This window comes from Cibotium barometz, chromosome 63 (assembly GCF_041138505.1).
Source record: "Cibotium barometz isolate CiBa-2024 chromosome 63, ASM4113850v1, whole genome shotgun sequence".
Taxonomy (NCBI): Eukaryota; Viridiplantae; Streptophyta; class Polypodiopsida; order Cyatheales; family Cibotiaceae; genus Cibotium; species Cibotium barometz.
In genome coordinates this window covers 1,230,916-1,375,094 of record NC_141108.1, presented here as the reverse complement: position 1 = coordinate 1,375,094, position 144,179 = coordinate 1,230,916, and the positions used below count along the sequence as shown (strand labels likewise).

At 39.2% G+C, this 144,179-nt stretch overlaps 3 protein-coding genes across 3 annotated transcripts; all 3 read right to left on the bottom strand.

Annotated features, from left to right (window-relative positions):
- Positions 1 to 2,669: 2,669 nt before the first annotated feature.
- On the bottom strand, positions 2,670 to 6,137 carry LOC147603555 (small ribosomal subunit protein uS2y-like). Its single transcript, XM_086796189.1, has 5 exons — positions 5,874 to 6,137; positions 3,890 to 4,152; positions 3,548 to 3,745; positions 3,237 to 3,459; positions 2,670 to 3,122 (listed from the first exon to the last, which is right to left on the bottom strand). Exons 1-5 carry the CDS (start codon positions 5,989 to 5,991, stop codon positions 2,977 to 2,979), a joined length of 948 nt encoding a protein of 315 aa, XP_086652315.1. The 5' UTR covers positions 5,992 to 6,137; the 3' UTR covers positions 2,670 to 2,976.
- A 20,823-nt stretch (positions 6,138 to 26,960) lies between these two features.
- Positions 26,961 to 64,880, bottom strand: LOC147603554 (uncharacterized). The gene is made up of 4 exons (XM_086795935.1): positions 64,543 to 64,880; positions 64,256 to 64,458; positions 28,592 to 28,755; positions 26,961 to 27,191 (listed from the first exon to the last, which is right to left on the bottom strand). Exons 1-4 carry the CDS (start codon positions 64,878 to 64,880, stop codon positions 26,961 to 26,963), a joined length of 936 nt encoding a protein of 311 aa, XP_086652061.1.
- A 12,871-nt stretch (positions 64,881 to 77,751) lies between these two features.
- LOC147603553 (uncharacterized) lies at positions 77,752 to 78,745 on the bottom strand. Its single transcript, XM_086795934.1, has 3 exons — positions 78,408 to 78,745; positions 78,054 to 78,323; positions 77,752 to 77,761 (listed from the first exon to the last, which is right to left on the bottom strand). Exons 1-3 carry the CDS (start codon positions 78,743 to 78,745, stop codon positions 77,752 to 77,754), a joined length of 618 nt encoding a protein of 205 aa, XP_086652060.1.
- Between the last annotated feature and the right edge of the window lie 65,434 nt (positions 78,746 to 144,179).

The window sequence follows — 144,179 nt, the reverse complement described above, 5'->3', positions numbered from 1 at the left end:
CTGTAAGGTGGAACCTTACATGAATTAAGCAGGCCCTGCTTAAAATAAGTGACACATGTTAGTGTGAATAAGAGACATTTACCATGTATTCATATGCTATCTCATCCCATACAGGTTGATACTACACCCTATGCCCACCTAAAGGGTTACAACACTTTATTGCTTGAAGTTTTCAGTATTCCTTTTATTTTCTTATGTTTCAATCGTCGTTGGAACTTAAGAGTTCTCAAATCGATCACACCCTTCCACTCCTATTTCCTTGCAGTGGACTACAATCCCTAACTTCTGTATTTCCTCCGTCCACAATACTACTACACCTCGCCTACATACTTTTCTGATCCAAAACTTACTCCTTTCTCCTCTTTTCTATATGCTGTAGTCCTCTTCAAAGAATCTTGTTTCACGCTTTTGAAACACTACACTGGAGTCCCTATGAAATTTTCCAAGCTTCACACTAATGTCGTAGCTATAGTATATGCACACAACGAACATATGGGATTCAACTGAGTGCATGATGACAGGTGTCGAGCAATTACCAAGAATTCTTGAAATGTGACCAAGTTCATCTTAAGGATGCCTCCTGGGATATGGGAAAGCATACCTCCTCCTTGAGCCTTATTGGATATAAATCCATCGTAGCGGCATCTACATTCAATACCCAATCTAATATAGCTTATCTTCGTGACAATGAAACAAATCTATTTGTAAGGCAGGTGATCATCAGAAATGCCCCTTACATGTTTCTTTCATAGCATTAAACCTCTTTGAAGCAACAACCAACCGAATGACATTGGGCAACTTGCATGTGGACCCATGCATAGTTCCCGCCCATCGTTCCCTACAGGAAATAACTCAGGAGCCTCAGTTTTCTTGAAGAATTGAAAAATACTAATTATTCTTAGTTATCCAGCTGAAGAATCTCACTTTGTTTTAAGCTCAAATAGGTAGCAGGAATCAGGAAGAAGGTAAACAACAACAATAATTTGGCTGACCGAGGACGAGAGGGCAAGCTTGTCACAGGATGCAATTTCAGCAGACAGACCCCACACGGCTTATCTCCCTATGTTGCTGCCAGCTCATGGAATTAAATGTTATCGGCCTATGGTGATGTCCAACCCATGATGGTAATGCAGATGGAGGGCATCCAATCCTATGAAAGTTCTAACATCAAAACTGTGGGCTATCAGCTTCGGCGGGCCCATTTGGGCAGGAGCTGTGGCTGTGAAGCCTTTTCCTAGCCAACAGTTGGAACACAGGGAACCCGAGAGAGAGAGAGAGAGAAGGGGGGGCGGGGGGGGGGGGGCATAACCAAAATGTATTTACATAGACGTAGCATAAGGGGGCGTGTATTTCTTCTTTGGGATTGGAGCTAGCTGCTTAGGGGGTGCGGGCTGGTGATTTGAGATGGGCATGGCACCCAAAAACCTTTGGTTGATATCTACGACTTTCTCTACCTAATCTTAACTCACGACAAACATCATAGGTAGGATTCTTCTGTGAGAACAAAGTCCCATGTAGATAGTCCCATGTAGATGGATCCAACGACTGCCACGAGTTGACACACATTTTGAAGGATATTACTAACAGTAAAGCATCCAAAAAGAAGTGCAATGTCTGAGCAGCCAATACCAACACAAATTCATTCACAAGACATCAGTAATCTCAACCACTTTCCATGCTGCTCACATATCCAATAAGGTTACCTTTTGAACATGTATGACAGATATTGGGACCAGCACTTAATTGTAGGACTGTGCTGGATGAAAACTTGCTAGCATGATGCATGTCAACTAACGCGCTTCTAACACAGAGACCCACCAACAACATACAATCAATGATTGGCAAGAAACACCCAAATGGCTAAAAGAGCAATACCAATCTTTTCCACTACATAAAGTTGAAAAGAAGACTTCGACAGAACGAGGAAATTACACAATGAAAAGAAGACTTCGACAGAACGAGGAAATTACACAATGAAAATTGAATAAACTAAAAAAATTAACCATGTGAATGAAAGCCACCTCCCTGAACAGCAAATTCAATGACCACAGGAGAGGTTAAATAGACTGAGGTTATGTAAAACCATGGTATGGTGGGTGGAAGGGGAGTGAAAAACCATGAGTAGCAAATGTTGGAGAAGAATAAGCAATTTCATGTGATGGTACATATGCATACTGACAATGTTTATTATGATGATGGGAGTCATTGAGTACGCTTATAGTGGGGAATGTGAAGGGACATATGCATACTGACAATATTTATTATGATGATGGGAGTCATTTGAGTAAGCTTATAGTGGGGAATAGTTAACAAATGAGGGGTTTAGATACAGCTGATCCTCTAACCTTGCCAATACAGACCACATAGCGGCCCTTGCACGATAAGAACAGACCATTTGAGGGCACGGTCAAGAAGGTGATGCTAGATCTACTAAGGGGGTTGGACGCTCAGGGCCACTTCACTTAGTTTCATACTCATATTCAAACACTGTAAAATGTAATGTTTGGGTACTTCTTGGGCCTTGACAGTACTATTTGGATAAGCGAATCCAGGGAGACAGAGAAAGCAAGAGGATTGAATACTCAACCATGGTAATACCCCTTGGAAATGGCAAGCGGTGGAGAACCAAGGCCAACAGGTATGTGCAGGCCCAATACATACACTACAGGTTTTACTCTAATTTGCATTACTAAAACTCTACGCCTCAAACATAAATCTCTACTTTTAGAGATCCCTGACAGATGCCATTAAAAAAAGTTTTGGAATCTCCAACAGTACATGATAGAAATATCCCCTCCACATTACCTGCAATGGTAAAACTAACATGAGGCAAAAATTAAGACGTCTTTCTGAAATTCAACTTCAACAATACATACTCAGCATTGAAACTCTATGTAAAAGTGGGAAAAACGTTTTCTAAATCCTTAGACCAAGCATGGTAACTGAAGTTGGAAAATTGCTGGACAACAACAGTTATCACTGTCCTTCCCATGATGGAGCAGCTGTTTCCCATCCACCACCAGCAGGTGGGGGAGCAACAGGAACAGCGGCGGTATCCCACCCTCCTGCAGCTGGACCTGCAGGAGCAGGTGCTTCATCCCATCCTTGAGCTGCAATTGGTGCTGTGAACAGACACAAAACAGAAATAGAAAACATTTTACATCCATGTTGGAAAATAGAGGCATAGATAACATACAGAACAAGCATAATTAACGAATTTAAAAGGCATCACAAACCAGGGGCTCCAGACCACTCTTGACTGGTAAGCTCTGCAGGTGCAGCTGTGGCCACTCCAGGCTCCCAGTTTCCAGCATTGCCTGTGTCGGGACCCCATTGCTCTGCCGCAAGGGCCATTGGAGGAGCAATGAACTCAGCAGGTGTATACTCAGGAGCAGCACCACCCTCTTCATCCTCTCGCTCTTTCGCCTCTTCGGGCTCCCGATAAAAGAACAAATCAACCTGGAAATACAAAGTACACCCATGTATGAGACCCGAATGCATCCAGGTACAAAAACATGATGAAACACCATACCACCACAAACTATACCATGACTTCCCAAGATTGACGGGGAGGAATGGTTCCCCTCATTTGCAGAACCATACGGGCCAACATCCAGAAAAGACACCCAATGCTGTGCTTCCCCTTGTTATTTGCTGGAATTCCAATGTCAACATGGCGCATGGGAGAGTCTGTATCACAGAAGGCAATTGTCGGAATGTTGCCAAGGGCAGCTTCCCTGATAGGCTGCAAAGACATTGAGAAGTGGGGTGAAACATTCTCAACCTAAAACAGTGAGGATGCAAATGTAACAAGATTTCATGAGATAAAACAGCTCTTAACCAGAAGTAGTGATGACAAAACAACAAGTCCTGAAAATGTATGGCTTACTTGATGGTCAGTACGAGGGTCAGTCAAAATAAGGAGACGAGGTTCACAAAATGTGGTCTGCAGCTGGTTGGTAAAAGTTCCTGGTGTATGTCTTCCTGCAATAGCTTGGGCCCCAGTGTACTGCGCAAACTTCAGAACAGCCCTTTGGCCATAAGGCCTGGCTGACTGCACAATAATGTCTTGAGGATTCTCAATGGCAACAATAACCCTGGCAGCCAGCTGAAGCTTCTCCCAGGTCTTACCCACGTTGATGATAAAAATACCTAGAGTAATCCAAAAAAATGTATCACACAAACATCCAAGAATGACCAGAGAGTCTTGTTCTATACAAATCAACTACATGCACACCAGCTATTTGTAGATATTATCCAGCCTCCTTTTAGGTAGTCTGTGGGCAATGAAAAGCGGGGAGAAACTGCTAAGATGCAGTTTGAACAGATAAGAAATTAGGATATGGAGCAATCTTTCAAAGAGATTTTTAAGAGTTGTGAAACTGATCCATTACGACTGCAAACAAGGTGCTTAGGGCACTTGCTCAATGTAAACTCGAAATGTTTCCTTTTTACAAAGCTCCTCTCTTCAATTCTAGACTAGCAAATCCACCTGTGACAGTGAATCTGCTTTCAGAAGCAAATATTATGCAGTGCTCCTCAGTCCAGACAGAAAGCCATGAATAACTACGCATCTGAGAGAAGATCAGTGCTAACCTCCGTATCCAAATCTGACATCATCGGATCTTCTCACCTGCCCAAATAGAAAAAAAACCCAGTGAAGACCACCAAGTTTGCAGGCGGCCCAATGCATGTATGGCACGCATAACTGCTGTGAAGTCCCATCCCGCCAGAGCTGATGGTAAAGTTCATTTAACCTCTAGGGGCATGTTCTTATCCACATTTGCATCAAAATAACACCTTTAAGACCAGTTTCTTCTACCTCAGTGTAATCCACCCCAGGATGCTAGCCAACAGAATCTGTCCCTACAATCCTGAGAGAACCTTCCATAATCCATTGGAGGGTCTTTATCCCATAGATACTACTGGAAATGGATGAACAGCATCCCTGCATTTAGGAATCAGCATTTCCCATTTGCTTTCAGGCCGAAACGCATTTCCATTGGGGCGTTGGCAGGAAAAGTTTCCCTCCGCTATTCCCTGATAAAACCTTCCATCTCCGCTGACTTCATGCCAATATTAACTTCTTTTCTTTCCTTCTCCCTACCCACCTCCTTATTCCTAGAATTCCAATCATAGAGCCTCCTAATTTCTTACATCTCCGTGTGTTTATTCTCTCCCTCTTCTTCTCCCCCCTTCCCCTTATCTGGCATCTCGTTGTTCCATTTCAGCCCCCTGAAAATAATCGTTTCCCTTTCCAATTCTATTTCCCTGTTACCCATACCTATGCGTTACCCACCTATATCTACAGCAGTATCTATACAACAGCGGCATCTATGCACACATCAAAAATTTAACTGTTAACAAGGACTTGGGCCTGATACCTGCTAGTGAAATCTATGTACAGGTAGTCAGTGTAGCCTTGTTTGCCATGAAACTAAACTTCGAATTTACACTGCCCTTGCCTTTAAAGGTTAAATTTAAAAGACCCTAAAATACTTGTTATGGAAGCTGTTCAAACATCCCAAATTCATTTTGCAAGGCTTCCATCCACCTCCTCACCTAATAAAGTAACAAATATGTAGCAAGTGGTCAAAACCCTAGCAAGGGGGTTCAGGCTATAAATAGAAGGAATGTAACACTACAATGGAGTAAACGCAGTCGACGTCTATAACAAGGCATCCAATGTGACCTTGTGTGGGCAACGATCTACTGACAGGGGTTAAGACTGGATTTGAAATCACGATGCAAATTGATAGGGCATATACTCACAGAGTTCTCCCGTTTCTTTTAGATACAGCAGGAACCCAAAGATAGATGCAATGCCAGACCGACAGAGAACGGAAAGGAGGGAGAACGGACGGGAGACATACCGTCGGAACGCCGCTTCCAGACATAGCGCTCCATCTGGAAGTCGCAGTTCTTAGTGCCCAGGTGCACATCGGCAGCAAGCATCAACTGGATGTCGGCTTCCCGTTGAGAGAGCGCCATGGCAGCACAGCAGCTTGACAGGGCAACACAAAAACACACTCGATGAAAGAAAGAATTAGGGTTTCTTAGACCGCTATCAAGGATGTAGTGGAATTAAATTCTTCCTATACTTTTCTCAAGTCCGAACACCACATTATAGTGTAAGTTTTTTATTTTTTGCAAAAGAAGAAAAAGTAGTGAGGAAAAAAAAGAAGGGGAAGATGAACGGAAAAGTTGAGTGAGCTCTAACCTAAAAGGCAAAGGAGACCAACAAAAGCATACATGGCATGAATCCAATGGCATAAGGTGAGAGGCCAAGGAGCTAATGGAAGCTCGAATCTGTGCTAATGACCCAAGGCCAAGTGGTTGGTAAGAAACAATCAAATTATGCATGAGGAACGTGGCAATGAGAAAAGCCTCGCAGAAGCCAGAAGCAATCAGGCTGAATCAAATTGTGGATCTAAGTCTCTAAGCCTAAATCAAATTGTGGATCTAAGTCTCTAAGGCTAGCCAAGGAAAGCACAAGAAACACAGAAAACACACAAGAAACATAGCTGAAGCGATCCAAGCACCAATAGGAGGACCAATCAAAAGAAAATCCAAGAAGGTTGGACACATCTAATTGGATGAGTGCCATGTGGCACCAACTACCTACTATAAATATTATTTATTCTCATTAGGCAAGGTTCTTATGAGTGTTCTATTCTCTTTTCTATGTTTTATGGTTCTAGTGTGGAGAAACATGCCAGCTTTGAACTCGTATCTCTTGAAGACTCCAAGCTGTAGTATTGGTTACTAGCTCCACTCCTTTGCCTCCTTTCTCCAAGAGGTTTCCTTTCTCCATACAAGGACTCTCACTCCTCTCTAGTCTTGCACTCATGGACACAAGCATAAGAGGAACATGCACCAAGAATGGAGCTCGCTCTCTCTCTCTCTCTCTCTCTCTCTCTCTCTCTCTCTCTCTCTCTCTCACACACACACACACCATAAACACACACGAGAGAGAGAAAGGAGATAAGCACAAGACTCAATTGGCACAAAGGGGGATTGTGTCTTTGCATTATGAGAAATTGGTATTTATACAACTAGCCCTTATTCACACTTGGGCGCCCAAAACTTAAAAAGAAATGAATCAAATAATTACAAGAGTTACTTAGGCTTGGGCATGGCCAGCAGGCAATCGTTCTCATAATTACAACCTTTATAGTGCCATTTCATGACACTTATTATGCTATCTCTAATGTGTAGTGGAGAGATATTAAGTCACCCTCAAAATGGGGTTAACATCCTCCCGTGCTTAATGTAGATTCCATTCTCGGAATCTATTACCATAGGACATGCTCCCCTAGGTATTCTATTAAAAGACATGGTGTGAGCTTAAGCTTGGCAATGATTAAATGAATCACACAATGGAGATGATTATCACATAAGCAAACTCACAACAATGAAGCAACGCATGCAACCAATTAGATTAAGATGAGGTATGACCAATGAGCAATGGAATGTACTCATGAGAGATAGAGCAGAGAGCTCTTATGCTCGAGCTATTTTGAGGTGAGTCTTCACATACATTGTTGGCTTCATTAGCTCTGGCTTTGATGAAGCACCTATCTTCCAAGTTTCCTAGTTTTCCACAATATTTGCATTGTAGTTTGGGCTTATTTTTGTACCTGCAATCTTTCATTTCATGACCAATTTTACCACAATGAGTGCAGCTAGTGTTGTTACCACCTTTGATGTTGTTGATGAAGTAAGCTTCAGTGCTTGAATCACAATGATTTTTCAATCAATTCTTCTTTTCTTCTTCGAGTAAGGCACTTTCCACACCTTCCAGTGTCACGTAGGCTGTAATGCCTGTGAGACCGACGGCAGATCGGATGGCCATGTCCGGGGTTCAGTGGGAGAGGACGCCCATGCGGAGTCATGGGCGGCCAGGCTAGTGTGGACGACAGGCCACACACTATATAGCCTGGGGGATGAGGGGCAATCCTCATTCTTCCTCTATGGCTGGGTGGTGAGCCAGAGGCCGTCCCCTCTTGTGGTAACGCCTGTAGAGCGGCTTTACGGGTATCTAACACTGGTATCAGAGCGTGGTTCGATGGGATCGTCAGAGTCCGCGCGTGAACGGGGGACCGTTCATCTTCTCACCCTTATCTCCACAAGGGAGTGTGTGGAGGGAGGCGACCAAATCATTTTTGGAAGGGAAGAACTCTCTCTCTCTCTCTCTCTCTCTCCCTATCACACACAGCAAGCAAATTGGAGGTAAGCTTCTTGTTTTTTTTTCCGTTAAGCTTGGCTGCGAAACAATTCATGTTGGCTGCGAAACAATTCGTGGGTCGTTTGAAGGGGGGGCGAAGAGCCACCCGTAGACTGTGTGTAGAGGTGGGGGGGCGAAGACCAACCCCACGAAAGAATGCTCAAACGCATGATGTGTAGAGAGTGAGCGAAGAGCACAAATGTGCGCCTGGGCGAAGCCCCACGACTGCATTGAAGCAGCCGACTTGCTTAGCAATGCACTTCGTTGTCTGAAGCGGAGTGGTACTCGTTGTCTGAAGCGGGGGTAGTCGTTGTCTGAAGCGGGGCGACTTGCCTTGGAAAGGCGGCCAGGCCAGGCCAGGCCAGCCCCAGCGGCGGCGACGGCCAGGCCAGGCCAGCCCAGCGGTGGCCAGCCAGGCGGTGGCGGCCAGCAAACAGGCCAGCCAACCAGCGCTGCAAGCGGCCAGAAAAAGAAAAAAAACCATTTTTTTAAATATATTTTCATTATTCATTTTTATGAAATTAAAAATGAGAAAATTTAAACGGATCCTCTCTCTCAGGTATGGAGGAGAGATAATCCCAGCAAGGGATAATCCGAATTTTTCAGGCACAGCTTCCCAAACAAAAATTTATTTTTGATATGAGTTGCATGCATTTTTTCTCGTGGATCGGAGCATCCCGGAGTAGCGTCCTTGTAGAGGCTCACAGCGCAACACAAATCGACAGGCAACCGTAAAGGGGGGTGACTATTCTCTCTCCACCACTGCTCATTTTATTAGCGTTTTTTTTAAATAATTTTTGAGTTCTCGCATTGTTTTTTTTGCAAGAATTAAAGATGTCTGCTAGGCGTACTGTGTCCCCACCGCCTTCTACTTCTCTAGGTTTTTCAAGTCTCTTGTCCTCGATCTCGCGGGTTTGACCCCGACCGAATTGTCAGGCCGTACACGCCCGACCGTTGTTCGGTCCGGAGCGCGCTCGTCGATCACTCGTGATCCACCAGCGCCCTCCTCGTCTATTGACCCCTCCTTAGGACCCAACGAGCCCGCAGCGGGCAACCGCATTGGCTGATGACCCCTTTCTGGCCGATGAGCCAGAGGACATGAACACTGACGTCGCCGAGGGGACCGAGGAGGACCTCTTGGAGTACGACGACGATGAATATGACCCATTGGACCCTGCTGATGTCCTGACAGAGACGAAGCTCTCTAGTGGACTTAAAGCCGCCTAGTTTTGGTGGCGAAAGGAGAGAAACAAGGACTCAGTCAATATGTTTCTAGCGAAGTGGTCAGATTTGCACGCGCTGCGACAGCAGCCTAGCCGTATACAGCCCGTAGAGGCTAGCCTCTCATTAACCGGCAAAGCGTACAAGTGGTGGATGAGTTTGACAACTCGCCCTACCACTTGGACAGAATTTGAAACGATGTTTCGAAAAGAATTTTTGCGTGTTAATGAGGCAGAGAGAAGCTGGGAGTTATGGGACAAGTGCTCGATGGAGAACAAATCCCTAACTCAGTACATCTCAAACTACAGGGAGATAGTACTCAAGCTAAAGGGAATCAATGCATTCCAGACATTGCGAGGCTTTAAGAGAGGCCTCAAAGATGATTACCTTGAGTACATAGAGCCCTTATAGCCTAAAGACTTAGCAGAGGCAATTCAATATGCACAGATATTTGATGACATCAAGCGCCGTAGTGCGCGTGGTGGTTCTAGCAAGGCCGAGGGTAGTGAAAAGAGGAGGTCAGGCCTCAAAAGAAAAGGGTTCCGCAGTGAGAAACAAGGGGATAGGACGGACCAGGAAGGACAGGGTGGTCATTGGTCTAAAAAACCGCGACCATCCAAGAAGAAAAGAGACACCGAAATCCAAAAGAAAGAGCAATATATTAAAGCGCGAAAGAAAAATCGCTGCTTTAATTGCAATGAAGTAGGGCACACGAAGGCTGAGTGTCCAAAACCTAAAGCCAACACGAGTGGCAACGAGCCCAAAAAAGATGGTAAATCTTCTAGGCAGTTGCATACAGTGCACAGACTCCCTCTCAGTTCCGTAGAGTTCAGAGAGGTGACAGTGTGTCATTGTGATGAGCATCACGCTTGTTCAGTGACACCAGCGATGTGGTAGCCTACTATAGGTCCGCATGACATGGTGCGCATGTATGGCACCATAGGTGGCCGTAGAGTCACAGTTTTTATTGATGATGGAGCTAGCCACAACTTCTTGAACTACTCGTTAGTCAAGAAGTTGGGATTGACTGAGACCCGAAGTGATCATGAGTATACTGTTGGCCTAGCCAACGGATATGACAAAACGGTATGGAATACCATAGTATTGGGGGTCCCATTATCTATGCATGACTACGAGGCTCCGCTTGACTTTCAGGTCATGCACTTAGCCAGAGCAGACGTATATCTAGGCAGGGAGTGGCTGTATGGCTTGGGCCCTAGTCTAGCTCGGAATTACTTACATAATACGCTATGTTTTGAGCACGGAGGTAGAGTCATTACCCTGCAGGGCGACTGTACTGTCCCTGCCACACCACTTATTTCCTCCATGGAGCTGTGTACAGCGGTCCGCAGAGACCAGATAGCAGAGGTATATGCTTGTTACTCTCTTTTGAATTCTGTTTCCGTAGATGAAACAATAAATGATGTTTGCGTAGACAAACAAGGAAAACAAAATAACCTTGGACGAGATCCACTGTTTGAAAACCCTGTTTGGCATGCATGTGATTCAAACAAGAAAAAATCCAAGGTGAATGAGACATTAAAGAAAAAGTACGTAGATACTTTAATGAATTTATTAGAGGAATTTCAGGATGTTTTTCCTGATGATTTACCAGATGGTTTACCACCATCTAGAGAAGTAGACCATGGCATCGAAGTTATGCCAGGATCAAAACCTATAAGCAAACCTGCTTATAGATTAAGCCACTTCGAGGCACATGAGGTGGAAAAACAATTGACGGAATATTTGAACAAAGGCTTCATTCGGCCTAGTTCAAGTCCGTGGGCATCGCCTATTCTTCTGGTAATAAAGAAGAAAGACGGATCTATGCGGATGTGCATAGACTATAGGGCTCTTAATCAGATAATGATTAAGAACAAATATCCAATGCCACGCATGGATGAGTTGTTTGATCAACTATATGGATTGAGATACTTTACTGAGATCTGGGTATCATCAGGTTAGAATTAAACAAGAAGATGTTGCAAAGACAGCATTTAGGACCCGTTTCGGGCATTTTGAGTTTCTGGTTATGCCATTTGGGCTAACCAATGCTCCAGCGACGTTTATGACGCTTATGGACAGCATTTTACGTCCATATCTGGGAAAATTCGTAGTAGTTTTCCTAGATGATATTCTTGTGTACAGTAAGACACAGAAAGAATACATAGAGCATTTGCGTCTAGTATTCGAGTTGTTGCGAGAGCACAAACTATTTTGCGAAGAAGAGCAAATGTGAATTTTTTGAAACAGAAATTCACTACCTTGGCCATATTATATCCACCGATGGTACGCGGATGGAGCCAGAAAAAGTAGAGGCTATTCTTAAATGGTCAGCGCCGAAGAATCTCGAGGAACTGCAGATTTTTCTTGGCATGTTGGGGTTCTACTAACAGTATGTGAAGGACTACGCGAAGATCGCAGTCCCGTTGACTGACCAGTTTTACGGTCAAAAACTAAAAACATTAGTTGGGGGGACGCCGAACAGAAAAGCTTTGATAAGCTCAAGGTGACCGTTAGCAGCTGCACCTGTTTTGACTATTGTCGATCCAAATGAGCCGTTTGTTTTGGAAACAGATGCTAGTAATGAGGCCATTGGGGCCGTACTTATGCAAAGGGGACGCCCAATTGCATTTGAGAGTAAAAAGTTAGATCATGCGCAGCGTAACTACTCGGCTTATGAGCGAGAGTTACTAGCGATAGTTCATGCATTGAAAAAGTGGAGACACTATTTATATGGTGCTACTTTTGAGGTCCGGACGACGGACCATGAAAGTCTGAAATGGCTTTCAAGTCAAAATGAACTGAAGGGTAGAAAAGCTCGATGGGCGGAGATTCTACAGGAGTTTGACCTTCAAATACGTTACCAGAAAGGTAAGTATAACGTGGTGGCAGATGCACTTAGTCGCATGCCACAGATTAATGAGCTTAGTTTCACAGTCTTCAAGAATGATTTCTTGGAGTCACTACGTGGTTTATGTGAGCACGATCCATCTTTTACAGAGGTCTGGCGCGCTGTACACGTACGCACTTCTTCACAAACGCGACCACCTCCCTCGTTAGCACGTATTGCTAGTCCGGAGAGACTAGCCGAAGGTGCAACGGGTAAAGAAGCGAGAGTTAGTCCGGAGAGACTAGCCGTGTCTTCTGGGTATAGTTTGGAGCCGGAGAGCTCTGACGTAGGCCCTTTATCACCTTTAACTGCCACGGCTTCAAAGGGGAGTGATAAACTTCGTCGGGGGGAGAAATATGCTAATTACTCCATTGACGATGGGTACTTACTCTACAAGGGTAGAATATGTGTACCAACTATTGGTGACTTTCGGGCCCAAATTCTTAAAGAAAGTCATGATAGTCCAAGTGCGGGTCATCCTGGGATTCAGAAGACCTATGCACTAGTTAAAAGACAGTTTTATTGGCCTAGTTTGTTTAAGGACGTCCAGACTTATGTGCTGAAATGCAATAAGTGCCAGGTCAATAAACATGAACGTCTTAAAGTTGGAGGACTACTCCATCCGCTGGAGATTCCTCAAGGGAAATGGGAAAGCATTTCCATGGATTTCATTACCGGTTTACCCAAGACGAGTCGAGGGAATGACTCGGTGTGGGTGGTAGTGGACAGGTTAACTAAAATGGCAAAGTTTATCGCCACGAAGAAAACTGTTAAAACGCTAGAGTTGGCAAAACTCTTTATTGAACATCTCTACAAGCTATATGGCCTGCCCGCAGATATAGTGTCGGATAGAGACAGAAAGTTTAACAGTCATTTTTGGAGGGAAGTCTTCAAAAAGTTGGATACTACTCTGAGTATGAGTACGGCAGATCATCTAGAGTCCGATGGTCAAACTGAAAGAGTTAACCAAATTCTAGAGGATATGTTGCGTTCTTATGTTAGTAAGAAGCAATCTAATTGGGAAGAGTACTTGCCCTTATTGGAGTTTGCCTATTAACAGCTCTAAACACTCAGCGACTAGATTTACACCATTCATGTTAATGTATGGATTCTAGCCGAGATCTCCGATGGCTGTAGGCCTAGAAAAGGAGAAGATTCAATCTGTCAAGGATTTCCTTGAAGATATGAATGATATGCTCAGAGCCGCACGTGAGAGCATTCGTAGCGCTCAGGATCGCGCTAAAACTTATGCGGATAAAGGACGAAGAAAGGGACGAAGAAAGGTGACCTTTTGCAGAAGGTGACTTTGTATTCCTCAAGGTTCCTGCGCAGTCAGAAACCATGAAAACGGGAAAGTGTGATAAACTTTCTCCGAGATATTGTGGTCCTTTTAAAATCCTTAAGAAGATTGGGGACGTAGCATATAAACTTGAGTTACCGGAGAGTTCTCAAGTCCATCCTGTCTTCCATGTCAGTAAACTGAAGAAATCAGTTCACGCGTTAGAGAACGCAGTTTCTCCAGAGATTTTGGTGGACTTGATTGAGCCACCAAAGATACCACATGAACCTGAAAAGATTCTACAGTATCGTGATAGACAAACCCGACATACAGTGTACCAGGAGGTACTTGTTAAATGGACAGATAGGGATGAGGAGGTAGCTACTTGGGAACGCCGTAGTGCAATTTCCAAAAGGTTTTCCTAGTTTGTTTTCGAGGACGAAAACTATTCTTAATTAAGGGGGGGTAATGTCACGTAGGTTGTAATGCCTGTGACCGACGGGCAGACCGGATGGCCATGTTCGGGGTTCAGTGGGAGAGGACGCCCATGCGGAGTCATGGGCGGCCAGGCTAGTGTGGACGGCAGGCCACACACTATATAGCCTGGGGGATGAGGGGAAATCTTCATTCTTCCTCTATGGCTGGGTGGTGAGCCAGAGGCCGTGAGCCAGAGGCCGTCCCCTCTTGTGGTAACGCCCGTAGCGGCGTTACGGGTATCTAACATCCAGTGTAGGATTCACCGTGTACATTAAGGTAGGATGAATGTTCTCAAATTATGGAGATAAAGATTTTAATAGAATAGCAATGGCATCACTCTCTTTGACTTCCTCCTCTGTAGCAGCAAGTTGAGTCATGAGGCTCTTCATTTTGTTAATGTGAGAGGCAAGATTAGTGTTGTCATGCTTCATGTCCAACCCATAGAGCTCTACTTTCAGGCTGATTTTATTGCTTAGACCTTGTGCTCCAAAAGCTTTGTCAAGATTGTCCCATGCTTCTTTGGAGGTACCATAACTTCCAACATGATGAATGTAGTTGTCATCAAGACCCAAAGTAGTCATGCCCAAAGCTTTTTCATCTTTGGTGCTCCATGCAATTTCTCCTTCTCTTGTTTGTAGGCCTCAGTATTTGTCCATTGGCAATACCCCAAACTTCTTCTTTCATGAGACCAAATTTCATTTTCACTTGCCATGTATGAAAATCATGGCCTTTGAATTTTTCCAAAAGAATAATCTGAAGTGTTGTTGCCATGTTGAATGGGAGCTCTTACCGCTTGGCAAAGTGCTCAAGGGCAATGTCTAACCCTTACAAGGATAAGAATGTAAACAATTTAGGAACTAGAACCCCCCTTCCCCATACAAATGTAGGTTGCATGAAGTAAAATCTAAGAAGCCCATAGATTTTGCATATTCGAAATGCCAAGGTTTTGTGTTGCTCTTGTTGGTTTTCAGATATTGAACATTTGATGAATGACAAGAAGATGGCATTATGCTTTAATCATCAATTCTTGATGTTGAAGATGATTTCTTTAAATGTATGTGGAAAGTGCATGCGATTGTGAAGCTTAGGTGCTAAAGGCCCGAGCTTGGGGAGTGCGCTTCAAAATCTTGTGTGTGAATGTGTCATTGTGCCTTGTCAATGGCCTCTAGTGTGAACAACCTCTTAGTAAAAATGAAGACATACAAGACAAAGTAAAAAACAAAAAGGATAAGAGGTTGCTATATCAAGCAAGCACACGTGGTCGTCGATATGTGGCACATCTATAGCTTCACGGCAGTGTCAACTCTCGCGGATTGGAATGTGTGTATCTACTCCAATAGCCAACAATGCCCACGTCAATTGGTAAGAGATGCAGTCTAGGAGAGGCTAAACAACAAAGTCCATCAGAGGCACGCTGGGGTAGCCTCACAATAACAGCATTGGCCAAGCATGGAGGAGCACATCAAGCTCCGAGACGACAGGCAGCATTGCATTAGAAGTAGTAACCAGGTGCATAAAATAGTAGCGCACAGCAAAGGGTCGGCAACCACCATAAAAACATGCAAGTTAGATATAGCTGGGTAACGGCCGACGATGGGGGGCTTAGCACTGGCGAGTGCTGAGGCAGCACTACAAGCGGCAGGAATAACAATTATGAAAGGACGCACAAAATAATGCAGGAAGTAGAATGGCTTTGATACCATATTAGGTTGAGAGACAGAGCAAAGAGCTCTTATGCTCAAGCTATGGGGGCAGATTTAGAACAAACTCCATGGTGATAGACTCAACATGGATTAATTAACTGAGATGAGATAAGCACACACATCATTTCATTGATAGCAAGGCTCTTAATAAATAGGCCAAGGATACAACCCATGATTACATAAGTGATGATGTCAACCCTTCATTCGGTGGCCACATATTCTTGCTAGAATATAGCTTTGAGAATATCCCCACTTTCCCACTTGAGGTACTCATTTCTTTACTGGTTCCAATCAAATTAATAAATGCTAAAATACCCAAAATATCCCAAATATAACAAATGTCCCAAATAAAATAAATGACCAATATCCCATGACTAATGTCAAGCTTCCTAATGCACCAAATAAGTTTTCTCTAATGAGTGTGGGTTTTTGAACCATCTTTCAACATTTGTTATATTTGGGATATTTTGGGTATTCTAGATATTATGTTTAAATACATCGTGTGAGCTTAAGCTTGGTAAACCAATGAGCAATGGAATGTACTCGAGTCACCACTTAGGCATAACCATAAACACATGCTAATGAAATGCTAATAAGGAGAGTATTTCCACAAAGGACTACTCATTATATTAACCACTAAGCAAGTACACAAAGTATGGACTCTACTCTCTCCACTTAGCCCTCTAGAGAATGAATAGAATGCCCTATTTACATAGGCTCATGAGAGGGGGGCACCTAGAGCCCTTGAATCTCTCCACCTCCCTTAGATTTCTCACTTGACTCACCTAAAAGGTGATGCCTAAATCAAGGAAAAGTATCTACTACAATTACTTTAGTAAATGAGACTTCTAACCTTAGAACAAGACATTCTAAGGTACCACTAAGGAACTCCCACTAAGGATGGGAAGCTAGATCACAATTTTTTTTGGGGGAACAATAATTATTTATATATATAAGCAGAAAAGGCCCAGATACACTACATGACAAAAGACTACTCAGTGATACTCCTACAGTCTCCTACACTTCACATTTTACTTCCTACCCTTTGGTTTACTGTTGTAGGTTAGAAGGTATGATGATTTGAAAAGAAGACTGCCCAAATTTGGACCTAGAACTAAAAGGTGGTACCTTAAGGAGAAACAGGTGGACCATACTTTTGTTGCTTTTATAGAGAATCCTGTGGGCACTAGACCCACAATGAAGATATAATCAAAGAAAGGGGGAAAGCTGGGAAAAAAGTCCCTTAGAGGGTGCACTACTACAGAAGCTATGATAGAAGCCTACATTATTCTTGGTTACCAGGTCTCTTGGGAGCACTCCAAATTCTTGTTAGAGGAGGAGAGATGGAATTTGTTGTGTAAACTTTTAAATAGATCGCATATTTTCTAATACCTTCCCTTGATCAAGCATCCATACCATTCGGGGTGTGCTTGGATCAGGTCTACCACTAAGATGAAAATCACTAAGACATCGCTAAGATAAAAATGCCCCATAGGCTATAAAATGTCATACATAAAAACTGCTAGAATAGTGTGTCAGAAAAGTTGGCCACCTCCTCTGGTTTCTTTGCCTTACCATTCTCTTGATCCTCTTCATCTTTCTTCCTTTTGAAGGAATCCTTGATGATGTGTCCCTTCTTTTTGCAATAGCAGTAGTTCCGAGGAGCCTTGGTCTTCTTCTCTTTGTCCTTGACTATGGTGGAGCTGTAGCAGAATAGGCATGCTCCACTAGAACTTGTGTTGAAGAAGTTGAAGCCTTGGTACCCTCCATGTGGGTTTCCTCTAGAATGAGGGCAGAAGTCATTGAGGTAAGAGTATGATTTGTTTGATTTGATATCACTGAAACACGCTGCTCTCATAACAAGGAGGTCGCTAAAGAGAGCAACACATAGATGGCCTCCTCTTCATCAATGCTAACATCGGCGCCACTTAGTTGATCAATCATACATCTAATGTCATTGACATGTGAAGCAACACTGGTTTTGTCATCCTTTTCCAACCTATCAAGTTTCTTCCTTAAGAAGAACCTAGAAGTTGCATTGGTTTGCCCAAAGATGGATTTGAGCCTAAGGCCATGCTTCATTAGAAGTCTTTGCTGAGCTCACTTCATGGATTTGGCTATCACCTACCCCACAAATGATGAGGTATAATGCTTTGGGTTGTAGATTGCTCCATTTGGGAATGAGATCTAGATCTCTATTTGGCCTCTTTTTAGTGCCATTGACCACTCCCCACGTCTTTTTCTATAAGACACATTTGCATTTTGATGCCCAGGTATGGTACTTGGATCCATTAAATTTATTTGTTTTATCAAACATTTTTTCCATTATATTTGCTATGGTACACTACCTTGAGTGAAGTTCTTTGTTGTGACACCCAACTCCATTGTAAAGTCCTAGAGCTATAAAGGACTTCTCTATTTGTGTAATTTGGGAACACTGTTAACCTTGGATATTTTCTTGGACAGGATGCTTTGTTTTAACTTTTGCACTTGGGCTTTGATGAATCTAGGCATTATGTCTAGCACATGGATTACACATAGTGTGAACCTTTGCCCCCTTTTCACTAAGAAATGCAATGTGTATAGCTCTAGAGCATGTACATAATGCATGTATAAGTCACTCTCCCACAAAGGTAAATGAGTAATATGCCAATGGTGTGATAAGCCCCTTTATCACAAGGTATTTATTACAGACCTTTTAAAACCTTAGAGTGAGTGAACCTTGGAACAAAATCATAAAGTAATGTACTTTCCCTCCTATAATGAAGGAGGAAAACAATCCTGTAATGGAGGATCATTTTCTCCCTTGATTCAACCCCAAATCATGCATACTGAGAGTATTGTTGTGCCTTGAGCTACACCACCAACTTGTCTTTTAATTGGGTTGATTAACACCCAATTGGGCTGTAATTAATATGTTAATTAACTATTATTTTATGTTGCTCATCCTCGACTCTAAACTTGCTGCTATTCGCATGATTTACTATGCCTTTGAGAGAGGTTTTGGGCTAGGCTTCACCACCTTGAGAAGGGCTACAAAAGCCCTATGATGCTGCTCTAAATCTTGGCTCAAACATAAGAATGACAGCCTCCAACCAACTGTTATTCTTTGCTCATAAAAGCTTTGTGACCCTCACTTGTAACTGTTATTCTTTGCTCATAAAAGCTTTGTGACCCTCACTTGTTCAACTGGTTATAAGCAACTTGGCCCAAGTTTTAGATTTTGACACCCTCGCTTGTTCAACTGGTTATAAGTGACTTGGCCCAAGTTTTAGATTTTGACACCCTTAGGTGGGCTATTAAAGCCCTAAAACAATGGGTGCAATAGATACCAGCACAAGTGTGATTAAAGCCTCCAAATAGTGCTTTCTTCCACTCCACTTTGCACATAGAAAAACAAACTGTTGTACCTTCTTTGCTTTGTTAATGCTTTCAAGCATCACATTTGGCCACCACTTGAAGTTGATGATTGCTCAAAGTATTCCACTGTACTTCTTTGTTGATGATGGCTTTGAAGAAGGTCTCCAAGCTCAACTCCAATGATGGCTTTGAAGAAGGTCTCCAAGCTCAACTCCAATGCACCAATATTGATGTACTTAACCCTCTCTCACAATGCACTCACACTACCAATATTATACTCTTAAACAAGGGTATGAAAATAGGGATTTCTTTTCTACTTCTCCTTACTCACAAAGAGCTTTCCATAGATGATTTCTCTTCCCTCTCTTGTGCCACTCAAGATGAAGAGACTAATGCTTCCCCTCCCTCACTCCTATGTATGCCACTTCAACAAACATATAAGGGGAATAAATATATCACAAAGCAATGCTCACTAAGGAGTTAAAGTTGTCGGCCTTCTTGGTGCTTCAAAGTGCCACTCTAAGAAGCAAGAATCGGCCCTCAAATGCAACCAATGAGTCTCTCACCAAAAATTCCACTTAATGATAAGAAAAAATGCTTGTGAACAAATCACACATACATCCACACACTTCTCACATAGAGAAAGCTCCCAAGAAGGGTAGCTCTGATACCATGTTAAAAGACATGGTATGAGATTAAGCTTGGGAATGATTAAATGAATCACACAACGGAGATGATTATCACATAAACAAACTCACACCAATGAAGAAACACATGCAACCAATTGGATTAAGATGAGGTATGACCAATGAGCAATGGAATGTACTCAAGAGTCACCACTTAGGCATAACCATAAACACATGGTATTGAAATGCTAATGAGGAGAGTATTTCCACAAAGGACCACTTATTATATTAACCATTAAGCAAGTACACAAAGTATGGACTCTAAAATCTCCACTTAGCTCTCTAGAGAATGAGTAGAATGCCCTATTTACATAGGCTCATGAGAGGGGGGTGCCTAGACTCTAGAGCCCTTGAATCTCTCCACCTACCTTAGATTTCTCACTTGACTCACCTGACTTGCCTAAAAGGTGATGCCTAAATCAAGGGAAAGTATCTACTAGAGTTAGTCTAGTAAATGAACCTTCTAACCTTAGAACAAGACATTCTAATCTCCCACTAATCTCCCACTAAGGATGGGATGCTAGATCACATATTTTCTAATATCTTCCCTTGATCAAGCATCCATACCACTCGAGGTGTGCTTGGAACATGTCTACCACTAAGATGAAAATCACTTAGACATCACTAAGATAAAAATGCCCCACAAGCTATAAAATGTCATACATAAAAATGCCCCACAAGCTATAAAATGTCATACATAACAACCGCTAGAATAATGTGTCAGAAAAGTCGACCACCTCCATCTTTGCTTGCTTTGCCTTACCCTTCTCTTGATCCTCTTCATCTTTCTTCCTTGTGAAGGAATCCTTGATGATGTGTCCCTTCTTTTTGTAATAGTCGTAGGTCCGAGGAGCCTTGGTCTTCTTCTCTTTGTCCTTGACTATGGTGGAACTATAGTGGATAGGCATGCTCCACTGGAACTTGTGTTGAAGAAGTTGAAGCCTTGGTACCCTCCATGTGGGTTTCCTCTAGAATGAGGGTAGAAGTCACTGCAGTAAGAGTATGATTTGTTTGATTTGATATCATTGAAACACACTGCTCTCATAACAAGGAGGCATGCTAAAGAGAGCAACACATAGATGGCCTCCTCTTCATCAATGGTAACATCGGTACCACTTAGTTGATCAATCGTACATCTAATGTCATGTGAAGCAACACTGGTTTTGTCATCCTTTTCCAGCCTATCAAGTTTGTTCCTTAAGAAGAACCTAGAAGCTACATTGGTTTGCCCAAAGATTGATTTGAGCCTAAGTCATGCTTCATTAGAAGTCTTTGCTGAGCTCACTTCATGGATTTGGCTATCACCTACCCCACAAATAATGAGGGATAATGCTTTGGATTGTAGATTGCTCCATTTGGGAATGAGATCTAGATCTCGATTTGGCCTCTTTTTAGTGCCATTGACCACTCCCCACATGTCTTTTTCGGTGCCATTGACCACTCCCCACATCTTTTTCTATAAGACACATTTGCATTTTGATACACCAAGTATGGTACTTGGATCCATTAAATTTATCTGTTTTATCAACCATTTTTTCCACCATATTTGCTATGGTACACGACCTTGAGTGAAGTTCTTTGTGGTGACACCCAACTCCATTGTAAAGTCCTAGAGCCAAAAAGGACTTCTCTATTTGCGTAATTTGGGAACACTCTCAACCTTGGATATTTTCTTGGATGGGATGCTTTGTTTTAACTTTTGCACTTGGGCTTTGGTTTTGGCTTTGATAAATCTAGGCATGATGTTAGAGCACATGGATTACACATAATGTGAACCTTTGCCCCCTTTTCACTAAGAAATGCAATGTGCTCTTTATAGCTCTAGAGCATGTATAAGTCACTATCACAAAGGTAAATGAGTAATATGCCAAGGGTGTGATGAGCCCCTTTATCTCATAAGGTATTTATTAAAGACCTTTTAAAACCTTAGAGTGAGTGAACCTTGGAACAAAATCATGAAGCAATTTTTTAAAATGTACTTTCTCTCCTATAATGAAGGAATAAAACAAGCTGGCGAAGGATCAATTTCTCCCTCGATTAAGCCTTGAATCGTGTACACTAAGAGTACTATTGTGCCTTTATCTACACCACTAACTTGTCTTCTCAATTGGGTGTATTGACACCCAATTGGACTATAATTAATCTATTATAGTCCAATTAGACTATAATTAATCTATTATAGTCCCATTAATCTACTAATTACTATTTTTTGTTGCTCATCCTTGAGCCTTAACTTGCTGCTATTCGTGTGATTTATTACACCTTTGAGAAAGGTTTTGGGCTGGGCTTCACCACCTTAAGAAGGGCTACAAAAGCCCTATGATGCTGCTTCTAAAGATTAGCTCAAACATACGAATGATAGCCTCCAACCGAATGTTATTCCCTACTCATAGAAGCTCTGTGACCCACCTCGCCTGTTTAACTTGCTATAGGCGACTCTTTTTATGTGATTTTTGCAGGCCCAAGTTTTAGATCTTGACACCCTTAGGTGGGCTACTAAATCCCTAAAGCAATGGGTGCAAAAGATACCAACACAAATGTGATTGAAGCCTCCAAATAGTGCTTTCTTCCACTTTGCTTTGCACACAAAAAAATAGACTTTGTACCTTCTTTGCTTGGTTGATACTTTCAAGCATCAAGATTGGCCACCACTTGAAGTTGATGATTGCTCAAAGTATTGAACTGCACTTCTTTGTTGATGATGGCTTTGAAGAAGGTCTCTAAGCTCAGCTCCAATGCACCAATATTGATGTACTCAACCCTCTCTCACAGTGCACTCACACTACCAATATTATACTCTTACACAAGGGTATGAAAATAGGGATTTCTTTTCTACTTCTCCTTACTCACAAAGAGCTTTCCATAGATGATTTCTCTTCCCTCTCTTGTGCCACTCAAGATGAAGAGACTAATGCTTTCCCTCCCTCACTCCTATGTATGCCACTTAAACAAACATATAAGAGGAATAAATATATCACAAAGCAATACTCACTAAGGTGTTAAAGTTGTCAGCCTTCTTGGTGCTTCAAAGTGCCACTTTAAGAAGCAATAATCAAATGCAGAAAATGCAACCAATGAGTCTCTCCCCAAAAATGCCTTAATGATAAGAAAAAATGTTTATGAACAAATCACACATACACCCACACACTTATCACATAGAGAAAGCTCCCAAGAAGGATAGCTCTAATACCATATTAAAAGACATGGTGTGAGCTTAAGCTTGGCAATGATTAAATGAATCACACAATGGAGATGATTATCACATAAACTATTATGGAAATGAGAATTGTGGAATTAATTATGTAATTATTTGATATTTTATATGATATTTATGGTACGCTCATTCGCCACACAGTCGTGATTCGCCACACAGTCGTGACTGGCTACATGCGAGAGCATGGAACAGTGGTCGCATCGTGTTGGGAGGATAAGCAAGATTTAATGTGTCTTGTGTTTTTGGTGAGCAAATCAGTGGCACGGAGTAACGTGGGTGCAACGGTTGGTGCGCGACCGTCGGATTTTTGTGTGCGCCAATGGTCACCTGCCTGTAGTTTTATTTAATTAATTTGCTACAATTTGAATGTAAATAGCCAAGTTTGGGGACCAAGTTACTTTTTGATATTAATGGCCCAAAGTGGAATGTACCAAGCTATTTTTGAGCACTTGCTTTCTATCAAAATAAATAAATATATGCATGAGGAAGCATGCTTACTCATGCATGGGGGGAGATTGAACCCACTCTCTTTGTTGTGCATAGTTGCTATATTTATGACCAAGGACATCACCAGTAGCAATACACATGTGTCCCCCCCTTAAATTTGGCAGAGCAACATCATGCAATGAAGATGTAGTGACTAAGGCATAATCATCATCAACCTAATTAGCCTCTTTCGCTGCATCAGATGTACCAACACCAGCTGTCAATTTTGCATCTAAATCAAAGTACCAATCAGCATTCAACAATGACAAACAAGAAGCAGGCAAATCACTACATGTGACTCTTAAGGCAAATCACTACATGTGATTCTTAAGGCATAGCCATCATGTGCAAAATTTGCTTCCTTGGCATTGTCAGTGGGTAGTTGTAGTAAGACCTTGTTGTTTCTTCTTTTTCTCAGTCTCTATCCGCTTCCAGCATTCCTTAATTACATGACCAGGTTTTTGACAATAGGTGTACCTCTTCTCACTGGTGTTTTCAGACATTGTACATAACAAATGAATGTATAAACTAAAGTATATCTAACATAAGTAGTAGTTGCACGTGACTCAGAGTACCTCAAATATCTGTTTAATGAATGTGTAGGCTCACTAAACCAGCAATCTACAGGTGGAATCAGCACACATAGAATATGCAGGTCAAAATCTATTAACATGGAATTAGCAGGTCAGAAGCTGACATGAAATCAATAGATCGAAAACTGACATTCGTGGAATCATCAAGTCAAAAGCTGACATGGAATCAGTAGGTCAAAAGCTGACATGGAATCAGTAGGTCAAAAGGTGATGTGGAATTAGTAGGGTCAGAAGATGACATGGAATTAGCCGGTTGAACTCTGAAGGCAGAGTCCTTGGAAGACAGAATCAGTGAGACGATGGACGTGGAACCAACTGCCTCTGCTGACAAATAGACATAAAACTAGTTAATGGACGGACCGTGACCAGATGGACATGGAATCAGTTTATTAATGGAAAGAATCTAATCAACTGATGCACGAACATTGAATTGACTGATGGGAACGGATGCTGTGAACTAGCTGACGAACGAGTGTGGAATCAGCTGCTGTGGAGTCTGCAACCCAAATGCCAAAGGCCATAAGCGGAATGTCGAATACCGAATGCCGAGTGCCAAATGTCAAATGCCGAACGTTGAACATAGAGTGCCGAGCGGAAGGCCGAGCATGGAAAGACGACTACTAAATGTAGAAAGCTGAACACTCTGGGGGCTGTCGACGAAGACCACCCTTAGAAAGTAAACCCAGCCAAAAAAGTAAACGCGGCCAATTACTGTTAAATGCGAAAAGCCAAGTGGCGTTGAAAGCGGAAAGCCCAACACTGAAAGACTGACTGAGCAAAACCGACAGATGCAGTTGAATGGCTGATTGAACAAAACTAAAGCTGAATGCAAAATGTATGAATGTTGAATAAGGAAAGCTAAAGGTTGAACTGCTGGTGGCGAGGTAAAGTTGATGGATGTAGTTGAATGGCTGATTGGGCAAAATCGACGGATGTAGAAGTCTAATGCCGAAAGGAATGTTGAATGCCTGACTGGGCAAAATTGACGGACACAGAAGTCCAATGCCGAAAGGAATGCTGAATGGCTAATCGGGAAAAATCGATGGATGCAGAGAAAGTTGAAAGCTGGTACTCAGATAGCAGCAACAAACATCATAAATCGGTGGATACTAAAATCTGGGTGTATTTTTTTGGTGAGCCTTTTCGAGAGAGTGCTTTCTGGTTTTCAGGTGAGTGGTTTCTCTCTACTCTTTTTGTCTCTATCTACTCTTTCTCTCTCTACTGTCTTACTCTTTCTCTCTCCGATTTCATAGTAGTTTTTTTTTATAAAGACAGTGGGCAACATTGAAACTTCCAATATTGTCCAATTCATTCCAAGACTTTTGCACACGTACGAGATGTTGAGCACAAGACGATCACTATCATTGCAAATTTTTACAAAGACACCATATTATGATCTAAAACTTCCATTATATTCCAAAGCAAAGTTACAAGACTACAACATATTATGACAAACACCTATGAGATGTTGAACACCTACAAAATTACAAGACTACTTATGACAAACACCTATGAGATGTTGGGCACAAGACACCATGGGCCACTATCATTACAACCTTTTTAAAAAGACACCATCTTGTGATCTAAAAGTTCCATTATATTCCAAAGCAAAATTATAAGATTATAGCATATTATGACAAACACGTATGAGATGTTGAACACACGCAACAATACATGAAAGCATGTGTGTTCACAATGTTGTTTACTTCCATGGGCCACTATCATTGCTACTTCTTCATAAAGACACCATAGAGAGATTTAACTTCCATTATATTTCAAAAAAAAAAAACTAATATTGTAGCATATTATGACAAACACCTATGAGATGTTAAACATAAGCAACAATACATGAAAGCATGTGGGACCTCAACTATCAACTTGGCCTTCTCCGTCTACCCTAAATTTGCAATGAAGGTGGCAACTTCTCCTCAAAGAGGAGCCTCTTTTGCCTCTTCAATAATGCCAAAAGCTCTCCATATCCCAATGGCTACTGCTTCCACATCTAGCATGTTCTTGTTTGCAAGGTCTACCACTTTCTCTATTGTGAGCTTCTTGTAGAGCTCTTGCACTTCAAAAATTGCTATCCATGCTTCCATAAGGGCATCTGATCTTATTTGTTTTTCTTTGAGGTGCATGAAATATTGAAGAGATTTACTTAAGATACTTGCAAAACATCGTAGTATTAGAGGGATTGGTGGATGAACCCATGATAATAGAGTTTATGCCTAGCCTATTACAATATGAAGATATAAGGGGTGGGTGGGGTGGGATGTATCCCTAGAATAAGAGTAGTGGAACATGGCAATCTCTACTCTATTTATAAGGTCTTAGAAATAAAAATAACCATTTTAAGCTAAAAATAACTACTTTAAGGTCTCACTCAAACTTTATCTCTTTCACTCACACTCTTTCATGGCCTCCCCAACCCTATCCATCTTGCTCTATCGCTCTCTCTCTATTATCAATTTAACTATCTAAATGGTTACAATAAAAGAAAAAAACAATACCATAGATATAATACACGTGTATAAAAGTGCATCCCAACAATGTGAATCAATATATTTTTGTCATTACAAGCGATGAAATACATCAATAAGAGCACCACAACTGCTGATGGGGCAGAAGGAACATGGTTGCATGTATGGAGGTCTACCAAATGGTGTAGGTGCAGGTGGGAATAGTAGCAGCCTAACAAGTTTGGGACGTGGTGCCCATGATGAGGGCATCATAAAAGAAGCCACAAGGGGGACATCTATGGCATAACAGGTCAAAATGGGAGATTCCTTGGAACATCGGCGGGTGGCTATGATGAGGCACTTGATCATGTTGGGCTTATGGGTACTAGGGTGGCTGGTGAGGAACGTATGGAGACGATGTCCCCACGTCCCTTTGCAGACCATGATGAGGCATTTGACCTTGTTGGGCTTATGGGTACTAGGGTGGGTGAGGAACGTATGGAGCCCACATCCCTTTGCTGCTCTTGTCCAGCGTACTCACTAACATCACCCTTGAAATACTGTTCACCCAAATCTTTGGGAATGTGCAAAAGTGGCTGTATACACAAACCAAAGCACAGCTCATTGCTCTCCATGTTGATGCAATGCCGATGTAGTATCTTGCATGCTTTAGCAAGGGTCCCAGTACTGGCAAAGCAATCTAGGACTTCATCCCCTCGATCAGTGTGAACATCCCGAGTACCCAACACCTACCATAGTAAAATCTTCCATTAGCATATATAAATTGACAACAGTATAAAATACAATGATTACACTACTTGAAACAAATTGTAATAAAGTGAGTGCTCTAATTACCTCTTCTGAAAGGTTTGCTATGCTCAACAACATCTCAGATGGGATTTCTGTCTGCATCCAACTTGTATGGCTCGGTTCCCTCTTGCGGTTTAGGCTCTAGGAAGTTATCGTCATCCACTTTGAACCATGGACAATCTGCAACTACCTCACCTCCCCACCTATCATACTTCGGGTCAATTGGTGATTGGGGTGCGTAAAGATGGCGATGACCAAATTAGTGACCTACATGCACACACTTGTAAGTACGTTCGAAAAATCATGGTTGTTGACTTTAATAAAAACCACTCCTCACCTCTTCTTGTCCATCTTCTAACATGGCATACAAGTATTTCGGGAAGCGCAAGAACAAAGTCCTCCGCAATGTAAATTTTCAAGTCTCTGCCTCTCACACAACAATCCCCAAGTGCTTTGCATGTAGAGTACAAACCATAGTGCCGTCAGCATCATGTAAGAACTTTGCAGATAGCGAGTACAAAGGCTAACTCCATAAGCACCTTCCTAAATACATTTCATCGGGGAACCACAACCTCGATCTTGGAGAGCGCAAGATTTGTCAAAAAAATAGCCCAAACCAAATGTAGGCCTCTAATGCTATTGAACGCGTCCATGCTTCCCAACGTCATCACAGCAATCCCATGAATCATTTGCAAGATTCTTGGAACTATATAACCACGAGACGAATGGAGATAGTCACTGTCTCACGGGTTAGAGAACATACCTGTGTTTTTGCTTTCCCAAAACTATGAGACGGAGGTGATCAGTGTTGGAGTTGAGACATGAGTGGAGAGGGTCCACCACTTGTGAATTGAAGTCTTCATTTAGACAAGACCAATCACATGTTATTAATGTTGTTCAAATAATAACTTATGTTAAAACCCAATCATGTTAAAACCCAATCATGTTAAAACCACTTATTGAATCCCAATAGGTCTACTTTGTCTTCTTTTTTTGAACTCTCTAACCTCTACTCTTTGCTCTCACTATGCGGGCTCACCTGCTCATCACCTCGTGTGTGGGACTCATGCTCATCATCCTCAGAGTCACTATCCTCAACATCCTCATCATCGTCATCCCCTTCCCACTTTGGCTATGCCCTCTTTTTGGGCGTTGCTACTATCATGGTTGCGGATGATGGAGGTACGTGTTCTTTTAGCTTCTTGCCCTTATCCTTGGGTAGCTCCTCATTTGTTGCTAGTTTCTTGCCCTTATCCTTGGGTAGCTCCTCATTTGTTGCTAGTTTCTTGCCCTTCTTCTCCTCAGGGGCCAATTGCTGCTTGGTGGGAGGCTTCTTGCCCTTCTTCGCTCCTACATTCAACCAACATAGCAACTTTAAACTCCCTAAAAACAAACTTCATAGTTCATACAAACGTGCTACGTACACAATGAAACGTACTTTGAAACTGCTCAGCCTTGCTATAAGAAGAACGTCCCCCTCGGGGTAGTCTATCCACCATGGGAACAATATCTAAGTGTCCTTGCCTCGTAGCTCATTGATCCACTCCTTGGGGTATAATCCCATCTCCTCTATCTCTCGGACTGCACCCATGCATTTGAAGGGTGCTCGGGAATATATATCCGATTACATACACAACTTCTCCACCACCTAATACTACAGAAATATTTTAATTCTCTAACAAAACAAAAAATTAAAAATAATATGAGACATACAATTTTGTGGTATGCTACTGCATACCTGTACAAGAGGCATCGTCGTACACGTGTTGTGTATGGCAAGTGTGGTAATAACTGGTTAGGATCCATGGTTTCACACATTTTCCCTTTACACCCAAATTATGAACGCCTTTTTAAAGTGAGTCTTCTTGAAAGCTTTTGAGGGCATCCATGATACCTACCCCAAAGTCCAGTGTAACTCTCTCATGCATGCCGGCCATGGCGGGTGAGCTTGCCTCAAACTTTGCATAGAGTTTGTTGAGTGTACTCGGTCTATTGGAACCAGTACACATGCCGATGTATCCACACGAAGAACGCTCTGTCGGATGGAGGAATTTGGGTGTCTCTCATTGTGTAATCGCCACCTCTGCCCCAATATGTCAACGAGCCTACATTTCCTGCGTTGTGAACCGATTTTATGCGAATAGTTACATATAAAAAAAAACTTTAGTACGTCGAGAGACAAAATGCGTGATCTTGCTCTACATTAGAATTTTGAGTTATGATATTTGTAACCAATAACTATTTGTCAATGGATTATTTTATATGTTAAGGTTTTAAAGAGGAGTGTGTGCGCATCTGTATTCGAAAGCAAAAGTTAAGAAAGGCATTCAATTATGGGTGGGTGAGTAATTGTCTGGTTCTACCAATTCCAGTGGTTGGTAACCCATGGGCCGGCGGATGGGGTTAGGCTAGAATCAGTGGAGTTTTAATAATTAAATTGAAATAATAGGAATACGCTTAGAATTCGAGTAGTTAAATAAAACCCTGAAGAATTTCTCAAATGAGTAGATCAATGGCTGTGTCTGACTTCGATTAAGAAAAAAGCGTTAATTTCCTCAAATGCTTAGATCAACCGGCTGTGCCTGCTTTTGGTTAATTTCTTCAAATTAAGTCAGTGATAATTTTCCTTCTATCTGGTTTAATTAGGTGAAGGATAGTTTAGTCTCTTGACCCCATTAGAAAATTCGTTAAGATAATCAAGAAAGTGGAATTGTTCCCATTTTTCGGGCAAGGAAAATTTTCTCGATTTCGGTTTCGGAATGACCACCAGATTAGTCTCGTGTCCAGACATTCGAGGGCGAGGCCCTGAGTGTGGGAAACCCTGCCCCACGCAAGAGGAAGCTACTTCCGCTGCTGCTAACAACGGGAATCTAGTGCACGGAGGGAGCAGAGGGGTCTCACACACTCCTCGCACAACTGTAGTATCATAAGAAAGAGGTAATACAAGAAAGAGACCACCATACATACTATATATCTGTTACCATATTATAGTAGTGATGTGTGTGAACACACTTAGGACCGCCGGGGCACTTTTTCCCTCACTAGGAGGTTTTTTCCCCCGTGCATTGTATATACGCCCATTATCTTCTAGGGCTTGTTATCTTTCATTTTTGGCACTCATAATACACTACTGTGTTGTGCTCAAGCTTCCTCATCTTCTTGAAGTTGTGTGTGCATTCCTGCAACCCTAATTCCAACAATTGGTATCAGAGCAGGCTTCCTCCTCCCGGGCAGCATCACCGGCACCTGCCGCTTCATCTCCTCCGATTGCGACGAGGTTTCACAAGCGTCTGCAGGTTAGTATATGCCGTGGGAAAGCCCCTAGGGCTTGCTCGTTTCAGAATTTTGATCTGAAGTCATTTCGCCCTCCGTTTTTGCATTCCAAGTGCAAAATCGTCCTACTGTGCAGATTTTCTGTCAAGATTAAAATCTGCAGGACAGGTGCCCATTCGTCTGTTTTGGGCTGTGCTACATAGCACAGGTCGATTTTATACAGGTTTACCTCTTACAGACAGCATTTACATCTAGTAGTACAGTCATTGGCCATGGCTGACAACAATGATGTATTCCGCATGTTGGCTGCTGAGGATAAGTTGGATGGCACCAACTATCCATTGTGGGCATATATGATGCGACATGTATTGGTAGCAAAGGGGTTATGGAACATTGTGCAGGGTATTGATGCACGTCCTATTGTGGCTGGGAATGCTGCAAACACATCAGAAACAGGTACTGTTGATGATGGTGCAGGCACAAGTGCTGTAGCAGCTGTTCGAGAACCACCACTTTCAGCAGAGCAGATTCGTTGGGATGGTAGAGATGCGCAGGCTCATGCCTTGATTGCGCTGTCTGTCAAACGTACCATTATCCCACATATTCGCTCCTGCAGGACTTCTAAGGATGCTTGGGATGTACTTGCCACATTGTATCAGGCAAGAAATGAGGCTCGTGTTGCTTACCTCCGAAAACAGTTGGAGAGTGAGCATATGAACGAAGGTGATTCTATGGATAGCTTTTTGACAAAGATCAAGGATTTCAAAGAGCAGCTCATTTCTGCAGATGAAATCCTGTCAGACAGTTCACTTGTGCAGACTGTTTTGAATGGTCTACCAGATTCTTATCAGGGTTTTGCTTCCACTCTTCGCTTGATGATGAAAGGCAATCCCAATGCCTTATCATTTGAGGAGTTAGTTTCTGTTTTGCTGCAAGAAGACCAGTCAAGGCAAAACAGGAATATTATGCGTGTCGCAGATCAAGCTTTCGTTGCTAGTCAGAGAAGCGGGAAAGGTAAAGCTGGCTTTTCTTCTAGTAAGCAGAAATCTACAAATGCTGCGCAACCAAAGAAGGAAGACAAAGATGAGAAGAAGGGTGACAAACAGAAGACATTTTGCAAGTACTGTAAGGGAAATGATCATGTCATCAAAGCGTGTCCTAAGCTGGCTGCGAAAGAGGCTAAGAAGAAAGAGGCTGGTATGGCTGTTGCAGATGCCTCTCCTTCTAACAATGAATCTGCTAATGTTGTTCAAGATACAGAATGGGCATTCAATGCGCAGTGCAGTTATGACCCATCTTTGCATGACACATGTATGTCTGCAGTAGATTCAGATGTATGGTACTTTGACAGTGGTGCCACTAAGCATATCACCTCGCAGCGCAGTTTATTCACTTTCCTTGAGTCTGCTCCCACAGGGAATACTGTCACTTGTGCCAATAACTCCTCTTATCCCGTTAAAGGAGTTGGACAGATTGTGCTGAATGTTGCAAATTGCAACACCTTTACACTTTTTGATGCATTGTATGTGCCAGGGATCAAAAAGAATCTGCTGTCAGTCTCCGCATTTGCCAAAACAGGTTTGGTTGTAAAATTTGTGGATGACAGATGTACTGTTCATGATCTCTCTTGTGGTGACATCATTGTAGCATCTGGTTCACTATGTCGAGGGCTGTATAAGCTCAATATGGATGGCAAATGTGTAGAGGATTCAGCATGTGCTATTATGGATACGCAGGCTATTTCAAATGCAAAACTGTGGCATGCACGTTTTGGTCATCTGAATTTTGCAAGTTTGCTGCGCCTGCAGAAATCTGAAATGGTGTCTTCTTTGCCTAAGCTTGAGGCACCTGTCAAGCATGTTTGTGAGGGCTGCATATTGGGTAAAATGCAGCGTGCTTCCTTTCCCAAAGATGGATCAGTGAGAGCTGAACGCAGATTGCAGCTTGTTCACAGTGATGTTTGTGGTCCCATGCAAACTCCATCATTTGGAAACTACCTTTACTTCGTGACTTTCATTGATGATTTTACTAGGCATGCATGGGTATATCCTTTGAAGGCAAAGTCCGAAGTGTTTTTGTGCTTCAAACAGTTTTTGGTTATGGCTGAAAATGTGTCAGAAAGTAAGATGGGCACCCTCCGTTCAGATCGAGGGGGGGAGTATATGTCTTCAGAATTTAATGCATTTCTGGCTGAGCGTGGGATAAAACACCAATGTACAATGCCGTATACACCACAGCAAAATGGTGTGGCTGAGAGAAAAAACAGGTCTCTCATGGAAATGGCAAGATGTATGGTTAAGAGTCAAAGTCTACCACATGGTTTTTGGCTTGAGGCTGTCATGTGTGCCACTTATGTACTAAACAGGTGTCCCACCAAAGCATTACAGGTTGTCACTCCATATGAGGCTTGGCATAGCCGCAAGCCATCTGTTGGCCATTTACGTGTTTTTGGTTGCCTGGCATATGCATTAGTGCCTGTGCAACATCGCAGAAAATTGGATGACAAAGCTGTCAAATGTATTTTTGTTGGATATAGTGCTGAGAGCAAAGGCTATCGTTTGTATCATCCACAAACAAAGCGCATTTTGGTTAGCCGTGATGTTGTATTTGTGGAAGATGCAGTTCAGCCCTTGGTTTCATGTACTAAGGAGACAGATATCAGCTCACGTGATGTCTATGATACATTGTTGCCTCTTTTCAGTGGTGCACAGTCAAGTGCAATACCTCATGAGGCAGTTTTTCAGCCTATGCAGGTTTTAAATGATGGCACAGATCAGCCTATATCTGATACAGATGTGCATGATGCACTTGAGGATGAGAGACAAGAGATTGAGGGCTCTAGGAACATGCCCAGATGGCTGGTGCAAACTTTGCGTGACAGCAAGTTGGATGCCCCTTTGTCTAGTCGCACTCGTTCTGGCTCTCATGGTGCCTCTTATGCGTCAGATTGGCTGCTATGCAAGCAGAATACGATGCTATTATGAAGAATAGTACATGGTCTTTATGTGACTTGCCCCCTGGCAAGAAGGCCATTGGCACTAAGTGGGTATACAAATTGAAGCGTAAGCCTGATGGCACAGTGGATCGCCATAAGGCTAGGCTTGTTGCAAAAGGTTATGCTCAAGAGAAGGGCATTGATTTTGATGAGACTTTTGCTCCCACATGTCGTATGACCACTGTTCGTAGCATCTGTGTATTAGCAGCTCATAATGGTTGGAATGTACATCAGCTGGACATAAAGACTGCGTTCTTAAATGGAGACTTGCATGAGGAGGTGTATGTATCGCAGCCTCGTGGTTTTGTTCAAAGAGGGCAGGAAAACAAAGTGTGCAGGTTAAAAAAGGCTTTATATGGTTTAAAGCAAGCTCCACGAGCTTGGTATGAAAAAATACATGCATATTTGACTGCACATGGGTTTCAGAATAGTCCAACAGAAAGCACTTTGTATGTTAAACGTGTGGATGGTGTACATCTAATCATTGCTCTCTATGTCGATGACATGCTGCTCACAGGACCAAATGAGAGTCATATTGCTGATTTTAAGGCTGATTTGAATGCCTCTTTTGAGATGTCAGATTTGGGGCATTTGCATCATTATTTGGGGATACAATTTAAGCAGTGTGATGGAGGTATTGCTTTGTGTCAGACAAAGTATATTGAAACATTGTTGCGGAGATTTGGCCTTGAAGACTGCAAGCCTATTGCTACTCCAATGGAGACAGGTTTGAAGTTGAGTCTTCATGATGCTGGAGATCACTTTGATGTCACACTCTATCAGACAGCTGTTGGTTGCCTCATTTATGTATGCATTACGAGGCCAGACATTCAGTTTGCAGTCTCACAGGTGAGCAGATTTATGCATAGCCCAGGCATTAAGCATTGGCAGGCAGTGAAGCGTATCTTTCGCTATTTGAGTGGTACTCGGCATCTTGGGTTGTTTTATCCCAAGGGGGGATCATTGTCGCCAGATTTACATGTTTTTTCAGATTCTGACTGGGCTGGTTGTTATGACACACGCGTGTCCACGAGTGGTTTTTGCTTCATGCTTGGAAGCTCATGCATATCATGGTTGAGCAAGAAGCAGCCTACTGTGGCCACTTCTAGTTGTGAAGCTGAGTACAGGGCAGCTTTCACAGCTACGGTTGAGTGTGTGTGGCTCAGACGCCTTATGGCTGATTTGGGTGTTGGGCAGCCATCTGCCACCACCATCTTCACTGACAGTCAGAGCGCATTGGCAGTTGCGCGGAACCCAGTGTTCCATGCTCGTACGAAGCACATTGAGGTGCACTACCATTATGTCAGGGAGAGACTCTCTGCAGGAGAGATCAGTTTGGCTTATGTGCCAACACAGGATAACCTTGCAGACCTTTTCACAAAGGCTCTGCCTCGTGAGAAGTTCGAAGCTTTTCGCAAAGCTTTGGGCTTACTCCCTTTTGTGGATTCGTCCACATAGCTAGACACTTCCCTATACATGAGTGCTAGCTCTTGTTCACCGCATCACTCCAGGGGGGATTTGTTACCATATTATAGTAGTGATGTGTGTGAACACACTTAGGACCGCCGGGGCACTTTTTCCCTCACTAGGAGGTTTTTTCCCCCGTGCATTGTATATACGCCCATTATCTTCTAGGGCTTGTTATCTTTCATTTTTGGCACTCATAATACACTACTGTGTTGTGCTCAAGCTTCCTCATCTTCTTGAAGTTGTGTGTGCATTCCTGCAACCCTAATTCCAACAATATCCAAGTGGAGAGCCTCACAGAACAACACAAGCTCGAAGTCGCCAACTTGTAGCAGGCCAAGGCACATACCAAAATGCTAGAAGTACATGCCAAACTAACTAATGAGAAAGATAGCTACCGTGCCCTTGAAATGAGACTAGAAGAAAAGGAGAAGGAGTTACAGGCTACTAAAACAGGATTAAAGGTGCAAATGGCAGCTTTGGAAGATCAACTAGTGCAAGCCAAGAAAATATATGAGATAAGTTGTGAGAACTATGAAATATAGGCCAAAGATCTCAAGGAATCCCTACAAGGCAAGGTAAACAAGGCCATTCTCTCAAGCACATCATGGATGGTAGAGATTGGCCATTCATGCAAGAATAATGTTCTTTAAAAGGGCCCTACGGCCATTCTACCATACACAATGTGCTTATTGTGGATGGTAGTGGCCTTAGGCCTTCTTAGGCATTAGATGCCTAAGAAGATCTGTTAGGCATTAGATGCCTAACAGATCAAAGTGGCTGAAGCTTCCCATGGCACTCCTCTCTCAATTGGTGTTCAAGGTATGTGTGTGTCTCGAGGGGACACAAGCTTGCACAAATTTCCAACCCCAAGTACGGTAAAGATTTTTTCAAGAAAGTGATCTCCTACCAGGGATAGGGTGAAAAGATTAGCAGATTCACTACTCCCAAGCTAGCATAGATCGTGGATTTTAGTTTAATTTATCTTTTTGCATAAATAAGTTTAAATGATGAAAGAGGAATTCCCACCATATTGGAATTCAAATATTTAAATGAGGAAAGTGTAATTCCTAGTGTAAAGGAATTAATGGAGATTTTTAATTAAATTTTAAGAGAAAATTTAGTTAAATTTATCTTTTTGCATAGATAAGTTTAAATGATGAAAGAGGAATTCCCACCATATTGGAATTCAAATATTTAAATGAGGAAAGTGTAATTCCTAGTGTAAAGGAATTAATGGAGATTTTTATTTAAATTTTTAAGAGAAAATTTAGTTAAATTTATCTTTTTGCATAGATAAGTTTAAATGATGAAAGAGGAATTCCCACCATATTGGAATTCAAATATTTAAATGAGAAAAGTGGAATTTTTAGCTTAATGGAATTAAAGGATAGTTTTATGTAATTTTTAAGAAGAATTTTAAATAGATTTAATTTATGGTAAAAGAGGAATTCCAATGATAATTGGATTGCACTCATTAAATGAGAAAATGAGGGATTTTAAGTTTATTAAAAAAAAAGGTATTGGTATTTAGTTAAAAGAAGAATTTTTATGATAATTAAGACAAGATGGATTTGAATTAAATTTTAGTGTCAAAAGATGAATTTCCACCATAATTCTACCTAATGAATTAAGGTTGAGAAATTATGTGATAGAAAGAATATCTTTGGATATTTTAATTGGTAAAATCACTAAATGGATATTTACCCAAAACTAGATGTTCATCTGAAGGGAATCCTTGTAGAACTAAACCGAATGAATTTGGTTAGACTATGAGAAGGACGGTCAGTAAACCTACTTGTCCATCTCTCGATTTGAATCAAGTAAAAACTTCGTGACTAATTCCAGTTTCTAATCACAAAGAATAGACTACCAAAACTAAACTAGTTTTTCTTGACCAAACTCACCAACAATCTAGTTAGACAATCAGACTGAATGATGGGTAGATTACCCTGATGAGAGATCAAGGATCCTCATTATGAAACTAGGAATTATGGAAAAAGGGTTTTTGGAACCAATCTCAAATTGGAATTTTACTTGCATTGGAACCTCTGTTTTTTATTCAAAGGACTGTTTTACGCGAGAATGCTGGAGGAAGCATTTGGCTTATGTTTTTCTAAGAGGAGGTTCATTGGAACAGCTGGCGGGGAGTCATCAAGGGACGTCACTTGCGGTTCCTTGCTAAGGTCTTGACCAGCCTCGGTATGGTTAAAATGGTGCGCTTTCGGTACGATGGGCGAGGACCGATGACGAAGCGGTCCCTGCGTGAAGTGCTACGACACCTAAGGAGGATCCTAGAGGGTTCTGACGAGGCGATGCATGGGCTCGCAGTTGCTAGGACACCCATGCGTACGTCGAGGAAGATTTCGGATGGACTAAAAGGAAAGATTTTTGGGAACCAAATTTTGATACTGGATCTCGTTGGTTGGCCAGCTGGTCTTCAACGGAGAGTCCAGAGGATATTATTGTAATACAATGGACTCGGAATTTTGGAAAATGATGATCAGAAATATTATGATTTCTATTGAAGGATTGTTTTAAAGCCAGTCGAATCTGTTATAAATGGTAATTTCATATTGGGTGTGTACGTGGTATGCCTACCTTAATTTTTGCCTGAATCATCGGCTAGGGAGCCTGGAACTCTTTTCCTCGGTACCTGGGCAAAAACACAACCAAATCTTTATAAAGGAATCCCACCAATACATTGGTAAGGTGGTTGGCTAACCCATGGGCCGGATGGGCTGGATCGGAGGATTCCTGAGAAACAACTAGATACGATTAGTTACGTTAATTAGTTTAAATCCTAAGAAGACCTTGTTCTATGGGAGGGGATCAGCGGGCTGTGCCTCGTAAATTGAGGAAAAAAGTGGTGATTCCATGGACCAAGTGCAAGTCTCTTCTTGATCTGACTATGTGATTTTAGGTTTGGTCAGATCAGTTTAACTAGTTAAGACTTTGACTCGTTAGAGTAATTCCCCCGTTAGAAGATTTTCCCCATGGCGGAATCACCTGTGCCTTCCGAGCGAGGGGAGTCTTCCGGGCCCGATCGGAGGGACCGCCCGGGCTCTCGGGCGAGGCCCTGAGTGTGGATCCCCACCCCGCGCGGAAGGCCAGCACCGCTTCCGCCGCCGCGGCAGGTGCACCGCAGAGGGGGCAGGAACCTCACAGCTGGTATCAGAGCTTTGTTGAAAGCTAATAAGGATAATCGAATTGACATAAAGATAATACTTATTTCCACAAAATTTAAGAAAATTTTGCCATAACCTCCTTTGTATGGCTGACCATTTCTCAAATTTTTACATCCTAAATCTACTTGGAATTTACCCCAAGATGAATTAAAACACTCTAATCAATTCTAAAGAGCAATCAATAGAAAAAGTTTAACTTATTTTGTTTGTTTCTTCATTTTAGGATAAAGAAGGGCTGAAATTCTTAATGAAGAGAAGGGGGAAGCCTTTCCATCAAGGCATAACATCCAATTTCACATTTAAAAAAAACAAGAAATCATAAAACCATAGAATAGAATTAAAAAAAAGTAGAATTTCTAACTTACATGGAGTTTTGTGAGCTTTCCTTTGGCTTAAGGGATTGAGGGTTCTCCTCTTGCTTGGATCAAGAGTGGCCACCAATTCTTTGTAGAGGAATTAGTCATAAAAAACAAATGAATTATCAAAGAATTCAATGTTTTTGGCTCTAGGGAGGAGTATTGTAACAGTGCATAAAGCACTATTAATCTTTACAAAGGGGGAGGCTTCTATTTATAGGAAAAAGTGAGCCTCTAACCAAGCAAACTGATCTAGAATTTTCTAGATCAGTTTAGCTTACTTTTTGGATCTAGTTGAAAACAAGAGAGAGGAGAAATGAAAATATCTCATTATTTGTGAGTTCAAAACTCATCCACACATGTGAAATGAGGGAAATTCCCCACATTGAGGTGTCAAAAATGCATCATTTCCTTAGTCAACTATTCATCTTATGTGAGTATTTGCTCATTTTTGGGAGATTTTCTATTATTTTTCAATTTATCTCCTCCCTACATTTGGATTAATCTTATTGGTCCATAGGAACCTTAATCCAAAATTTTTAAAAAATTTGGACCCCCAAGATATAAGGTCCTCAATTAATTCCAATTGCACATTGGAAAGTTCTTTTTGAATTTTTGTTTCAGGGAAAATCATTTTAAACACTAGGAGGATTTTTATATCCAAAAATATCTCAATTTTGAATTACCTCTCTCTAGACATTTTCTCTCTCTAGGCCAAAACAGGGTAAAATAGGATCTTTCTTTTATTTTAGAAAGGGGAATAATTATAAGATCCAAAGGGGAGGTTCTTACACCTGTACACCTCAAAAGCTAGAGGGAGGAATCTTACATCCTACCCTACTTAAAAAACGCGAGATGTCCTCATCTTGCAGAATTAGAGGATAACTCTTTTCCTTAAGATCCAATTGATTCTGGGGTTCCTTATAGTCTGGTGAACCCAATAGAATCCTGGGATAAAGATTCGTTATATAGAACTCATCATTAGATAACAATTCACTCAGATTATAACATTCAAATCCTTATTACAATAATGGTCCATTAGACCAAACTTTCTATCTCCATGGGAATTTTCAATTATACAGATTTTTAATTTGACATCCCTTAATTTGATCCATTGGGTCAAGAGTAAGCAGTAGCAATCTGTTAGCACAATCCACTAATCTCATAGTGATTTGCTGAAGTCATTAGTCATTCCAGTTACAAAATTCAACACAAGGACTCGTCCCATTCATCCTCATTGTGGTTTTGCTCAATTTATCGCTTTTCAATAAAAAATTCAAAAATCGTCATTTTTTCAATCAGAATCCAATTCAACTCATCAGTTCTCAATCAGAATTTTAAATCATATCAACCACATTCAAATTCATCATCTGGATAGCATTTTAGCTTATAATTTCAAGATCTTAGATTTACTCGTATATACTGCCAGTAAAGAGCTGCAGTTATACCCACGGTATATATGGTTAGTCACTGTCCTTAGAACTATAAGGTAAATACCATCATGTCTAGGCCTTAAGCAAGTCAAGGATTCCATATAATTGCAGTACTTCCATCTAAATACTCAATTATCAATTTAGGAATTTCATTCTGAATATCAATTTATATGAGTTTCATCACACAATTCCAACCTTTTACTGCTACTTCTTAAATTTATGACATTCTTGGCTTCTCAGTTGATCCACTTTAGCCAAAATTGCTTTGATACCAGCTGTAAGATCCCTGTCCCCACCACGCAATAAATTCAGGGGTGCTAGCAGCGGAAGTAGCACTTCTTACGCAAGCCAGGGTCCCACACTAGGGGCCTCGCCCAGCAAGAGACTAATCCATCAGTTCTTCCAAAACTAACTTGGAAAAAACTTCCCTTGCCCAAAAAGCACGGGCGATTCCTCTGGGATAACTTTTCTCTAACGTAGTCAAAAGCCTTAACTAACTGAACTGATCTGACCGAACCCGTAAGTCCCATAGTAAGATTAGGGAAAAGATTGCACTTGGATCATAGAGACCAACGCTTTTTTCCTCATTGAGAGGCACAGCCGTTGATTCTTTTCCATAGAACGATTTTTGTCCGGGATTTACTTCATCTATCGTACCATAATAGAATTGAGTCTCAATTTAGGGATCCATCAGTCCAACCTAACCCTATCCAATCCTGTGGATTAGCCAACCGCCCAACCACTGTAGTGATGGGATCCAATTAAGAATTTGGTCAGGTTTTGTCCCGAGTACCAGGGAAAAGAGTTCCTAGGCCCTCTAGCCGGCTATTCATGAAAACTTAAAACTAGTCACACCACTTACACACCCAATATGAAATTGCCTTTTTCACAGAATCAGCTATCTTAAAAAAAAACAATCTTTTAATGAAACCATTGTGTCACGGATCATAATCCTCAAAATCTCCAGTTGAATCCTTATTTCTAATTATTTCTTCATCGGTGTACATATGGCATCATTGGCAACCAGAACGCTCACCACCTGTCCACTCTCAGGGGCCTTTTCGATAGTTCCTAGCTCATAATAAACCGGCAATATATTCACATAACAAAATGGAATCTCCGTTGAAGATCAGCAAGATCAACCAACGGATCCATATAAAAGAGCCATGGACTCATCCGTTGAGGACCAGCAAGGTCAATCAACCAGATCCATGCCCAAATTCAGAAAACAACTCTTACTCCTTGTTCCAATATCTTCCAGGACGCACATGTGGATATCTTTGGCGATCCAGAGCCCAAACATCGTATGGTCAGCACCCTCTAGGGTCCTTTGCAGGTGACCTAGCGCTTCACTCATAGGCCGCTTCCTTGGTCCCTCATCCACCGTACCGGAAGCTAACCATTTTAATCAGGCTAGTCAAGACCTCGGCCAACCTTGCTATGCGAGACATCCTCCAATGACTCTCCATCACAGCTATTGCAACTTTATCAGATGAGGTCTCCACGACCTCATTCACAAGACGGTCAAAATGCTTCTCTAGCATTCTTGACATAAAACAGTCTCATTACAAAATAGTTCAAAAATACAGTTTCTATAACGAACTCTCGTCTTTCCACATTGCTCCACATCAAACCACATTAATTAATTCCACAACCATTTCATAAGTATTCCTATTCTCATCCAATCTCATCATTTTCATCTCATCTCATCTTTCCTCAATTTAACCTCATCAGATCTCATCCACTCACATCTACCCATATTCACATCCACTCCATATTCACATCTCATCACATCACATTCATTCACATCTCATCCATTTAGACCACATCACATTCACTCACATCACATCTCATTAATCTTACCTCACATCTCATTCATTCACATCTATCCCGATTCACATCCCATCACATCACATTCATTCATATCCATCACATTCACTTTCATTCATATCCATCACTTTCATTCATTCATATCCATCACTTTCATTCATATCCCGATTCACATCCCATCACATCACATTCATTCATATCCATCACTTTCATTCATATCCATCACATTCATTCTCATCACCATTATATCACATCATATCTCATTCATACACGTCTCATCTCATTCATCCACGTCCATTCAATCGTTCTCATGTATGACTACTTGCATCTATCCATACATTCATATCTATCACTTCACATCCACATATATTTATGTCACATCTCATCTCTTTACATCACATCACATTCATCCATCCAATCATCATCTATCTGATTCACATCTTATCTCATCACATCTATTCACCTCATATTCTCATCACTTCTATTCACATCACATCTATCCAATCATCTATCTGATTCACATCTTATCACATCACATCTATCCAATCATTATCTGATTCACATCTTATCTCATCACATCTATTCACCTCATATTCTCATCACTTCTATTCACATCACATCCATCCATCCATTCATTCCCATCTATCTAATTCACATCATATCCATCCATCTATCTTATTCACATCTCATCTCTTTACATCACATCACATTCATCCATCCAATCATCATCTATCTGATTCACATCTTATCTCATCACATCTATTCACCTCATATTCTCATCACTTCTATTCACATCACATCTATCCAATCATCTATCTGATTCACATCTTATCTCATCACATCTATTCACCTCATATTCTCATCACTTCTATTCACATCACATCTATCCAATCATTATCTGATTCACATCTTATCTCATCACATCTATCCAATCATTATCTGATTCACATCTTATCTCATCACATCTATTCACCTCATATTCTCATCACTTCTATTCACATCACATCCATCCATCCATTCATTCCCATCTATCTAATTCACATCATATCCATCCATCTATCTTATTCACATCATATCCATCCATCCATTCATTCACATCTATCTAATTCACATCTATATCCATCCATCCATTCATTCACATCATATCCATCCATCCATTCATTCACATCTATCTAATTCACACCTTATCTCATCACATCTATTCATAGAATTTAAGAGAAATCTAATTTTTGATATAAAGATTCTCTACGCATCTATTTATGCATAATTCAAATTTAAGGAAAATAACACTTTTTGAAATAAAATTAAATCCTTTATGCATCTTTCTATGCATAAATTCAATTTTAATGAGAATAACACTTTGGAATAAAAATAAATCTTTTATACATCCTTCCTATGCATAAATTCAATTTTAATGAGAATAACACTTTTGAAATAAAAATAAATCTTTTATGCATCCTTCCTATGCATAAATTCAATTTTAATTAGAATAACACTTTAGAAATAAAAATAAATCTTTTATGCATCCTTCCTTTGCATAAATTCAATTTTAATGAGAATAACACTTTTGAAATAAAAATAAATCTTTTATGCATCTTCCTATGCATAAATTCAATTTTAATGAGAATAACACTTTTGAAATAAAAATAAATCTTTTATGCATCTTCTTATGCATAAATTCAATTTTAATGAGAATAACACTTTTGAAATAAAAATAAATCTTTTATGTATCCTTCCTATGCATAAATTCAATTTTAATGAGAATAACACTTTTGAAATAAAAATAAATCTTTTATGCATCTTCCTATGCATAAACTTAACTTTAATGAGAATAACTCTTTTGAAATAAAAATAAATTCCTTTATGCATCTTTTCTATGCATAAAATCAAAATTAATGAGAATAACTCTTTTGAAATAAAAATAAATTTCTTTATGCATATTTCTATGCATAAAATCAAAATTAATGAGAATAACTCTTTTGAAATAAAAATAAATTCCTTTATGCATCTTTCTATACATAGAATGAAAATAACACTTTTTAGAATACACAAACGGAGGGGATTACTCCTTTTGAATAACATAAAGGTAAAACTTATTTTCACAAAATTTAAGAAAATTTTACCATAACCTCCTTTGTATGGCTGACCATTTCTCAAATTTTTACATCCTAAATCTACTTGGAATTTATCCCAAGATGAATTAAAACACTCTAATCTAATCAATTTTCACTTCTAAAGAGCAATCAATAGGAAAAGTTTAACTTATTTTGTTTGTTTCTCATTTTAGGATAAAGAAGGGCTGAAATTCTTAATGAAGAGAAGAGGGAAGCCTTTCCATCAAGGCATAACATCCAATTTCACATTTAAAAAAAAATAAGAAATCAGAAAACCATAGAATGGAATTAAAAAAAAGTAGAATTTCTAACTTACATGGAGTTTTGTGAGCTTTCCTTTGGCTTGAGGGATTTAGGGTTCTACTCTTGCTTGGATCAAGAGTGGCCACCAATTCTTTGTAGAGAAATTAGTCAAAAACAAATGAATTATCAAAGAATTCAATGTTTTTGGCTCTAGGGAGGAGTATAGTAACAGTGCAGAAAACACTATTAACCTTTACAAATGGGGAGGCTTCTATTTATAGGAAAAAGTGAGCCTCTACCAAGCAAACTGATTTTAGAATTTTCCAGATCAGTTTGGTCATTTTTTGTGTGGGATCCCACTGCCCCCTCCGCACAACGGATTTTCGGTAAGCTGGTAGAGCGGAAGCAGCTCCCTCATGCGCGGGGCAGGGTTTCCCACTCGGGGCCTTGCCCTCGAATGTATGGGCACGAGACTAAGCTGGTGGTCATTCCGAAAACCGAAACCGGGAAAATTTTCCATGCCCGAAAAACGGGGACGATTCCACCATTTTTATTTTCTTAACGAATTTTTCTAACGAAGTCAAGATACTGAACTAACCTTCATCTGAATAAACTAGATAGAAGGGAAACTATTACAGACTTAACTTGAAGGAGTCAATGCTTTTTTCCTAATTGAATCAGACACATCTGTTGATCTATTCATAAGAGGAGTAGAGTAACAGTGCATAAAACACTATTAAGCTTCTACAAAGGGGGAGGCTTCTATTTATAGGAGAAAATGAGTCTCTAACCAAGCAAACTGATTCTAGAGTTTTCCAGATCAGTTTGGTCAATTTTTGACCATTTTTGGGTCAATTTAGCTTACTTTTTGGAACTAGACTTGAATTAGGAGAGAGGAGAGATGAAATATCTCATTATTCGAGAGTTTAAAACTCCACCACACATGTGAAATAGGCACCTCCTTCATGAGGGGGAATCCCCACTCTGAGGTGTCAAAAATTTATTTTTTTAGTATTTCCTTTGGTCCTTAGTCCACTCTTCATCTTATGTGAGTATTTACTCATTTTTGGGGGGATTTTCTTTATTTCTTCAATTTAACTCCTCCCTACATTTGGATTAATCTTATTGGTTCCAAAGGAATCTTAATTTAAAATTTTTAAAAAATTTGGACCCTTAGGATAAGGCCTTTTGAACAGATTATAATTTATTTCTAATGCACCTTCTGAAATTCTTTTTGAACTTCTGTTTCGGGGGAATTTATTTTAATAAGATGAGATATGTGAGATCCCACTTCCCTCTCTCTGCACACCAGATTCCTGGATGGTAGCAACAGAAGAAGTAGCTTCCTCTTGTGTGGGGCAGGGTTTCTGGCCTCACCCTCGAATGTCCGGGCACAAGACTAAGCTGGTGGTCATTCCGAAAATCAAAACCGGGAAAATTTCCCCTGCTTGAAAAACGGGGATGATTCCACCATTTTTTATTTTCTTAACGAATATCTCTAACGAGGTCAAGATATTGAACTAACCTTCATCTGATTAAATCAGATAGAAGGGAAACTATTATAGACTTAACTTGAAGGAGTCAATGCTTTTTTCCTAATTGAATCAGACACAGCCGAAGTTTTTACTTGATTCAGATCAAGAGACGGACAAGTAGGTTTACTGTCCGTCCTTCTCGTAGTCTAACCAAATTTATTCGGTTTAGTTCTACAAGGATTCCCTTCAGATGAACATCTAGTTTTGGGTAAATATCCATTTAGTGATTTTACCAAATAAAATATCCAAAGATATTCCTTCTATCACATAATTTCTTGACCTTAATTCATTACGTAGAATTATGGTGGAAATTCATCTTTTGACACTAAAATTTAATTCAAATCCATCTTGTCTTAATTATCATAAAAATTCTTCTTTTAACTAAATACCAATACCTTTTTTAAATAAACTTAAAATCCCTCTTTTTCTCATTTAATGAGTGCAATCCAAATATCCATTAATTCCATTAAGCTAAAAATTCCACTTTTCTCATTTGAATATTTGAATTCCAATATGGTGGGAATTTCTCTTTCATCATTTAAACTTATCTATGCAAAAAGATAAAGTTAACTAAATTTTCTCTTAAAATTTAAATAAAAATCTCCATTGATTCCTTTACACTAGGAATTACACTTTCCTCAGGCTTTTGATGTACCCTTGGCTCTACGAGAGCCTAGGAAGGCATATTTCCTTTCAAAGAAAGGAGTTTATCTTATTGATGATGTTTTGGATGCTAGTGGCCATGTGCTTTCTTTTGTGGTTGCCGCCAGAAAATTTGGTCCGGGGATGCATTATAGATCAATCTGGCAGCTTATTCGAGAGCTTCTTGCTCCTTTTGAACCAATTGCAGATTTGGATCGTTCTGATCGTTTGGTTGATTGGAGCCTTAGAAGAGAACAACCTGCACGAGGCCCTTTATCAATGGCTAAACTTTCGGTTCATTCGATATATCATCTCTTGTTGCCTGCCTCTTGGGTTCAAGAACATGCGAATCAGATTTGGCATCTTCATAAAAGTCAGGGTTGGTGGAAACAGTGGCTTCATTCTCTTTGGAAATGCAGTCTTCTTTTGAAAAGTAGACTTTTTTTATGGAGATGCTTGATTGGAGTCTTGCCAGTCGGCCTTTTCTTGGCTAGGCGACTTTTGGCACCTTCAACTTGTCAGAGTTGTGGTGCTTCTCAAGAGACAGTCTTTCATCTTTTGTGGAGTTGTCCTCTGACCAGGACTTTATTGGATCGGATTGCTGCACGTTTGAGAGCCCGTGACTATGGGACTTACGGGTTTGGTTAGATGAGCTCAGTTAGTTAAGGTTTTTGACTACGTTAGGGAAAAGTTATCCTGGTGGAATCGCCCGTGCTTTCTGAGCAAAGGAAGTTTTTTCGGGTTTGGTTTTGGAAAAACCAATGGTGGATTAGTCTCTTGTTCGGATATCCGTGGGGGCGAGGCCCCGAGTGTGGGACCCTACCCCGTGCAAGAAGTGCTACTTCCACTGCTAGCACCCCTGAATTTGTTGCGCGGTGGGGACAGGGATCTTACAGTTGGTATCAGAGCCATTTGGCTAATGAGGATCAACCGAGAAGCCAAATATGTCAAAAATTTATCAAGAAGCACTAAAAGGTTATAATTGTGTGATAAAATTCATACAATTTGATATTCAAATTGAAATTCGTAAATTAGTAATTGGGTCTTCAGATGGAAGTACCGCAATTGTATGGAATCCCTGACTTGCATGAGGCCTAGACATGATGGTATTTACCTTATAGTTCCAAGAACCCTGACTACCCGTATATACCGAGAGGGTATAACTGCAGCTCTTTACTGGCAGTATACACGAGTAAATCTAAGACTTGAAATTATAAGCATTAATGCTATCCAGATGATGAATTCGAATGTGGTTGATATGATTTTTAAATTCTGGTTGAGAATTGATGAGTTGATTTGGATTCTGATTGAAAAATGATGATCCCTGAAATTTGGTTGAAATGTAATAAGCTGAGCGAAATTTGGTTGAAATGTAATAAGCTGAGCGAAATCGCAATGAGGATGAATGGGACGAGTCCTTGTGATGATGTTCTTAATTGGAATAACATTAATGACTTCAGCTAATCACTATGAGATTAGTGGATTGTGCTGGCAGATTGCTACTGTTAACTTTTGTCCACCAGTGGATCAATGATAAATTAAAAATCTAAAAAATTGAAATCCCCATGGAGCATATTTTAATTGGTAAAATCACTAAATGGATATTTACCCAAAACTAGACGTTCATCTCAAGGGAATCCTTGTAGAACTAAATCGAATGAATTTGGTTAGACTACGGGAAGGACGGACAGTAAACCTACTTGTCCATCTCTTGATCTAAATCAAGTAAAAACTTCGTGACCAATCAAGTTTTTACTTGATCTAAATCAAGTAAAAACTTCGTGACCAATTCCAGTTTTCAATCACAAAGAATAGACTACCGAAACTAAACTAGTTTTTCTTGACCAAACTCACCAAAAATCTAGCTGGACAATCAGAGTGAATGATGGGTAGATTACCCTGATGAGAGATCAAGGATCCTCATTATGAAACTGAGAATTATGAAAAAAGGGTTTTTGGAACCAATCTCAAATTGGAATTTTACTTGCATTGGAACCTCTGTTTTTTATTCAAAGGACTGTTTTACACTAGAATGCTGGAGGAAGCATTTGGCTTATGTTTTTCTAAGAGGAGGTTCGTTGGAACAACTGGTCGAGGTCTTGACCCGCCTCCGTAGTATGGTTAAAATGGTGCACTTCCGGTAAGATGGGCGAGGACCGACGAAGCGGTCCCTGCGTGAAGTGCTAGGATACCTAAGGAGGATCCTAGAGGGTTTTGACCAGGCGATGCATGGGCTCGCGGTTGCTAGGACACCCATGCATACGTCGAGGAAGATTTTGGATGGACTAAAAGGAAAGATTTTTGGGAACCAAATTCTGATACTGGATCTTGTTGGTTGGCCAGCTCGGCTTCAAAACGGAGAGTCCAGAGGATATTATTGTAATACAATGGACTCGGAATTTTGGAAAATGATGATCAGAAATATTATGATTTCTATTGAAGGATTGTTTTAAAGCCAGACGAATCTGTTATAAATGGTAATTTCATATTGGGTGTGTAGGTGGTATGCCTACCTTAATTTTTGCATGAATCGCCGACTAAGGGGCCTGGGAACTCTTTTCCTCGGTACCCGGGCAAAAACACAACCAAATCTTTATAAAGGAATCCCACCAATACAATGGTCAGGTGGTTGGCTAACCCATGGGCCGGATGGGCTGGATCGGAGGATTCCTGAGAAACAACTAGATACGATTAGTTACGTTAATTAGTTTAAATCCTAAAGAAGACCTTGTTCTGTGGTTGGGAGGGGATTAGCGGCGGCTGTGCCTCGTAAATGAGGTAAAAAGCGGTGATTCCATGGACCAAGTGCAAGTCTCTTCTTGATCTGACTATGTGACTTCAGGTTTGGGCAGATGAGTTTAACTAGTTAAGACTTTGACTAATTAGAGTAATTCCTCCCGTTAGAAGATTTTTCCCATGGTGGCGGAATCGCCCATGCGTTTCGGGTGAGGGGAGTCTTCTTATGCCCGATCTCTCAGAGGGACCGCCCAGGCTAGCCTCTCGTCCCGGACATCCACGGGGCGAGGCCCCGAGTGTGGATCCCCGCCCCACGCGGGAGGCCGATGCCGCTTTCGCTGCCGGTAGGTGCACCGTGAAGGGGGCAGGGACCTATCAGAGCTTTGTTGAAAGCTAATAAAGATAAATGAATTCTTATCAAAAAAATGACAAGAATACAAAAACTCAGAAAAAGCAATTTTCATATCACAAGTCTCATTAATAAAGAATTTTTAATCAAAGAAATTATTATTTTTAGATGGAAGTTCCATACTTATCTCTATTGTTCCCAAGCTCACCGAGTCACAAGACATGACTGCGTTCGCCTCTTTGAGCATCTTATCTCTTCTATTGCAACTCGAACAAGCCAAGTCAGACTCGCACGCCATTTTGAGGATTTATATTTTCCTGACCCAACGGAGAAACGACAGCATAAGTGGTTTGCAGGGCAGTATGTCTATGCCTCTTGTGACCAGCGTGCAATGCTGAGGCAGAATCTCTCATTGGCCATGATTTTGATGAAGCTGAAAGTGGTACATGGTGTCATTCTATATCATTCAACACCTCGAAATTTCAGATTTTCATGCCAAATCTACAGACTTCTTAGTCACTTTATTCCTAAGGAGAAGATAAAAGCTCCCTTGGCAGTAAGTGAACGTTTGTATCAGGGCATTGCTATGGCCTACCAGTATCGCCGTCTTATGCATCTCCCGAGGAGATTTTGATTTCTGGAGCCGAGCTGCTCTATGTACATATTGCAACTTTTATATAAATAAAGAAATGTTTTCTCGAGAAAAAATCCCTATTGTATAAGTGATTGTTTATGGACGAACTGAATAAGAAAAACTTGTTACCGGACATATGTCATAGATCTCCAATAAGAAATTGTTTTCTGAATCCCTTAAGTCTTAGGATCTCGTGGATGATATCAAAATAAAAATTTTAATAATATATTATTTTTGGCAGAATCATGAGACGAGGAAACTGTGGCTGCCGTCAGCCAGACCCTCTCTCTCAAGATGATGAGCTTGACCCTGACGTTCGCAAGGCTCTTCATAGAACTCAGCCAAGACCCTTCATCAAAGGAGAAGGGGAGAACCTGGGTGAGGTTGTGGAGAAATGGGTGGAAGCTATGGAAGAATATTTTGACGTCACAGGCTACAATGAGCGGATCAAAATGGCTCTTACCAAAAATAGTGGAAACAGCTAGGGTAGCATGAAGGAACCATTGTGACACCAACCGTCTGGATAGGAATACTCAGTCCTGGAACGACCGTAAAACCTATTTGAGGAAGAGATTTTGTCCCCCTGGGTTTTTGGAAACCAAAATGAACGAGTTTTTAGAGCTAAAGTAAGGGAGCAAAACCATCGAGGAATATCACCAGGCCTTTGCTCTTCTACTCAAATATTCACCACCTCTAGATGAAGAGCAACTCATGGAACTAGGTTCATTCGGGGAATGAACGAACCCTTGGACCCACTAGTCAAGAATGCCAAGCCAGTGTCCATGGCAGAAGCTGTCAGAATGGCGAAGGACTTTGCCAAAGCCTTCATCGTGAAAGTCCCGCCAAAGCCAGTTCCCTCATCCTTTAAAAGATTTTAGACATCGGGAAGTTCTTCCAACATTCTACCTCCAAAGAGACACCAAGGTCCTAACCAAAATGTGGAGACGGGAAGCTTCAAAAATGAAGGAAGACCTTTCCCCCGAAGTACATTCTCAGGAACTCCGGCTCTCTCCAGAATGCAAAGGGAAGAACTTTAAAGCAAGAACAAATGCTTCGGATGTCGGGGATTTGGGCACCAGCTCAAGGATTGCCCATCTCCTTCGCTGGGCTAAGGAAGCCAGAGTCCCAGAGTTCAGAGACCGACTCCTTCATTTCAGTCCAATCAGGGTTCCCGGCACCAGAATCAGGGTAACCCAAGAAGAGTGCCAGCTCAGCCTACGGCCTCCATGCAAAGCAGTCTCCGAACTCCCTCCCAGAACTGGAATAAAACTAGTCCTAAATCAAAAATCAAGGAAACCTATGCAAGTGGAATTAGCCAGTGGGAAGATTCTTTTTACTCACCTTGAGACTGACCTTATTCAGTTTAGCCTAGATGGGAATGTAATAGAGTGCGAGTTAAGAGTCCTACCCGTGGGAATATATGATGGAATCCTTGGAATGGATTGGCTGAATCAGGCTGACATTCATTGTTAGAAAGGAACCATCTCTTTCCTTGACCTTCATGTGAATAAAGTTCAAGGAATTGGAATTTCTGGATCCCCAGTGCTACAATTAGTCAAGGCTTCCAAATTATTAAAAAGGCTTCCAAATTATTAAAAAGGCTCAGAAAGAGGCAAGTTGTGTATGTTGTTAAAATGAATCCAGTAGACATAAAATGCAAGGCTAAAGAACCAGAGTGGTTAAGTGAGTATGCAGATGTGTTTCTTGAAGAGTTGATGAGACTGAGATACCTCCATCTCGTGAAGTAGATCATGAGATCGACCCCCGCCGAAGCTCAGCCAGTAGCCCAGCGTGCATACGAAATGCCAGTCCCCCTGAAGCCATAGAACTTAAGGAACAATTAAGATAACTGTTAGAACAGGGATTCGTCAGACCCAGTGTCTCACCTTGGGGTGCGCCCATTCTCTTTCAAAAGAAGAAAGATGGAACATTAAGACTCTGTATTGACTACAGAAGACTGAATCAATTAAGAATAAGTATCCTATTCCTAGGATTGATGAACTTTTGGATCGGTTAAGTGGGACACAAATGTTCACAAACATAGATCTCAAATCCGGGTACTACCAGATCAGAATCAAGGAGCAGGACATCCCAAAGACAGCATTCAATACTCGCTATGGGCATTATGAGTTCACAGTCATGCCTTTTGGATTGACTAATGCCCCGGCAACATTCAGTCATCTTATGCAAGATATTCTCAGAGAATACTTGGATGATTTTGTTCTTGTCTTCTTTTGATGATATCTTGGTATACTCAAAGAATGCTGCAGACCATGAAGGTCATGTGCGCAAGGTCCTAGAAATCCTAAGGAAACACCAACTCTTTGCAAAGAAGAGCAAATGTTCTTTCTCTGTTGAATACTTGGGATTCATAGTGTCAAAGGATGGGATTTCTCCTGACCCCGTAAAGATCCAAGCAGTCGTAGAATGGCTAGAACCAAAGTTAGTAAAGGAAGTCAGATTCCTAGGGTTAACTGGATGGTATAGGATCTTTATACCTAGGTATGCTTAGATAGCATCCCCCTTAACTAACCTTCTCAAGAAGAGTACACTTTTTCAAGGGACTCCAATGTGTCAAAGTGCCTTTGACAAGCTAAAGACAGCCTTAGTAACCAACCTTGTCCTTAAATTACCATATTTTACCAAAGTCTTTGAGGTAGCTACTAATGCCAGTGGGTTTGCCCTAGGCAGTGCTCTGATGCAGGAAGGTCATGCAGTGGCCTATGAATCCAGAAAACTCAGAACACATGAGAGAAATTATGCCATCCATGACTTGGAGTTACTCTCAGTAGTGTATGCTCTGAAGTTGTGGAGACTATCTTTTGGGACAAAGGTTCACCTTGATGAGGACAGATCATCAAAGTTTGAAGTGGATCTTCACCCAAAGGGATCTCAACATAGTCAAAGGAGATGGATGCAAACCTTGCAAGAATTTGATTTTGAAATAAAGTATCGGCCGGAATAAGAAAATGTGGTTGCAGATGCGCTTAGCATAAAAGCCTCCTTGCTTGCAATAACAGTGGTGTCAAATCCATTGATCAATGAAGCAAAGGAGAAAATCTTGCAAGACAAATTCTTTGCCCCTATTGCTACCCTTCTGATGTAGGAAAGAAAGACTCCTCAGGAAATGAGTCAAGTTCTTGGTGGATGAAGGATGCATGTATTATAATAATCGGCTATGTATCCCCAATGATGAGGGAATAAAGGGAAGAATTCTGAGAGAAGCCCATGATAGCCTGATAGCTGGACATCCAGGGTTTATAAAAACCTATATGTCTGTGAAGAAAAGCTTCTTCTGGCCAGGACTCAAAAAGGATGTACTTGATCATGTGCGAAAATGCTTGATGTGCCAAAGAGTCAAGGTAGAGAGAGTCAAAGACGCCATGGAAACTGCAGCCTCTAGACATTCCACAGATGAAGTGGGAATGCATCAGTATGGACTTTGTCACTGGATTACCTTAAGTGCAATCAGGTTACAACTCCATTTTCGTAGTAGTTGCCAAAGTTGCCCATCTGATTCCAGTGAAAGAAACATACTCTGCAGCAGTGGATGTTGCCAAAGTTTTCCTTAAGGAGATCTTCAGATTGCATGGTTTACCCCAGGAGGATAGTAAGTGACAGAGATCCCAAATTCACATTAAAATTCTGCACTGTGTTCTTTGAAGCAGTAGGAACTTTCTTGGATCTCAGCACAGCCTATCACCCCAAAACTGATGGCCAGACAGAAAGGGTGAATCAAGTAATAGAAGATATCCTTCGATCATGCTGTGGGCAAGGAACCCAAGAAGTGGTTAAGTCATCTGCATCTGGTCGAATTTGCTTACAATGCTTCTTATCATCGGAGCATTGGGATGAGTCCTTTCAAAGCTTTGTATGGACAAGATTGCCTTACACCGATGACTTGGTCTGACGCATTGATCAGAGTCGAAATGTCCAGACAAATGCTTGATGACATGGACCAGCAGATGCAATCAATCCGTAAAGATATAAAGGCAGCAAGACAGCCAAAAGCATTATGCAGATAAAAAGAGGTCAAAGAGAGAGTTTGAAGAGTCAGATATGGTCTTTATTCAAGTACGACCAAAAAGAAGTTCCTTATCCTTAGGGAAGTACAAGAAGCTCTCTCCTAGATACTGTGGGCCTTATGCTGTCAGAAAGAAAGTGGGCGATCTAGCCTACAAACTTCTTCTGCCTCCCCATCTCAAGGTACATGATGTATTCCATGTCAGTTTGCATAAGAAGTATGTACCTAGCCCGAGTCACATGCTTGATGATGAACAATTGATCTCTCCGACTCAAGGCCAGATGGTACTCCAACCTTAAGGAAATCCTTTATGTTCGAGAGAAGATTCTCAGGAGCAGAGTCCTCAGAGAATTCTGAGTAAAGTGGAAGTTCTTCCCTCTAGAAGATGCCACCTCTGGGAGAAAGAAGAAGAGTTGGCGAAGGATTACCCCCACTTTGTGAGATGAGGATATCTCGCGTTTTTCAAGTGGGAGAGGATGTAAGATTTCTCCTCAGCCTGAATAACAAATAAGCCTCTACTTTAATCCCTTGTAATCATTCTATGTTTCTAAATACAAGAAAATATTATTTTTCCTTGTTTAGGCCTAGTGAGATAAAAATTTCTAGAGAGTGGTAAATCAATATTGGGATATTTTTGGATAAATAAATTCTTCAAATATCAAAAAAATATTTCGCTGAAACAAAAAATCAAAATAGATTTTCCAAGGTGCAATTGGAATTAATTAAAAATGATTTAGAGGACCTTATCCTAAGGGTCAAGATTTTTTAAAAATTTTGGATTAACGTTCCTATGGACCAATAAGATTAATCCAAGTGTTGGGATAAGATAAATCCAAAGAATAAAAGAAAATACCCAAAAATGAGTAAATGCCCACATAAGATGAAGAGTTGATTAAGTACTAGATTTATTAGTTAAAAACTATGAAGTATTAATTAAAAAAATGAGATATTTTAGAGTAATCATTCATTTTTGACATATTGGTAAGGAGAAGGGGGCCCTTCAAGGAGGCACCTATTCCACATGTGTGGATGAGTTTTAAACTAAAAAATAATAGGATATTTTTATCTCTCTTCTCTCCTAGATCAAATCAAATAAAAAAGGGAGCTAAACTGGTCCAAAACTTGTCCAAATTCAACCAAACTGAAGCTGGAAAATTCTAGAACTTAGTTGGACTCAGTTAGTGGCCTCCCTTACCTATAAATAGACCACCGTTCTTTTGTATTCTCATCTGTGAACCAAACTATGCCGGTATTACTCTAAGATAAGCTTATTTTCTATTATCCTCTAAAAACCCTCTACAAATTGAAGAGATTGGAGCTTCTCTCTCTCTTCAATCTTCCTTGGAGACTTCATCAACATACCAAACTAATTGATTGGTAGGGGGCCTCTACTTTGATCAAAGAATGAAGCAATCTAGAAGGTAAAATGTGGTTTATGGATTTTTTTCTTTAATCTCTAAATGTTTCTCTCTTCTCAACCCCTCTCAAGCTTGAGAAGCATTCAATTGAATGGCTTTTGAATACAATTGAAGTTCTTTAATGAAATTGTAATGATAAAACACATAAATTTTCATTTATGCTTAAATTATAATGTTTTTTAAGCATTTCTCTCTCTCCCCCCAAATAATGGTCATTCCTATGACCTATTCTATATTTAAATGAAGCTTCTCTCATGAAGCAATTCTCTAATCTAAAAGTAATTTCTATGCTTGTCTAATTGAGGCCAACTAAGTGGCTTTTTAATGCTTTTATAATATTTAATTTATTGAAAAATTAAGAATCAAGTCCATAATTTGATAATGATCCAATTAATGGTCATTCTAATCATAGGGATATTAGTAAACTTTATACTTTCAAATTATTGAGATTTATTAGTAATAGCAGAGCGGAGCTATGGTAAAATTTTTAAAAAATTAACACATAAATCATTTTCATTCATAATATGAAAAGAGGACTTCCTACCATATTCTAGGATTAATCATCCTAGATTAATTGAATGATTCTCATTATAATCATGAAAAATTTAATTTTTATGTTTATGCATAAATAGTTAATTAGGAAAAAGAGGAATTCCTCCGTTTGTGAATTCTAAAAAGTGTTATTTTCATTCTATGTATAGAAAGATGCATAAAGGAATTTATTTTTATTTCAAAAGAGTTATTCTCATTAATTTTGATTTTATGCATAGAAAGATGCATAAAAGAATTTATTTTTATTTCAAAAGAGTTATTCTCATTAATTTTGATTTTATGCTTAGAAAGATGTATAAAGGAATTTATTTTTATTTCAAAAGAGTTGTAAGATTCCTCCCCAGTCTCTCAAGATGTCCAGCATCTTCCCCTGTAATCAATTCCCTCTTCCGAAATATAAAAGATCTTGTTTCTACCTGTTTTGGCCTAGAGAGAGAAAATATTCTAGAGAGAGAATATTCAGATTTTGAATATTTTGGGATAGAAAAATATCTCTTCTTATTAAAATAAGTTCCCCCGAAACAGAAGTTCAAAAAGATTTTTAGAGAAGGTGCATTAGAAATTAAGTATAATTTATTTAAGAGGCCTTATCCTAGGGGTCCAGATGTTTAAAAAAATTTAAATTAAGGTTTTGAAGGGCCAATCAAATTCATCCAAATGTATGAAGAAGATAAATAGAAGAAATAAAGAAAATCACCCCCAAAAAATGAGTAAATACTCACATAAGATGAAGAGTGGACTAAGGACCAAAGGAAAAGCTTAAAAAAAGGATTTTTGACACCTCACAATGGGGATTCTCCCCTCATGAATGAGGCACCTACTTCATATATGCAATTGAGTTTTAAATCTTCAAAAATTGAGATATTTCATCTCTCCTCTCTCCTAATTCAAGTCTAGTTCCAAAAAGTTAGCTCAGCTAACCTAAAAATGGTCAAAAATTGACCAAACTGATTTGGAAAATTCTAGAATCAGTTTGTTTGGTTAGGAGCTCAATTTTTCCTATAAATAAAAGCCTCCCCCTTTGTTGAAAAATAATAGTGTTTATGCAATGTTACTCTACTCCTCCCAAGCTAAGAACTGTGAATTTATATTTTAATATTTAACTAGTTTTTTGACATTTCCCTCTTCCAAAGATTGGTGGCCACTCTTGTTACAAACAAGAGTAGAACCCTCAAACCATCAAGCCAAAGGAAAGCTCCAAGAAATTATGTAAGTAGAGATCTTGTAATTTTCTTTAGTGATTTTTATGCTTTCCTAATTCTTATGATTGTTTGAAGTGATAAATGGACACTATGCCTTGATCGAAAGGCTTTTCCCCTCTCTCTTCTTAGAATCAAAATCTTTATAATGTTTTCTCTTTTATAAGTGAATTTTGATTACTCTAGATTACTTTAAATCAATTAGAGTTAATTTTTAAGAAAAATTAAGTAGAAAAAATTAAAAAATGGTCAGCCATACAAAGGAGGTTATGGCAAGATTTTTTGGAAATAAGTATTATCTTTTATTATGCTAAAAGAGTATTCCCTATCATTTCTATACTCTAAAAGTGTCTTTTTCATGCATAGAAGATTTTTATGCATAAAGGAATAATTTTCTTTTATTAATAAAAGTGTTACTTTTATCATTATTGAATTCCATGCATAAAAGTATGCATAAAAGAATATATATTTTTTATTAGAAAAGTGTTACTTTTATCATTATTGAATTCTATGCATAAAAGTATGCATAAAAGAATATTTTTTTAATTATAAAAGTGTTACTTTTATCATTATTGATTCTATGCATAAAAGTATACATAAAAGATATATTTTTATATTAAAAGTGTGATTTTTATCATAAATGGATTTTATGCATAAATTAGATGCATAAGAGAAATTCTTTTATTCTAAAAGTATAATTCCTACTAAATTGGATTTATGCAAGGAAAGATGCATAAAGAATTTATTTTAATCCAAAAGTGTTATTTTCATCAATTTTGATTTTATGCATAAATAGATGCATAAAGAATTTTATTTTTATTACAAAAGAGTTATTCTTATCAATTTCGAATTTATGCATAGATAGATGCATAAAAGAATTTATTTTTATTTCGAAAGTATTATTTTCATTGAAATTGAATTTATGCATAGATAGATGCATAAAAGGATTTATTTTTATTTCGAAAGTATTATTTTCATTGAAATTGAATTTATGCATAGATAGATGCATAAAAGGATTTATTTTTATTTTCGAAAGTATTATTTTCATTGAAATTGAATTTATGCATAGATAGATGCATAAAAGGATTTATTTTTATTTCGAAAGTATTGTTTTCATTGAAATTGAATTTATGCTTAGATAGACACATAAAAGATTTATTTTTATTTTAAAAGTGTTATTCTCATTAAAATGGAATTTTTGCATAGTAAAATGCATAAAAGGTTTATTTTTAATTCGAAGGTGTTATTTTCCTTAAAATTGAACTTATGCCTAAATAGATGTATAAAAGGATTTTTATAAAAGTGTTATTCCTACTAAAGTTATCTTTATGCCTAATTAGATGCGTAAAGAATCTTTATATCAAAAAATTAGAATTCTCCTACATTCTATAAATAGATGTGATAAGATGTGATAGGAATCAGATAGATGTAAATGGATGTGGATGTATGGATGTATGTATATGGATATGGATGTATGAATGTGGAATGTGAATATGGATATATGAATGTAGAATGTGGATATGGATGTATGGGATGTGAATGTGAATGTGGATGTATGGATGTGGGCATGGATGTGGATGTATAGATGTAGATATGGAATGTGGATGTATGAATGTGAATGTGGATGTGGATGTATGAATGTGGAAGGTGGATATGGATATATGAATGTAGAATGTGGATATATGAATGTAGAATGTGGATATGGATGTATGGGATGTGAATGTGAATGTGAATGTGGATGTATGGATGTGGGCATGGATGTGGATGTATAGATGTAGATATGAAATGTGGATGTGGATGTATGAATGTGAATGTGGATGTGGATGTATGAATGTGGAATGTGGATATGGATATATGAATGTAGAATGTGGATATGGATGTATGGGATGTGGGCATGGATGTGGATGTATAGATGTAGATATGGAATGTGGATGTGGATGTATGAATGTGAATGTGGATGTGGATGTATGAATGTGAAATGTGGATATGGATATATGAATGTAGAATGTGGATATGGATGTATGGGATGTGAATGTGAATGTGGATGTATGGATGTGGACATGGATGTGGATGTATAGATGTAGATATGGAATGTGGATGTGGATGTATGAATGTGGATGTGGAAATGGATGTGGATGTGGAAATGGATGTATGGATGTGGATGTGGATATGGATGTATGAATGTGGATGTGGATGTATGGATGTGGATATGGATGTGTATGTATGAATGCGGATGTGAAATTCGATGTATGATGTGGATGTACGAATGTGGATGTGTATGTAGAATAATGAATGCGAATGTGTATGTGAAATGATGTGTCGTCGATATGAGTGAATGGATGAGATGTGATGATATGCGAATTGGGATGTGAATATATGATATGTGATGTGAATGAATCTGTGGTGATGAGATGGAAAATGATGTGAATATGAATATATGATATGTGATGTGAATGAATCTGTGGTGGATGAGATGGAAAATGATGTGATTGGATGAGAATGAGTATACATATGAATGGAATGTGGAATAAGTAATGTGGACTGATGAGAGATAATGTGGAAAGACGAGAGTTCATTATAGAAACTGTGATTGTGAACTGTTTGTAAATGACTGTTTTATGTCAAGAATGCTGGGGAAGCATTTTGACTGTCTTGAGACCTACCTAATAAAGTTGCAACAGTTGACGGAGAGTCAACGGAGGACGTCTCGCGTAGCAAGGTCGGCCGAGGTCTTGACCAGCCTCGGTTCAATTTAAATGGTGAACTTCCGGTACGGTGGATGAGGGACCAAGGAAGCGGCCTATGAGTGAAGCGCTAGGTGACCTGCGAAGGATCCTAGAGGACAGTGCTCGGGCTTTGGGTCACCGAAGATACCCACACATGCGTCGTGGAAGATATTGGAACAAGGAGTAAGAGTTGTTTTCTGGAACCGGGCATGGATCTGGTTGACTGACCTTGCTGGTCCTCAACGGATGAGTCCATGGCTCTTTTATATGGATCTGTTGGTTGATCTTGCTCATCTTCGACGGAGATTCCATCTTGATTTTTACAAGTGATTATATTGCCGGGTACTATGAGCTAGGAACTATTGAAAAGGCCCCTGAGTGGACTGAGCGTTCTGGTTGCCAATGATGCCATAGATACTCCGATGAAGGAATGATTGGAAATTAAGATTCAATCGGATATTTTGGAGGGTTGTGATCAGTGATACTATGATTTCATTAAATGATTGTTTTAAAGATGGCTGAATCTGTGAAAAAAGGCAATTTCATATTGGGTGTGTAAGTGGCATGACTGGTGTTAAATTTGCATGAATATCCGGCTAGGGGGCATGGGAACTCTTTTCCCTGGTACCCGGGACAAAACCTAACCAAATTCTAAATTGGATCCCATCACTAGAGTGGTTGGGCGGTTGGCTAACCCATGGGACTGGATAAAGTTAGGTTGTGGACTGATGGATCCGTAAATCGAGACTCAATTTCTATTTAGTTCGATAGATGAAGTAAATCTCGGACAAAAATTGTTCTATGGAAAAAGGATCAACGGCTGTGCCTCTCGACGATGAGGAAAAAAGCATTGGTCTCTATGATCCAAGTGCAATCTGTCCCTTGATCTGACTATGGAACTTACGAGTTCGGTCAGATTAGTTCAGTTAGTTAAGGCTTTTGACATTAGGAAAATTCTGGACTCAAAAGAGGGCTGTTTCAACAATAATATAATAATAGACACATAGATTGAGTGACATGTAATCTACGAACGAGATTCACCGGTGGTGGGACCTCTGTACAAACCCACCCAAAACGTGGAGAAACTCTTATCTTCATGAAATATTAAAAAAAACCATCACCTTGTCTTAAAATATTTAAAACCGTTTTTTTGTCAGAAACCAACACAATAAAAGAATGTTTTCCACATTCCTGTGTTAGACGTGGAGCACTAAAAAATTCTTTCCACCACCCCTAGAACTAATGAAGCTTGAATGCTTGGAATAGATAGATACACATTCTCCCGGTTATTCCCTCAACTTGGTTCCACTTTTGAATCTTGAAACATCTTTGGCGCCCAAAAGAACACACCGTCCCTCATTTCATCCTCCCTCCTTGATCCACAAAAGCGGTTAGCCCAGTCATCCACTTTCTGCTACTTCTTCTTTCTCATACGTCTGTTAATCTATCATGGCACCCGAAAAGAACACACCGTCCCTCATTTCATCCTCCCTCCTTGATCCACAAAAGCGGTTAGCCCAGTCATCCACTTTCTGCTACTTCTTCTTTGGCGCCCAAAAGAACACACCCTCCCTCATTTCATCCTCCCTCCTTGATCCACAAAAGCGGTTAGCCCAGTCATCCACTTTCTGCTACTTCTTCTTTCTCATACGTCTGTTAATCTATCATGGCACCCGAAAGTGGACTGAAACGAGCAAGGAGCAGTATCTCATCTGTTGTGTTGTATAACATAAAAGACGAGAACGAAGAATGGATTCCCCAAGTATACAGGAAGTACTCTTGGGTCACTATGCAGCCAGGAAAACAAGGCCACTACCGAGTGAAGGGAAAGGCATCTGAAGACTTGGCCAAACATTGGAAAGGAAGGATCCTTGACTTTAAGATGGCACCAGGAGGGAAAACTGTCAAAGAAGTGTTGATCCAGCATGTATTCATGCAAAAAGAGATCAACGTGGGACCATTGGAAGGACTTCCAAGACACAGACCACATTGTAAGTGCTTGTGTTTTGTATTTCAATGTTGCAAATAAGGTGATTGATATACATTTTTCTGCCTTGCACAGATTTGTACCCATCCAATCTTCAGGAGTGGGAGCCTGCACAATGCTTGACGGGGTTCTTGAATGTCGTACATGGTGAGGTGGGGGAACTTCAATATGAAGGTCAAGTGATCTCGCAAGAAGTAGAACATACACTACAAGACAATGCTGCCATACACGCGTTTCATACACGCGATAAATTACGAACGCGTGTATGGTCGCGCCTGTATTTGAATAGAATCGGGCGCGTGTATTTTTGCATTTAAGTTCGCGTGTATATTTGCATTAATCAACGCGTGTATAAACGCGTCTATATACACGCAGTAATACACGCACCTATACACGATAATATTTCACGGGGTAATACTCGCTATTATACACGGATAAATACACGCTACTATACACGGATTAATACACGCATGGCAGAGAAAAACTCAAAAAAAACTGAATTCCTTTACAAAATTAAAAACTATTTTCCTTAAACCATCTCATAGTACATTACAGTATACATCATTACACAATCCCACTACATGCATTTACAACAATGAAATATATTCAAAAATAAATCATGCATATGAGATGATGGAAATGTCATCAATTTAGAACATACAGTGACGGATTGGTTAGGGTTCGATCTCATCTTCAATAAGATCCATCCTTGCCAAACGATCACAACATCAATATCCATTTGATCAATTGGTAAGGCTACGATTAAATTTATTCCACTATCGATATTCTGTACTCCATTGATAATGGTATCGATGTCCTGATCATCCTCATCAACATCACCATCATCCTCAATGGTAGGGTCATTCTCATGATCATGAGAAATGGCATGCTCATCCTCATTATCATGATCATCTCTTATTTCTTGATCATCGATCACAACATCTTCAATGGCATGTTCGACATCATCTTCATTGCGGCTTGTTACATCCTCCATATGCTCCATATCAGTGAATGTATTATACATCACTTTGGAACGTGGTGCAATAGGGATGACGTACCACCATTTGATGTCATGCACCATTGGTAGATAGATAACCTACTCAAATACACACAGTACAGTAATTAATTAGCATATCAAAAGTCAAGGGGTACGCGAGCTTCGATATATATGTACATGAAACACATTAGTAAAAAAATGCATACCTGCTCACATTGTTGTGGCAATACGAGCCTATCTTTCTTTGTTTGCCAGAACTTTGTAGAGTCAATAGTTACATATCCACTTGCATGGCGTTTTATCGTTGCATTAGGCCCTTTTTCCACCACGTTCATTTGCCATTTGACATCCAAAACATACACAAAGAAGCGACGAAAGTCAAGCCTAAATATGTCTTGGATTATGCCACAATAATCATCCATTTTTCCATTAGCTCCCTCAAAGCTACTAATGACACCGCAATCTTGTGTATTTCTCTTTTCATCAATTCTTTGTGTTCGAAAATGCTTGCCTTCACACCATATAGCATTGAACATAGTGCACTGGACCAAAATAGAAGCAATATTTGTGTAAGCAATGTGAATAAATATTAAAAGCAAATCACTTACAACTAATGCAAAACATTAGTTCTATGTACCTTTGACATGCATCCTCGTGCATACTCCCATTTTAAGTCGAAGTGTCGAGAGGAGGGAGGCCTACTAATGTCCACCACCACAACACCTCTCCATAGTTCCTCCAACTCATCAATCAGTGGTTCAAGATAAACATCCATATGCTTCACTTTATGTTTTCCTGGAATTAGAAGGGATAACATAAGATGTCCCTTCTTGATCGCCATTGATGGTGGAAGGTTATAATTCACCAACACAACTGGCCACACGCTGTATGCGGTGCTTTTAAAACCAAATGGATTCACTCCATCCATACCCAGGTCAAGTCTCAAGTTTCTGGACTCTGTTTTAAAGCTGGGCCACTCATCTTCAATATGCTTCCAAGCAGGAGTGTCTGCGGGAATTCTCCACATGCCATCATCCGATCGATGTGAGGAATGCCATGACATGAGCTCTGCTATGGATTTGCACCTGAACATGTGTTTGATACGAGGAATTATAGGAAAGTGTCGCAAGACTTTATGAGGTACATCAAAACTCTTCATATCTGTTCTGTACCTTGCTTCACCACAAGTGGGACAATGTAGAGCCTCCTTATGCGTCCCATGAAACAGAATGCAATCATTGACGCATGCATGTATTTTATCATAATCCAGTCCTCCAAGAGATGTCACATAGCGCCTCGCTATGTCTCTTGAGGTGGGAAGCCTATTTTCCTTTGGAAGCATATTTGATAATAGCCTGCATCCAATATCATCAATTATAATTAGTCTTTAATCCTAAACCTTAAACCACTAATTCAAATTTGTAAGTTAGAATGCTTACTTCAACAATGCGTCAAGACTTGCATTGCTCCATCCATAAACTGTTTGTATATTAAGTAGTTCAAGTGAAGCACGTAAAACTGAGAATGTGCACCCTTCAAACACCGGTGTCGATGAAGCCTTATAAAGATGCTCTTGTTCCATATCATCGTCGTCCATACCTTTGGGATCATCCTTAAAAAGATTCCGCACCATATCATCAAGCACCTCCTCTTCCACAACTTCGTGGGGTGCAGGGCTATTGTCATCCCTTTCCCACTCATCTCTGACAATAGATCCCGAAGCTCCAGCATCATCTCGTCGACGCTTTACGTGCTCTCGTCGCGCGTAGGGTACCATGTTAGGGTGTGGTACTGCATCCTGCTTCAATTAGAGCGAGTTTATATATTACAGCTCTATTAATTTAATTTGGATACCATGATTCATTTGAATACCATCAATTTACATCTACTCACCTCTAAACCTGTTTGATTCCATTCTCCATACATGGAGATGTGATTCATGGTAATTCGACGTGCTCGTACAATGCACCCTTGACATCGATTACACATACATTTGATCCGTTGTCCCAACCACACATCGCGATTACGATGACGCATTGTCTCATCTTCCCCAGAACTGCTTGAAGAGGTTGATGACATCCTGTGTAAAAATCAGAAAACACAAAATCACAATATGTTTTTAATGTAAACATAAAAATCGTGTGTATTGACGCGGCTATTTCCTAGAAATAGCGTGTATTAACGCGGCTACTTCCTAAAAATCGCGTGTATTAACGCGGGTAAGTTCTGCAAAACGCGTGTATAAACGCAGCTAAAATATACACACGCAAAAATACATGCGTTTATACACGCGAATATAAACGCGACGGTATGTTTAAACTAAAAATAGTCCGCCTTCCCCCAAATATAGATTTTGAACTAAAAAATCGACTCTGCTTGCGTTTTCGCCTGTTTTCGCCTCTTCCAACAACAAGGAGGGAGCAGAGAAAGGAGCACACACACGGGAGAAGGAGGGAGCAGAGAAGGAGCAGAGAGGACTCACTTTTTCAGAGGTGAGTAACTTTGTCCTGTGCCTTGTCTCTTTTGTCAGATTTCTTTATGCTATTTGCTCTTTGGGTTTGTCCTTTTGCTTCTGTGCACACGATTGGGTTACTGCATCCTGACAGGGGCTCCTTTTATAAGGACATTCTGTCTGTCTTTGTCGGGGGTCGGTCTTTTCGAAATTTTTTTTTCGCAGGTCGCGTGTAGGAACGCGTGTAAAAGCGCGTGTAACCTGTCTGCAGAGTCTGTTCACGCGAATATACACGCATTTTTTGACGGGTGTATACACGCGTTTCTGGACGGGTGTATACACGCGTTTCTTGACGGGTGTATACACGCGTTTCTGGACGGGTCTATACACGCGTTTCTGCACGAGACTGCGGCGTTTTAGATTTCATGATTTGCAGGCAACACAACTGACTTGAATGATGATATTCGTGTGAGTCAAGAGACAGCCCATGATGTACATGAAGATGTTTGTTGCAGGTTCTTTATGGATATTCCAGGTTCTTCATCCGATCCATTTGCGTACAGCAATTGGCTGATGGAGATGATGAATCATTTTGGGCGCCAACCTGGTCCGGTTGAGCTTACAGAGTATATGTATGCCCATCCCCCTCCTTCCCTGCCTGGTGTCTATACCCCTACTGCGAGTATCCACCAGGGCACTCCAGTGCCGTCTATTCCTCCGAGTCCGACGAGACGGCATGCAGCTTCTCCTCTTCCACGTCCACCGAGGAGACATACCTCGTCCCAGACACACTCACGTACACCCTCACAGCCACCATCACGTGCTCCCTCAGAGCCACCGTCACGTCAGGGCTCACAGCCACCGTCACGTAGACAATCCCCCAGTCGTGACTCCACCCGCAGCAGTAGGAAGAGTGGGAGTGGAGGATGCGGCGGGTGCTTTGGTGGGGGAGGTGGGGGAGGTAGTAGGGCACGCGGTGAGAGAGGAGATAGAGAGAGAAGAGTTAGAGGAGACAGTTCGGAAGAGGAGGAGATGAGAGAGATAGAGAGAGTGGTCTGCTATGATGTGACGGATAGGGGCGGGATAGTGATGGATGCGAGGGGGAGGGAGGTAATGGAGTACATGCGTGGGGTAGTATCAAACTCATATAGAAATTGTTTTATTAAATTTAAAGATCAAAATAGCCGATTAGTTGGGGAGGTGATAGAGGCTGTACATAGTCGGTACCCCAATCCCCCACATGCTACATTCTCGGATGTATGGGGAAGGACGCGAATAAGGGAGATCTTAAGTAATAAAAGATCTCACCTTAAAAAACTCGCGTACGATGACCGGCTAAATGTAGCTGCGGGTGGCTATCCTGCCGAGAAACCTGCCACCACTGCACACAAACGCGAGTGGAAGGAGGCAAAGAAACGAGCAGAGGGTGGCGTGAAGAGCAGGTAGCATGTGGAGGCACGACGGATCCAGATGGAGACCATTGGATCTTCGCATTTCGGATCTGGCGGCGTCGAGTCATGGGAGGCAGAGTTCGTAAGTATCTTGCCACTTTATTTGATTGTTTACTTAATTCATTGATTCTATGATTGTTTTAATCTTACAAATTGTGTTGATTATGATACAGCGACGGGTTACGGGGAGGAAGCCCACAACCCACGATACTGCGTATGCTCGCCGGCATAGCAAACGTGACACGTGGGCCATCTTCAGAGCCGAGGGACGTATTACGGACGCGCAGTTTGAGATGGCCATGAGACCATACGGTCGACAGGTACTTGAAAATTCTAAACGAATGGTTTTGGTTTATTGAATTGCATATATATATACTTATATACTATATATTACTTGAACAGGCACAAGCTGCTGATGATCCACCGGCCGCCGCTGCAGAGGGTGGACGTGAGCACTACTCCTCGGACATTCCGACCGATGTGAGCTCATCTGAGCATGGAGGGAGCACCGAGTCATCATCTGGGTCTGAGTAGTACTCAGACTTATAGTATCACATTCCATATTGAGGATGTGATTGTATATATTTTTTTGTAAACTCAAGCCATGGGCTACTTCGAGATATGGACTCCCTTGTATACATGTATGAAATTTTGATAGTAATATTGAATTGATTGATCGATAGTATTACATTCATGTCTGTCTTGAATCGTGTATTGACAATGTATGCATTCATGTCGTTCTTGTCTTAATCTCCCTCGTGCATATGTTCTTCGTGGATGGTCTAATGGGATGGTCTAATGCACAAAAAAAAAAACCAGAGAGTGCTATTGGGTGCTGGAATGCTGGAACAGTATTCAGGCACCAAATAGCACTCTCTGGATTTTTTTTTTGCTCTTTGTTCGCGTGTATAAACGCGTCAGAACTGCTAAAACTCGCGTGTATCTACGCGGATACCCTGGAAAATACGCGTGTATTAATGCGTCAAAACTGGTACTTACGCGTGTATAAGCGCATCTAAATTAAAGAAACGCGTGTATAGACGCAGGTATAAACGCGTCTGAGACATTTGAACTGAATAGGACGCGGCTATAGACCTGTGTACAAGCGCGTCTAAATAAAAAAAAGCGTGTATAGTCACATGTATCAACGCGTCTGTTAAAAAAAACGCGGCTATACACCCGTGTATATGCGCGTCTGAGAGGTGCCATACACGCGCTTTTACACGCATGTCTCTGGCCGCGATGGTACACGCGCTGATACACGGGCCCGCTACTTTTTTTCACAAGTCATTTTTAGCGGCTAGGAGCGCGGGTATGAACCCAATCCCTTGTAGTGATATTTCTATGACTCATTTTATACCTTGCCCACTCAATCGAGTCGACATGGAAAGTTGGAACGTATTCCGTTGCCCGCACTTGATAGTCCTGAGTGGCCATTGCTTGACACAGAAGTGATAGAGTCATACAGGACCAAAATGTTTAATGATATTAAATGTGCTATGAAGCCTAGCATTGGTGCAAGAAATGTGCACTTAAGTTTGTTTGTTCCAATTGCATGCTTTGTTCATTTATTTTCTGATTGTAAACAATTGAGAAAAACTAGAACAACTTTTGTGTGCAAAGATGTAGATGAAGCCTGGCTTGATCATTTGTTTGACAAAGGTTGGAGAGTGAAATCATCAAAGGGAGATGATTTGATCGAATGTCGATTGAACACCTCCGACATTGCATTTCGGTGAGTGTTAAAACATTAAAATGTATTTTTGTGAAACAGTTACAACGCTTATTTGATTATACTCGAAAAATTATCCTAATGATATTTTGGAATCAGATACTATATTGCCAGGCAACATCTGTGCATGTCATTTACTTATAGAAGGTGGCGATGGATCAACAACAACTGGGAAAGCATGGACCAAGATACAAGAGATGGCAGCCACTCTTGCTTGATAGATATAGTTATGATTCGACAGGGTCACCCATCTTTGACATTGGAAGTGGAAGAGAATTGGACTCTCGAATATGTTAGGAAGGAATTAGAAGTAGCTATTCAGAATCCTCCAGATCAATTTTGCTTCAAGCTCGATGGTCGGAAGCTAAGTAAAAGAAGAGAGCATCAGATCATTTGTAAAGATGTTGCAGCCCCACATGAATTGGAGGCACTAGAAGATATATGATGTGACCATGTATACGGTGACAATGTATTTTCCATATGCAATAAACTTATCTATTCAGAACATTGCTTTTGTAATGCTTTATTGTTTAAAACAATGTAATGAAGGCAAGAATTCCCCAATTGAATTTTTATGTACACAAAAAAGGCTTAAAGTAAGAAAGCAAGCAGTGAAGGAACACAGTAGCAAATTTGATCCTCTGATTTTCAAATGATAAGTGTATTTACATTTGATGTTCTCTCTCCAATACATGTATAGCTGCATATTTACAAACATACATTTGTTGGAAGAAGGAAAAAACTATTTATTACTGGAACCCATAGGTATCGGCTTCAGGATGGAGCCAGGGCTCTTCTCCCAAGTATGGAGCCCATGTAAGAGGCTCAGGGGGGCCTATCCCCCCTCGTGGATTGGGCGGGATGAAGTCCACTGGCCCGTCTAGAGGCATAACTTCAGCGACCTCGATCAATTTCGCAATCGTTTCCTCCCTAAACGTTTGGACGTCTAGGTCCACGTAGCGAGACATTGATGGAAACTGCCATCACAATTCATCAAGGCATAAATAAGATCAACATGACAATATATAAGAAGATAAACAAGAGCACAAATGCGTATGGGAGCTGAAAATGCTTACATCCTCTGAAGGGAGCTGAAAAATGCTTCGTAGCAGCAACATTGCATTAAGTGCAACCCTCCACCCACAGCTGTAGCCATCTTCTTGTTTGGGGACACTAACCCTTCGGATGGTCGATCGATCTAGGGTGTCGATGTCCATGCTGAGGCTCTCGTAAGCTGCCATTAGTTTCTTTTGTATTCTCATATGTGAACCAAACTATGCCGGTATTACTCTAAGATAAGCTTATTTTCTATTATCCTCTAAAAACCCTCTACAAATTGAAGAGATTGGAGCTTCTCTCTCTCTTCAATCTTCCTTGGAGACTTCATCAACATACCAAACCAATTGATTGGTAGGGGGCCTCTACTTTGATCAAAGAATGAAGCAATCTAGAAGGTAAAATGTGGTTTATGGATTTTTTTCTTTAATCTCTAAATGTTTCTCTCTTCTCAACCCCTCTCAAGCTTGAGAAGCATTCAATTGAATGGCTTTTGAATACAATTGAAGTTCTTTAATGAAATTGTAATGATAAAACACATAAATTTTTATTTATGCTTAAATTATAATGTTTTTTAAGCATTCTCCCCCCCAAATAATGGTCATTCCTATGACCTATTCTATATTCAAATGAAGCTTCTCTCATGAAGCAATTCTCTAATCTAAAAGTAATTTCTATGCTTGTCTAATTGAGGCCAACTAAGTGGCTTTTTAATGCTTTTATAATATTTAATTTATTGAAAAATTAAGAATCAAGTCCATAATTTGATAATGATCCAATTAATGGTCATTCTAATCATAGGGATATTAGTAAACTTTATACTTTCAAATTATTGAGATTTATTAGTAATAGCAGAGCGGAGCTATGGTAAAATTTTTAAAAAATTAACACATAAATCATTTTCATTCATAATATGAAAAGAGGACTTCCTACCATATTCTAGGATTAATCATCCTAGATTAATTGAATGATTCTCATTATAATCATGGAAAATTTAATTTTTATGTTTATGCATAAATAGTTAATTAGGAAAAAGAGGAATTCCTCCGTTTGTGAATTCTAAAAAGTGTTATTTTCATTCTATGTATAGAAAGATGCATAAAGGAATTTATTTTTATTTCAAAAGAGTTATTCTCATTAATTTTGATTTTATGCATAGAAAGATGCATAAAAGAATTTATTTTTATTTCAAAAGAGTTATTCTCATTAATTTTGATTTTATGCTTAGAAAGATGCATAAAGGAATTTATTTTTATTTCAAAAGAGTTGTAAGATTCCTCCCCAGTCTCTCAAGATGTCCAGCATCTTCCCCTGTAATCAATTCCCTCTTCCGAAATATAAAAGATCTTGTTTCTACCTGTTTTGGCCTAGAGAGAGAAAATATTCTAGAGAGAGAATATTCAGATTTTGAATATTTTGGGATAGAAAAATATCTCTTCTTATTAAAATAAGTTCCCCCAAAACAGAAGTTCAAAAAGATTTTTAGAGAAGGTGCATTAGAAATTAAGTATAATTTATTTAAGAGGCCTTATCCTAGGGGTCCAGATGTTTAAAAAATTTTAAATTAAGGTTTTGAAGGGCCAATCAAATTCATCCAAATGTATGAAGAAGATAAATAGAAGAAATAAAGAAAATCACCCCCAAAAAATGAGTAAATACTCACATAAGATGAAGAGTGGACTAAGGACCAAAGGAAAAGCTTAAAAAAAGGATTTTTGACACCTCACAATGGGGATTCTCCTCTCATGAATGAGGCACCTACTTCATATATGCAATTGAGTTTTAAATCTTCAAAAATTGAGATATTTCATCTCTCCTCTCTTCTAATTCAAGTCTAGTTCCAAAAAGTTAGCTCAACTAACCTAAAAATGGTCAAAAATTGACCAAACTGATTTGGAAAATTCTAGAATCAGTTTGTTTGGTTAGGAGCTCAATTTTTCCTATAAATAAAAGCCTCCCCCTTTGTTGAAAAATAATAGTGTTTATGCAATGTTACTCTACTCCTCCCAAGCTAAGAACTGTGAATTTATATTTTAATATTTAACTAGTTTTTTGACATTTCCCTCTTCCAAAGATTGGTGGCCACTCTTGTTACAAACAAGAGTAGAACCCTCAAACCATCAAGCCAAAGGAAAGCTCCAAGAAATTATGTAAGTAGAGATCTTGTAATTTTCTTTAGTGATTTTTATGCTTTCCTAATTCTTATGATTGTTTGAAGTGATAAATGGACACTATGCCTTGATCGAAAGGCTTTTCCCCTCTCTCTTCTTAGAATCAAACTTTTTATAATGTTTTCTCTTTTATAAGTGAATTTTGATTACTCTAGATTACTTTAAATCAATTAGAGTTAATTTTTAAGAAAAATTAAGTAGAAAAAAAATAAAAAATGGTCAGCCATACAAAGGAGGTTATGGCAAGATTTTTTGGAAATAAGTATTATCTTTTATTATGCTAAAAGAGTATTCCCTATCATTTCTATACTCTAAAAGTGTCTTTTTCATGCATAGAAGATTTTTATGCATAAAGGAATAATTTTCTTTTATTAATAAAAGTGTTACTTTAATCATTATTGAATTCCATGCATAAAAGTATGCATAAAAGAATATATATATTTTTATTTATTTCGAAAGTATTATTTTCATTGAAATTGAATTTATGCATAGATAGATGCATAAAAGGATTTATTTTTATTTTCGAAAGTATTATTTTCATTGAAATTGAATTTATGCATAGATAGATGCATAAAAGGATTTATTTTTATTTCGAAAGTATTGTTTTCATTGAAATTGAATTTATGCTTAGATAGACACATAAAAGGTTTATTTTTATTTTAAAAGTGTTATTCTCATTAAAATGGAATTTTTGCATAGTAAAATGCATAAAAGGTTTATTTTTAATTCGAAGGTGTTATTTTCCTTAAAATTGAACTTATGCCTAAATAGATGTATAAAAGGATTTTTATAAAAGTGTTATTCCTACTAAAGTTATCTTTATGCCTAATTAGATGCGTAAAGAATCTTTATATCAAAAAATTAGAATTCTCCTACATTCTATAAATAGATGTGATAAGATGTGATAGGAATCAGATAAATGTAAATGGATGTGGATGTATGGATGTATATATATGGATATGGATGTATGAATGTGGAATGTGAATATGGATATATGAATGTAGAATGTGGATATGGATGTATGGGATGTGAATGTGAATGTGGATGTATGGATGTGGGCATGGATGTGGATGTATAGATGTAGATATGGAATGTGGATGTATGAATGTGAATGTGGATGTGGATGTATGAATGTGGAAGGTGGATATGGATATATGAATGTAGAATGTGGATATGGATGTATGGGATGTGAATGTGAATGTGAATGTGGATGTATGGATGTGGGCATGGATGTGGATGTATAGATGTAGATATGAAATGTGGATGTGGATGTATGAATGTGAATGTGGATGTGGATGTGGATGTATGAATGTGGATGTGGATGTATGAATGTGGATATGGATATATGAATGTAGAATGTGGATATGGATGTATGGGATGTGGGCATGGATGTGGATGTATAGATGTAGATATGGAATGTGGATGTGGATGTATGAATGTGAATGTGGATGTGGATGTATGAATGTGAAATGTGGATATGGATATATGAATGTAGAATGTGGATATGGATGTATGGGATGTGAATGTGAATGTGGATGTATGGATGTGTGGATGTATAGATGTAGATATGGAATGTGGATGTGGATGTATGAATGTGGATGTGGAAATGGATGTGGATGTGGAAATGGATGTATGGATGTGGATGTGGATATGGATGTATGAATGTGGATGTGGATGTATGGATGTGGATATGGATGTGTATGTATGAATGCAGATGTGAAATTCGATGTATGATGTGGATGTACGAATGTGGATGTGTATGTAGAATAATGAATGCGAATGTGTATGTGAAATGATGTGTCGTCGATATGAGTGAATGGATGAGATGTGATGATATGCGAATTGGGATGTGAATATATGATATGTGATGTGAATGAATCTGTGGTGATGAGATGGAAAATGATGTGAATATATGATATGTGATGTGAATGAATCTGTGGTGGATGAGATGGAAAATGATGTGATTGGATGAGAATGAGTATACATATGAATGGAATGTGGAATAAGTAATGTGGACTGATGAGAGATAATGTGGAAAGACGAGAGTTCATTATAGAAACTGTAATTGTGAACTGTTTGTAAATGACTGTTTTATGTCAAGAATGCTGGGGAAGCATTTTGACTGTCTTGAGAATGTGGTCGTGGAGACCTACCTGATAAAGTTGCAACAGTTGACGGAGAGTCAACGGAGGACGTCTCGCGTAGCAAGGTTGGCCGAGGTCTTGACCAGCCTCGGTTCAATTTAAATGGTGAACTTCCGGTACGGTGGATGAGGGACCAAGGAAGCGGCCTATGAGTGAAGCGCTAGGTGACCTGCGAAGGATCCTAGAGGACAGTGCTCGGGCTTTGGGTCACCGAAGATACCCACACATGCGTCGTGGAAGATATTGGAACAAGGAGTAAGAGTTGTTTTCTGGAACCGGGCATGGATCTGGTTGACTGACCTTGCTGGTCCTCAACGGATGAGTCCATGGCTCTTTTATATGGATCTGTTGGTTGATCTTGCTCATCTTCGACGGAGATTCCATCTTGATTTTTACAAGTGATTATATTGCCGGGTACTATGAGCTAGGAACTATTGAAAAGGCCCCTGAGTGGACTGAGCGTTCTGGTTGCCAATGATGCCATAGATACTCCGATGAAGGAATGATTGGAAATTAAGATTCAATCGGATATTTTGGAGGGTTGTGATCAGTGATACTATGATTTCATTAAATGATTGTTTTAAAGATGGCTGAATCTGTGAAAAAAGGCAATTTCATATTGGGTGTGTAAGTGGCATGACTGGTGTTAAATTTGCATGAATATCCGGCTAGGGGGCATGGGAACTCTTTTCCCTGGTACCCGGGACAAAACCTAACCAAATTCTAAATTGGATCCCATCACTAGAGTGGTTGGGCGGTTGGCTAACCCATGGGACTGGATAAAGTTAGGTTGTGGACTGATGGATCCGTAAATCGAGACTCAATTTCTATTTAGTTCGATAGATGAAGTAAATCTCGGACAAAAATTGTTCTATGGAAAAAGGATCAACGGCTGTGCCTCTCGACGATGAGGAAAAAAGCATTGGTCTCTATGATCCAAGTGCAATCTTTCCCTTGATCTGACTATGGAACTTACGAGTTCGGTCAGATAAGTTCAGTTAGTTAAGGCTTTTGACATTAGGAAAATTCTGGACTCAAAAGAGGGCTGTTTCAACAATAATATAATAATAGACACATAGATTGAGTGACATGTAATCTACGAACGAGATTCACCGGTGGTGGGACCTCTGTACAAACCCACCCAAAACGTGGAGAAACTCTTATCTTCATGAAATATTAAAAAAAACCATCACCTTGTCTTAAAATATTTAAAACCGTTTTTTTGTCAGAAACTAACACAATAAAAGAATGTTTTCCACATTCCTGTGTTAGACGTGGAGCACTAAAAAATTCTTTCCACCACCCCTAGAACTAATGAAGCTTGAATGCTTGGAATAGATAGATACACATTCTCCCGGTTATTCCCTCAACTTGGTTCCACTTTTGAATCTTGAAACATCTTTGGCGCCCAAAAGAACACACCGTCCCTCATTTCATCCTCCCTCCTTGATCCACAAAAGCGGTTAGCCCAGTCATCCACTTTCTGCTACTTCTTCTTTCTCATACATCTGTTAATCTATCATGGCACCCGAAAGTGGACTGAAACGAGCAAGGAGCAGTATCTCATCTGTTGTGTTGTATAACATAAAAGACGAGAACGAAGAATGGATTCCCCAAGTATACAGGAAGTACTCTTGGGTCACTATGCAGCCAGGAAAACAAGGCCACTACCGAGTGAAGGGAAAGGCATCTGAAGAATTGGCCAAACATTGGAAAGGAAGGATCCTTGACTTTAAGATGGCACCAGGAGGGAAAACTGTCAAAGAAGTGTTGATCCAGCATGTATTCATGCAAAAAGAGATCAACGTGGGACCATTGGAAGGACTTCCAAGACACAGACCACATTGTAAGTGCTTGTGTTTTGTATTTCAATGTTGCAAATAAGGTGATTGATATACATTTTTCTGCCTTGCACAGATTTGTACCCATCCAATCTTCAGGAGTGGGAGCCTGCACAATGCTTGACGGGGTTCTTGAATGTCGTACATGGTGAGGTGGGGGAACTTCAATATGAAGGTCGTGCACCAAGTGATCAAGAAGTAGAACATACACTACAAGACAATGCTGCCATACACGCGTTTCATACACGCGATAAATTACGAACGCGTGTATGGTCGCGCCTGTATTTGAATAGAATCGGGCGCGTGTATTTTTGCATTTAAGTTCGCGTGTATATTTGCATTAATCAACACGTGTATAAACGCGTCTATATACACGCAGTAATACACGCACCTATACACGATAATATTCACGGGGTAATACTCGCTATTATACACGGATAAATACACGCTACTATACACGGATTAATACATGCATGGCAGAGAAAAACTGAAAAAAACAGAATTCCTTTACAAAATTAAAAACTATTTTCCTTAAACCATCTCATAGTACATTACAGTATACATCATTACACAATCCCACTACATGCATTTACAACAATGAAATATATTCAAAAATAAATCATGCATATGAGATGATGGAAATGTCATCAATTTAGAACATACAGTGACGGATTGGTTAGGGTTCGATCTCATCTTCAATAAGATCCATCCTTGCCAAACGATCAACATCAATATCCATTTGATCAATTGGTAAGGCTACGATTAAATTTATTCCACTATCGATATTCTGTACTCCATTGATAATGGTATCGATGTCCTGATCATCCTCATCAACATCACCATCATCCTCAATGGTAGGGTCATTCTCATGATCATGAGAAATGGCATGCTCTCCTCATTATCATGATCATCTCTTATTTCTTGATCATCGATCACAACATCTTCAATGGCATGTTCGACATCATCTTCATTGCGGCTTGTTACATCCTCCATATGCTCCATATCAGTGAATGTATTATACATCACTTTGGAACGTGGTGCAATAGGGATGACGTACCACCATTTGATGTCATGCACCATTGGTAGATAGATAACCTACTCAAATACACACAGTACAGTAATTAATTAGCATATCAAAAGTCAAGGGGTACGCGAGCTTCGATATATATGTACATGAAACACATTAGTAAAAAAATGCATACCTGCTCACATTGTTGTGGCAATACGAGCCTATCTTTCTTTGTTTGCCAGAACTTTGTAGAGTCAATAGTTACATATCCACTTGCATGGCGTTTTATCGTTGCATCAGGCCCTTTTTCCACCACGTTCATTTGCCATTTGACATCCAAAACATACACAAAGAAGCGACGAAAGTCAAGCCTAAATATGTCTTGGATTATGCCACAATAATCATCCATTTTTCCATTAGCTCCCTCAAAGCTACTAATGACACTGCAATCTTGTGTATTTCTCTTTTCATCAATTCTTTGTGTTCGAAAATGCTTGCCTTCACACCATATAGCATTGAACATAGTGCACTAGACCAAAATAGAAGCAATATTTGTGTAAGCAATGTGAATAAATATTAAAAGCAAATCACTTACAACTAATGCAAAACACTTACAACTAATGCAAAACATTAGTTCTATGTACCTTTGACATGCATCCTCGTGCATACTCCCATTTTAAGTCGAAGTGTTGAGAGGAGGGAGGCCTACTAATGTCCACCACCGCAACACCTCTCCATAGTTCCTCCAACTCATCAATCAGTGGTTCAAGATAAACATCCATATGCTTCACTTTATGTTTTCCTGGAATTAGAAGGGATAACATAAGATGTCCCTTCTTGATCGCCATTGATGGTGGAAGGTTATAATTCACCAACACAACTGGCCACACGCTGTATGCGGTGCTTTTAAAACCAAATGGATTCACTCCATCCATACCCAGGCCAAGTCTCAAGTTTCTGGACTCTGTTTTAAAGCTGGGCCACTCATCTTCTCAATATGCTTCCAAGCAGGAGTGTCTGCGGGAATTCTCCACATGCCATCATCCGATCGATGTGAGGAATGCCATGACATGAGCTCTGCTATGGATTTGCACCTGAACATGTGTTTGATACGAGGAATTATAGGAAAGTGTCGCAAGACTTTACGAGGTACATCAAAACTCTTCATATCTGTTCTGTACCTTGCTTCACCACAAGTGGGACAATGTAGAGCCTCCTTATGCGTCCCACGAAACAGAATGCAATCATTGACGCATGCATGTATTTTATCATAATCCAGTCCTCCAAGAGATGTCACATAGCGCCTCGCTATGTCTCTTGAGGTGGGAAGCCTATTTTCCTTTGGAAGCATATTTGATAATAGCCTGCATCCAATATCATCAATTATAATTAGTCTTTAATCCTAAACCTTAAACCACTAATTCAAATTTGTAAGTTAGAATGCTTACTTCAACAATGCGTCAAGACTTGCATTGCTCCATCCATAAACTGTTTGTATATTAAGTAGTTCAAGTGAAGCACGTAAAACTGAGAATGTGCACCCTTCAAACACCGGTGTCGATGAAGCCTTATAAAGATGCTCTTGTTCCATATCATCGTCGTCCATACCTTTGGGATCATCCTTAAAAAGATTCCGCACCATATCATCAAGCACCTCCTCTTCCACAACTTCGTGGGGTGCAGGGCTATTGTCATCCCTTTCCCACTCATCTCTGACAATAGATCCCGAAGCTCCAGCATCATCTCGTCGACGCTTTACGTGCTCTCGTCGCGCGTAGGGTACCATGTTAGGGTGTGGTACTGCATCCTGCTTCAATTAGAGCGAGTTTATATATTACAACTCTATTAATTTAATTTGGATACCATGATTCATTTGAATACCATCAATTTACATCTACTCACCTCTAAACCTGTTTGATTCCATTCTCCATACATGGAGATGTGATTCATGGTAATTCGACGTGCTCGTACAATGCACCCTTGACATCGATTACACATACATTTGATCCGTTGTCCCAACCACACATCGCGATTACGATGACGCATTGTCTCATCTTCCCCAGAACTGCTTGAAGAGGTTGATGACATCCTGTGTAAAAATCAAAAAACACAAAATCACAATATGTTTTTAATGAAAGCATAAAAATCACGTGTATTGACGCGGCTATTTCCTAGAAATAGCGTGTATTAACGCGGCTACTTCCTAAAAATCGCGTGTATTAACGCGGGTAAGTTCTGCAAAATGCGTGTATAAACGCAGCTAAAATATACACACGCGAAAATACACGCGTTTATACACGCGAATATAAACACGACGGTATGTTTAAACTAAAAATAGCCCGCCTTCCCCCAAATATAGATTTTGAACTAAAAAATCGACTCTGCTTGCGTTTTCGCCTGTTTTCGCCTCTTCCAACAACAAGGAGGGAGCAGAGAAAGGAGCACACACACGGGAGAAGGAGGGAGCAGAGAAGGAGCAGAGAGGACTCACTTTTTCAGAGGTGAGTCACTTTGTCCTGTGCCTTGTCTCTTTTGTCAGATTTCTTTATGCTATTTGCTCTTTGGGTTTGTCCTTTTGCTTCTGTGCACACAATTGGGTTACTGCATCCTGACAGGGGCTCCTTTTATAAGGACATTCTGTCAGTCTTTGTCGGGGGTCGGTCTTTTCGTTTTCGCAGGTCGCGTGTAGGAACGCGTGTAAAAGCGCGTGTAACCTGTCTGCAGAGTCTGTTCACGCGAATATACACGCATTTTTTGACGGGTGTATACACGCGTTTCTGGACGGGTGTATACACGCGTTTCTTGACGGGTGTATACACGCTTTTCTGGACGGGTCTATACACGCGTTTCTGCACGAGACTGCGGCGTTTTAGATTTCATGATTTGCAGGCAACACAACTGACTTGAATGATGATATTTGTGTGAGTCAAGAGACAGCCCATGATGTACATGAAGATGTTTGTTGCAGGTTCTTTATGGATATTCCAGGTTCTTCATCCGATCCATTTGCGTACAGCAATTGGCTGATGGAGATGATGAATCATTTTGGGCGACAACCTGGTCCGGTTGAGCTTACAGAGTATATGTATGCCCATCCCCCTCCTTCCCTGCCTGGTGTCTATACCCCTACCGCGAGTATCCAGGGCACTCCAGTGCCGTCTATTCCTCCGAGAGTCCGACGAGACGGCATGCAGCTTCTCCTCTTCCACGTCCACCGAGGAGACATACCTTGTCCCAGACACACTCACGTACACCCTCACAGCCACCATCACATGCTCCCTCAGAGCCACCGTCACGTCAGGGCTCACAGCCACCGTCACATAGACAATCCCCCAGTCGTGACTCCACCCGCAGAGCAGTAGGAAGAGTGGGAGTGGAGGATGCGGCGGGTGCTTTGGTGGGGGAGGTGGGGGAGGTAGTAGGGCACGCGGTGAGAGAGGAGATAGAGAGAGAAGAGTTAGAGGAGACAGTTCGGAAGAGGAGGAGATGAGAGAGATAGAGAGAGTGGTCTGCTATGATGTGACGGATAGGGGCGGGATAGTGATGGATGCGAGGGGGAGGGAGGTAATGGAGTACATGCGTGGGGTAGTATCAAACTCATATAGAAATTGTTTTATTAAATTTAAAGATCAAAATAGCCGATTAGTTGGGGAGGTGATAGAGGCTGTACATAGTCGGTACCCCAATCCCCCACATGCTACATTCTCGGATGTATGGGGAAGGACGCGAATAAGGGAGATCTTAAGTAATAAAAGATCTCACCTTAAAAAACTCACGTACGATGACCGGCTAAATGTAGCTGCGGGTGGCTATCCTGCCGAGAAACCTGCCACTACACACAAAGGCGAGTGGAAGGAGGCAAAGAAACGAGCAGAGGAGGCAAAGAAACGAGCAGAGGAGACAGTTCGGAAGAGGAGGAGATGAGAGAGATAGAGAGAGTGGTCTGCTATGATGTGACGGATAGGGGCGGGATAGTGATGGATGCGAGGGGGAGGGAGGTAATGGAGTACATGCGTGGGGTAGTATCAAACTCATATAGAAATTGTTTTATTAAATTTAAAGATCAAAATAGCCGATTAGTTGGGGAGGTGATAGAGGCTGTACATAGTCGGTACCCCAATCCCCCACATGCTACATTCTCGGATGTATGGGGAAGGACGCGAATAAGGGAGATCTTAAGTAATAAAAGATCTCACCTTAAAAAACTCACGTACGATGACCGGCTAAATGTAGCTGCGGGTGGCTATCCTGCCGAGAAACCTGCCACTACACACAAAGGCGAGTGGAAGGAGGCAAAGAAACGAGCAGAGGGTGGCGTGAAGAGCAGGAAGCATCTGGAGGCACGACGGATCCAGATGGAGACCATTGGATCTTTGCATTTCGGATCTGGCGGCGTCGAGTCATGGGAGGCAGAGTTCGTAAGTATCTTGCCACTTTATTTGATTGTTTACTTAATTCATTGATTCTATGATTGTTTTAATCTTACAAATTGTGTTGATTATGATACAGCGACGGGTTACGGGGAGGAAGCCCACAACCCACGATACTGCGTATGCTCGCCGGCATAGCAAACGTGACATGTGGGCCATCTTCAGAGCCGAGGGACGTATTACAGACGCGCAGTTTGAGATGGCCATGAGACCATACGGTCGACAGGTACTTGAAAATTCTAAACGAATGGTTTTGGTTTATTGAATTGCATATATATATACTTATATACTATATATTACTTGAACAGGCACAAGCTGCTGATGATCCACCGGCCGCCGCTGCAGAGGGTGGACGTGAGCACTACTCCTCGGACATTCCGACCGATGTGAGCTCATCTGAGCATGGAGGGAGCACCGAGTCATCATCTGGGTCTGAGTAGTACTCAGACTTATAGTATCACATTCCATATTGAGGATGTGATTGTATATATTTTTTTGTAAACTCAAGCCATGGGCTACTTCGAGATATGGACTCCCTTGTATACATGTATGAAATTTTGATAGTAATATTGAATTGATTGATCGATAGTATTACATTCATGTCTGTCTTGAATCGTGTATTGACAATGTATGCATTCCATGTCGTTCTTGTCTTAATCTCCCTCGTGCATATGTTCTTCGTGGATGGTCTAATGGGATGGTCTAATGCACAAAAAAAAAAACCAGAGAGTGCTATTGGGTGCTGGAATGCTGGAACAGTATTCAGGCACCAAATAGCACTCTCTGGATTTTTTTTTGCTCTCTGTTCGCGTGTATAAACGCGTCAGAACTGCTAAAACTCGCGTGTATCTACGCGGATACCCTGGAAAATACGCGTGTATTAATGCGTCAAAACTGGTACTTACGCGTGTATAAGCGCATCTAAATTAAAGAAACGCGTGTATAGACGCAGGTATAAACGCGTCTGAGACATTTGAACTGAATAGGACGCGGCTATAGACCCGTGTATAAGCGCGTCTAAATAAAAAAAAGCGTGTATAGTCACATGTATCAACGCGTCTGTTAAAAAAACGTGGCTATACACCCGTGTATACACGCGTCTGAGAGGTGCCATACACGCGCTTTTACACGCATGTCTCTGGCCGCGATGGTACATGCGCTGATACACGGGCCCGCTACTTTTTTTCACAAGTCATTTTTAGCGGCTAGGAGCGCGGGTATGAGCCCAATCCCTTGTAGTGATATTTCTATGACTCATTTTATACCTTGCCCACTCAATCGAGTCGACATGGAAAGTTGGAACGTATTCCGTTGCCCGCACTTGATAGTCCTGAGTGGCCATTGCTTGACACAGAAGTGATAGAGTCATACAGGACCAAAATGTTTAATGATATTAAATGTGCTATGAAGCCTAGCATTGGTGCAAGAAATGTGCACTTAAGTTTGTTTGTTCCAATTGCATGCTTTGTTCATTTATTTTCTGATTGTAAACAATTGAGAAAAACTAGAACAACTTTTGTGTGCAAAGATGTAGATGAAGCCTGGCTTGATCATTTGTTTGACAAAGGTTGGAGAGTGAAATCATCAAAGGGAGATGATTTGATCGAATGTCGATTGAACACCTCCGACATTGCATTTCGGTGAGTGTTAAAACATTAAAATGTATTTTTGTGAAACAGTTACAACACTTATTTGATTATACTCGGAAAATTATCCTAATGATATTTTGGAATCAGATACTATATTGCCAGGCAACATCTGTGCATGTCATTTACTTATAGAAGGTGGCGATGGATCAACAACAACTGGGAAAGCATGGACCAAGATACAAGAGATGGCAGCCACTCTTGCTTGATAGATATAGTTATGATTCGACAGGGTCACCCATCTTTGACATTGGAAGTGGAAGAGAATTGGACTCTCGAATATGTTAGGAAGGAATTAGAAGTAGCTATTCAGAATCCTCCAGATCAATTTTGCTTCAAGCTCGATGGTCGGAAGCTAAGTAAAAGAAGAGAGCATCAGATCATTTGTAAAGATGTTGCAGCCCCACATGAATTGGAGGCACTAGAAGATATATGATGTGACCATGTATACGGTGACAATGTATTTTCCATATGCAATAAACTTATCTATTCAGAACATTGCTTTTGTAATGCTTTATTGTTTAAAACAATGTAATGAAGGCAAGAATTCCCCAATTGAATTTTTATGTACACAAAAAAGGCTTAAAGTAAGAAAGCAAGCAGTGAAGGAACACAGTAGCAAATTTGATCCTCTGATTTTCAAATGATAAGTGTATTTACATTTGATGTTCTCTCTCCAATACATGTATAGCTGCATATTTACAAACGTACATTTGTTGGAAGAAAGAAAAAACTATTTATTACTGGAACCCATAGGTATCGGCTTCAGGATGGAGCCAGGGCTCTTCTCCCAAGTATGGAGCCCATGTAAGAGGCTCAGGGGGGCCTATCCCCCCTCGTGGATTGGGCGGGATGAAGTCCACTGGCCCGTCTGGAGGCATAACTTCAGCGACCTCGATCAATTTTGCAATCGTTTCCTCCCTAAACGTTTGGACGTCTAGGTCCACGTAGCGAGACATTGATGGAAACTGCCATCACAATTCATCAAGGCATAAATAAGATCAACATGACAATATATAAGAAGATAAACAAGAGCACAAATGCGTATGGGAGCTGAAAATGCTTACATCCTCTGAAGGGAGCTGAAAAATGCTTCGTAGCAGCAACATTGCATTAAGTGCAACCCTCCACCCACAGCTGTAGCCATCTTCTTGTTTGGGGACACTAACCCTTCGGATGGTCGATCGATCCAGGGTGTCGATGTCCATGCTGAGGCTCTCGTAAGCTGCCATTAGTTTCCTGACTCCACTGTAAACAGAGACCAATCATTATCCTGATCAATCCGGACTTCTAACTCAAACAATAATATGTATCTTAATGATTTTTACTTACAGCAAAACATTTCCATGGACACCAGATGTCGAATTTGCAAGGTAAATGACATTTTCTTGCACGTCGACTAGTAGAAGACTCCAATGGGAACTGCACAATAGAATTCTATTAGTTTCAATCCAAAGGAAGCACTATATAACTCGTGTACGGTGATTCCTATAAACATCATGCGAGAGAGAGAGAGAGAGAGAGAGAGAGAGAGAGAGAGAGAGAGAGAGAGAGAGAGAGAGAGAGAGAGAGAGAGACAAACTCACTTTTCATGATATGCCAAAAAAAATACTCGGGCATCGTCCAGCTGGACCTCCCGAAACCAGTTCAGCACATCGAGGTACGGAACTGACTCTACTAGCAACAGTGTTGAGACCAGTGAATCAATCTAGAACACTCGTTGCTGTACATCCTCGGGCAATAGTGAAATAACAAAACTTCACAAGGAAACATATCAAGAGTGAGGCATCAACTTTAAGAGCCAAGAATGAAAAATTGTGGGAGGACAGAGAAAAGAGTATACCTTAAAACACATCTGAGCACTTTGTCGTTGACTTCAGTTTTGGGATCAAACAAAATGTTGATTTCTTCAGCATGAATCGGGAAATAACATCTATGCCCTCTAATATTAAAGGGTACATAGAACTCCGGCAACAAAAATTGCAGCGCCTCCCGATTCATGGCATGGAGTGCGCGAACATTTTCCCTTTTTGTTTGCAATGCAAGCATTGCAGCTTGATGTTCCCTTTGAGCGCTTGTCATTAAATTTGCCCGAGTCTGATGCTCATGATCTGGACCTCCCTCGGTCACCTCTTCAATTCTCACTTTTTGTACAGGATGGACATCCAAAATTTGTAACATTCGTTCATCAGTAAACGTAACTGGTCTAAGTAACTTATCGTATCTGAAACGAAGGGCTATTAGGCTGAAAAAATCTTTGTTCATTACTGTCACCCTGTGTGCGTGGGCAGCAAGAACGTAACTATCCAAAAAAAATTCGATCATCCAATCTTCTGTGGCCTCTTGCAAGCAAAACAAGGCCGATGCCTTCCACCTAAACAAAATTCCATTCTGCTCACAAATTCTCCTGGCAAGCCTCTGGAAAGGCAATCTGGGAATAGCAGCTGTCGGGTGCTTCATAAACTTTTTGATTTCTCGCAGGGCTGCCGAATGCTCTGCGAAACGCCTTAGTCTAGGCTGCGTTTTGGACAATCGGGAAGGACTGCTTGATTTTCTTGATCTTGAGGCTTTCAGAACGCCCATCTTCTTCCCAGTAGATGAGGGAGCTGCATTGTCAATGGGTCTAGCTGTATGCCTTACACGAGCCATCTGAAAACGCAAGAAAAAGTAGAAAACTTTGCTATTCAGTAGTACACGATTAACAATTCCACCATAAAGCGAGAGAGGGGGGCCAAGAAAGCAATATGCACTTCCTCGCATTATGGTGAATCCATTCACCATAACGAGAGATGAAGGTCCACAGAAACACAATAATCCTTCTCGCATAAACGCGAGACTAAGAGCCAGTCAAATCAAAACAATCCTCCTCGCGTTATAGTGAATCGATCTACTACAACGGGAGGAGGGTTCTCCCGAATCTCTTACCATTCCGTCTTGCAGTTTGGTGAGTCGATTCACCATAACACATAGAGCAGTATTGAGATTCTAATGACTCGTCGTCTGCTTTACGGTGAATCGAATCACCATGACGGAGGGCAAACAGTCGAAGAGAAAACAATGGCAGGGGGCAAATAGTCGAAGGAAAAACAAAACAATCAAGTATTATACAAGAAACACAAAACAATCAAGTAATACACTTTCATCACATTCTATGAGTGGGAATGGATGGAGATTGTCGTGTAGGAGGTGATTTAATTGACACCAATAAGAGGTGGATTATCGTGAATCCTTTGCCCCTTGGTCATGCGTTATGGTGAATCGATTCACCATAACGCGAGTCTAAGGGCCAGTCAAAGCAAAACAATCCTCCTCGCGTTATAGTGAATCGATTTTCGCGAATCTCTTACGTTTGCCTTCTGCCATGGTGATTCGATCCACCATAAGACATGGAGCTTATTGAGATTCTAATGGCCCGTCGTGTGCTTTAAGGTGAATCGAATCACCACGGCAGAAGGCAAACAGTCGAAGAAGAAACAATGGCACAGGGTAAACAGTCGAAGAAAAAACAAAACAAACAAGCAATATACAAGAAACTTAGAAAACAATCAAGTAGTATACAAAAACTTACTTTTCTTGCGTGTGAATGGATGGAGACTGTCGTGCAGGAGGTGGAAAGTCGGTTCAGTACTGTGGCGGTAGTCGGAAGTCACCTGGAGGCAAGCAGGAGGACGGACAAGGCAAAATCGATAAGAGGACGAAAAGGTGGCGTGATTAACGGCTTTGATTAGTCTTTAGAGCGAACACACGTGCTGGCGGGCTGCCAGGGCGACTAGGCGGCGCTGACGTGTCGTATAGCATTAAAGAGGGCTTTGATTAAACTTTATAGCTTGTACACGTGCTAGGTACACGACGGGATGCCACATGGCATTCATGGAATGGCGGGTGAAAACGCGGCGTTGACGTGTCGCGTAGCATTAAAAACGGATTTTCTAGGATACTCATCTCATTTATTGCCTCTTGGAGTTCGTATTCTCATTTATCTCCCCACCAACGGCCTTCATCTCCATCAACGACTGACTATCTCCTCCAACCCTCCTTCATCAATCATCCTCCTGTATCCAACGTCAAAGACAAACCTCCAACCTCCTTCATCTCCATCTCCTGCGACGATTGTATACAATTCGTTTTCTTGGTATTTTTATCTCCTTTGTGCTTTTTTCTTCTTTTGTTATTTCGTTGTTTTGGTTTCAGTCGTGGAGAACTTCTTGCTTTGTCTTTTCATCGCGTTAAGGTGAATTGAAAACCTATGACTCCTCGCCTTATGGTGAATTGACTGCGAAGAAGAGTATTTTAATTCGTTTGACACCTCCTCTCTCAGTATGGGTACTGGAGAACTATCTTTATTTTTAATTCACCATAACGTTAGAGGCGTTGCCAAAGGATGATAAAGTCGTCATGTTGCGGTGAATCAATTCACCATAACGCGAGCGAAGGTCCCATAGGAAGCACAATATTCCTCCTCGCATTATGGTGAATCGATTCACCATAACGCGAGAAGAGGTCCTTGACTTAGCTTTAATTTTATTTGCGTTAGGGAAAATAGATTCACTACAACGCGAGGAGGAATACCTGGATTCCTCTGGCATCTCCTCTCGCGTTATGTTGAATCCATTTACACCACACAGAGATTTGTTGTTTAAGATCGACTGTCTCTTGATTCATTGCCTGAACTAATATTTTCCATGTCTTTTCTACAGACTTGAATTCAGCCATGGCGCAAGTTCAAGTCGAATTTGATGTGGACGAAGAGATTAAAGAAACACCTGCAACTCTATTATATGACTTCCTCTACAAATGTCGACATCATGATTTGCACCCTGCAATTTCGTTGATGTTCAATTGCGATTTTTCTCTGGAGGATACATTGTCTAGCCATCATGGATACTTCGAAGAGGCAAAGCAAGAGTTTGACGAGCTCACAAATGAAGAACCAATGATGATTGATGGGAAAAGTCACATTCTTTTTAATCTCAAGGTGTCGCCGGAGAAGAAGCAGAGGTTAAACAGGGATTGGCACAAGGTGCCATGTGATAAGAAGAGAGCCTTGCTATGCCCTTTTCACAAAAGAAAATGCCGCTTGATGGAATACTCTTACGCCTTCTTATGCTTCTTGCACATGAACGTGCAATTAACAGATGAAGAATGTACAGAGCCGCATGCAAAAAGTGAAAGTGAAGACACGATTTCTCGTCAGGCTAGTCCCACCGTTGAGGATGTTGCTGAAGAGGAGGACACTCCTCATGTCATTGAGGAGTTCAATGTTGAAGAAGAGAGGAAGCTCAGTTCGGTGGTTGATATTGAGGCAGTTAGAGAACAAAACAGTGATGTAGGTCAGCTTGTGATTGAATCAGATGACTCCTTCCCCATTCCAACGCCATTACTCCCCTCCTACCAAGTAGGAGATTCAGAGTATATATTGCTGACAGACATACAACATGTATTTAACTTAAGGGAGGATCATTGCATAGCTTTCATAGCCCAGAATCTGGAGGTCGACGACAATTTTGTAGATGATGATGGGATAGACAAGTACTTACTAGTGGATAGCCATGTGAAAGACACCAAGTTCCTTTCTGCTGCAGCAACACTAAATATGATCTATGCTGATGCCCTTAGATATGAAGGAAAAGATGCCACAGAGGAAGAGCTACAAGAAGCAAGGGACAGACTGAATATCACCAACATGGGAGGGTGTAGGGATGTGCCAAATAAGTCAGCAGAAACAGTTCGAGCACTAATTTATGGCAAGACGCCTTGCTTGAAGCAGATGAGAACCAAGAGGTTAGTTTTTTTTTGTTGTGGATTTGGCTTTATCAACTTTGTCCTGAAATGTTTGGTGATGTTGTTTCTGGCTAATGCTCCTTTATTTTTTCAGTTGGAAATATATGAAGACACATTCCTCAAACGTGCTTCAGGCAAGCGTATGGCGGGATTGGGCCACGATTCGACACTAGGAACATATATACACCGCCTAAAATTCCCTCAAATTGTGATATTTCACGCTAGCTACTCCAAGGACAATGCCAGTTTTCCTCTGATGGCGATAAAGACTTTATCCAGGTATTTAGGTGGCTATCACTTAAGGCTGAATGCAAACAAGGCAATACTTCTGGAGCGGCAAGCAGCTGTTTGAATTTTTGGAGAGGGACCTGGAGTATATTCGTTAAGATGTAAATATTATTTAACATATGCTGCTTACGGGTTGGCATGTGGAATCATAGATCCAAATCTGTTGAGTGATTGCGGGAAGAAGCATCTTCTTAGAACAGCAAGGCCAAAGGTCCCTGTTGTGCCATTGATAGAGGATGAAGAAGATGATGCAGAAACGTCAACAAAAAAGGCTCGGCTGGGGGGGAAGTCTCTGTTCCAGATTAACAAATTTAGATTGTTCCAGTTGCTAAGAAGTTTCGTCATATTTCTCAATACTCTTCTTGTTTACCATTACAAACTATGAAATGTATATATATTGGAAACATTTATATGGGACATAGATGAAAGCTCTTGTTCTTTTAAAATCTTTCACAGTTACATCATTGTTTTACAATATATATTTCAATGATCAATTTTCTTCCACACTCTGCCCTGTCTTTGTCGTTGTCTTAGCCATTCAGCATGATTCTGCTTTCCCTGTGAGGAGACATATATTGAACGTCTCCGTTCAGCCTGAACCTTTCTTATTGCACATGACACAGCTGATTCAGCATGTTTGATCTTCACACGAGCCCTCACTTGAATCCGCCTATACCACCACTGACATAGTTGCTTCATGGGATTACTTTTCTTTATTCCTCCTCCATGTTGAGTGGCCCTTTGATAGGCACAACGTGCTTGCCAATGAGATCTTTCCATGCCTTGGGTAGACCAAATCCCAAGGCTTCCAAACTCTTCCGCAAAAAAGGTTCCATGTGCATGCAAAATGTGCTACAAATGCTCAACAACAACAAGACATTTAGTATTGTACAATATTTTTTGAACAACAAAAAATACTCAAAGCTGTAGGTTTTCAAGTAATAACCATGTATTGTGTCAAGTTTGTCGCACCCCATGCCTTTTCATAGCTAGTGTAGAACTCTGTCACAACTGCCTCAAATTTCTCAACATCCCCATCTTCAAACCTTGCTTTTTGCAACAAAGGTGCAAGGCGATCAAGTGCCAACCACGCTTTGGCCTTTGCCACCCTTGCTTGTCCTGAAGAGCCTCGGTCAGGTACAGCTGCATGAAGCTTCCTCCACACCTCAAAATCTGTACCCAGATGACCTCTCTGGGTATGATTAGATAAGAACTTTCTGGCTTTTGCACCTCCAAAACATGATTTGCTAGGAACATTTCCGGTCTTCCCTGATCTTCTCAAGTCCTTCTCAATCTTCACTTGACCACAATGTAAACCTGCATCTGAAAGCACTTGCTCTATTTTTTTAATAGTTCTTTCACTCTCTACTGCTGCTGGTTTCATATTCCATGAAAATTCGATGTACATGTAGACTAGTTTCTCAATTATTCTAACCAGCGCATGCAAAACACAAATATGAACTCTGATCAAAGGGATAGGAAGAATTGGATCCCAAGTAGGATCCACTCCTGGAGCATCACGATTTGGGGGTTCACGCCTATTACTGATTGCATTTAGGCATTTCCATTCTCTCTCTTTTCCTTCTTTGGAGACACCTCGTTCGGTCATACAATACAGGCAAGGATACTTGGCCATTGCTCCTTGGGAAATACCAAACATGCATTTCAAGGTTTTAAGATCTGCAGCCAGGTGCCATTCAACCTCATATTCACCATATCCTTCTACATAAAGCTTTTCGCCATTCGACTGCTGCTGGATAGTGGAAGGAAGCTCAGTCTGGTTGAAGTACCACTTCAGAATTTGTCACCTCAAATGCAGCCAGCCACCAAATCTCATTTTCGGATTGTACACTAAAGTGCTTCTCATCAGCATTACTGATACTTGCATCCAAAGCTATATTCATTAAAGTAATGCTAACCCTTTCCAGCTTCTGTCCTTTGATCACCTCACTCTCATCAAGTTTCAAAACAAATTTCAGCCTTCCATTGCACTCATGTACACTGATGTCATAAAATTTCACCATAGCCATTTGTAATTTCCGAACATCCATGATGAAATTGTTGAACTCTGTAAGCTCTATAATTTTCTGTTCCCCGCTCTTTTTAGTCACTGTCAATGTGCTAGACACGTGACAAGGCTCTCCAACAAGTTCGACCATTCCCAAGTTGAGAATATTTCGAGCTTTGTTTACGTGAAATGGTTTTGGAATGGGAATTACTGTTTTTTTTCCAAGCTTGCAATTGAAACCCTCTTTAACTTTATTAAACAACATCCTGTAAGACTTTGTGCTTATACCAGCCATGTCACATATACCTTGTGCATCTGCAGGCGTGAATGCTTCACTCACCTCTTGCAAGGATTGCTTTGCTATGTCTGATCAAAGTCTTGCAAACTTAGGATGCTGTATTGCTGACTCCACGATGTCTTTTGTCAGAACTTTGCCAAATATATCAGAACCTTGCTCTTTTGGACCCACAACATCTGTGACCATCCTGAAGCAACAACGATAGCTATTTCAGTCCACCATTCATCTAACTATACCACCCCCACACCCAATCCCCCATCTCCAAGAAAGGAACTAAAGATGAAAATGAAAGTGAGTGCTCAAAGAAATTTAAGCTCAAAGAAATTATAGATCCCAATACCTGCAAGCTTTTACACGACGCTTCCATTGGCCACCTCCAACATTGAGTTCTTCCAATGGTTTGATCTGTCTCTTGCGTAATCGAGCACCCAATGGCGTGTCTTTCAAATATTGCAATTTTCTGTTGAACTTTTCAAGTTGTTTTCGAAGGTGTGCATTCTCACTCTCCAATGTGAAATTGTTGATTTCTCGAACTGCCAAAATTTCATTCTTCTCCTTAATAGTGTCCTGCATCTTACAAATAGTCTGCTGCAAATGATCAAACTCTTTTTGTAACCCAGCACAAACTTTTGCCTTGTCCTCGTTTGAAGCTTGCAAAGCTGTTGTGATTGATGCCAAGTAAAAATTCGCACCTTCAAGCAATTTTATCCTGGCATCTCTATCACTCAAATGTCTTTCAAAGATACTTTGACATTGGCCAAACAGTCTTTTACAATACCCAAGCAATCCATTTTCACCCTCACACACAAACTTGAAGAAACTTGTCAACCCAAAGAATGATGGAGATTGAGAGGAGGTTGGATCTGGTGGGTAAATACTACCATCCAACCAAAGGTCCATATTTTTCTTTCCTTCATTTCGAAGCTCAGTAATGCGGGCTTCGCATGCTGGCCTAGACCAATTTCTCTTACAGCAGGGAGCATAATCGGGTTCTACTTGGAAGTGGATATCCACCTTTTTCCTCTTTTGCTGCACAGGTTCCATTGCATTGTTCTGTGCTTTAACAACACCAAAAAGCATCATGAACTCACACTTTAACCAAAAAAAACCAAAGATATTACACTTATCTCCCGTGAAGAAGATTGCTTCATTAAAACCAAAAGACAACATCACTAAATAATACCTCCTTGTCCATCAAACAAACTTGTTGGTATCCTGGATGAACCAAAATGTACAGAGTACTTGTAAGCACAACCCTCACTTGAAAAAGGTAAGAAATGGGATTGTTATTCATGCACAAGCAGGTATGGCGCATGAAGAACAAATACTTTTCCATCCTTTTTCAAAACTTGCCGCCTTGAGAAGAAGAGAAAATCAAAAACCTCCCGCTAAAAAAAACTCGGATTTGGAGTGGTAGTGGTTGTGCAATCGGGAAGACAATGAGGGAGACAATGCAAGATGATGGGTTGCAGGGACGAAGTTCGGTTCAAGTTTGGTTAGCAGAGTTGGCTTCGTTACATTCAAAAGTGTAATGAAGAAAGAGAGTGGTGTCTTTTTTCAATAAAATAAGGCACCATAGTGGGAATAAAAAACTATACTCAAGATGCATTGTTTTGAATTAAAAAACACCCTACATGTCAGTTAATGGAATAAAGAACTCAAAAACGACGCACGTGCCCTCCAATATTATATGTGGATTTATTGGCTTGCTTTGTCCACATCACCATCCCAAGGGATCTCTTACAAGGCCCCTTTTTGAGTCCAAATTTTCCCTAATGCTACGTTAGGAAAAAGTTATTCTGGTGGAATCGCCTGTGCTTTCTGGGCAAAGGAAGTTTTTCGGGTTCGGTTGTTTTGGAAAAACCGATGGATTAGTCTCTTGTCTGGATATCCGTGGGCGAAGCCCCGAGTGTGGGACCCTACCCCGTGCAAGAAGTGCTACTTCCGTTGCTTGCACCCCAGAATTCATTGTGTAATGTGGTCTGGGATCTTACAGTTGGTAACAGAGCGAATTGACTAATGAGGATCAAAAAGCCAAAAATGTCAAAAATTTATGAAGTAGCAGCATTAGATCAGAATTGTGTGATGAAATTCATACAAATTGTTAATTGAACTAAAATTCATAAATTAGTAATTGGGTCTTCAGATGGAAGTACCACAATTGTATGAAATCCCTGACTTGCTTGAAGCCTAGACATGATGGTCTTTACCTTATAATTCCAAGGACCATGACTACCTGTATATACCAAGGGTATAACTGCAGCTCTTTACTGGTAGTATATACGAGTAAATCTAAGACTTGAAATTATAAGCATTAATGCTATCCAGATGATGAATTCGAATGTGATTGATATGATTTTTAAATTCTGGTTGATATGATTTTTAAATTCTGGTTGTGAACTAACAAATTGATTTGGATTCTGATTGAAAAATGATGATTCCTGAAATTTGGTTGAAATGTAATAAGTCAAGCAAAACCACAATGAGGATGAATGGGACGAGTCCCTGTGATAATGTTCGTAGCTATAATGACGTTAATGACTTTAGCAAATCACTATGAGATTAGTGGATTGTGCTGCCAGATTACTACTGTTAACTTTTGATCAGTGGATCAAGTTATAAATTAAAAATATGAAAAGTTGAAATCCCCATGGAGGATTGTTTAGATAGAAAAATTCAGTCTGATTGACCATTATTGTGTTAAAGATATGAATGAGATAATTCTGAATGAATTGTTAACTAATAATGCGTTCTATATGAGTATCTTTATCCCTTGACTCTGTGGGGGAGCCGAGAACCCCGGAATCAGTTGAATCAAAAATCGGATTGAATCTTAAATAAAGAGACTTAACAAGAATTTTCGTATTGATAGGAACATGAATTGAGGTCGTCGTGGTAGAAATGTTAACCCCCAACTCGATGAAGAAGAGCTCGACTTGGATGTTCGTAAAACTCTTCATATTTCGCAGCCTTGACCTTTCAAGGGTGAAGGGGAAAACTTGGGCGAGGCTGTGGAGAAGTGGATCGAATCAATGGAAGAATACTTTGATGTCATCGGGTACAATGAGAAGAGCAAAATGGCTCTTGCAAGGCTGAAGATAGTAGAGACAGCTAGAGTGGCATGGAGAAACCACTGCGAGATAAACCGTCTCGACCAAAATACCCAAACCTGGACCGATCTCAAGGCTTACCTCAAAAAGAGGTTTTGTCCCCCAGGCTTTCTTGAAATTAAGATGAATGAGTTCTTGGAACTAAAGCAGGAAAACCGGACAATTGAAGAGTACCATCAGGCTTTTGCCCTTCTCCTTAAATATTCCCCTCAATTGGATGAAAAGCAGCTGATGGCCAGGTTCATTCGGGGAATGAACGAGCCATTGGATACTTTAGTCAAGAATGCAAAACCTATCTCAATGGCCGAAGCAGTAAGATGGCAAAGGATTTCGCCAAAGCCTTTGATGTCAAAGTCCCGCCAAAGCCAGCACCATCACCTTTCAAAAGGTTTTTATTCCCAGAAGGTGATTCCAACCTTCCTCCGCCTAAGAGATATCAGGGTCAAACCTAGGATATGGGAAGTTCCAGAATGGAAGAAATGTCTTTTTCCCAAAACTCAATTCCCTGGATTTCAACTTCAGAAGTTCCACCCTTGATCAAGAGAGTGAAATGCTATAACTATCAAGGAATTGGACATCGCAGCATGGATTGCCCAACTCCTTTTGGATCAAGGTTTTCAGTGCAGAGAAATCAGGGATCAAGATTCCAGACTCCAGCCCCTTCCTTCGAAAGTAATCATGGTTCTATTCGCCAAAATCAAGGAAACCCCAGAGGTAGACCCTCTATCCAACCTGCAGTTTCAATCCAAAAGTAATGCAAGACCTCCACCTCAGAATAGGGGAAGTCAAAGAGAGTTGTTTCCAAATCGGCCGTCAACTTCCAAGGCAACAACGCTGGAAGTGATTGAAAAAGAAGAAGAAGATAAAAGAGATCATACTCCACCTGCGAGATGAGGACATCTCGTGTTTTTTAAGTGGGGTAGAATGTAAGATTCCTCCCTAGCCTCTCAAGATGTCCAACATCTTCCCCTATAATCAATTCCCTCTTCAGAAATATAAAAGATCTTGTTTCTACCTGTTTTGGCCTAGAGAGAGAAAATATTCTAGAGAGAGAATATTTTGATTTTAAATATTTATGGATAGAAAAATATCTCTTCTTATTAAAATAAGTTCCCCCCAAAATAGAAGTTCAAAAAGATTTTCAGAAGGTGCATTAGAAATTAAGTATAATTTATTTAAGAGGCCTTATCCTAGGGGTCCAGATTTTTGAAAATTTTTAAATTAAGGTTTTGAAGGGCCAATCAAATTCATCCAAATGTATGAAGAAGATAAATAGAAGAAATAAAGAAAATCACCCCCAAAAAATGAGTAAATACTCACATAAGATGAAGAGTGGACTAAGGACCAAAGAAAAAGCTTAAAAAAAGGATTTTTGACACCTCACAATGGGGATTCTCCCCTCATGAATGAGGCACCTACTTCATATATGCAATTGAGTTTTAAATCTTCAAAAATTGAGATATTTCATGTCTCCTCTCTCCTAATTCAAGTCTAGTTCCAAAAAGTTAGCTCAACTGACCTAAAAATGGTCAAAAATTGACCAAACTGATTTGGAAAATTCTAGAATCAATTTGTTTGGTTAGGAGCTCAATTTTTCCTATAAATAGAAGCCTCCCCCTTTGTTGAAAAATAATAGTGTTTATGCACTGTTACTCTACTCCTCCCAAGCTAAGAACTGTGAATTTATATTTTAATATTTAACTAGTTTTTTGACATTTCCCTCTTCCAAAGATTCGTGGCCACTCTTGTTACAAACAAGAGTAGAACCCTCAAACCATCAAGCCAAAGGAAAGCTCCAAGAAATTATGTAAGTAGAGATCTTGTAATTTTCTTTAGTGATTTTTATGCTTTCCTAATTCTTATGATTGTTTGAAGTGATAAATGGACGCTATGCCTTGATCGAAAGGCTTTTCCCCTCTCTCTTCTTAGAATCAACCCTTCTTTATCCTAGTTAAGTGATAATTGTTGGAATTAAACTTTTTATAATGTTTTCTCTTTTATAAGTGAATTTTGATTACTCTAGATTACTTTAAATCAATTAGAGTTAATTTTTAAGATAAATTAAGTAGGAAAAATTAAAAAATGGTCAGCCATACAAAGGAGGTTATGGCGAAATTTTTTGGAAATAAGTATTATCTTTTATTATGCTAAAAGAGTATTCCCTATCATTTCTATACTCTAAAAGTGTCTTTTTCATGCATAGAAGATGCATATTGATTATTATTATTATTTTTTATGCATAAGTGAATAATCTTTTTATTATGAAAGTCTTACTTTCATCAAAATAGATTTTTATGCATAAAGGAATAATTTTCTTTTATTATGAAAGTGTTACTTTCATCAAAATGAAATTTTTTTTGCATAAAAGAATATTTTTTTTAATAAAAGTGTTACTTTTATCATTATTGAATTCTATGCATAAAAGTATGCATAAAAGAATATATATTTTTTATTAGAAAAGTGTTACTTTTATCATTATTGAATTCTAGGCATAAAAGTATGTATAAAAGAATATATTTTTTAAATTATAAAAGTGTTACTTTTATCATTATTGATTCTATGCATAAAAGTATGCATAAAAGATATATTTTTATATTAAAAGTGTGATTTTTATCATCAATGGATTTATGCATAAATTAGATGCATGAGAAATTCTTTTATTCTAAAAGTATAATTCCTACTAAATTGGATTTATGCATGGAAAGATGCATAAAGAATTTATTTTAATCCAAAAGTGTTATTTTCATCAATTTTTATTTTATGCATAAATAGATGCATAAAGAATTTTTTTTTATTACAAAAGAGTTATTCTTATCAATTTCAAATTTATGCATAGATAGATGTATAAAAGGATTTTTTTTAATTTTTAAAAGTAATATTTTCATTGAAATTGAATTTATGCGTAGATAGATGCATAAAAGGATTTATTTTTATTTTGAAAGTATTTATTTTTATTTCGAAAGTATTATTTTCATTGAAATTGAATTTATGCATAGATAGATGCATAAAAGGATTTATTTTTATTTTTGAAAGTATTATTTTCATTGAAATTGAATTTATGCATAGATAGATGCATAAAAGGATTTATTTTTATTTCGAAAGAATTATTTTCATTGAAATTGAATTTATGCATAGATAGATGCATAAAAGGATTTATTTTTATTTTTGAACGTATTATTTTCATTGAAATTGAATTTATGCATAAATAGATGCATAAAAGGATTTATTTTTATTTCGAAAGTATTGTTTTCATTGAAATTGAATTTATGCATAGATAGACACATAAAAGATTTATTTTTAATTTAAAAGTGTTATTCTCATTAAAATGAAATTTATGCATAATAAAATGCATAAAAGGTTTATTTTTAATTCGAAAGTGTTATTTTCCTTAAAATTGAACTCATGCCTAAATAGATGTATAAAAGGATTTTTATAAAAGTGTTATTCCTACTAAAGTTGTCTTTATGCCTTATTAGATGCGTAAAGAATCTTTATATCAAAAAATTAGAATTCTCCTACATTCTATAAATAGATATGATAGGAATCACATAGATGTAAATGGATGTGGATGAATGGATGTGGTTGTATGGATGTATGTATGTGGATATGGATGTATGAATGTGGAATGTGGATATGGATATATAAATGTAGAATGTGGATATGGATGTATGGGATGTGAATGTGAATGTGGATGTATGGATGTGGGCATGGATGTGGATGTATAGATGTAGATATGGAATGTGGATGTGGATGTATGAATGTGAATGCGGATGTGGATGTATGAATGTGGAATGTGGAATGTGGATATGGATATATGAATGTAGAATGTGGATATGGATGTATGGGATGTGAATGTGAATGTGGATGTATGGATGTTGTGAGATCCCCCGTTCCCACTGAGCAATAGATTCGGGATACTAGCAGCGGAAGTAGAACTTCTCGCGCGGAACAGGGTCCCACATTCAGGGCCTCGCCCACGGATATCCGGACAAGAGACTAATCCGTCGGTTTTTCCAAAACCGGACCCAGAAAAACTTCCCTTACCCGGAAAGCACGGGTGATTCCACCAGGATAACTTTTTACTCTAACGTAGTCAAGACCATTACTGATCAAGCTGATCCAATTGCACCTATAAAGGTACTCGTTGTTCGGATCAAGGAAGAAACTTGCACTTGGATCATTGGAATCAACGCTTTTTTCCCCATCAAGAGGCACAGCCGTTGATTCCTATCCATAGAACAATTTCTATCCGGGATTTACTTTATCTATCGTAATAACAAAAATTTAGTCTCGATTTACGGATCCATCAGTCCAGCCTAACCCCATCCGATCCCATGGGTTAGCCAACCGCCCAACCACTGTAGTGATGGGATCCAATTTGGAATTTGGTTAGGTTTTGTCCCGGGTACCAAGGAAAAGAGTTCCAAGGCCCCCTAGCCGGAATTTCATGCAAACATAAAACTAGCCACACCACTTACACACCCAATATGAAAATTGCCTTTTTCTTAGCATCAGCTAACTTTAAAACAATCCTTTAATGAAACCATAGTACCACTGATCACAATCTCCCAATTTATCCAGTTGATTCATAATTTTCCATCATTCCTTCATCAGAGTATCTATGGCATCATTGGCAACTAGAACGCTCACCACCTGTCCCCACAGGGGCCTTTTCAATAGTTCCTAGCCCATAATACTCGGCAATATAATCACTTATAAAAATCAAGATGGACTCTCGTTGAAGATCAGCAAGATCAACCAACAGATCCATATAAAGAGCCATGGACTCATCCATTGAAGACCAGCAAGGTCATCAACCAGATCCATGCTCGGTTTCACAAAACAACTCTTACTCCTTGTTCCAATATCTTCCACGACGCACGTGTGGGTATCTTCGGCGACCCAGAGCCCGAGCACCGTATGGTCAGCACCCTCTAGGATCCTTCGCAGGTGACCTAGCGCTTCACTCATAGGCCGCTTCCTTGGTCCCTCATCCACCGTACCGGAAGCTCACCATTTAAATCGAACCGAGGCTGGTCAAGACCTCGGTCGACCTTGCTACGCGAGACGTCCTCCATTGACTCTCCGTCAGCAGTTGCAACTTTAACAGTTAGGTCTTCATGACCTTAATCCATAAGACGGTCAAAATGCTTCCCCAGCATTCTTGACATAAAACAGTCATTTACAAACAGTCACAAAATACAGTTTCTAAATCGAACTCTCGTCTTTCCACATTATCCCTCCTTAGTCCACATTACTTATTCCACATTCCATTCAATGTGTACTCATTCTCATCCATTTCCTCATATCGACGACACATTAATTCACATACACATTCACCTTCACATCCATACATCCACATTTACATGTATACATCCATTTTCACATCCTCATTTATACATCCACATCCCATATCCACATTCATACATACACATCCATATCCACATCCAACATCCATTTACATGTATACATCCATTTTCACATCCTCATTTATACATACACATCCCATATCCACATTCATACATACACATCCAACATCCACATCCACATCCACATCCACATTCACATCCTCATTTATACATCCACATCCACATCCACATTCACATCCATACATCCACATCTACATGCATACCTCCATTTTCACATCCTCATTTATACATCCACATCCCTTATCTACATTCATACATACACATCCATATCCACATCCATACATCCACATCCACATCCACATTCATATTCACATCCATATATCCACATCTACATGCATACATCCATTATCACGTCCTCATTCATACATCCACATCCACATACATACATACATCCACATCCACATACATACATACATCCACATCCACATTCTCATTCACATCTATACATCCACATCTACATCCACATACATACATACATCCACATACACATTTCCATTCACATCTATACATCCACATTCATATACATCCACATCCACATTCCCATTCACATCTATACATCCACATCTACATCCACATACATACATACATCCATATCCACATTCCCATTCACATCTATACATCCACATCTACATCCACATCTACATCCACATTCACATCCACATTCCCATTCACATCTATACATCCACATCTACATCTATATCCACATTCACATCTATGCATATACATCTTCATGCATACATCCATTTTCACGTTCATATATCCATTTTCACATTCATACATCCATACTCCCATCTCCACATCCACACATCCACATACATACATCCATTTCCACATTCCCATTCATGTAACCCCATATGCCTTCACATCTAATCTTTTACATCACATCCATTCTCGTCCTATCACAACCCATATGCATCTTATCCTATCACATACACTTCTTACCTCATCCCATATACATCTTATCACATCTTAATTCATCTTATCACCTCTTATCATCTCTTATACACCTCTTATCACATCCTATCACATCTCATATCTATTTATAGAATACAAGAGAACTCTTATATTTGATATAAGATTTCTTTACACATTTACTTATGCATAAATTCCATTTAAGGAGATTAATACTTCCGAAGAAAAATCAATCTTTTATGCATCTTCCTATGCATAAATTCATTTTAAATGAAAATGACACTTTTGAATTAAAATTCAATCTTTTATGCATCTTCCTATGCATAAATTCAATTTAGATGAGAATGACACTTTTGAATTAAAAATCATTTTTTTAAAATGCATCTTCTTATGCATAAAGTCAATTTGGTAGGAATTACACTTTTAGAATAAAAGAATTTCTCTTATGCATCTAAGTTATGCATAAAATCCATTTATGATGAAAATCACACTTTTAGTATAAAAAGAATATCTTTTATGCATACCTCCATGCATGAATTCCAATTATGATAAAAGTTACACTTTTATAATAAAATAATCAACTTTTATGCATACCTCTATGCATGAAATTCAATTGTGACAAAAGTAATACTTTTTACATTAAAATAATCATCTTTTATCCATACCTCTATACATGAAATCCAATATGATAAAAGTATCATTTTGATATATAAAAAAAATTATCCTTTATGCATACTTCTATGCATGAAAATTAAAAATGATAAAAGTAACACTTTTGATATAAAAATTTTCCTTTATGCATACTTCTATGCATGAAAATTAAAAATGGTAAAAGTAACACTTTTAATATAAAAAAATTATCTTTTATGCATACTTCTATGCATGAAAATTAAAAATGATAAAAGTAACACTTTTGATATAAAAAAAAATTTCTTTTATGCATACTTCTATGCATGAAAATTAAAAATGATAAAAGTAACACTTTTGATAAAAAAAAATTTCTTTTATGCATACTTCTATGCATGAAAATTAAAAATGATAAAAGTAACACTTTTGATATAAACATTTTTCCTTTATGCATACTTCTATGCATGAAAATTAAAAATGATAAAAGTAACACTTTGGATATAAAAATTTTCCTTTATGCATACTTCTATGCATGAAAATTAAAAATGATAAAAATAACACTTTTGATATAAAAATTTATCCATTATGCATACTTCTATGCATGAAACAAAAATGGTAAAAATAACACTTTTGATATAAAAATTTATCCATTATGCATAATATTAAAATTCAATTTCTCCATGATTGTAATGAAATTCTTTCAATTAATCTAGGATGATAATTCCTAGAATATGGTAGGAAGTCCTCTTTTTATGCTTTGAATGAGATTATTTTATGCATAATTTTTATAAAAATTTTGCCATAGCTCCGCTGCTATGACTGATAAATCTCAATTTTTTCTAAGGGATAATGCTTATCATTAAAAAAATAATTAAAATAATCTCTAATTGGATTATCAATCCATAATGGATTGAATCATTAATATACATAAACTAAAAGCATAGAAAAAAGCCATTAATTTGGCCTCAAGCATAGCTTAATCTTGGGTTAAGGAAAAGCTTTATGAAAAGCTTGATTTGGATTAAGAACGGTTCATGAGTATGACCATTTCTTGAGTGAGAGAGAGAATTTACATAAAAATCATTAGAATTTAAACATAAATGAAAATTAACTTCAATAGCATTATGTAACTCTTCACTACTATTCAAACTTCAATAGCATTAAAAAAAAACCATACCAATTAAACTTCTCAAGCTTGAGAGGGGTTGAGAAGAGAGAAACATTGAGAAATTATAGAAAGATCAATATTCACTAATTACCTTACAACTTGCTTGATTCTTTGTTCACGGTAGAGGCCCCCAACCAATCAATTGGTTAAGTATGTTGATGGAGCCACTAATGGGGATTGAAGAAAGAGGGAAGCTCCAAAAACTGGTGAATTATTAAATGAATTCACAGTTTCTGGCTTAGGTGGAGTAGAGTAACGATGCATAAACACTATATATTTTTCAACAAGGGGGAGGCTTCTATTTATAGGAAAAATTGAGCTCCTAACCAAACAAACTGATTCTAGAATTTTCTAAATTAGTTTGGTCAATATTTGACCATTTTTAGATCAGTTAAGCTAACTTTTTGGAACTAGACTTGAATGAGGAGAGAGGAGAGATGAAATATCTCAATTTTTATGAGTTTAAAACTCATTCAAGCATGTGAAATATGCACCTCCTTTAAAGAATTCCCCTTCCTTACATATGTCATATTTTTAATATTGCTCATAGTTTTTTACTAATAATCCTTGTACATTTTCAACTCTTCATCTTATGTGAAATATGCACCTCCTTTAAAGAATTCCCCTTCCTTACATATGTCATATTTTTAATATTGCTCATAGTTTTTTAACTAATAAACCTTGTACATTTTCAACTCTTCATCTTATGTGAAATATGCACCTCCTTTAAAGAATTCCCCTTCCTTACATATGTCATATTTTTAATATTGCTCATAGTTTTTTAACTAATAAACCTTGTACATTTTCAACTCTTCACCTCATGTGAGCATTTACTCATTTTTGGGTATTTTCTTTTTACAAGTTGGATTTATCTCCTCCCTACACATGGATTGATGCTATTGGTCCATAGGAACCTTAATTGGACCATAGTCTAAAGATTTCTGAAAATCTAGACCCTTAGGCTAAGGTTCTTTATAGCTATTTTCAATTAATTCCAATTGCACATTGGAAAATTCTTTTTGAATTTCTGTTTCAGGGAAACTCATCTGAATTAGAAGAGATATTTTTCTATCCAAAAATATTCAAAATTTGAATATTCTCTCTCTAGAATACTTTTCTCTCTCTAGGCTAAAACAGATAGAAACAAGGTCTTTATATTTCTGAAGAGGGATTGATTACAGGGAAAGATACTAGACATCAAAAAGGGGGTGGGGGAGGAATCTTACATTCTACCCCACTTAAAAAAATGCGAGATGTCCTCATCTCGCAAACTGGGATAATTTCGCAAGATGCACGAATATGAGACTTAGAGAAAAATTTTAATCAAGATTAACCACCAAGATAAGTCTTAAAGAGAGCAAGATTCAAAATACGAACAAGATTTAAACTTTATTCATTCTCGGAACTTATACAGTAAAGATAGAGGAACTCTTTACACTTCCATAAGCCCGTCCATCATATGGTCACAAAAGCAGTCCTCACAAGCTGCACAAGTATAAGGTAACTCATCTATGGGAATGATTCTGTGGGTTATTGCTGCGCCTATCTCAGTGGTATGAGGTGTTCTAACAAAAGGACCTCTGAGAGGCAAGCCAAAAACGGGGTAAAGGCATATCTTCTCATGAGGAAGAAAACACGCCAGTAAGAAGACCCGCTCAGAAAACCCAGGATGCCTTGATCTCATGACGTAGTAGGATCGGGGACCCAAACCCAAAGCTTCAATAACCATGGCCAAGCGGACATTGTTACGAAAGTGCTGCTGACCCCAGGGTGTTACCCTAGTTATGTTTTGATAGGTCCGCCATTTGGTTTGCGCTACAGAAGTTCCCAAGTGAGGGAAAAGTGAGCGCTCATACTGCTCTATAAAATCCTTCTTCACAGATTCACTTGCGTCTTGAAGGTGAGGAATCATTATGGATAAAACTAGTTCTTGTTGCCAAGCCATGAAGGAGATTAAGAAAGAAAGGAGATCGATGGAAGTAAGATTACTGTGAGCGACAAGTAAAAGTTACGACTTATATAAAGGAAGGAGCTAGCGTAACTTAGGAGCCAACGGTAACTTGCCACTGAAGTTATACCGTCTTTCCATGATTTGGGTTTGACACATTTTTCTATAGAAGGCATTAAGAATTTTGAGATGAAGAGATAAAAGAAGCTTGTAGGCTAAGTCACCTACTTTCATTGAATTCAGATATAAGGCTCACAATATCTGGGGGATAACTTCTTAAACTCCCCAATAGATAAAGAACTTCTTTTGGGCCGTACTCGAATGAAAACCAAAACCTTGGTATCCAAAACACCGATTTTCACTTCTGAACTCATTGTTCTGAATCCTTAAAATAGGCGTGACTCCTGAGAAGTATTCTAGGAAAAGGGTCTTTCTTTTTTTAAACAGAAACTTTCTTTTATTTTAGAGAGGGAATAATTATAAGATCAGAAAGGGAGATTCTTACTCCTGTATACCTCGAAGGTTGGGGAGGAATCTTACATTCTACCCCACTTAAAAAGTGCGAGATGTCCTCATCTCGCAAGGTAGAGGACAGCTCTTTTTCTTAAGATCCAATTTTATTCTGGGGTTCCTTATATTCTGGTCAACCCAACAGAACACTAGGATAAATATCCCTTATATAGAACTCATCATTAAATAACAATTCATTCAGATTATATCATTCATATCTTTAACATGATAATGGTCCATTAGACCGAAAAGTTTCCTTCGGAACATTCCTCCACGGAAATTCAGTCAAGCAAGTCCTCAATTTGACATCCCTTAACTTGATCTACTGATCAAGTATTAACAGCAGCAATCTGACAGCACAACCCACTAATCTCATAGTGATTTGCTGAATTCATTATCATCATTCTAGTTATGAATATCATCACAGGGACTCGTCCCATTCCCCCTCATTGTGGTTTCATTATATTTCAACTAATTTTTAAAAATCATCATTTTTCAATCAGAATTTTCAATCAGAATCCAAATCAATTCATCCATTCTCAAACAGAATTAAAAATCATATCAATCACATTCGAAATCATCATCTAGATAGCATTAACGCTTATAATTTCAAGTCTTAGATTTACTCGTATATACTGTCAGTAAAGAGCTGCAGTATACTCTCGGTATATACGGAAAGTCACGGCCCTTGGAATTATAAGGTAAATACCATCATGTCTAGGCCTCAAGCAAGTCAGGGATTCTATATAATTGTGGTACTTCCATCTGAAGACCCAATTACCAAATTACGAATTTTAGTTTGAATATCAAATTGTATGACTTATATCACACAATTACAACCTTTTTGTGTTTCTTGATAAATTTTTGACATATTTGTCTTCTCAGTTGATCTTTATTAACCAAATGCTCTGATACCAACTGTGAGATCCCCCGTTCCCACTGAGCAATAGATTCGGGATACTAGCAGCGGAAGTAGAACTTCTCGCGCGGAACAGGGTCCCACATTCAGGGCCTCGCCCACGGATATCCGGACAAGAGACTAATCCGTCGGTTTTTCCAAAACCGGACCCGGAAAAACTTCCCTTACCCGGAAAGCACGGGTGATTCCACCAGGATAACTTTTTACTCTAACGTAGTCAAGACCATTACTGATCAAGCTGATCCAATTGCACCTATAAAGGTACTCGTTGTTCGGATCAAGGAAGAAACTTGCACTTGGATCATTGGAATCAACGCTTTTTTCCCCATCAAGAGGCACAGCCGTTGATTCCTATCCATAGAACAATTTATATCCGGGATTTACTTTATCTATCGTAATAACAAAAATTTAGTCTCGATTTACGGATCCATCAGTCCAGCCTAACCCCATCCGATCCCATGGGTTAGCCAACCGCCCAACCACTGTAGTGATGGGATCCAATTTGGAATTTGGTTAGGTTTTGTCCCGGGTACCAAGGAAAAGAGTTCCAAGGCCCCCTAGCCGGAATTTCATGCAAACATAAAACTAGCCACACCACTTACACACCCAATATGAAAATTGCCTTTTTCTTAGCATCAGCTAACTTTAAAACAATCCTTTAATGAAACCATAGTACCACTGATCACAATCTCCCAATTTATCCAGTTGATTCATAATTTTCCATCATTCCTTCATCAGAGTATCTATGGCATCATTGGCAACTAGAACGCTCACCACCTGTCCCCACAGGGGCCTTTTCAATAGTTCCTAGCCCATAATACTCGGCAATATAATCACTTATAAAAATCAAGATGGACTCTCGTTGAAGATCAGCAAGATCAACCAACAGATCCATATAAAGAGCCATGGACTCATCCATTGAAGACCAGCAAGGTCATCAACCAGATCCATGCTCGGTTTCACAAAACAACTCTTACTCCTTGTTCCAATATCTTCCACGACGCACGTGTGGGTATCTTCGGCGACCCAGAGCCCGAGCATCGTATGGTCAGCACCCTCTAGGATCCTTCGCAGGTGACCTAGCGCTTCACTCATAGGCCGCTTCCTTGGTCCCTCATCCACCGTACCGGAAGCTCACCATTTAAATCGAACCGAGGCTGGTCAAGACCTCGGTCGACCTTGCTACGCGAGACGTCCTCCATTGACTCTCCGTCAGCAGTTGCAACTTTAACAGTTAGGTCTTCATGACCTTAATCCATAAGACGGTCAAAATGCTTCCCCAGCATTCTTGACATAAAACAGTCATTTACAAACAGTCACAAAATACAGTTTCTAAATCGAACTCTCGTCTTTCCACATTATCCCTCCTTAGTCCACATTACTTATTCCACATTCCATTCAATGTGTACTCATTCTCATCCATTTCCTCATATCGACGACACATTAATTCACATACACATTCACCTTCACATCCATACATCCACATTTACATGTATACATCCATTTTCACATCCTCATTTATACATCCACATCCCATATCCACATTCATACATACACATCCATATCCACATCCAACATCCACATCCACATCCACATTCACATCCTCATTTATACATCCACATCCACATCCACATTCACATCCATACATCCACATCTACATGCATACCTCCATTTTCACATCCTCATTTATACATCCACATCCCTTATCTACATTCATACATACACATCCATATCCACATCCATACATCCACATCCACATCCACATTCATATTCACATCCATATATCCACATCTACATGCATACATCCATTATCACGTCCTCATTCATACATCCACATCCACATACATACATACATCCACATCCACATACATACATACATCCACATCCACATTCTCATTCACATCTATACATCCACATCTACATCCACATACATACATACATCCACATCCACATTTCCATGCACATCTATACATCCACATTCATATACATCCACATCCACATTCCCATTCACATCTATACATCCACATCTACATCCACATACATACATACATCCATATCCACATTCCCATTCACATCTATACATCCACATCTACATCCACATCTACATCCACATTCACATCCACATTCCCATTCACATCTATACATCCACATCTACATCTATATCCACATTCACATCTATGCATATACATCTTCATGCATACATCCATTTTCACGTTCATATATCCATTTTCACATTCATACATCCATACTCCCATCTCCACATCCACACATCCACATACATACATCCATTTCCACATTCCCATTCATGTAACCCCATATGCCTTCACATCTAATCTTTTACATCACATCCATTCTCGTCCTATCACAACCCATATGCATCTTATCCTATCACATACACTTCTTACCTCATCCCATACACATCTTATCACATCTTAATTCATCTTATCACCTCTTATCATCTCTTATACACCTCTTATCACATCCTATCACATCTCATATCTATTTATAGAATACAAGAGAACTCTTATATTTGATATAAGATTTCTTTACACATTTACTTATGCATAAATTCCATTTAAGGAGATTAATACTTCCGAAGAAAAATCAATCTTTTATGCATCTTCCTATGCATAAATTCATTTTAAATGAAAATGACACTTTTGAATTAAAATTCAATCTTTTATGCATCTTCCTATGCATAAATTCAATTTAGATGAGAATGACACTTTTGAATTAAAAATCATTTTTTTAAAATGCATCTTCTTATGTGATGAGATAAGATGTGAATTAGATAGATGATGATTGGATGGATGGATGGATGTGATGTGAATTAGATAGATGCAAATGGATGGATGGATGTGATGTGAATAGAGGTGATGAGATGTGAGGTGAATAGATGTGAGATATGATGTGAATCAGATAGATGGGAATGAATGAATGGATGGATGTGATGTGAATAGAGATGATGAGTATGTGAGGTGAATAGATGTGATGAGATAAGGTGTGAATTAGATAGATGTGAAAGAATGGATGGATGGATATGATGTGAATTAGATAAATGGGAATGAATGGATGGATGTGATGTGAATAGAAGTAAATGGGAATGAATGGATGGATGTGATGTGAATTAGATAAATGGGAATGGATGGATGTGATGTGAATAGAAGTAATGAGAATATGAGGTGAATAGATGTGATGAGATAAGATGTGAATCAGATAGATGATTGGATAGATGTGATGTGAATAGAAGTGATGAGAATATGAGGTGAATAGATGTGATGTGAATAGAAGTGATGAGAATATGAGGTGAATAGATGTGATGAGATAAGATGTGAATCAGATAGATGATGATTGGATGGATGAATGTGATGTGACATGAATATATGTGGATGTGAAGTGATAGTAGATATGAATGTATGGATAGATGCGAGTAGTCATACATGAGAACAATTGGATGGATGTGGATGAATGAGATGAGATGTGTATGAATGAATGAGATATGATGTGGATAGAAGTTATGTGATATAATGGTGATGAGAATGAATGTGATAGATATGAATGAAAGTGAATGTGATGGATATGAATGAATGTGATGTGATGGGAATGTGAATCGAGATATATGTGAATGAATGAGATGTGATGTGAATGTGATGAGATCTGATGTGATGTGAGTGAATGTGATGTGGTCTGAATGGATGAGATCTGATGGGATGTGAATCGGGATATATGTGAATGAATGAGATGTGATGTGAGTGAATGTGATGTGGTCTGAATGGATGAGATGTGAATGAATGAGATGTGATGAGATGTGAATATGGGTAGATGTGAATATGGGTAGATGTGAGTGGATGAGATCTGATGAGGTTAAATTGAATGAGATGTGAATATGGGTAGATGTGAGTGGATGAGATCTGATGAGGTTAAATTGAGGAAAGATGAGATGAGGTTAGATGTGAGTGGATGAGATCTGATGAGGTTAAATTGAGTGGATGAGATCTGATGAGGTTAAATTGAGGAAAGATGAGATGAGATAAAAATGATGAGATTGGATGAGAATAGGAATACTTATGAAATGGTTGTGGAATTAATTAAAGTGGTTTGATGTGGAGCAATGTGGAAAGACGAGAGTTCGTTATAGAAACTGTATTTTTGAACTGTTTTTTAATGACTGTTTTATGTCAAGAATGCTAGAGAAGCATTTTGACCCTCTTGTGAATGAGGTCGTGGAGACCTAATTTGATAAAGTTGCAACAGTTGACGGAGAGTCATTGGAGGATCGCGCAGCAAGGTTTTGGCCGAGGTCTTGACCAGCCTTGGTTCGTCGATTAAAATGGTGAGCTTCTGGTACGGTGGATGAGGGACCAAGGAAGAGGCCTATGAGTGAAGCGCTAGGTCACCTGCAAAAAAAGGATAGAAGGTGCTGACCATACGGTGCTTGGGCTCTGGGTCGCCGAAGATACCCACACGTGCATCGTGGAAGACATTGGAACAAGGAGTAAGAGTTGTTTTCTGAATTCGGGCATGGATCTGGTTGATTGACCTTGCTGGTCCTCAACGGATGAGTCCATGGCTCTTTTATATGGATCCATTAGTTGATCTTGTTGATCTTCAATGGAGATTCCATTTTGTTATTTGAATATATTGCCGGTTACTATGAGCTAGGAACTATCGAAAAGGCCCCTGAGTGGACAGGTGGTGAGAGCGTTCTAGTTGCCAATGATGCCATAGGTACACCGATGAAGGAATGATTGGAAATAAGGATTCAACTGGAGTTTTTGAGGATTATGATCACTGACACAATGGTTTCATTAAAAGAATTTTTTTGAAAAAAGATAGCTGATTCTGTGAAAAAGGCAATTTCATATTGGGGTGTGTAAGTGGTGTGACTAGTTTTAAGTTTGCATGAATATCCGGCTAGGGGGCCTGGGAACTCTTTTCCCTGGTACCCAGGACAAAACCTGACCAAATTCTTAATTGGAACCCATCACTACAGTGGTTGGGCAGTTGGCTAATCCATGGGATTGATGGATCCCTAAATTGAGACTCAATTATGGTATGGTACGATAGATGAAGTAAATCTCGGACAAAAATTGTTCTATGGAAAAGAATAAATGGTTGTGCCTCTCAATGAGGAAAAAAGCATTGGTCTCTATGATCCAAGTGCAATCTCTTCCCTGATCTGACTATGGGACTTACGGGTTTGGTCAGATCAGTTCAGTTAGTTAAGGCTTTTGACTACGTTAGAGAAAAGTTATCGTGGAGGAATCGCCCGTGCTTTTCGGGCAAGGGAAGTGTTTTTCCGAGTCAATTTTGGAAGAACCGATGGATTAGTCTCTTGTTCGGATATCCGTGGGTGAGGCCCCAAGTGTGGGACCCTGGCTCACACAAGAAGTGCTACTTCCGCTGCTAGCACCCTTGAATTCGTTGCGCGGTGGGGACAGGGATCTTACACATAAGGGGTTAAGGTGGAAGCACTCATTGGAGTACTTGGATTCCTTTTTTAATCGGACACTCAGCTACTCTGTGAGGTCTTGCACAATGATAGCATTGCATGGGTGATTGTTTAGCCATGTTGTTCAAGTCCCTTCCCTGTGGGTTTGGGGTGGCTAGGTATACGGGGTACATCTGGTCTCCCTCCATCACATAGTGACTTAGAATCTAGGAGGGTGAACTGTTTGATTCAAGGGGCTCGAAGGTAATCCCTTTAGAAGCTTCCCCCTCATCACCTTCTTCAAATATTTTAGTCAAGGTTAACTAATGAACGGGGGTGATTCGAGGTAATGGGGTTGTAGTGGGAAGTACAAGGAGTGGTAGGGCATTTTTGATACCCTAAGAATTCCTCTCTAGCCACTTTAAGGCCTAAGAATTCCTCTCTAGCCACTTTAAGGCCTAGTTGTGGTGCATTATGAAGTGCAGTCTGGCACGGCAAATGTTGCTTGGGGATTGCTACTAGAAAGGCTTGAGGTAGGGTTAGGGCTTGTTGATTGCTGCTAGTAGCAATTTGCAATTTCATGATTGCCCCATCTTTGACAATAAGTGCAGTAGAGAGTGGGATGAGGTGAGTCTTACCAAACACCAAGAAGCATTTTTCGAGCGAGGTGAAAATTGGAGAAAAACTTGGAATCCAAAAAATTAGAATTAACTTGACAAACTTTTAAAATAGAAATGTACCTAGAAAATAATGCAACATTGCCGCCAATCAAATGAGAACAAGACAGAAGTAGTTACATTATTTTCCATTCATGTGTAGGATAAGCTTTGATTAAAGCAACACATTTCCTACATTGAAATACATATGAAGATCATGTTTAATGGTTTTCTAATTTTTGTTTTCTTTAAAATAAAAAAATGATGTTATGCCTTGTTGGAAAGGCTTTCCCCCTCTCTTCATTCTTAAATTCAGCCTTTTTTAATCCTATATAAGTAATCAAATTGTTAGAAATAAACTTTTCATATTGTTTCTCTTTTAAAAGTGGAATGTGATTAGTTTGTATTCAAAAGAAAATCAAAACTGAAAACTTGCATAGAAACCCTGTTTTCTTAAAGAACTGTCTTACGCCAGAATTCTGGACGGAGCATTGGTATATGTGTTTTTCTAAGGGAAGTTCGATTGCAATAGCTGGCGGGGGAGGGGACAGCTCACGCGGCAAAAACCTGCCCAGGTCTGGACCAGCTTGGGTATGGTGAAAAATGGTGTGCTTCCGGTACGATGGGCGAGGGCCGACAAAGCGATCCCTGAGTGAAGTGCTAGGACACCTAAGGAGGATCCTGGAGGGTTTTGACCAGGTGATGCACGGGCTCGCGATGCTTAGGACACCCATGCGTATGTTGTGGAAGATATATATATGTATGATGACGAGAAAATTATTGTAATCTGTTTTACTGGATCTTGTTGCTGGACCTGCTGGTCTCAACGGAGAGTCCAGAGTGATATTGTTTTGTGAAAAACAAGGATTGAATGGAAATTTTGAATTATGACATCTATAACCAATAATTGTTTATCAATGGATTGTTTTTAAAAGTTAAAGTTTAAAGAGGAGTGTGTGTGCGTATCTATATTCTAAAGCAAAAGTTCAGAAAGGCATTCAATTATGGGTGGGTGAGTACTTGTCTGGTTCTACTAATTCTAGTGGTTGGCCGGCATGGGCTGGATGTAGGCTGGAATTAGCAGAGTTTTAATAATAAAATTGATTAATAGGAATATGCTTAGAACTCAAGTAGTTAAATAAAAGCATGAAGACTTCTCTAATGAATAGATCAACGGCTGTGCCTGATTCAATTAGGAAAAAAGCATTGATTCCTTCAAGTTAAGTTTGTAATAGTTTCCCTTCTATATGATTTAATCAGATGAAGGTTAGTTTCCCTTCTATCTGATTTAATCAGATAGAAGGTTAGTTTTCCTTATATCTGATTTAATCAGACGAAGGTTAGTTCAGTATCTTGATCTTGTTAGAAAAATTCGTTAAGAAAATAAAAATGGTGGAATCGTCCCCGTTTTCTGGGCATGGGAAATTTTCCCGGTTTCGGTTTTCGGAATGACCACCAGCTTAGTCTCGTGCCTGGACATTCGAGGGTGAGGCTCCGAGTGGGAAACCCTGCCCCGCGCATGAGGGAGCTGCTTTCGCTGCTGCTACCAGGAATCTGGTGTGTGGAGGGGGCAGTGGGATCCCAGAGGTGGTATCAGAGCGCTGTTTTAAATTTACGTAACAGCAACAGAAATTGCTTAAAATTTTAAAGTAAATTCGAGAAATAATGTTTTCACTTGTTAATATTATGTTGAATGAACTTCAAAAATTGAAAACACATAAATTGAATTGGAAATTTATAGATGGATACCCCGAATCTATCTGGCATTCTTGAACTCTCCCAGAGTCAGGATATGATACTCTTTGCATTCGAGCACCTCATCAACTCTGCTATACGACCTGAGTAAGCAGAGTGAGACTCACACGTCATTTTGAGAGTCTTTACATTTCTGATCCTATTGAGCGACGTCGGTATATGTGGTTCTTTGGAGGACGATGTATTAATGTCAGTACCAGTTAGCATCAGAGGCTCAGGCAAAATATTTCCTTAGCCATGATTCTGATAAGGCTAGGGCTTGTTCAGCATGTTCAACTCTTTGATCATTCACCCAGAAACTTCAGAATTTCATACCGAGTTTTTAGGCTTCTTAGCCGCTTTATCCCTAGAAGTAGAATTACAGCACCTCTTTCTGTAATGAATCGTGTGTACCATGGTATGTCTCCTTTGCAGTTTCACTTCTTTATGCGTATGCGATTGAGGCAGTGATTTTGGGAGCCGTGATGCTCTATGTATATATCGAAAACTTTTGATAATAAATGATGTTTTGCAAAAAAATTCTAAATTGTTTTCATGATTGTGAATATGGTTGATAAAATTATCATCGTAAATCTTGTTTCATGAAGTATGATGAAATAATTATCTATTTAAAGAATAAATTGTAAAAATTAAATAATCATAAATTTGTTGTCAAAGTTAAGTTGACAAAAATCTTGTTTTGTCAGAATCATAAGGCGCGCAGCCCGTGCAAGGCAACTGGATCCTCCGAAGCTGTAAGAATGGCAAAGGACTTTGCCAAAGCCTTTGTAGTTAAGGTCCCGCCGAAGCCTGCATGCTCTAACTTTAAAAGATTCCAAACCCCGGGAAGAACTTCAAACTTTCCTCCCCTAAAGAGGCAGCAAGGCCCAAATCAAAATCAGGATAGTGGGAGATTCAGAAGTGAAGGAAGACCCTTCCCACAGAACACTTTCTCAGGAGCCCCACCTCTTTCTAGGATTCAGAGGGATGAGCTCAGAAGTGAGAACCGGTGTTTCAATCAGGTTACAACTCCATCTTCATTGTAGTTGATAGACTAACCAAAGTTTCCCATTTGATTCTAGTAAAAGAAACCTACACTGCAATGGATGTGGCCAGAGTGTTCCTCAAGGAAATCTTCAGATTGCATGGCCTACCCAGAAGAATAGTAAGTGATCAAGACCCCAAATTCACGTCAAGATTTTGGACTCCATTTTTTGAAGGAGTAGGAACTTTCTTGGATCTTAGCATAGCTTACCACCCCGAAGACCGACGGTCAAACTGAAAGGGTGAACCAAGTAATCAAAGATATACTTCGGTCATGCTGTGCCAGGGAACCCAAGAAGTGTCTAAGCTATGTGCACCTAGTCGAGTTCGCCTACAATGCTTCTTATCACCGAAGTATTGGGACGAGCCATTTCAAAGCTTTGTATGGACAAGATTGCTTAACTCCATTAACTTGGTCCGACCCATTGATTAGGGTCGAGATGTCTAGACAGATGCTTTGACGACATGGAGCAGCAGATGTAGTCAATTCGCAAAGATATAAAAGCTTCCCAGGATAGACAAAAACAGTATGCAGATAAGAAGAGGACAGACACAAAATTCGAAGAAGCAGATATGGTCTTCATTTGAGTACGCCCCAAAAGAAGTTCTCTATCTCTTGGGAAGTACAAGAAGTTACCCCTAGATACTGTGGACCATATCTAATTACAAAGAAAGTAGGTGACTTAGCCTACGAGCTTCTTCTGCCTCCTCATCTCAAAGTACATAATGTATTTCATGTCAGCCTTCTTAAAAAGTATATACCAAGCTCGAATCATGTGCTTGATGAAATCTTAACTTCTTTAACCCAAGGGCAGATGGAACTCCAACCTGAAGAAATCTTTGATGTTCGAGAAAAGGTTCTCATCAGGAATAGAATTTTGAGAGAATTATTGATTATTTAAAGCAAAGCATGAGTACTAAGAAAAGCTTAGGCTAACAAATACTCACATTATAAATAAGCTTGCCCAAGTATTTACGAGTAAGAGGGTACCAAGGCTTAGCTACCTTTGTATTCTTCTTTCTAATCAAAGTAATTAGCTTTCTATCTCTCTATGGAAATCTTTCATGTAATCATCATGATTGGCAGCAGTAACGTTGGTACAATTTACAATCTCATCCCGCAAGGTTGTGGTTACCAAAGCATGAGTATTCAAGCTTTAAAAAACGGACACAAAAAATTACAATTTGAATGAGAAAAACACAACATGATCAAGATATCAAACATAAATTTATATGAAACTTACTAATTCATCCTTTGCAGGCTTGCCAAGAGAGCAATCTCGCTCACACGTGTAGGATCAATGATCATACACAGTATACGATGGTGCGTTTCTCTTGTTTGAGAAAATATTTCTTTGATGGTTGTTGTCCAAACCCATACGATGGTTGCCATCCCACACACAAAACATCCTACCCTCAAGAATTTGCAACTCTAGTCTACTTCTAACCTCCTCTTCAAACTCCCCATTAATGTCATGCCAAATAGCATCCCATCCACTAGTAATCTCATCATTAACATAGGTAGTCTCTTTTTCACATGTCCAAAGAGAAACTATAAATGCTCCCTTTTGTGGCACATATCCCTCTTTGTTGCCAAATGCAATTTTTAGACTAGAAACATCTTCCCTTAAACCCCTAACACGGGCATAGGGAATAAGTTTGCACAAAGGGATCATAGGACATTGAAAACAACTAAACAATCTAATTTTTTGCTTGATGTCCTCACCTTTTTCAATGTAAATCTTATTCTCATCTTTGTCGTTCTCCAATGGAGGCACCTTCAATCTCATCACATAGGGAACAATATGTAAAAAAGATTTTTTTCCCGTCCACTCATCCACAATATTAAGAGAGGTACCTGGTGGTAAAGTGCTACCACCCATTTCTTGAGTGTTGCCTATGGTAATATCATCAGCAGTAGCCACAGGTGAGCTACCCAACAAAGAGTCAGTCACTGTCTGACTGTCAACCTCCTCTCCAGCATCCTAAACACCCTCAAAATTATTCTCCACCACTCGACTAATTTGGTCCAAGCTAACTGTGCAAGAGACTCCCCTTCCTTTTCAACTCCTTGTACCCTTTCTCTCTTGGTACGCTTTCCTCTACCGCTAGTGGTGGATGGTCTGCACATCAAAAAGATACATGACCATTAATCCTTGCAAACATAATCATTTAACTATGCATCACCACCAAACATGACCATTAATCCTTGCAAACACATGAAAAGAAATGCCTAGAAATAGGCCGCGCCGACGTGGCCTGTTTTTGGGCATTTTTTTCATGTGTTGAATCAATCTTGCAATCACATGACCACCAATCTTACATATTTAAAATAAACCATAATCATGGTATTAAGTCTATTTTTGAAGCCAGGAGCTTAAAATCACCTGTGAGACCCCTGCCCCCTTTGAGGTGCCCCCTCCGAGAGGGTGCTGGTGGCGGAAGCAGCATCAGACTCTCGCGCGGGGAAGGGATCCACACTCGGGGCCTTGCCCATGGATATTAGGACAAGCGACTAACCCGGCGGTTCCTCCAAAACCAAACCCGAAAAAACTTTCCTCGCCCGAAAGACACGGGTGATTCCACGAGGGAAATCATCTAATGAGAGAATTGATCTAACGAGTCAAAGTCTTAACTATCCAAACTGATCCGACCGAACCCAAAAGTCACATGGTCAGATCAAAGAAGAGGCTTGCACTTGGTCCATAGAATCACTGCTTTTTTCCTCCTTTAGCAAGGCACAACCGCTGATTCCCTCCCACTGAACAAGGGTCTTCCTAGGACTTAATCTAGCTAACGTAAATTACGTAACTATTTGTATCGCAGGAATCCCCCGATCTAGCCTAACCGGCCCATGGGTTACAAGCCCCCTAGCCGGTGCTTCAAGCAAAATTTAAGGTAGGCATACCACTTACACACCCAATATAAAATTGCCATTATAACAGATTCAGCTGTCTTTAAAACAATCTTTTAATGAAATCATAGTATTACTGATCATAATCCTCCAAAATATTGAGTCCATTGTTTCACAAAATATATCATCTGGACTCTCTGTTGAAGACCACCTGGTCAACCAACAAGATCCAATATCAAAATTCAATTCAGAAAAGTTATTCCTTTCAGTTCATCCGTATCTTCCTCCACGTACGCATGGGTGTCCTAGCAACCGTGAGTGCATCACCTAGTCAGAACCCTCTAGGATCCTACTTAGGTGTCCTAGCACTTCACTCAGGGACCGCTTAGTCGGTCCTCTCCCATCGTACTACCGGAAGCGCACCATTTTAACCATATCAAGGCTGGTTAAGACCTCGGTAGACTTTGCCGTGAGAGCGACATCCCTTGACGACTTCCCGCCACAGCTGTTTGCCAACGAGTCTCTTCTTAGTTACATACCAAATGCTTCCTCCAGCATTCTGGCGTAAAACAGTCCTTTAAAAGAAAACAGAGGTTCTATACAAGTAGAATTCTCGGTTCAAGATTGGTTCCACAAAACCCTTTTCCTGTAATCCAAACTTTCTTAATGAGAATCATTGATCTCTTATCAGGGTAATCTACCCATCATTTGACTGAATTTCCAACTAGATTCTTGGCGATTTTGGTTTTTAAGGGAAAACTATGCTAATTCAACGGTACTCTATTCTTTGTGTCAAGAATTGGAATTGGTCATGAGGTTTTTGCTTGATTCAAATTCGAGAGATGTGCAAGTAGTTTACTACTCCCCCCTCTCAGAGTCGTGGTCTAACCAAAATTATTCGGTTTACTTCTAACTTTGATTCCGAAGGATTTTCTTCAGATAAACATTTACTGTACTTCCAACTATAAGGAAAATTCTAACTTTATGAATTTCCTTGCTTTCTAACCATAATAGATAAAGAAATGGTTCTATATGAGAATATTGGGTTTGTATAAAAATACTCTCCTTCCATTAATCTAATTTTGGGTAAATATCAATTTGGTGATTTATTCACCTAAAATAGCTAAGAATATTCTTTCTACCAATTTAATTATCAACCCTAATTTTCTAGGTGGAATCATGGTGAAAATTCCTCTTTTGTTACCAAAATTTAATTTAAACCTTTCTCTACTTAAAATACCATAAAAATTCTTCTTTTAATTAAATACAAATATCCATTTTTTGAATATGCTTAAAATTCCTCTTTTTTAATTTAAATGATTGAATTCCAAATGTCATGGGAATTCCTCTTTTATCATAAAATAAATTTATCTAAAATTTCAGTTTTTTTAAATTAAATAAAAATATCAATTATTTCAAATATGCCAAAAATTCATCTTTTTGTATTTAAATGATTGAATTCCAAATGTCATGGGAATTCCTCTTTTATCATTTAAAATTTTCTTATGCATAAAATAAATGTATCTAAAATTTTTATTTTTTTAAATTAAATAAAAAAAAATCCATTATTTTAAATATGCCAAAAATTCCTCTTTTACCATTTAATTACTTGGATCTCAATTATCATGGGAATTCCTCTTTTCACATAAAAATAAATTTACCAAAAATTTATATTTTCTTTCAATTAAATAATTATGCATAAATACTAAGAATTTATTTCCCATGAATATGATGAAAATCATTCTTTTTGCATAGGATGTCCAATCCTAGAATATGGTAGGAAGTCCTCTTTTAGCATTATTCATAAAAACAAGATATGTATTATTTTCTAAAAATTTTACCATATCTTCGTTGCTATTACTAATAATTTTTAAATTTTTTAAAAGAATAAAACATTGTAATGAAATATGATAGAAAATCTATTCTTAAGCTTAAATCTAAACTATGAATTTAAATCATAATTTTAACCATAATCATAAACTTTATTATGATTATTTTACTAGATTAAGCTATTTCCATTTTTTCTCTTTTCGCAAATTGATAGGATTATCGCTTTCTCATTTAGAATCAATTAAAGTAGTTTTTAACTACTTTAATTGATTAAAGTAGTTTTTAACTACTTTAACTACTTCAATTAAAGTAGTTTTTAACTACTTATAAATAATCTAAAAGAATTAACCATTATTTTGTTAACATAAAAGCATAAAAATACCATTTTCTTATTCTCTAGCGCTTAACAAGCTTAGAGTTTGGTTTTGAATTTAGTACTTATCAATGAGAAGCATTCTTTTGCTAAAGAATTAGCCATAGGAATGACCATTTTTTTGAGAGAGAGATATACATAAGAAAGCATTCTAAATAAGCATAAAGATTAACTTTTCTTGATTACACATTAATATTCTTAGGGCAAGCTTGATTTGAATTTAAAACAACCATTTAGAAACCTTCTCAAGCTGTGAGAAAGAAGAGACGAGAGAAGAGACAATGTACTCAAGAACTCATCAATGAACCACTACCAACTTCATTAGAAATGAACTACAATGCCTCATATATACAGGCACCGGATCTCTAGAAAAGTTCCTCCACCCAAAAAATGGAAATGAATGCTATAAATCCCAAAAATGCCTAGAGGCTAAAGAGTGTGCCACTAGCGTGACACCATTTGGAGATGACACCTATCCAACACCTCCTTTTCAGGTCCAGATGGGAGAACCAACGTCAACGCGCTGAAGAAGATAATCCAAGGTAGGTCGAGAAAGAGGCTTAGTAAACAAATCAGCAACATTATCTTTGGTGTAGGACAATACTCAAGCTGAATGCGACCTTCAGAAATCCAATCACGAACAAAATGAAAATGAACATCAATGTGTTTGGATCATCCTCGAATAACTGGATTTTTGGCTAAAGCAATAGCACTCTGTGAATCTGAGTAGATGAGTGTCGGAGTAAGGTGATTCAGAATTTGCTAAAGCCAAAGTGCAGTGGCATCAAGATATGACTTGTACTCTGCTTCTGTCGATGAAGAAGAAGTAATTCGCTGCTTTTGACATTTCCAAGAAACAAGTCCTTTACCAAGCATAAAACAATAGCCTGACATGGAATGCCTAATATCAATACACCCTGCCCAATTAGAATCTGAGTAACCAATAAGTGTATCTCCACCTACATAAATTCCATACTCAAGAGTTCCATGAAGATATCAAAGAACCCTCAAAGCTGCCTGCCAATGAGATCGACGAGGCTGTGAAGAGAATTGGCCGAGAGTACTCATAGCATAGGAGAGATCTGGCTGATTGATAAGTTGGCGATACTCTATAGAATCAACCTCAGGGGAATCATCATCTTTGGATAATTTTGAATTAGGATCCATGGGACAAGTGAGTGATGCACAATCATGCATGCCATATTTCTCAAGCAACCTTAAAGTATACTCTTTTGACAAAGAAAGATGCCAGAAGCAAATTGCCACACTTCTAAACCAAGAAAATAGTGGAGTAGTCCAAGATCAGCCATGGCAAATGATGTTGTGAGAGTTGAGTTTGAACCCATTTGAGTAGGTCCAAATTAGAGCCACCAGTGAGTGTCAAATCATCCACATAAAGCACAAGAATGCATATATCATCATCCAAATAAGCACATAAAGATTAAGGTCTGCATGAGTCCTCTCAAAATGTAGAGAAAGGAGAAAACTGTCAATCTTCTGATACCAAGCTCGAGGAGCTTGCTTAAGACCATAAAGAGCTTTCTGTAATAAATACATATCATGTTCATGACCGTGTGTAATAAAACCTTTAGGTTGTGCCACATAAACTTCCTCCTCTAAATCCCCATTCAAGAAGGCAGATTTAACATCCATTTGATATATAGGCCAGGCATAGTGAGAAGCAAGAGCAAAAACAACACGAATAGTAGAATATCTGGCAATAGGAGCAAAAGTTTCATCAAAGTCTTCACCTTCTTTTTGAGCATAACCTTTAGCAACAAGTCGTGCCTTCTTGTACTTATCAAGAGTACCATCAAAATGAAACTTGACTTTGAAAATCCACTTGACACCAATGACCTTTTTATGTGAAGGTCGTGGAACTAACTGCCATGTGTTATTAGATTCAATAGAAGAAATCTTTGCTTGCATTGCTTCACACCAATGTGGTAAGGAAAGAGCTTCCTTAACCGTTTCAGGCTCAAACACATCACCAATATGAGACATCAAGGCAATATTTACTGAAGGGCGTGTACGTAAGACACGTGTAGTAGATTGTTGAGCATCTGAAAGTGATATACTTGAATCCTGAAGTAGAGAGTGAACCCATTTTGGAGGACCAGAAGTCCGTGTAGAATCCAATGAAGTAGCAGGTGTCGCACAATCGAAATGGATGAAGGGGATGAAGTAGGAATTGATGGTGTAGATGAGGATGAGACTGTAGGAAAACATGCTCATCAAAGATGGCATCACGTGAAAGAACAATATCCTCACGAGAAGGATCCCAAAAACGGAACCCTTTGGAGCGAGAAGCATATCCTGTGAATATCATAGGTTTGGACTTAGCATCAAGAGTCCTCCTCTTAGAAGAAGGCACATGCACATGAGCAACACAACCAAAGACATGAAAATGAGAAACAGTAGGCTTGTGGCCTGTGAAAGCCTCCTCTAGAGTCATGCCGTCCACTGCTTTTGGAAGAGAGCGATTGAGAAGATAAACTGAAGTAGCTATAGCCTCACCCCAAAAGGAGGAAGGTATCGTCGATGATGTAAGAGGGAGTGGGCCATTTCCTTCACCGTTCTATTCTTTCTTTCAACCACACCATTCTGCTGAGGAGTGTAGGGTATGGTGGTTTGTCGTTGTATGCCTTTTGAAGCTAGAAAATCCTCAAATGCTGTAAACTCACCTCCATTGTCAGTCCTGAGAAAAGATACCTTTTGACTTGCTTGATTCTCCATTTGGGCAAGCCAAACCTTGAAATGAGAAAGAGCATCAGACTTCTTAGGTAAGAAATAAACCCATGATTTGTGAGAGGTCATCCACAAGAAGCATATAATACTTGGATCCACCAAGCGATTATACTTCCATAGGTCCTGCAAGATCAGCATGAATAAGCTCAAGTATGCGTGTGGTCTCCTCTGGAAAAGAAGCCCGGTTTTGCTTTCCTTAAGCACAAGAAGAACAAATGTGATGGCGAGGTTTTTGAAGCTTTGGTAGACCTGTAACCATGTCATGTGAGACAAGATGTTGCAAAGTAGGAAGAGGAACATGGCCAAAGAGGAAATGCCATAGATCACTATCTTCATTAGAAACAAGTGCTTTAGGAGAAGCAAATGAGTAAGGGCTTCTGAAAAAAAACGCAAGCAGAAATTTTGCATGCAGGCAGTCTGTGAAGAATAACTCAAAAACGGTGAGAAATTTGCGAAAACTTTCTTTTGCTAAGTTGTAGACCACGATGATTCCAGTAGGTCTTGTGAGCACAATCCTCAAAAACGCATTCGTTTAGCAGAAAATCAAAAAAATGAAAAAACGCCATTGAAAGCGGGGTTGTTGATATAGGCACAAGATGAACGGATCTCTAGAAAAGTTCCTCCACCCTTTCCTCCACCTAAAAATGTGTAAATAGGAAAAAATGGAAATGAATGCTATAAATCCCAAAAATGCCTAGAGGCTGAAGAGTGTGCCACTAGAGTGACACCATCTAGAGATGACACCTATCCATTGAGAGGGGTTGAGAAGAGAAGTCATTTGAGAAAATTAACAAAAACCCATAAATTTCATTCTTACCTCAAGGATTAGCTTGCTTCTTTTTCTAGAAGAGTGAAGCCCCCAGACTTTAACGATTGAAGGCTTTCGCGTAGTCCTTCGCCATTCTTATAGCTTCAGCGATGGAAACTAGCTTGGCATTCTTGGCCAGGGTGTCTAAAGGTTTGTTCATTCCCCAAATGAACCTAGACATAAGTTGCTCTTCGTCTAGCCGTGGTGAGTACTTGAGGAGACGAGCAAATGCCTGATGATATTCCTGAATAGTTTTGCTCCCCTAGTTTAGCTCTAAGAATTCATTCATCTTGGTTTCTAAAAATATGGGGGGACAAAATCTCTTCCTTAGATAAGCTTTGAGATCATTCCAAGACTGGGTATTCCTATCCAGATGGTTAGTGCCGCAATGGTTTCTCCATGCCACCCTGGCTGTTTCCATAATCTTGAGCCTAGCGAGAGCCATTTTGCTCCTTTCACTATATCCGGTGACATCAAAATATTCCTCCATGGCTTCAACCCATTTCTCCATAGCCTCGCCCAAGTTCTCCCCTTTGAAGGGTCCTGGCTGAGTTCTGTGAAGAGCCTTGCGAACGTCGGGATCAATCTCTTCCTCATCAGTGATTGAGAGGATCTAGCTGTCTCAGCCACCACGGTTTGCTTGCCTCATAATTCTACCAAAAATGATACATTATTAAATTTTTATTTTGATTTCGTCAACGAGATCCTAAGACTTAAGAGGTTCGGAAAATAATTGCTTAAACAAGATAAACGATCTTATGGGAGATCTATGACATATGTCCGAGTAATAGATCATGCTTCTTCAATTTGTCATATAATAAACAATCACTTATATAACAAGGAATTTTTCCACAAAACATTTCTTTATTTATATAAAGGTTGCAATATGTACATAGAGCATCTCGCCTCCATGAAGTCAAAACCTCCTCGGGAAATGCATAAGATGGCGATACTGGGCTACAGACAGCCCCGATACAAATGTTCCCTTTCTTACTACTTGGGATAAAACATCTAAGAAGTCTATAGATATGATAGGAAACTCGGAAATCTCAAGGCGTGGGTGATACAAAATAACACCATGAATCAATTTTAGCCTCAAGAGGACCATGGCCAACGAGATATTCTCCCTCAGCATCATGCGCTGATTGCAGGAGGCATGGACATATTGCCCTGCGTGCCACTTATGCCGTCGTCTCTCCGCCGCTGGATCTGGGAAATATAAATCATCAAAATGGCTTGTGAGTCTGGCTCGGCTTGTTTGAGCTGTAGAGCGGAAGAGATGATATGCTTGAAGGCGAAGGCAGTCTGTGTTGACTGGGTGAGATCCGGAATACCGGATAAGTGTGTAACTTCCATCTAAAAGACCAAATTCTTTGATTAAAAATCTTCACATTAATGAAGCTTAAGGAATGAAAATACAATACATAAATTCTCTTTCTGAGTTTGTATTATAAATTTCTGATAAGAATTCATTTTTCCTTATTAGCTTCTTTCAACAAAGCTCTGATACCAGTTGTGAGACCCCCGCTCCCTCCGAGGGCACTGGAGGTGAAAGCAGCGTCAGTCTCTCATGCGAGGCAGGGGTCCACACTCGGGGCCTCACCCATGGATATCAAGACAAGAGACTAGCCCAGCGGTTCCTCTGAAAAAACCAAACCCGAAAAAACTTCCCTCGCTAACGGGAGAATTGATCTAATGAGTCAAAATCTTAACTATCCAAACTGATCCGACCAAACCCGAAAGTCACATGGTCAGATCAAAGAAGAGGCTTGCACTTGGTCCATAGAATCATCGCTTTTTTCCTCCTTTAGCAACGCATAGCTTGCTGATTCCCTCCCACCACAGAACAAGGGTCTTCCTAAGACTTAATCTAACTAATGTAAATTAATCGTAATTATTTGTATCGCAGGAATCCCCTGATCCAGCCTAACCCAAACTTGTAAGGTTCCTGTCCCCACACCACGCAACGAATTTAGGGTCACTAGCAGTGGAAGTAGCACTTCTTGTACGGGCTAGGGTCCCTCACTCGGGGCCTCGCCCAATGGATATCCGGACAAGAGACTAATCCATCGGTTCTTCCAAAATTGAACCCGAAAAAACTTCCCATTGCTCGGAAAGCACGGGCGACCACCAGGATAATTTTTCTCTAATGTAGTCAAAAGCCTTAACTAACTGAATTGATCTGACCAAACCCGTAAGTCCCATAGTCAGATCAGGGAAGATATTGCACTTGGATCATAGAGACCAACACTTTTTTCCTCATTGAGAGGCACAATGTTGATTCTTTTTCATAGAACAATTTTTGCCCGGGATTTACTTCATTTATCGTACCATACCATAATTGAGTCTCAATTTAGGGATCCATCAGTCTAGCCTAACCCCATCCAATCCCATGGGTTAGCCAACTGCCTAACCACTGTAGTGATGGGATCCAATTAAGAATTTGGTCAGGTTTTGTCCCGGGTACCAGGGAAAAGAGTTTCCAGGCCTCCTAGCCGGATATTCATACAAACTTAAAACTAGTCACACCACTTACACACCCAATATGAAATTGCCTTTTTCACAGAATCAGCTATCTTCAAAAACAATCATTTAATGAAACCATTATGTCACTGATCATAATCCTAAAAATCTCTCGTTGAATCCTGATTTCCAAACATTCTTTCATCGACGTACCTATGGCATCATTGGCAGCCAGAACGCTCACCACCTGTCCACTCAGTTCCTAGCTCATAGTATTGGACAATATATTCACATAATCAAAATGGAATCTCCGTTGAAGATCAGCAAGATCAACCAATGGATCCATATAAAAGAGCCATGGACTCATCCGTTGAGGACCAGCAAGGTCAATCAACCAGATCCATGCCCGAATTCAGAAAACAACTCTTACTCATTATTCCAATATCTTCCACGATGCACGTGTGGGTATCTTCGGTGACCCAGAGCCCGAGCACGGTATGGTCAGCACCCTCTAGGATCCTTCGTAGGTCACCTAGCACTTCACTCATCATAGGCTGCTTCCTTGGTCCCTCATCCACCGTATGGGAAGCTCACCATTTTAATCGAACTGCTACGCAAGACGTCCTCCATTGACTCTCCGTCAGCTATTGCAACTTTATCGGATTAGGTCTCCACGACCTCATTCACAAGATGGTCAAAATGCTTTGCCAGCATTCTTGACATAAAACAGTCATAAAAATGCTTCTTGACATAAAACAGTCATAAAAAAAAAAGATCATAAATATAGTTTCTATAGCGAACTCTCATCTTTCCACATTGTTCCACATCATTCCTCATTTATTTCATCTATATTCCCTTTCTCATCATATCATAATCATTCACATCACAATTCACATGACACCACATCAATTCTCGTCCATCACATTCAATTACATCACATCCATTTACACCCATCACATCCAATTACATCACATCCATTTACACTCATCACATCTCATTCATTCATATCCATCACAATCGTTCATTCATACCACCACATACATTTTCATTAACCATCCCATCACATACATTCTATCCACATTATATCACATCACTTCTGTCCACACCATATCTCATTCATACACATCCATCCAATCGTTCACTTGTACGACTACCCACATCTATTCATACATTCATATCTATCACTTCACATGCACATATATTCATGTCACATCACTTCATTTTTCATCACATCACATTCCTTCGCATATACATCCACATCACATTCTTTTACATACATTCACATTCATTCTTTTACATACATTCACATCCATTCTTTCACATACATTCACATCCATTCTTTCACATACATCCACTCACATCCCATATCATTCATTTACATCCTGATTCACATGACATCACATCTATTCACCTCACCTCTCTTCACCCCTATTCACATCACATCCATCCATCCATCCAAGCACTTCTATCTGATTCACATCACACATCTCATCTCATCACATCCATTCACCTCACACATCTCATCACATCCATTCACCTCACATCTCATCACCTCTATTCTCATCACATCTATCCATCCATTCATGCACTTATATCTGATTCACATCACACAGCTCATCACATCCATTCACCTCACATCTCATCAAATCTATCCATCCCTTCATTCACATCTATCTGATTCACATCACACATCTCATCACATCTATTTACCTCACATCTCATCACCTCTATTCTCGTCACATCTATCCATCCCTTCATTCACATCTATCTGATTCACATCACACATCTCATCACATCTATTTACCTCACATCTCACATCACACATCTTATCACATCTATTTACCTCACATCTCATCACCTCTATTCTCATCACATCTATTCTCATCACATCTATTCTCATCACCTCTATTCTCATCACATCTATCCATCCCTTCATTCACATCTATCTGATTCACATCACACATCTCATCACATCCATTCACATCTCATCACATCTATCTGATTCACATCTCACATCTCATCACCTCTATTCTCACCACATCTATCCATCCCTTCATTCACATCTATTTGATTCACATCACACATCTCATCACATCTATTTACCTCACATCTCATCACCTCTATTCTCATCACATATATCCATCCCTTCATTCACATCTATCTGATTCACATTACACATCTCATCACATCTATTTACCTCACATCTCATCACCTCTATTCTCATCACATCTATCCATCCCTTCATTCACATCTATCTGACATCTCATCACATCTATTTACCTCACATCTCATCACCTCTATTCTCATCACATCTATCCATCCCTTCTTCACATCTATCTGATTCACATCACACATCTCATCACCTCTATTCTCATGACATCTATCCATCCCTTCATTCACATCTCATCTATCTGATTCACATCACACATCTCATCACATCTATTTACCTCACATCTCATCTATCCATCCCTTCATTCACATCTATCTGTTTCACATCACACATCTCATCACATCTCATCACCTCTATTCTCATCACATCTATCCATCCCTTCATTCACATCACACATCTCATCACTTCTATTTACCTCACATCTCTTTTTCTTCCTGAATTATCTTTCTCAAAAAGGGGATGATATTTCAATTACTAATTTACTGAATTTCATTCATTGAATATTCACTTAACTGATTTCTAAAATTAATCACGAATTTTGATGAGAAATAAATTAATCATTTATCTGAATATTTTGACTTCGATAGATTTTTTTTTCTGAGTTTTCTCATTACCATCCGAGTGAATATGAAACGATAGAATTTTTCTCTCATAGAGTATTCACTTATTCATTTATGAATTATTCATGGAAATTAAACATAGAATTAAAGAGAACTCTAATTTTGATATAAAAATCATTTATGCATAAATTAAATTTTGATGAAAGTAACACTTTTATGATAAAAAAATTCTTTTATGCGTCATTTTATGCATAAAAATCAATATTGGTGAAAGTAACACTTTTATAATAAAAAAATTCTTTTATGCATCATTTTATGCATAAAAATCAATTTTGATGAAAGTAACACTTTTATAATAAAAAAAATTCTTTTATGCATCACTTTATGCATAAAAATCAATATTGGTGAAAGTAACACTTTTATAATAAAAAAAATTCTTTTATGCATCACTTTATGCATAAAAATCAATATTGGTGAAAGTAACGCCTTTATATAAAAATTAATTCTAATGAACATAGAATGAAAATAACACTTTTAGAATACACAAACGGAGGGGATTACTCTTTTTGTCTTTTTGAATAACATAAAGATAAAACTTATTTGCATAAAATTTAAGAAAATTTTGCCAACCATAACCTCCTTTGTATGATTGACCATTTCTCAATTTTTACATTCTAAATCTACCCCAAGATGAATTAAAACACTCTAATCTAATCAATTTTCACTTCTAAAGAGCAAGCAATAGGAAAAGTTTAACTTATTTTGTTTGTTTCTCATTTTAAGATAAAGAAAGGCTGAAATTCTTAATGAAGAGAAAGGGGAAGTCTTTCCATCAAGGCATAACATCCAATTTCACATTAAAAAAAAAAAGAAATCAAAAAACCATAGAATAGAATTTAAAAAAAAAGTAGAATTTCTAACTTACATGGAGTTTTGTGAGCTTTCCTTTGGCTTGAGGGTTCTACTCTTGTTTGGATCAAGAGTGGCCACCAATTCTTTGTAGAGGAATTAGTCAAAAACAAGTGAATTATCAAAGAATTCAATGTTTTTGGCTCTGGGGAGGAGTAGAGTAACAGTGCATAAAACACTATTTAGCTTTTACAAAGGGGGAGGCTTCTATTTATAGGAAAAAGTGAGCCTCAAACCAAGCAAATTGATTCTAGAAGTTTTCAAATCAGTTTGGTCAATTTTTAACCATTTTTGGGTCAGTTCAGCTTACTTTTGAAATTGTGCAAAGATTAAGTGCTGAAATGTGCATGAGGATCACACGTGAGAGAGAAGGAAGAGAGAGGTTGAGAAATGAAAAACGTAGGGATGTGAAATCCCACGATTCCCTTCATGCATATATTATTATTATCAATAAAAAGTCATAACCACTTACAAAGGTTTTGTACCACTTATTCATGTCCATACATTTATTAATGTCCATTGTGCATTGTGCACATTAGATTGACCTCATTAATTCTAACACTCCCCCTTAATGATCAACCTATTTTCTTTTACACCCAACATATTTCTAAACTTTTCAAACTTATCCTTTGAGAGAGCTTTTGTGAGTATATCCGCTGCTTGGTCTTCAGTAGAGCAATAAATCAGCTCTATCTCCTTTGATTGCACCTTTTCCCGTACAAAATGATATTGTATTTCAATATGCTTTGTACGTGCATGAAACACTGGATTCTTTGCTATTTGTATGCAACTTTGATTGTCACAATATATTATTGTTGGATCAGCCTGCTTCACTTTGATTTCTTCCATGATTCTTCTCAGCCATATAGCTTCACATGTTGCACTCTTTGCTGAAATATACTCAGCTTCAGTAGATGATAAAGCAACGGTGGGTTGCTTCTTACTTTTCCATGATATTGCTCCACTTCCAAGAGAAAAACAATAACCTGAAGTAGATCTTCTATCTTCAACACTGCTGGCCCAATCTGAGTCACAGTAGCCAGCCAAAGTGAGAGTACATGCTGAATTATATTCAATACCATAGTTGAATGTACCTTTAAGATATCTCAACACCCGCTTTGCTGATTTTAAATGAGGTTCTCTTGGATCAGCCATGTATTGGCTGAGCATACTAACTGCATATGATAAATCTGGCCGAGTTATTGTTGCATATATAAGGCTGCCCACAAGCTGCCTATAAGCGGTAGGATCCACCTTTCTTTGATCTCCACTTGATGTGAGCTTTTCATTGACTTCCATTGGAGTAGAAAGAGCTTTTGAATCAGCCATATCAAACTTCTCAAGCACATCTTTGATATACTTTGATTGTGTGAGAAACATGCTATTCTCTTGACGCCATACTTCAATACCAAGACAATAATGAAGTTGGCCCAAATCTTTCATATCATATTCCATGGATAAGCTCCTCTTTATCTTGTCAATAAGAGAGCTATTACTTCCTGTGATAACTAGATCATCAACATACACTATTAGAAGCAAAAGATCTTCATTATGCTGAAATATATATAAGTTTGGATCACTTTTACTTCTCATGAAGCCATTGGACAGCAAATACTCATCAATCCTTGAGTACCATGCACGTGGAGCTTGCTTTAATCCATACAATGCTTTCTTGAGCTTGCATACCAGCTTTTCTTTGCCTTTGACTTCAAATCCTTTTGGCTGCAACACATATACCTCCTCTTCAAGAATGCCGTTGAGGAAGGCACTCTTGACATCCATTTGAGCAATCTCCCAATCATGATGAGTTGCTACAGCCAAAACAACTCTTATAGTATTCATCTTTGCCACGGGAGCAAAGGTTTCTTCATAATCTATACCTTCTTGTTGCACATAGCCTTTTGCAACCAGCCTTGCTTTGTATTTTTCAAGAGTACCATCAGCTTTGTATTTGATCTTATATACCCATTTTGTTCCTATGGCTTTCTTCCCATGTGGAAGATCAACAAGACTCCACGTATCATTCTTCATAATGGAATTATATTCTTCTTCCATGGCTGTCCTCCACTCTTTGCTCTTGTTGGCTTCTTCAAAAGAATCTGGCTCTTCTTCACTTAACACTCTTGCCATGAGTGCTAAATTGACATTGGCTGAATGTTTGCTCTTCAATCTTTGGCTTCGTCTTTCACCTTCAATACTAGATTCTGGCTGCTCCTTCATTTGACCATCTTCTATGGTCTTTATGTACCATTTTGGAAGCTTTTTAACATGGGTAGGTGCTGTCTCACCTCCCCCATCATGTGAGATTCTCCTTGGACTGTTTGAGACAGCCCCTTGAGGACTTTGAGGATGTCCCATATCATCATTAGTGGCTGGTCCCTTATGCTTTTGCTGATTTTCATCAAGAACACGAGCACCTGTGTCTTCATCAATCTCATAAAAGATTAGTTGATCATCAACTTCATGAATTTCATCATTATGGACAGCAAAGGTACCTTCATTGAAGATCACATCCCGGCTGATTATGATCTTCCTTGCAACCGGATCATACAACTTATATGCTTTGGAGTGTGTAGAGTATCCTATGAAGATACACTTTCTTGACTTATCATCAAGCTTTTGCCTCCTTTCTTTGGGAACATGTGCATATGCAACACAACCAAAAACCCTCAAGTGAGAAACATTGGGTTTATATCCGGAATATACCTCTTCGGGTGTCTTTCCATCCAACACTTTAGTTGGTGATCTATTTTGGAGGTACACGGCTGTTTGGACAGCTTCGGCCCAAAAATTTGATCCAATATTTGCATCCTTCAACATGCATCTTGCCGCTTCCACAAGAGTGCGGTTCTTTCTCTCAGCCACTCCATTTTGTTGTGCACTATATGCTGCGGTTAATTGCCTAAAGATGCCATGCTCCATACAATAAGAATCAAAAGCCTCCGAGTTAAACTCACCTCCCCGATCAGTCCGGAGTATCTTTATCCTTTGTCTTGCTTCATTTTCAGCTTGAGCTTTCCATTCTTTGAAGACTTCAAGTACATCTGACTTATGTTTGAGAAAAAACAGCCAACACTTCCTTGAGTAATCATCAATAAGGGAGAGGAAATACCGTGAACCACCCAATGAAGGTCTTTGGGCTGGTCCCCATAAGTCACTATGAACCAATTCAAGTGGCCTCCTTGCTCTAAATGAGCTTGCTTTTGGAAATGGAGCCCTTGCATGCTTGCCAAGAACACAAGGCTCACATACTCCCGGTATTCCTTCAATCTTGGGTAAGCCCGTCACCAAGCCTTTGTCATGAAGATACTTCAATGCTTCAATATGCAAGTGACCATACCTCCTATGCCATAAATGAGATAATTCAGCTTTTTGAGTCATGAGAACTTGCTGTCCACCCATTGTAATCAGCTTATACAGCTTGTCATTGCTTCGTATGCCACGGGCCACCTCTTCACCATGCTTCTCAAGGTCTTTTATGATAAAATGGTCCTTAAAGAACTCCACGGACATGTGCTGGTCTGTAATACAGCCAACGGAAAGCAAATTTCGTGCAAGATTAGGAATCCAAAGCACATCTTTAAGCATACCTGTGTCACCATTTCTGAGCTTGATTGGTATATCACCATGTCCTTCAATGCTTTGAGTGCTATCATCACCCAAAACCACTTTGTTTTTGTTGCCTTCATCAACATAAGAAGAAAACCAATCACCATTGCCCGTCATATGGGCTGTAGCTCCCGAATCAACATACCATTCTCCTTTGTAATGAGAGTGAGTTGATTCAGCCATCAAAAGGAACTCATCTTTGCTTTGTCTTCCATCATGTGGGCTATCTTCTTCCACATAATTGCTGTTTTGCTTTCTTGAGTAGTTGGAGAAACCTCTCCCCCTACCTCTCATGCTTTGTGCATGTTGTTTGATTCTACATTCACTTTCAATATGGCCATCTTTACCACAATAAAAACAGGGACCTTTACCTCTTGGATTGTTGTTGAAGCCTCCTCTTGAGCCTCCTCTAAAGTTTCCTCTTGAATTGCCTCTATAATTACCTCTTCCACGAGAGGTGTAGCCTCTTCTATCATCATGGGAAGAGCTTGAATCTCCCCCTTCTTCATTGCTGGTCTGATTTTGCCTTTCATTGTTTCTCCAAGTTCCTCCTCTACCACGGCCACGCCATGGTTTGCCTTTGACATTGAAAGCTTCATCCTTTGCTTTGACACTTTTTGTGCTATTCCCTTGTCTTCTTAGCTCTTCTTGGAGAAGAAAAGCACTCAGCTCTTCAAATGATGGTGTAGATTCTCTCACCATGAGAGAAGTAACTAGTTGTTGCCATGGGGAGTTAGGCTCATTCATTGTGAGCCCATTCATTGCAATGCTCACCATATCTACATCACTCACCATCTCATCCACCGACACAAGCTGATCAGTAATATCCTTTAAACGAGTCAAATAAGATGTGATTGACTCACTAGATTCCTTCTTAAATGTGTGTAACTTTTGCTTTAAAAACAGCAACCTTGTTGTATTTACCGATTCATAAAGGCCTTGAAGTATGCCCCATGCTTCATTTGAGGTTGAAGCACTACTTATTTGTGGAATAATGCTGTCCTTCACATTCATGTTGATGTAGACAAGAGCCATTTGTGCTCTCCTATCATACTTCTCCCTTTGAAGGAGTTCTCTTTCATATCTTTCCTCTTCAAGCTGTCTTTGATTCTCTTCAAGAACTTCGGTGATCATGGGTCTTCTCACGGTTGGTCTTTCTTCCTTGCCATTCGTGATGTCCCACAAGTCCTTCACCTTGAGAATATTCTTTAACTTGAACTTCCAAATGGGATAATTTTTCCCATCCAACTTCCCACTCTCCGGTAGGATCAGCATATCAAGCTTTGCCTCTGCCATGTAGGCTTTTGGACAGCACACACTTAGTGAGGAAATCTTCTCCACACAATGGAGATTAATGTGGTTCAATAACCACACAATGGACAGCACCACTCTTCCACAAATGACCTTTAATTTGTCATAATTTAAATGCTACATACATTACCAACATGTTGCAGCTTTCCATCAGCTTCATGGTTGATCTTTGACCTTGCTCTTTGCTGGTCATACATGCCATTAGCCCTCTTCCCGGGCAATCCTTTGAATGCAAAATTCTTCAAGTCTTCAAGGGCCTTGACATGCCCAAACAAATGGGTTGTGGACAGCAGCACTTTACTTCCATTTTTGACATAAAATCAGGTCCTAACTTCAAGTTTGACACTTCAAACATGAAATGCTCCACTTTGGCTTGAAAAATCAGCAAGTATGTGGTCCCTTGAACATCACATGCATGGCTGGAGCAGTAATTTCTTCTTGGACAACAACTTGGGCAACATTTGCCTCAACTTTCTCCATGATTTGGAAACCCATTGATAGGGCCATCAATTAATCATTCATTTGCCCCAATTTGGGCAAGTTTTCCATCAAATTTTGGAAGAAAAACAGGGCTGAAACCCTAATTTCAGATTTTCATACCTTCCATTGATCAAATTGGCTTCGTTTTGGGACTGATTTGCACACCTTTGAGGGCTGAATCATCTCCAATTCTTCATGCAAGAAATCGCCTCTGATTTGGGGCCCAATTCTCCATCGATTTGCATCAAAACAGGTCGCTTTGCTTCTATGGTGCTTGCTCCTTCAAATCGCCTCTTTCCTGGGATTGCATGGGACTTGAATTAGGGATTTGAACCCTCTAAATCAATGCTGGTCACCCCTGGACAGAAATCGTTTTTCTCCATGCTCTCTCTTTCCTGCGTTTTTGCTATCCCTGGAACCCCCTTCTTCTCCTCTACACGTTTTGCTCTGATACCATGAAATTGTGCAAAGATTAAGTGCTGAAATGTGCATGAGGATCACACGTGAGAGAGAAGGAAGAGAGAGGTTGAGAAATGAAAAACGTAGGGATGTGAAATCCCACGATTCCCTTCATGCATATATTATTATTATCAATAAAAAGTCATAACCACTTACAAAGGTTTTGTACCACTTATTCATGTCCATACATTTATTAATGTCCATTGTGCATTGTGCACATTAGATTGACCTCATTAATTCTAACAACTTTTTGGAACTAGACTTGAATTAGGAGAGAGAGGAGAGATAAAATATCTCATTTTATTGATTCAAAATGGAAAGCAATGATGAGAAAAAGGTGCCTCCTTCATGAGGGGGAATCCCCATTTTGAGGTGTCAAAGATCAAATTTTTAACTATTTTCCTTGGTCCTTAGTCCACTCTTCATCTTATGTGAGTATTTACTCATTTTTTTTTTGGGTGGGGGAGGGGGGGTTCTTTATGTAAGATTCCTCCTTAGCCTGAATATCAAATAAGCCTCTACTTCAATCCCTTGTAATCATTCTATGTTTTTGAATACAAGAAAATATCATTTTTCCTTGTTTTGCCTAGTGAGATAAAAAAATTCTAGAGAGTCGTAAATCAAAATTGGGATATTTTTGGATAAATACATTCTTCAAAAATAAAATTTTTTTTTTCCTTGAAACAAAAAATCAAAATAGATTTCCCATGGTGCAATTGGAATTAATTAAAATTAGTTCAGAAGACCTTAGCCTAAGGATCTAGATTTTTGAGTTTTTTTACCAATTAAGGTTCCTATGGACCAATGAGATTAATCCAAGTGTTGGGACAAGATAAATCCAAAGAATAAAAGAAAATACCCAAAAATGAGTAAATGCCCACATAAGATGAAGAGTTGACCAAGTACTAGGTTTATTAGTTAAAAATTATGAAGTATTAATAAAAAAATGAGATATTTTGGAGTAATCATTCATTTTTGACACATGTGTAAGGAAAAGGGAGACCTTCAAGGAGGCGCCTACTTCACATGCTTGGATGAGTTTAAAACTCAAAAATAATAGGATATTTTTATCTCTCCTCTCTCCTAAATCAAACCAAATAAAAAAGGGAGCCAAACTGGTCCAAAACTTATCCAAATTCAGCCAAACTGAAACTGGAAAATTCTAGAACTCAGTTGGACTCAGTTAGTGGCCTCCCTCTCCTATAAATAGACCCTCATTCCTTTGTATTATTATCTATGAATTAAACTATGCCGGTATTACTCTAAACTAAGCTTAATTTCTATTATCCTCTAAAAACCTCTACAAAATTGAAGAGATTGGAGCTTCTCTCTCTCTCTTCAATCTTATTTGGTGACTCCTACAACATACCAAACCAATTGATTGGTTGGGGGCCTCTACTGTGATCAAAGAATCAAGTAAATTAGAAGGTAAAGTGTGGATTATTGTCTTTTTCTTATTAAAACTCCAAATGCTTCTCTTCTCAACCCCTCTCAAGCTTGAGAAGCTTTAATTTGAATGGCTTTTGATTACTATTGAAGTTCTTTTATAAATTGTAATAAGGAAACACATAAATTTCTATTTATGCTTAATTTTAATAGTTTTTAAGCATTTCTATCTCTCCCCCCAAAGAAAGGTCATTCCTATGACCTATTCTCAATCCAAATGAAGCTTCTCATGAAGTATTTCTCTAACCCAAAAGTAATTTCTATGCTTGTCTAATTGGAGGCCAAAATAATGGCTTTTTAATACTTTTATGATATTTATTTCATAGAGAAATTATGAATCAATCCATAATTGGATAATGATCCAATTAGTGGTCATTCTAATCATATCAATAATATTAAACTTCATTATTTCAATTAAATTAAGAATTATCAGTAATAGCAGCGGAGCTATGGTAAAATTTTTGTAAAATAAACGCATAAAACATTTTCATTCATAATATGAAAAGAGGACTTCCTACCATATTCTAGGAATTATCATCCTAGATTAATTGAATGATTCTCATTGTAATCCTAGAGAAATTGATTTTTATGTTTATGCATAATTAGTAAATTAAGAAAAAGAGAAATTTCTAGTAATTTATTTTTATGTTAAAAGAGTAATCCCCATGACATTGGAAATCCATGTGTTCCAATGATTTAAAGAATTGTTTTTTTGGAATGTTAAAATAATGTATATGAAAGATTTTAGTTAAATTTATCTTTTTGTATAGATAAATTTTTATGATGAAAGAGGAATTCCCACCATATTGAAATTCAAACATTTAAATAAGGAAAGTATAATTCCTAGTGCAAAGGAATTAATGAAGTTTTTTATTTAATTTTTTAAGAGAAAATATAGTTAAATTTATCTTTTTGTATAGATAAATTTTTATGATGAAAGAGGAATTCCCACCATATTGGAAACCAATTAATTAAATGAAGAAAGTGCAATTCCTAGTGCAAAGAAATTAATGGAGTTTTTTATTTAAATTTTAAGAAAAAAATTTAGTTAAATTTATCTTTTTGCTGGTAGAACTAAATTGAATGAATTTATTGACTACATGAGGTCAGATAGTAAACCTAATTGTCTTTCTCTCGAATTGAATCAGTCAAAAACTTTGTGACCAATTCCAGTTACCAAATCCAAAGAATAGACTACCGGAACTAATCTAGTTTTTCCCTTACCAATCTCACCAAGAATCTAGTTGGATAAATGGATAAAATGACGAGAGTAGATTGCCCTCATGAGAGATCAAGGATCCTCATTATGAAACTGGGAATTATTGGAAAAAGGGTCTTTGGAATCAATCTCAAACTGGAATCTCACTTGCATTAGAAACTCTGTTTTTCATTCAAAGGAATGTTTTACTGGATGAAGCATTTGGCTTATGTTTTTCATTCAAAGGAATGTTTTACTGGATGAAGCATTTGGCTTATGTTTTTCTAAGAGGAGGTTCGTTGGAACACTATGGCGGCGGGGAGTCTTCAAGGGACACCCACCACGGCAAAGCCTGCCAAGGTCTTGACCAGCCTCGGTGCGCTTCTGGTGCAATGGGGGAGGACCGACAAAGCGGTCCCTGAGTGAAGTGCTAGGACATCTAAGAAGGATCCTAGAGGGTTTTGACCAGGCGATGCACGGGCTCGCGGTTTCTAGGACACCCAGGCGTACGTCGAGGAAGATATCTGATGGACAAAAAGGAAAGGTTTTTGGGAACAAAAATTTGATACTGGATCTCGTTGGTTGGCCAGCTAGTCTTCAACGAAGAGTTCAGAGAGGATGCATTTTTGTAATACAATGGACTTGGAATTTTGGAAAATGATGATCGAAAATATTATGATTTTATTCAAGGATTGTCTTAAAGCCAGTCGAATCTGTTATAAATGGCAATTCATATTGGGTGTGTACGTGGTATGCCTATTTGATTTTTGCATGAATTGTCAGCTAGGGGGCATGGGAACTCTTTTCCTTGGTACCCAAGAAAAAACCCAATCAAATCTTTATAAAGAAATCCCACCAATTCAGTGGTCGGGTGGTTGGCTAACCCATGGGCCATAGGCTGGATCAGAGGATTCCTAAGAAACAACTAGATACGTTTAGTTACGTTAATCAGTTTAAATCTTGAGAAGACCTTGTTCTATGGGAGGGGATCATCGACTGTGCCTCGAAAATGAGGAAAAAAGCGATGATTCCATGGACCAAGTGCAAGTCTCTTCTTGATGTGACCATGTGACTTCAGGTTCGGTCAGATAAGTTTACTTTAGTCAAGACTTGACTCGTTAGAGTAATCTCCTAGTTAAAAGATTTTCCCCCTTCTTCCTGGTGGAATTGCCCGTGCCTTCCGGGCGAGGGGAGTCTTCCGGTCTCGGAGGGACAGCCCCCCGGGCTAGCCTCTTGTCTTGGACATCCGCGGGCAAGGCCCCGAGTGTGCAAGACCCCCGCCCCGCACGGGAGGCCGACGCCGCTTCCGCCCGCGCCGACAAGAGCCCCGGAGCGAGCGTGCATGGACCTCACACTTTATTTCTTCAATTTATCTGCTCCCTACATTTGGATTAATCTAATTGGTCCCTCAGAACCTTAATCTAAAATTTTTAGAAAATCTCGACCCTGGTCTTTTGAGCAGATTATAATTTATTTCTAATGCACCTTAGGAAATTCTTTTTAAACTTCTGTTTTGGGGGAATTTAGTTTAATAAGAAATGATATTTTTCCATCCAAAGATATCTAAAAACTGAGTTACCTCTCTCTAGAACATTTTCTCTCTCTCTCTCTAGGCCAAAATAGGTAGAAACAGATCTTTTGTTATTCTGAAAAGGGAAAGAAACTGGACATCTTGAGGGGCTGGGGAGGAATCTTACAAAACCGGCCAACCACCCAACCACTATATTGGTGGGATTCCTTTATAAAAATTTGGTTATGTTTTGCCTGCATACCGAGGAAAAGAGTTCCCAGGCCCCCTAGAGCCGACGCTTCAAGCAAAATTTAAGGTAAGCATACCACTTACACACCCAAAATGAAATTGCCATTATAACAGATTTGGCTGTCTTTAAAACAATCTTTCAATGAAACCATAGTATTAAGGATCATAATGCTCCAAAATATTGAGTTCATTGTTTTACAAAATATATCATCCAGATTCTCTGTTGAAGACCAGGTGGTCAACCAACGAGATCCAATATCAAAATTCAATTCAGAAAAGTCATTCCTTTCAGTTTATCCGTATCTTCCTCCTCGATGTAGGCATGGGTGTCCTAGCAATCGTGAGCGCGTGCATCACCTGGTCAGAACCCTCTAGGATCCTACTTAGGTGTCCTAGCACTTCACTCAGGGACCCCTTTGTCGGTCCTCGCCCATCGTATTGGAAGCGTACCATTTTAACCATATTGAGGCTAGTCAAGACCTCCGCAGGCTTTGCCGTGCGAGTGACGTCCCTCGATGACTCCCAGGAGCTGTTGCAACGTGTCTCTTCTAAGTTAAACACATACCAAATGCTTCCTCCAGCATTCTGGCATAAAACAGGCCTTTAAAAGAAAACAGAGGTTCTATGCAAGTAGAATTTCCAGTTTGAGATCGGTTCCACAAAACCCTTTTCTCGTAATCCAGATTTTCTTAATGAGAATCATTGATCTCTCATCAGGGTAATCTATCCATCATTTGACTGAATTTCTAACTAGATTCTTGGTGATTTCGGTGTTAAGGAAAAACTATGCTAATTCAACGGTAGTCTATTCTTTGTGTTAAGAATTGGAATTGGTCACGAGGTTTTTGCTTGATTCAGATTCGAGAGATGGGCAAGGAGTTTACTAGCCGCCCCTCTCAGAGTCCTGGTCTAACCAAAATTATTCGGTTTACTTCTAACTTTGATTCCGAAGGATTTTCTTCAAATTAACATTTACTGTACTTCTAACTATAATGAAAGTTCAAACTTTATGAATTTCCTTGCTTCCTAACCATAATAGATAAAGAAATGGTTCTATATGAGAATATTGGGTTTGTATAAAAATACTCTCCTTCCATTAATCTAATTTTGGGAAAATATCAATTTGGTGATTTATCCACCTAAAATATCTAAGAATATTCTTTCTACCAATTTAATTATCAACCCTAATTTTTTAGGTGGAATTATGGTGAAATTTTTCTCTTTTCTCACCAAAATTTAATTTAAACCTTTCTCTACTTAAAATACCATAACAAAATTAAATACAAATATCCATTTTTTTAATATGCTTAAAATCCATCTTTTTGCATTTAAATGATTGAATTCCAAATATCATGAAAATTCCTCTTTTATCATTAAATAAATTTATCTATTTTTTTTAAAATTAAATAGAAATATCCATTATTTCAAATATGCCAAAAATTCATCTTTTTGTATTTAAATGATTGAATTCCAAATGTCATGGGAATTCCTCTTTTATCATTTAAAAATTTCTTATGCATAAAATAAATTTATCTAAAATTTCTCTTTTTTTAAATTAAATAAAAAATATCCATTATTTTAAATATGCCAAAAATTCCTCTTTGACCATTTAATTACTTGGATCTCAATTATCATGGGAATGCCTCTTTTTGCATAAAAACATTTTACCAAAAATTACTCTTTTCTTTTAATTAAATAATTATGCATAAATACTAAAATTTATTCCCATGAATATGATGAAAATCATTCTTTTTGCATAGGATGTCCAATCCTAGAATATGGTAGGAAGTACTCTTTTAGCATCATGCATAAAAATAAGATATGTATTATTTTTTAAAAATTTACCATAGATTTGCTGCTATTATTGATAATTTTCAATTTTTTGAAAAGAATAAAACATTGTAATGCAAATATGATAGAAAATCTATTCTTAAGCTTGAATCTAAACTATGAATTTAAATCATAATTTTAACCATAATCATAAACTTAATTATGAGTATTCCACTAGATTAAGCTATTTCCATTTTTCCTCTTTTCCCAAATTGATAGGATTATCTCTTTCTCATTTAGAATCAATCAAAGTAGTTTTTAACTACTTATAAAGAATCTAAAAGAATTAACCATTGTTTTGTTAATATAAAAGCATAAAAATACCATTTTCTTATTCTCTAGCTTAACAAGCTTAGAGTTTGGTTTTGAATTAAGAATTTATCAATGAGAAGCATTCTTTTGCTAAAGAATTAGCCATACAAATGACTATTCTTTTTGAGAGAGATATATACATAAGAAAGCATTCTAAATAAGCATAAAGATTAACTTTTTCTTGATTACACATTAAGATTCTTAGGGAAAGCTTGATTTGAATTTAAAACAACCATTTAGAAAACTTCTGAAGCTTGAGAGGGGTTGAGAAGAGAAGTCTTTTGAGAAAATTAACCAAAACCCATAAGTTTCATTCTTACCTCAAGAATTAGCTTGCTTCTTTTTCTAGAAGTGAGTCCCCCAACCAATCAATTGGTTTAGCAAGTGGAGAAGAGAGCTCCAAGAGTTGTTGAAGAGAGAGAGAAGCTCCAAGCTCCTTAAAAGTAGAGGATTTTTAAGGGATAATAGAAAATATGATTATTTTAATGTAATACTGGCATGGTATAGCTCACAGATGAGAATACAAAAGAATGAGGGTCTATTTATAGGTGAGGGAGGCCACTAATTGAGTCCAACTGGGTTCTAAAGTTTTCTAGCTTCAGTTTGACTGAATTTGGACTAGTTTGGCTCCCCTTTTGATCCAGTTTGATCAAGGAGAGATATAAATATCATAATTTTTTTGAATTAAAAACCCTTCCACACATGTGAAGGAGGCGCCTACCTCAAAGGTCCCCCTCTCCTTACCAAGGTGTCAAAAATTTATCATTTCTCCAAAATATCTCTATTTTTTAGTAATATCTCTTAATTTTCAACTAATAAATCTTGTACTGAGTCAACTCTTCATCTTATGTGGGCATTTACTCATTTTTGGGTATTTTCTTGTATTCAATGGATTTATCTCATCCCAACACTTGGATTAATCCTATTGGCCCATAGGAACCTTAATTGGACCATAATCTAATTTTTTTTGAAAATCTAGACGCTTAGGCTAAGGTCCCTTATATCATTTTTAATTGATTCCTAATGCACATTGGAGAATTTATTTTGAACTTCTATTTCAAGGAAATATATTTTAGATATTAGGAGAATTTTTATATCTAAAAATATCTCAATATTGAATTACCTCTCTCTAGAATTTTTCTTCTCTCTAGAAAAAAACAAGGAAAAATAATATTTTCTTGCATTCTGAAGGGAATAATTACAGGGGATTGAGGTAAAAGCTTTTTCATTATTCAGGCTGAGGAGGAAGCTTACATATCCTCTAAAAGCAAAGGGAACTATTTTGATAGAGTAATATTTAGGTCATACAATTCCCTAAATGGTATTACATTCGAGGGCATAAAGTTCTCTTTTCTTTTCTTAGGCCATAAGTACAAGAGCAAACTTAACAATAAGTTAGCCTACGCATACCAGTATATAAAAGGTGAACCTCCAAGCAGCATCATTTACAACCCCTCCATAATATGCAACATCGAGACAAGTAATGTACCTAAGTCATTGGTCATGCAATACACATAAGTATTAGTCATGTAGAGGTATTTCCTCATCCAAGCCTTCATGCATTAACTAAGAAATATCCATCACAAAAGTAGAGTAAAAATCAAATCTGTACCTATCAAAAAAACCTAAAGAGGTCAAAGCTGCTGCCATTACTTAGCAGCAAGCCTACTGTAATGGCTGGTGCGTGCGGCCTATTTCTGGGTAATTTTTTTTTCAAGTTAAGAATCAATCTTGCATTTACACATGACCATTAATCTTGCATAATCTTGCAAACAACATGAAAAAAAAATGACATGACCATGACCATTAATATTGCAAACACATGAAAAACAAATGCACATAAACAGGCCGCGCCGCCGGCGCAACTTGTTTTTGGGCATTTGTTTCAAGTTAGAAGCCTTCATTAATCCTTGCAAACACGAAAAAAAAAATCCCAGAAACAAGCTGCACTGTCGCGACCTGTTTTTGGGAAATTTTTTCAAGTTAAAACCCTTCATTAATCCTTTTGCAAACAAATGAAAAGAAATGCCCAGAAACAAGCTGCACCGGTGTAGCCTATTTTTTGGGATTTTTCAATGTCTGAAACCCTAGATAGTAACACTTGGACTTGAAGTAACATATGACTCATATCTGGGCATTGGCGGTTTCCTCAAATGCATGTT

Excerpts from the sequence above, each read along its gene's own strand:
- LOC147603555 (XM_086796189.1), bottom strand. The coding sequence starts at position 5,991 with ATGGCGCTCTCTCAACGGGAAGCCGACATCCAGTTGATGCTTGCTGCC. Across the intron at positions 3,746-3,889 it reads ACCCTCGTACTGACCATCAA|CCTATCAGGGAAGCTGCCCT; the intron begins GTAAGCCATACA and ends ATGTCTTTGCAG. Across the intron at positions 3,460-3,547 it reads GTCAATCTTGGGAAGTCATG|GTTGATTTGTTCTTTTATCG; the intron begins GTATAGTTTGTG and ends TTGTATTTCCAG.
- LOC147603554 (XM_086795935.1), bottom strand. The coding sequence starts at position 64,880 with ATGGTACCCTACGCGCGACGAGAGCACGTAAAGCGTCGACGAGATGAT. Across the intron at positions 64,459-64,542 it reads AGTCTTGACGCATTGTTGAA|GCTATTATCAAATATGCTTC; the intron begins GTAAGCATTCTA and ends TATTGGATGCAG. Across the intron at positions 27,192-28,591 it reads GCAAGAAGCTAAAAGAACAC|CCACTTTTGCACATTCCCAA; the intron begins GTACCTCCATCA and ends TTGTGTATACAG.
- LOC147603553 (XM_086795934.1), bottom strand. The coding sequence starts at position 78,745 with ATGGTACCCTACGCGCGACGAGAGCACGTAAAGCGTCGACGAGATGAT. Across the intron at positions 78,324-78,407 it reads AGTCTTGACGCATTGTTGAA|GCTATTATCAAATATGCTTC; the intron begins GTAAGCATTCTA and ends TATTGGATGCAG.